Genomic DNA, 120,231 nt, shown 5'->3' with positions numbered 1-120,231 from the left:
CCTCCCCCTCTGCTGTGTCCTGCTCCCAGCCGGCTCCCTGCCCGCCCGCCACCACCAGTCCATGCGGTCCACCAGTGCACACACCCTTTCTCCTGCATCCTCGGTCCCCTCTTCCCTGGGTGGTCCCAGCAGATTATGGGACCTGCTGTCATCTCCACACCCCCCTCCGCTGTCACCATGCTTCCCTGCAACCCTGCAGAGCCAGCCCGGCTCCTCCCATTCTGAGATTCCCATCCCACCCTCCCCACCAAACCTCGGGTCTGGTCCTAGACACATCTGACAGGACGGTCCGAGCAGCATTTCACTCAGCTGGTCACCTTCTTTAACCGCTTTCTCACTCTGGTCCCGGGCTCTGCTCTCTCCTCCTCTCTGGCCCCGCGTCACCGGCGCTCCCACCCTCCTGAGGCTGGGGCCCCAACAGTTCCCAGCACTGACAACTCCCTTGAGCCCCGCACTCCAGGCTCACGTCCAGCTGCCGACTGCATCCCCCTCGGAGGTCCATGAGACCTCAAGCTCTGCACACCCTCCATCAAGCTGCCTTCTTCCTCACCTCGGCAGAAGGCTCTGCCCCCTCCCAGCACTGGCCAGAACCCCCAGCCCCTCACCTCCTCTCTCCCCATCACACCCCGCAGCCGCCCCCGCACCCAGGGCCACGCCACACTCCTCTCTCGCCTAGATCCTTGCCCCAGCCCACGTGGCCCTGAGCTGCAGGCTTTGCCTCCTTAACTGTGTTCTCTGTGGACAGATGCTTTTAAAATAACAACCAGATCCGCCACCTCTGAAAGCTCCCAGGAGCTTTCTGCTTCGCGCAGACTAAAAGCCAGAGTCCCTCCAATGCCCCACGTGGCATGGCTGGTCCCCGGCTCCCCTAACTTCCTGCTTCTGTCCCCTCAAGCTTTGAGGCAGCTGGACGTTGGGAGGGGACTTCTGACACCAAATGCAGGCTTGGGGTCTCCAAGATGACCCTCAGATTTGACCGTCTCACAGAAGGACTCGTGGAAAGTGTTACACTCATGGTTTCAGTTTACAGCAGAGAAAGGATCCAGATTAAACTCGGCCTTCACAGGGTCAGGGGCAGAGTTCTTCCTAGGGCTCCATCACACAGGCATGACTTATTGATCTCAGGCTCCAGGCCCCCAGGCAAATGGGCGCTCTTGTGAGGGCTGAGAGACCACCTCCCAGAAGCAAGGGGCGATGGTAAATTCTTTCCCAGGAAGCCCCACCTTGCTCACCGCCTCCAGACACAGCGCCTCCTGCCACTCCGCTCCGTCTCGGGGACTCCGCACCTGCCATCCCCTCTCCTGAAGGCCCCTCATTCCCGGGATTCTGCTCAAATGTGTCCCCATGCCCTCCAAGCTCGGGGGACCACCGTGCCCACCACTCGCTGCCTCACATCCCCTGGATTTGTTTTCCCTCCTTAACACCCCCCAGCAAGTGTCTTCTTGGTTTGGTTTCTTGCCCCCTCCCCTCACCAGGACGCCAGCCATGGTGGGCAGGGGCTTGGTTCCTTCTCAGCTGTGTCCCGGAGGCCGGGGTGCAGGCAGCCTCCCCGAGGACCCAGTCAGGTGGGTGTCAACTGGCTGAACTGTGTCCCCCCAGATGTCACTGTACTTGGAGATGGGGGTCTTTAAAGGTGATTAGATTAAAATGAGGCCGTTACGGTGGGCCCTAATCCAATCTGACTGATGTCTTTATAAGATAAGAAGATGGAGACACAGAGGGTGATCATACAGGGACACAGGGAGAAGATGACTGTCTACAAGACAAGGAGAGAGGCCTCAGGAGAAACCAAACTAGCCGACACCTTGATCTGAGACTCCCAGCCTCCAGACTGTGAGATATAAATCCTGCTGTTTAAGCTGCCCAGTCTGTGGTGCTTTGTTATGGCGGCCCCAGCAAGCAAATACACTGGGTTTTAGGGGTAGAAAAAGACCAAAAGCAATTCTCCAACAGGGTCCCCCCACCTGCCTTCCATCCCTGTCTGCCTAAGACCCCTGGGTGGCCTGGCCAAGCAGCCTGCGTAGGGAATTCAAGGCAGGCTGGTGCGTGGCTGTGGGGCCTGGAGCCCTCAGCCAAGCGAGGGGATGAAGGTTCGCTGTAGCCCCTTGAGGCCTAAAATCTATGCCTATGCGTTGTTGCTGGTTTCCTGTGTGATATTCCAGCCCATTAGGAAGTAGCTGCTGTCGGCATAGCAACCACAAGGCATCTTACGTTCCTTCCAAATTAAAAAAATTTCCCAGCTTCAGGACTGAGGAAAGAAAGATGTAAAAGCAGAGATGAAATTAAATTACCAATGGAAGTGGTTGCCATGGCATCCTGCTGTCCTTGGAGTCCGCCAGCTGCTGCTGTGATTTCTCCATTCTTGGTGCAAATGAAGGGGTCCGAGAGAAGTTAAAACCAGTCTCCCGCAGTGAGAGAAAAATCAAGGCTGCGTTTTAACAAGAAATGGTAACTAACGATGGGGATTTATATTTTGAGAATAACTGTATAACCAATGGACAGAGACTTTCAAAATTTAAACAGATCACCTGGGAATTTGTTAAAACGTTTACCAAAATGCAGTATGTCTGAGGTGGGGCCTGAGATTCTGCATTTTAATGTTTAATTGTGGGAAAATAAACATACCGTCAAGTTTGCCATCTTACAGCAGAGATTCCGCTTTTGAATGGGCTCCAGGTGACAGTGATGCTGCTGGTCCACAGCCCATTATTTTGCGCATCAGGCTTTAGTGGAGACTTTCTCTGTACCAGAGTCTGAGGGAGGCGGCGGCCATACCCAACCGAGCAAACCACGCAGCATGCTTTCCAGGAACTTCCTGGCAAGTGGATGAGAGAAGAGGCAAAGTCACTCCAGAGGAGTGGACAGAAAGCTACCTGATTCCCCAGTGAGGCTCGGCTTTGCGTGTGGGGGAAGAGGAGGTGAGTGAGGACACGCGGACACTGTCACCACTGTGTCCACTCGCTAAGTCCCCTAGATCATTCCCTAATGCTGGGCATGCAGGCTACTGACCTTCTTTCTGCTCTTACAAATAATGCTGGACAAACACCTCTGTACACGTGGCTGTTCTCCCTAGAATTACTGTCTGGGAAAAAAATCCCAGTAAAGGAATTACTGAGTCAAAACACATCTTCTGATTTGTTCCTGTCACTCTGCCGGACGTATTCATTTACAGCACTGTTAGCAATGCCTTACAACTTCACAATGTTCAGCTTTTATAATTTCACCTTTGCTTAAAAAAACAAAAAACAAAAAAACAAACCACCACCAACAAAAACCCCTGAAAGTAGGGTGTGCACAAAATGGCACTGTGTCTTTATTTTCATTTTCATTTCCCTATTTACTAATGGCACTGGGTACTTTTCCTCTTGTAAGCAGACAATGTTCTTTGATTGCCTATCAGCTGGGAATGAGGCAAGGTGTTCGTATTTTTTAGGTTCTTTTTATGTTTTGGAAAATAGACTTTTCTTGTTGGGTCCCCATGGCAGATGTGCCCCTGGCTCCCGTGGTGTCTCCTGCACTGTTGTCCTTATGGGTCTGTGTTGAAATCAGATGTGGACATGTTTTTCTCCAATCCTCCAGTTTGTCCAAGACACTAGACTTAATAGTTTTCTACAGCTACATCTGCTGCGCCAACTCCTTGCCCTTCTAGATGCCTTTGTTAGGAAGGGCAGCAAGTGCAAAACTAACTTCCAGTTTTAGCTTCAACATGTAAAGAGCTTGGAAGTCATCACCTGCCCTCACAGCAAGAAAAAAGCTGAATAAACTGAAAATCAGTGACTTCTAGATCCATCAGATGGTTGTCACAGGACAACCCCAACCCCACAAACTGGAAGAGAGAATCACAGCTTACCAGCAACAGAAACCACGGGGCCAGGAACTGGCAGGAACACTCAAATGACCCCATAAACGGTAACATCAAAGATGTTACCATCGAAGAAATGCTGGAGGCTGAGTGGACTGGCTTGAGACTTAAAAAGTCATAGGGACCCAGTCTAAGAGGGCCCCACACTTTCACAAGTTTTACCTCCAAGGAACCCCACCAGGTTCTCACAGTGAAGACTGAAGCAAAATCCCCTGTGCATGTCTAGGGACGGGGGAAGTAACCATCGGGAAACATGCCCAGATTGTTCTCCACAAGGAAGGTCAGCTAGCAAGGAAGGGAGAGGACTTTCTCAGAGCTTCATCCAACACAGGGGAAAGGTAGACCTAAATCACCTCCCTAGCCTTTCCGTCTTACTTAAGGGGGCCAAAAAGCCCCGAGAAGCACTTGTGAGGGTCACAGGCCCACTAGGAGACTGAGACTTAATCATATGATCAGAAAATGCTTCCTCTCCCTCCGTGTCTTCTGCCTGATCAACAGGGCTCCTGTATACTGCAGAGAATTACCGCTGAAAGAACAGCAAGGCTCAGATTCCACCTAAGAAAGAGGAGTCTCTAGGGAAACCCAGGGACAACAGGGGAAACAAAGCAGGGATACTGGAGGACATTTCAGCCTCTGACACCTACAGCTGAACAAACAGTAAGCAGAGCCTTACTTCTAGCCAGAAAAACAAAAACCTCACACTAAAGGCCGGTCTACCCCATTTCTACTACCCAATAGATTGTGTCTGACTTTCAACAGAAAGTTACCCATGTGCTGAGAGAAAAGGAAAAACACAGTCTGAAAAGCAAAGGAAGCATCAGAACCAGACCTAGACATGGCAGAGATTTTGGAATTACTGGACTGGGAATTTAAAACACTTACAATTAATATGCTAAGGGCTCTAATGGAAAACATGGACAACATGCAGGAACAGATGAGTAATGGAAGCAGAGAGATGGAAATGCTAAGAAAGAATCAAAAGAAAATTCTAGGGAAAAATAACCTAACAGAAATGGAGAATGCCTTTCATGGGCTCATATGTAGATTGGATGCCACTGAGGAAAGCGTCAGTGAACTTGAAGATATGCCACTAGAAACTTCTCAAACTAAAACACAGAGAAAAAAGAATGAAAAAAAAAACCCCAGAATGTTCAAGAACTGTGGGACAACTGTAAAAGGTATAACATGTACACAATGGGAATTCCAGAAGGAAAGGTGGGCAGAAGAAATGGTTAAAGTAATAATGGCTGAGAATATTCCAAAATTAATGACAAAACAAATCATGATTCCAGGAATCACAGACAACACTGAATGGGATAAATACCCAAAAATCTCCATTCAGGCATATCATATCCAAGCTGCAGAAAACCAAAGACAAAGAGGGAATCTTGAAAGAAGCCAGAATAAAACAAACAAACTCTCTTAACTATAGAGAAACAAGGATAGGAATTACAGCAGACTTCTTGTCAGAAATCACACAAGCAAGGAAAGGACTGGAATATTTTAAATGCTTATATGGATCTAAATTTCTGATCTGTATCATTTTCCTTTTCTCTGAAGAATTCTTAAACGTTTTTTGCAAAGCAGATCTACCAGCAATAAACTCCTTTAGTTTTTGTTTGTCTAAGAAAGTACTTTGTTTTTTTTTTGGCCACACTGCGCAGCATGCGGGATTCTAGTTCCCCGACAAGGGATCAAACCTGTGCCCCCTGCAGGGGAAGTGTGGAGTCTTAACCACTGGACTACCAGGGAAGTCCCTATTTCTCCATTTTTGAAGGATAATTTCACTGGGTACAAGATACAAGGTTTTTTTTTTTTTTTTTTCCTCTTTCAGTACAATGTTTAACAGGAGTGGTGAGAGGAGACATCCTCACCTTGTTCCTCATCTTGGGGAGGAAAGCATGCAGTTTCTCATTATTAAGTATGTGACCTGTAGGTTTTTAATAGATGCTCTTTAACAAGTTGAGGAAGTTCCCCTCTATTCCTAATTTGCTGAGTTTTAATGATGAATGGGTGTTGGATTTTGTCAAATGCTTTTTCTGCATTTATTGATGTGCTCATATGAGTTTTCTTTAGCTTGTTGATGTGATGGCTCACGTCAACTGATTTCCAAGAATTGAACCAGCCTTGCATGCCTGGAATAAATCCATCTGGTCATAGCATATAATTCTTTTTATACATTATTGGATTCCATTTTCTAGTGTTTGGTCGAGCACTTCTGCATCTACATTCATAAAAAATACTGGTTTGTAGTTTCCTTTCTTGTAATGTCTTTATCTGGTTTTGGTATTAAGGTAATGATGGCCTCATAGAATGAGTTAGGTGTGTTCCCTCTGCTTCTATTTTCTGGAATAAACTTTAGAGAATCCATATAATTTCTTCCTTAAAACTGTGCCTGGTGCAGTTGTGCTCCTTGGTATTTACCTGAATGACTCGAAAACCTATGTCCACACAGAAACCTGCACACAAGTGTTTATAGCAACTTTATTATTGCCGCAAACTGGAAGCAACCAAGATGTCCTTCTGTAGGTGAATGGATAAACAAACTGTGGTCCATCCATACAATGAACTCTTATTCAGCAATGAAAACGATGAGCTGCCATGAACTAGAATAGAATGGTTACCAGGGGCTGCGGGGTGGGGGAAATGGGGAGATGCTGGTCGAAGTGTGCCATTCTTTAGTTCTTCTTCAGTTCTGGTGGCAGGGCTGCCACAAAGGGGGGTTTGGCCTCCATCCTGGGGGGGGCTTATCTCTCTGCTCCCTGCCTGTGGTCTCCAGCCTCCAGTTTGTTCTGACACTGGAGCCAGGACAGGGGGTGGGCTTGGAGGGAAGAACCAGGAAGGGCGTGGGGTCATGGGGCTGGAGCAGCAGGTGGGCAGCAAGGCAGACCCTCCACAGGAGGGGAGAGGTTTTGAGTGGGAGATCACCGTGACCTGGGGATCTCATCCCCGAGGCTCGTGGCAGCTGTCCAGGTGGATAGAGGTGGGGATGTGGTGTCAAGGACCAGAGGGATGGGGGCGAGCTCCCTTGGGGGCCTGATACTGCTTCCAGAACCAGAAATGTACACCTGTTACTTCAAGGAAAAACAAAAGGCAAAGCCAAGCAGCAAAACACAAATGACAAGGAAGGTGTGTGGGGGAGGGGAGGGGGGAAGCACCGGTGTGGAACCCACTGCAGATGCAGGACATACCCGTCCTCCTGAGTCCTGGGAGCCACCATCCCAATTTCACCAGCGGAGACCCCGAGGGCCTGAAGTGCCTCAGCTACGGCGTCAGGCTTAGGCTTCCATCTCTTCCCAGGCTTCGAAGCCCAGGCTTCGCCTGCTGGGCTGCGCCCCTCCCCCCAGCAGTGACCGAAGTGGGCCTGGCCAATGGCTCAGCGGCCAGACAGCGGGCGCTCAGGGGGCTCGGGGTGCGTCTGCCTGCCTTTTGGAGCCCCTGCTGCCTGCGTCCTCTGAACCCAGGCGGGGCATCCTACCCTGATGGCCACACGATTTTAAATGAAGCAGTGGGTGGGTGGGCTGAATACCCGCACCTGCAGCAGCCAGTGTGGGAAACTAGAGAACGCACATCCCAGGTCATTCCAGGTCGGCGCACTCGCAGGCCACCGTGGGGGGTGGGGTCAGACCCCACAGTCACCCAGCTACGTGTCTCCGGCCAGGCCAGTCTAAGCCACCACATCTGAAAAAGGGAGAGACAAGTCTGTGACTCCCTCCAAAGCTCTTAGGCTCTAGGTTATTCTAAGACCTCGTTCCCTGTGGAGCAGCCGGGCCGTCCCACGACCCTGGGTGGGTGGTCAGGGAGGGGCCCTGTGCCCAGCCTCCATCTGGGAGAGAGCAGACTAGGCGTCCTGTTTGCTCGGCCATCATGACATCATCTGCCTTTTTCGTCCTCCTGACTTCACCCACATGCTGTCTGCACTGTCTGCTACTTGTCTTTTCAGGGAATGTACCCTGGTGGCAGCACACAACCCCCGCCCCTGTCCTGAGCCCCCCCGTACCTCCTGGCCAGGGGAGGCCTCCTCTGACGGTCACTTCCTCCTCCTTGCAACCTGCTTGGCCCAGTGTTTCCTTCTGAACCAGCATGTTCACAGACGATGCAGCTGCCTCTGCAGACATGCCCTTGCCAGACCCTGCATCAACGCTGGACGCTTCATCCTCCATCCTTACAAGCTCATCTTCCTCATCATCTATCCCCCCACTCCCTATTTGTACTTCTCAGTGGTCTTAACAATGTTTCCTGCCCTTTTTAAAATATATTTTTTTATTTGAATACGATTGCTTTACAATGTTGTGTTTGTTTCTGCCACACAGCGAAGTGAATCAGCCACATGCATACACACATTCCCTCCTTCTTGGACCTCCCCCACCATCCCACCCAACTAGGCCATCAAAGAGCACCAGGCTGAGCTTGTTTCCTGCACTTTTAAATCAGGAGGCTGACCCCACCTAATCCACCGGTGAGGCGCTCCCGCAGGTAACCCCCACACTGCAGGCCCGCCCTGGTCCACTGTGGACGTGGTGTCCTCTGTGGCCTTGTTTCTTCAATTGCTGCCTTTTTGTGGCATCTGCTCTTCTCTCTATGGCTTCTATGATCATCTTTTGCTTCTTCTGGGGAAGAAACATCATGCTCTGTGGGACGGAGACAGGTAGGGGTGCTGGGCTGCCCCACCCCTGCTTATTCAGAGCAGGTGAATTTTGAGTTCACTTCATGAAAGGGCACTGGTGATAAAAAATGCTTGAAAATTTGAAAACCGGATGTGTAAGTGCAGCAGAGACTTTCAAAAGCAGTCTAAGAAACCCCAGTTCTTCAGAAGAAATCAGCTCTGGCTCCCTGGCGCCATTCCCACTGGTCCCCATGGCGGGTCTATCGCTGTGGTTGTGCACCTGTGTTCTCCTGCTCCCTGGGTGCTTGATTCAACCTCAGGAAGCCCACACGCTCCAGCCTACAGAGCTGGCCAGCTCCCCACACTCACGGAATGGGAACACTTCAGTGTGGAGTAAGAGCGCTCATTTGGGCTTTGAGAAAAGTAAAAAGCGGGCATAGATTTCTGTGAGTGGCGATGTGGTCACTGGTTCCTGCCCAACTCTGGCCTTAGGGTCAGCCTGGTGACCCGCTGGGGACGGACAGTTGGCTTGTGTGCCCACACTGCCAGGCTGCGCAGACCCCCCAACCACCCGCCAGCGCTCGGACCTGAAAGCTTTGGCCCCAGTGCCCCAGGCCACAGCCCCACCCTCCAGCCCCGATGCGCCCTTTCTGGTCCTCCCACTATTTCCACGGCTGCTACCAGACTTGTTACCTTCTGGTCTTCCTGAAAAAGGGGCGGTGGCTCCCCTGCCCCTCTGGCCAAGAATTTCAGGCGTAATCCTCCCCAACTCCCACCCAATTTGGTGCTCCCCTTACCTAACACCTTTACCCCTCAACACCTCTTTCCCAAGTCTGCGGCCACAGCAGAAAAAAGCTGGAGGCCGTCCTCGGACCCAGCCCAGCACAGGCTGAGTCAGGACCCAGTACCTGCTTCTGGTTGGTCTGGGGGAAAGCATGTAGACACCCAACATGTGAATAATGCATGTTGTTATGTACAGAATTCCTTAGACTCCCAATTTTAGAAAGAAATTAGTTACGAAACAGAATGAAGGGAAAGGAGAAAACAGGAAATAACTTGTCCAGACATTAGTGATTAAAGATACCTTAATTTTGAAATGAGGAGGCTCCTGCCTATTTTCTGTGTCCACAGCACTGGGGTGGCTTTCAAGGCCCTCATGAAGGGAGTGAGGATGGCCCGCAGGGTCTCCCTGATCCACTCAGAAAAAGACAAAACTTTGCTTTCTCATAAAAATGACTAATTTTCACATTCCTGTTGTCATCGTTCAGATTTTAAATCCACGCATCTCTGTGGACCTGCACAGACATGGTCATTATCGCAAAGCTGCTACATGCAGGTCCTCTGGGCCTTTTCTGGCTGAGAGGTCCCCCTTCCCTCACAGGCCGGCAACTTCATGGATTTCCTGGCAGGCAGGGCCTGGCACCCAGTCCACTGCGAGCAGATCAGCCTTGAGGCCGGCAGGAGGTCTCCGTGACCGGAGTCTACTAGGGGTGGTCACAGCTCAAGGTGACGGGTCTCTCCCCTCCCCTCACTGTTGCCACCCCGAGGGTGACCTGGCGAGCCCCGGGAGCCTCAGTTGCACAGGACCCGGGTGTGACAGCACCAGTTCCCCTCCTACCTTCCTGTACCTCCCGCCACGCATGCTCAGCAGTGGCAGGTGCCTGTGCAGCCTTGGTGGCCGTGGCTGTCACTCAGCCGTCTCTCCCAGGCCCCGTATCGCCCAGCCGTGGGTCACCGCTGATGACGTGGCCCCTCAGGTCGGCTCCACTGCAGGCCTCCTCGGATCTCCTCCTCCTCACGACACTGTTCCCATTTCACCTGGACAAACATGTCACGAGCACCGCCACCCCCTCTAGAAGATGACCGTTGTCCTCAGCCATCCTTGGCGCTGGACTCAAAGAAAGCACCCCCATGGCCCGGGTCTGCCTGGACCCGCCCCCCCAGCCTCAGCCCCGCAGGTGGTCAAGCCCCCATGACACCAGGCCTCGGCTAATCCTCTGCAGACACCCCAGCCCCTCTCCCCCTCCCTCCCACCTCCACCTGCTCTGCAGTCACGGTCAGCCCTGGATGCTCTAGTTCTGACTGAACACAGTGAACTGGGCCAGCCAAGATGCCATCTACAGTGCCAACCAGAATGGCTGCACTGCTGCTAAGGCCGGGGGCTCATGATTAAAGTGGGGGACGCAGGGTTATCAGACTCCTGTGTCCACTAAGAGGAGGATCATTTGAATCGTTGTCTAAAGGATTGGGACAACAGCAAAGCGTGTTCATCTCTCCAGGGAAAGCAAATGCAATCAATACCAGTGCTTCAAACACCCCTCAGAAACTCCCAGTTCAGGCGGGATCCGCTCATTTGCCCGAAGAATGTTTGGGGCAGTTTTCCTCTCAGGTGAACAGAAAATAGTTTGCTTAGCAGACACTGTCGTGCTGCCTCACAACAAAAACTTAAAGAAATAAAAAAGCATTTAGGAAGATTTACCGCTTGCTTGGAGGTACTACGCCAGGCACTTGAAGTATCTGTATATAACCTTCACCGTGCTCAAGGCGAGCGTGCCGGCTCCACGGTGCAGCTGCAGGTCCGAGGCCCAGAGCCGAGCTCCTGCTGTCTCACCATAGACACTGCTGGTATCTTTTCTCGTAAATAAGCCACCGCATGATGCCCAACAGTGACAGGAACCAAATGTCCAACAGTCCCTCCCGTGGTCATGATTTCTTGGTCTGAAAAGAGGCGGCCAGTGACACCTGCCCAGCAGCGGGGTCGCTGAAGTTCAGGGAGATGAGAGGAGATGCGCGTGGCACCGCCTTCTCCCCCTACGGCCAAAGGTCTGAAGACCACTCTGGACAGCCCGCTGGACACTAGGATTTCCAGTGCCTCCAGAGCACCAGCTGACGGTAGTATCACCATGTACTATGAGCAAAGTCAAACCAGAAGACGCACTTGCTTGGGAAACGTAATAAAGGACCAGGTGACTCCATATCTTCATGTATGAAATTCCAGTTAAACTAGACATGCACAGTACTATGTTATTTTGGTAACACGGACACAATTTAATGATTCTAATTTTTTTGTAGTTTTTGTTTTTTTACAAGTTAGGTGCCATAAACAATCAAATAATCCATCTTTTAAAAAGTACGTTTACAACATCAAAAGAATTAAGATGAAATATAAACCTTTCTACTTACAATTTTTATACAGATTAACCAAATCACAAATACCACAAATAAATGTTAAGTTGTAACAATATAATGAATAAACATTCAGATTCTTAATAAAATCTTCCTTTAACATTTGTTTTTAACTTACCATTATACTAAATAATCTATGCAGAGTTTTGGGGTACAATACCAAGAAGGCACCAACAGTACAAAGCAGATAACAAAGCAGTTTCAGATCTTGAGTGCTCTACATGGATAAACAGCACAGAAAAGGCCACGGGCTTCAGGGAAGCTGGTGCAAGCCTACAGTATCCCTCTGGATTTCCTGTCTCTGACCCATGATGCCAAGCCGGCCACAGTGAGGAAGACGGCGTGTTTCCTCTGGTGGAACACGCCTCTCATCTGTACTAGGAGGATCATATTTCAAACACCAGCACGACAATTTTAAAGCACAAATGCTTTAAAACGTATAAGCAAAAGGACTGCTCAGATTTTCAAAACCACTACATTTACAAAAATATTTCCCTTAAACTTGGGATTGCTCCAAAACATTGATTTACAAATATAAAAGTATTATGGAAGGACCCAAAGCATGTGTGCATATGTATGTGTATTAACATACTATTACCATACTATAGAAAAATTACCAATTTAAAAACTGTATTAACACGTAAGCAAATAAAGGTCAGTCTCCTCTGAATGGTCTGCGCGTGACTGGTACTCGGCTTGTCATAGGCAGTACACCTGTCTGCCTCAGGGACAGCCACCGACCACTGTGGCCCCGCCACACCCGTCGCTGTGCCTGCAGTAGCAGGAGTCACGTGAACACACCACGCACCAACGCAGTGATCTTCTACCCTCACGTCCACAGTCTGCGTGTCTCTACCAGCTTTGAAGGCTGTGTCTGCACAGTTGTCCTGAGTTCTCTCAAGTCCATCCCGCTGGCTTGCTAGGTATTTTGTTTCATACTAAGTGAAAGGACTGGAATGTTTCGACAGGAATTTTTTGCTTACATTTTAGACACCAAAAAAGCCATCAGTCTGAAACTTATCTGCGCGGAGCAGTAATGGAGGCGTTCGGGATCACCAGCATGAATTTAGATGACCTAACCTGTACATTTTTAGAGATGAAAGATCCAAATGATGAGTCTTTCACACCTAACAGCTAGTACTTTTCACAGGTACCTTGGTTAAGACAATTCCCTGACCTGTTAAACCAAGTTTGGCATGATTAGTAAAAAGCACACAACCTGTGGCTACAGGGACTCTAGGACGCAGTTAGTGGTTTCATGCCCATCTGACTCCATGGTACCAGTGAGGGGGAGGGGAAAGAGCCTAGAGTCCCCAGGGATTAGTAACCAAGGCTATGGCTTTCTTTCTAGTTAGAGGACTGCAGGTTAACCTCATAATACTGCTAACATTCCATTTTAAAAGTACAAAGAAACAAGAGCAATAAAACTATCAATGCTCCTTTAAAAACGTATCGAAGAACAGTCAAATCTCTGTATCTTTTCAATGCTGTGTGGACCTTCACAAGGCAGCTCTGTGCATGGAGGTGAAAATCACGTATCTCAGGGCAAAAACCTAGACATAGTTTTGATTTCTGAGGATGAGTCAGCCACCTGCTCTGGCCCGTGAGGTGTGATCACCAGCACGCTGGGCTGGGGGGTGGGGGGTGGAGCCCTTCCCAGCACTCAACTGGGACACAGGCCGGCCCTCTTTAGAAAGAATCAGAGAATCCAACCTGAGACATCTGGACTGCTTCATCAGAGCCTGACAGAACACTGCAGACCTATGATCTGAAGAAACGAACATGTCAGAATTGATTCTCTGCTGTGTGGAAGGAAAAAAGAACCCTCCAGAAATCCTTTCTAAATCACCTGACGTAAAGCAAAGTCTTCGGGCAGTGCCCGGTGGGAAGGGGAGGCCTGCAAGCCTTTCTGTTCTAAAGCACAGACTGAGCCTGACGGTCCATTTGGACCCGCTAATCCAGAGGAAATCAACACCGAATCTTAACATGAATATGAAGATAGAAGATGTACATTTATTTTCATGAATTACAAGTGCATTGCTGTTCATATTAGCAGGCAGTCTTTATATAACCCATTCTCCATTGCTGTCAAAAATCAAACAAGAAAAAAAGGACAGCTGAGAAATGAAAAGCTAAAAATAGAATTATTTTTCCTAAGTGATCTGCTGGATAGCATTTTCCGTGGAACACAACTCAGAGGTAACAATAGATTTTTTGTTTCAATCATAGGCATGTGGCACTTGGACAGTCATCTCCGCACAGAAAGCTGTAACAGTCATGCGAGGGTACAGTAATTACTGAACAAGGCAGATTTCTCACCACAGAGAGCAGTGGGGGAGTCAAGAGGAGGCACCGCACTGGGACAGAACACCGAGTCCACACCACAGGGTGCGGCGGCGGGAACAAACACTAGAGGGCTCAGGAGGGCAGGGGCTAGGGCTCCACGCACGCAGAACCTAGTGCTAGCTGCTCCTGACGGCCTGAGCTCGGTGACATCAGAGACGTGAGCGAGCACTTGACGACAGAACAGTGCTCCAGTCATGAGCTCACGGAGGCTTTATTACAAACTGTTATATCGTAGGTTGAAAATGAACTTGAGATGCTGACATGCTGTAGGAGGAAAAGGAAGTGTACACTTTCTCATTGAAAGATGCAGTGTTCCTCTCCGCTAGACCCTCAGGCGTCGAGCATGGCCACAGCGCCTGTGGCACCTGTGCCCACTGGGCGTGGAGCTCAGCCCCACGCCACCTGGGCAGCCTGCATGACCTCGCGCACCTCTCACCAAATCCCGAGAGAAGCTGCCACTTTACATCCTTTTGCATAAGTCTTACAAACACCCAGAATTGCATATAACACATTTTGGCAAGTGTTGTGCCCCTGTAAATGGTACAGGTGGAACTGCCCGATGCAGGACTTCTTCCTTTTATTTAGAAAAAGGACTGAATTTTCTAAAAGCTGGGCAAGCAGTACATATACCTCACATCTGCTAGGGATTAACATGACACGAGGAGAGGTGCTGACGAGCACCCACAGGGTCCAGGGGCGGGAGCACGAGCTGCAGGGGCCCCGGCAGGGTGGGAGAGGAGTGCAAAGAGGGGCCGTCACTGCCTTAAAGTGCCCGAGGAGCCGCCGCCCTCCCGAAAGGTGAGACGCAGTGACCGACGGTGAGGGCGGAGTCAGCAGGGCAGGCGGAGTCAGCAGGGCATCGGGAGGGAGAACTAGGGAGGGTGGAACCACAGCATCTTTCAAACCAGAAAGCGATTAGTGACTAAAGCAAGGTGAGCAGTAGGTGCCCTGAAGTACGTACTGCCACAGGTCACCGGAGGGCGACACACACAGGGGTGCCAGGAACAGTTCTCTGGACTGAAGGAATTCTTTGAAAGCATAAAAGCCACAACTACCAGAAACTGCCCCTCCGAACGGCTCAAAGGAGTCAGGTGGACACGCCGAGACAGGCTGGAGACGGGCCCGGGGTCAGGAGCTGGGAGGAAGAACAGCGATGCCTGCGCGTGGCCCGTCCTCGGAGCCCGTGTCCTGTTGGGAAACAGACAGACCGACTGTGAGCTAAGGGTGAACCACGTGGGAAAGGCAGCAGCAGCAGTGCTAGGAAAATGGAAGAGTGAAAAAGCAAAGGAAAAACACTCCTGCAGAAAAGGTCATTTCCATCAGAACCACATGGCATGAGTCACACCCTAGGCTCCTCAAGGGTGGGCTTGCCTCCACCCACCCTCCCCGGTCCCGGGCACCTCCTCTCAGACGTTTCACAGAGGATGTTTCCAGAACACTCAGGGGGGAGACACGCACGCTCACTCACAGCCAGGCCAGCGTCAGTATTCCCCAGATGCCATTTATTAACCAATGGTCCAAACCAGAGTCTGAGAATCTTTGTAAACACATGTGTGAAGTGGAAAACGCTTCTGCCTCCTCTTCTTAGCACGTCTCTCTCTCTGGATGAGCAGGGAGGTCAGAATCAACCGCACAGGAGGCAGAAAGTGTGTTGTTTTTAATGCTCAAGTTTTCTGTGACTAAGCACAACAAGCACAACCAAGTGCTGGTAGGAAGCGTGAAGCTGGTGGGCCTGGACCCGGGAAGGGCAGGAGGGGACCCAATGGCTGCTGTCCCGCCAGGCCCCCCAGCCCTGCAGACGCCCGAGGATCCCTCAAGAGGCCCCCGAGGTCCCCCATCACTCTCCTAACATCTCTATTTTACTTGAGGAAATTATATTCTGGGTTAAATCCATTCCACCCGTTTACAGACTAGCAGTTCTCAGCTGTGAGCACAGACGGCTGGGGGTGGGGCGCGGGTGGACACGGGAATTCCCTCCACCCCAAGGACCATCCTGGGGAGGAGAGCTGCACATTCTCTGTCTCACAACGAAGCCATGTGGAGACAGCGGGAGGGTAATCGAGTGTGTCAGGATGCGACCAAAGCAGACCTTCCTTCCCCTGGAGACGTGGTCTGTTAAACGCCCACCGGCAGGTGTCACCTGGCTCATAGGCACTGCCAGGTGGATAGTCTTTGTCTGCTGCTCGGGGAGACGGGCTCGGGGACAAGACGTGACCCTCCTCCTAGAGGCGTGCCACCATGAACTGAAGCCACACCTAGCAGCTGGCAGAAAACTAAAACTGCCCTAAATGCTTTTATCTTTAATGAAACCAAAGGGAAACAAGAGGTTAATGCCCCTAGTAATCAGTCCTCCCCCACCCCCCGAGAAAGTCCACTGACGGGCAGAGGAGGAAGAAAGGCAGGCACCACCTCCTCTTCCCCAGCTTCTCGGGGAAGCAGGTAAGGAGACGGTCTGTAAGGATGAGGCTGACCCGAGGCTGGAGGAATCGGAGACTTGTCACAACGTATTAACCACTTACACCTTTCTACCTTTCCAGTAGAAACATTTCTAAAATAGAGCCCCTTAAACAAAATATAATGAACATACTTTGACCCTTTACAATCACTCAGAGCCGCCACTAAGAACATCAGCGAGCAGGGGACACCTAGGGTCTCCTCTGAAGCGGTCCCTGCTGTCCCCTCCAGCGAAGCCCCCACAGCTGTGCGAGCACGTTTCCCAGGCGGCCCCGTGTGTCACAGCACTGTCACCTCCAGGCTCTCCTCTGCGCAGTTCTGCCCTCACTGCAGGGTGGGAACTCACACCCACGGTCCCTCCATCTCCCTGGGGAGCAAATCTAGGTGAAAAAAGATTTCTGAGTCTAAAGGACCTGGACTCTCTGCCTAGTTTTGCCACCGATGTATAATCTTGAGCAAAATGCTTAAACACACTCCTTTAGTTTCGTCAGTCATAGACCTGGGCTATGTGCTGACTTCAGAGAACGCTGCTGTGATCATCAAAAGGCAATGTCTGTGAAAGAACCTGGCCCAGAGCTTAACAACGCCCCCGCCCCACCCTCCTCTGCACTCACTTTTCTATTCTAGATGACTAAATTATAAGTCAGTCTAGATGTTGGAAATTTCCTTTGAAATGCACAGAAAAAAACAAGATGGACTGATGGGTAGATGGAGGAATGGATGGACAGATACGTGAGAAGGCAAAGAAGTATAATGAAGCGTTAATCATAGGATTGGGGTGGTGGGAATATGGGTGTCTACTGTAAAACCCTCAACTTCTCAGAATAGGTGAAAATTGTCATTTAAAAAACGTTTGGGAAAAAAATCAGGCTACAAGCACATTCTGTGCCTTCTGTGTGCCTGGAGGAAGTGAACTAAACACAGAGCAACCCCCCTGCCACCGCCTCCACTGGTGACAGGCCCCAACCCTGGATACTCAGAGCTGGGGTGGGCCCCGGGTGGGCTCGGTCCCCGTGTGCTAATGGCCTCCAGTAGGCATCCAGTCAGCAGCCTTGTCCTGCGGCCCAGGACCCTGGTCACTGTCACGCTCCCCTATGCCTGCTGCCTGACCAGCCACCCCACAAGTCCCTGCTGACGTCCCACCACCCAGACTGCCCAGTGTCAGCTGCCCTGACACTTCAGGACCTAAGACCACCTGTGAGGAGAGGCGGGCCCCTCCCCACCAGCGGGGCGTCCCCTCCTGGCGCTCTGCATCTTTGGGGCCGAACCCTCCCCTGGTGCAGCACCACGATGCTGGGCCTGACTCCCCGGGTCCTGCCATCAGGCTGCTAGAAAGCAAAGCCTGGGTCTTACCCATCCGTTCCCTCCTACCTGGCACTAAGAAGTACATGACGGGGATTAAATGAACAATGACAAACTGATAGCTCCATCACCCCCAGATGTTCTACACCAAAGATGTGCATGATGGTCTGTGTCTTTCTCCCCTCTCAGGCCACGTGCTCCTCGGGGGTCACGTTCAGTCCTGTCTGTTCTGCTCACTGGGGTGAGCACACAGCATGTATGCTCTGAAACCAGAAGGCAGGGAAATCAGGGGCCACGAACACACAGGAAAGCAACCCATGGAAGGGACCGTGCAGAAAGTTGCTCAGCTCAACCTTCCAGGCCAGGGATCAGTGGCCTAATCTGTAAAGAGCCAAACAAAAGCTTATTCACCCAAGGCAGCCAGGCCGACCTGGCACGGACACGGGGACGGGAGAGCAGGTCCCTGGCAGAGACAATCCCCCCACCGTGAATGCAGGCAGAGAGGCCAGGAAGGGGTGAAAACGGCTGGGTCCCAGGGGCCGGTTTCCTTCTGTCAGTGAATGACCGCGCAGTGCCTTGTGTGCAACAAATTCTTCAAGAAATTGTCCCGATGTGAAGTGTGGATGGATGAACGCTTCCAACCCCACTGGACTGGCCTCCCTGTCCCCTGCGGCATCTCCCCTTCCTGCTCAGACACTTCCTGAAGGTTGGCTGCTGGGGGCACATGTGCTCGGGCTTCGAGTCTGCCCTCCAGTGTGTCCCAGCAAGGGCCTGCCAGTCCCCCTCCCTTGCTTGGTTAGGTAATCGGGGTCTTTCGGGCTCTGCTCCCCTCACTCCCCTGCAGTCACTGCTTCTCCCGACCACACCCCAGTCTGAGCCCCGGGTCTGGAAGCTCCTCTCCCACCCTCTCCTCTGCCCCAGTCCAGCCCTGGTGGCTCTGTGAGTAGGTGAGCTGATCGCATCTGCTTGTGGTCCCCCTTCTGCCCTTCCCTGTCCCCTGCTCTGAGCTCTGGGGCTGGGACCCTGCCTTAGCACCGCTGCCTGTCCCTGGCAGCTGCTTCTGGTGGGACTGCCAGTGGCAGGCACTGAGAGGAAAAGCCTTCCTTCTTCTGCCTCTAGTGACACATGGCTCTTCAGGAGGGGTGGTCCTGGGTTTCAGAGGTACTGGAGGGTGGCGGTGACTCAGGTCCCTGAGGTCCCTGGGTCAGTGGCAGTCGGGCTCCTCAGCAATGGTGATGCTCTAACAGCTGCAGTTCCGGCAGGGGCCCGGCACCCTCCCGGCCTGCTGACCACATCGCTTCCCCTCAGCTCCTGCATACCCCCGTCTGCAGGAAGCCCCACCACCCCCCTCTTGCTCTCCAGCCCTTCCACAGCCTCCTGACTGATCACACACCCTCTGTGTGAAATACCTCAAGCAGCTTCTGATCTCGAGCCTGGATGCTGCCCAACACAGGCAACCTCAGACCAACCCTCAGCCTGACCCCAGTATGTGAAAATAAATAAAAAGGCCCAGGCGGAAGAGAATGGACTTAAGATCCAGCTGAGAACCCCCAATGCCCACCGCTGCAGAACTCCCCCACTTCGTAACCCTGCCCGGAGCCCCCTCGATCACCTGTCTGCAGACCCCGCTGCCCGGCCATTCAGCTGTCCCGGGCTGGTCTGTCCAAAACATTTCCCCAGAAGGTGCCTCAACCCTTGGTCATAATTCTTTATCTCACTGCTCATTTCTATAGAGTTCTAACACAACAAGCCCCACTCTCTCTCCCGTTCCGTATATTCTCTAAAATTGAGATTTGTGTTTCCTCTTTTTAAACACTTTTTACCTGTCTCCTCTGCTAGGATTTACTATATGGTAAAGCTCCAGGTACCTGAGAAATTTAAGATCTGTATCCTGGCTGGAATCTAGCGGTCTCTTCAAAAATGAGTTCTTTGAGCTTTTCCTTGGGCAAGTCATCCAATTCCATGTCAAACTTGAACGGTGCTTCGGCGATGGGCTTGAAAAGAAAACAGAACGTTTAGACAAAAGTGGTTGTGGTTGAGGCAGTCATTCACTGCTCCACAGAAAGACCACGGCTCAGGCTCTGGAACTGAGACGGCAGGACTGGCACCTGTGATGAGCAGCCCTGTGCTGCGCCCCAGTCCCGGAAGTGCACCTCCCGAGAGCCCTGAACCAGTGAGAGGGAGCGTCCCCACATGATTCTCCAATGTCTTCAGGCACTGCATGCACATGGCAGCCACAGGAATCTGCTGTGATGGGAGGGCTGCTGCTGGTGGTGGTATGTGTACACAATCAAGACCTTCAATACTTGAATAAATGCATTTGATTACATACATTACGGTTATCTTTATATGAAGAAATATTATGGAGCCATTAAAAAATGAAGCCGCAAGCAAGGTGAAAATCATGGCAAAATGCCCATATTTGTGTTAAACAGAATGAATTCTACTTTATTTTTAAAATTTAGATATAGAAATATAAGACTGAGAAGGAAACACTCCAAAATTTTAATGATGATAACTGCATAACAAGACTACGAAGTGATCTTTCTTGTCTTTTTCTGCAAGTTTTCGCTTTTTTTTTTAGTATACTCTCTCTATAAATAACCAGAAAGCTAATACTGTCTATTCATATCAAAAAACCTCCATGCATACTCAATGATAAAAGATGTAATTAGTCAGTTAATATTTTGATTTGTAAGTACCCGCCCCCAAATGAATGCAATGTTACAGAACCTGATGACGATACAGCTGTTACCAGGCACCCCAGACCTTATCCGTGTCACCCTCACACCAGGTATTAAGGGGAAGGAAACGTGCACCCCAAACTCTGCGCTAGGCCCTGGCCTCTTGAAAGGGGGAAAAGAGAAAAACAAGCAGCTCCCCTCCCTGAAGGAGGGCTCGACGTACGGGACCCTACACATGCCACCCTTCTAATCTGCCTGGCCCCCTTGGGGTGTGGGGTACCACCCCAGCCTGAAAGTAGGACGTGGGGCTTAGGAAACCGCCAGCTCACAGGGCAGTAAGAGCCCCAGGTCCCATGTTCTCAGCTGCTGCCTTGTTATGTACCACGGAGGTCGCGTCAACTGTTTCCGGGAAAGGCTGTGGAAGGGGAAGCTGACTGATAAATGCTTCCTGTTTGATTTCCTCTTTTTCATGTAACTGCTTTTCACTTTTGTAGTTAGTTCTTCCTTTCCTCTTCCATTTCCCCTTTAACACACTCCTCTTGGTTCTCCCTTTTTTAAAAACAGGAGTGTGAAGGCTTACTGTCTATGCATTTGAGCCTCAACTAGAAAGATCCACATTTCTGGTTCCTACTGCACTTTCCTTCATTATCCTCCAGAGAACAAAGTTAAAAGTGAGCCCCCAGAGGAACCAAAGAGCCAAGGAATGGGGACTTTTGGACAGAAGATGCCCGACACACAGCACCTTCACCTGGATGCCCAGTGTGCACTGGAGACTCGCACACGCACCTCTGTGACCAGCATTCCTCATCATGACAGGCTCTCGTGTCTCTAGGGAGGCACACAGGGAGGCAGACACGAAGCCACCAAGCTCTGGTGGGACTGTCCTGGCTGACCTGTCCCCTCCTCCCCTCCACCCTCAGGGCGGGCCCTGCGGTTCCATGTCTCTTCCTGCCACAGGCCGTGACCACAGTCCTGGGATCCCTTCCCTGCCTGTGCTCCCCTCCCCCTCCACTTCCCCAGCCCCACCCTATGCAGGGGACCTAGAGGAAGGGGTTTCAGGCTGTGGGGACAGCACTAGTCTCAGGCACATGACGGCAGGGCCACTCAGCCGGGCGGGTGCAGGCTCTCACCTCGTCACTTGGGTCGTAGTACTGCTCCAGGTACGGGTGGGCCAGAGCCTGTTCCACCTCAATCCTCTTATGAGGGTTGAACGTCAACATCTTGTCCAGTAAATCCAGAGCTACAAAGAGAAAGGTTTTGCAGAGGTGAGAAGCCAAAGAAACAGTCAATGAAATACTCTCTCGTCTTCCTGTTTAAGTCCACTGACCCACAAGACAACCGAGCTAAAGGAGCCCCCGCCACCCAGGGGTGCCTGTTCCATCTCTGAGCTTGAGTCTGAGCACCTGCTAGTAGAGACCCAGACTCACGAAGGTGATGTGCTCAGCAAAGGCTCCACATAGTGCCCAGGATTCAAGCCCAAGTCTGCTCCCAAAACCTTGTCCTAAATCATGGCTCTGCTCGCAGGGTCAAAAGCAGAGGTTTTATGTATGTACTGCTCTTAAGTCAACTCCAAAGTCACTTCTGCAATGGTCACTGCCTCCCATGTGGTTTCAGCCTCCTCCTTCCAGGTCCCAGCTGAGAGGCATGTGTAAAGCACAGGCCCCCTGGCCTGCTCTGCAGCCTGGCGTCTTTCTCCAAGGCCCCAAACTACAAGTATTCTCTCGACCTGGCCGGCAGTTCAGCCCTGACCACCTCTTTCATGTCGACAATGCAGCAAGGCAGCAAGTGCAGGGCCAACAGGAACAAGCCGGAGGCGGTGGCCATTGAGCAGCCTGCCCTGGGCCCTCTGCAGAGTGTCTAGGCACCACCTCAGGCCGCGAGGACAGCCAAGGGGCACGGCTGACAGCGGCTGGGACCAGGGTTAAGGGTCATGTGACAAAATGCTTCCTGTATTTAGTGTCAGAAGTAGGTTTCAATGAGGGAGAATACATGCTAGAAAAGACATCACTGTTCTGGTAAAGAGGTAACAAAGAGGGCTTCTTTTAAAACTGTCTCCTTTTATTTAACAATGCTCAGACCAGTGGTGCTCACGGCCCTGAGACACCCCTGAGAAATCCAAGGGCTCCAAGAAATAAATCTAAAAACTACTAGGTAATTATTAAGAACACACATTTTTAGAAAATGTATTGACACTAACAAAAACAAAAGCACTGGCATCTACTTAATGAAGCCTTGTTACTCATGGTAATAGTTTCTTATTAGGTTATCAACCTCGTCCATCTGCAAATGAGCACCCGACTCTAAGCTCTAGGATAAAGAACGGTGATGGAAAATCACTGTAGTCACTAGGAAATGTGCTCCCCGATGGAGAGCAGCCGGCGGCTGGCCAGGAAGTCGCCAGGAGAGAGCAGGTGGGTGGGGTGCCCCACTGCCCGAGGTCGGGGCCCCCACGTGCACATCCCTGCACACCACCCCTACTCACCTTCAATCAGGAGATCATCGATGTAGTACACTGTGTGTTGGACATGATGAGAAATTCCACACAACAAAGGACTTTTTTCATGTCCATAAAGTGAAGTGTGAAAACCAGTACTTTTTTTTAAAGCCCACATAATGAATTTCTACAAATAGTACATTTTCAAACTGGATGACGGGCGAACACACCTGCTGGGCCTCAGAGCCCTACCATACCTAACACAGGTACTAAAACCGACCTCATTTCCCGCACCCGCACCCCTCCCCTAGAGCTCACAGACATTTCCCCAAGGACTGCCTTGAGCTCAGATAACCTCCATCCATGTCAGGAGAAGCCGAGGGCCCAGCCACAGTCAAGAGTCTAACAGCATTATTTTTAAATTCCAAGTCTTGTTGATATTAAGGAGGGATGCACTCCAAGGCAACTGGCTGCTCTGCAGCTGACGCACGCCTAAAACAGACCTTTCAGTTCCTTCAAGTTCAATCCTAGCCAACAATTTCAAAAGAAAAGAGTTTTTTTTTTTTTTTGCTACTTGAAAACTGACTGGCTCTCCAGCCTCCTTTGACTGCAGCGTTATTTCTGCACTGCTCGCAGCTACAGGAGGGGAGCGGGGGGAGATGGGAAGCAGCTGGCAGGTGCTGCTCCCACAGTCAGAGAGCCTGGCCTCCCTCCTCCCACATGCTCAGCATCCCGCTGGCACCACTCTGACGTATGAATCACGCTGGCTGTGCATATGCTTCCTTGGATGCAGATTTTATTTCCCCTAAAAGACTGTAGCCCCTTCAAGGCCAGGATGACATCCGACCACGATCCTGACTCTCCCTGGTGGTGGCCATGAGCCCACACCTCCCCTCTAACTCCGGGGGGTGTGCAGCAACATGACCCCACCCTTCCAGCTCATCAATCACTTCTCCTTCCAGGTCCTGGGGCGGGTCACCCGGCTGGCAGCACTGCTTTGGGGCCATCTCACCTACCCAGCAACACTCTGATCCCAGATCAAGGTTGCCATCTGTCACTTCCATCCTCAGCTCGAATTTCTGAGCAGGGCCAGAGAAAAAGGTCACCTGTGTAGACTGTGCCACTGCAACAGTGTTTCTCAAACTTTCTGATCTCAGAGCCCTACTCTTGAAAACTACTGAGGATCAATTATTAAAAAGCGGCTAATTCAACTCATGATTCAAACAACTGCACAGCACTATCCTTTGAGGAAACCACTGCACTCAGTACGTGGCAGATGTGTTCTGCGTGCACTTATCCCATGCTGTCACATGGAGCACTAAAAAGACTGGCACAAAGGACAGCACACAACAAAGCAAGTTCTCTGTGCTGCTTCACCAAGGGCACCTCACACGTAGCTGCCCTGGTTTTAGCTGGGAGGCTGGCACTGCCACCTCGCCCTGCACTGAGCACAGATGGCAGCACAAGGGACAGGGTGCAGGATGCCTCAGTGTCGTCATGAAAGAAGTTTTCACCTCACCAACCCCCTGGAAGGATCTTGGGGACCTTAGAGGTCTAAGGAGCACACTACCAAGAACTGCTGAGCCACAAAAACTCAAGATCTTTAATCTTATCATGGTCCCCAAGAGCTCGGGGAAAGCCCTGGTCAGCCCTTCTCTACTCACATGGGTGGATCATGCCCTTCCTGCCCACTGGCCCTCATTCCTCTCAGCACATCCTTCTGAGAAAATCAAGATCCCCAGGGGTGACCTTCCTGGACATTCCTCCACCAGATCCACATGCATCCTTCTGTGGAAAGAGGGGACCCTCTCCCCACCCAAAGTCGATCCTCCCTGCTGTGTGGCTCCCCCTGCTGCCCTCACCTGGCCCAGTCCTTTCAGTCTCCGTATTCCCACTCCTCTTATGTGGTCACCCATGACCTGAACTGGAGGCCTCTGTGCCACGTGGAGGTGCTGGACTCGGCCACATTCTCACAAGCCGTTATCTGTGTCCATCTCCTCTACAGGTTGCAAGAGTCCCCATCCCTCCCGCACTGCCCAGGGAAGATTCTTGTCCAGCTCTTTATACATCTCACTCTTCACCTCCCCAGCCTCTTCCAGGATTTCAAATGCCATCTGTTAAAAAAACCCCTAAATCTATTGTCAGCTAAGGACTCTCACTCTCTGTATACAGAAACTCTCTGTAGGTAATGAAATAGGATACAGCTTATTATCCCATTGAGAACTTATATGTATGTATACGCATTTACAGGAGCAGTAATAAAGTCTGGAGGCTTTTCAAATACCAGGTTATCTGAGAAATGGACACAGACTTCTCACAAGAACAGCATTTTTAAAAATTTCAAAAAATAGGGGAATTCCCTGGCAGTCCAGTGGTTAATACTCCGCACTTCCACTGCAGGAGGTACCAGTTCGACCCCTGGTTGGGGAACTAAAATCCCGCATGCCGCATGGCATGGCCAAAAAAAACTCCCAAAAAACAAAAAACGAAAAACAAAAGTGGGACCAAGAGAACAGAATTCCTCATCTTTCTTCACGCGCCGACAGCCGTCTGCTGGCTTTGCGCACCGGTGTCCCCTGCTCTCTAACCACACGGAGCTGCACTTGCCATGCGGGAGCTCTCAGGCTTGCCCGTGGGAGCGGTGACACCAGCTCGGCCACATTCACCAGGTTCTCTTGGCCACAATGACTGTCAAGGGTGTGGACACAGAGGAAGTGAGCGTCAGCCCCACACTTGAGCTAAAACTATCAGGAAACAGGTCAGTGTGAGCCTGGAGATGCTGGTGGCCATCGTGTCACCACGAGAAAAGAGGCTGGTTAACAAGAAAGATGGAACAGAGGAAGGCAACGCTGAATGACAAAGTCCAGATTCTGGGCAAAGCGGCTACGCCCGGAATCCAAGCCCTGCTGGGCCCGTCGGTTCCAAGAGCCGGTGAAGTCCTTCTTCGGGCTGAGGCCAGTCCCAGTGGGTTCTCATGAAGTGGACGGAGAAGGCCTCAAAGAGCCGACCCTCCAGTCTGTGATGACTCACCCCACGCCCACAGCCCCATCACTCAGTGGGAACCACTGCTCATCTCTGGACACGTTTTGTAGAATTTCCCTGTGCATCTTCTTTCACACAGTTGAGATGATATTATACATAACAAAGGCTGTGTTATTTCCTCAGTCAACACTGCTCATTAGTATTTTCCCATGCTACAAAAACTTTGTAAAAATCACTTTTAGGGACTTGATATAATATTCCTTTGAGTAGATGTATCAGTTGACTCTGATCCATGAACAATGAACAGTTAGCGCTGAGGTTGTTTCTAACAATTTTTTAAAAAATTTATTTATTTATTCTCGGCTGCGTTGGGTCTTCATTGCTGCGTGTGGGCTTCTCACTGTGGTGGCTTCTCTTGTTGCGGAGCACAGGCTCTAGGTGTGCAGGCTTCAGTAGTTGTGGCACGCAGGCTCAGTAGTTGTGGCTCGCAGGCTCTAGAGCACAGGCTCAGTAGTTTTGACGCACAGGCTTAGCTGCTCCGTGGCGTGTGGCATCTTCCTGGAGCAGGGCTCGAATTCGCGTCTCCTGCATTGGCAGGCAGATTCTTAACCACTGTGCCACCAGGGAAGCCGTTTCTAACAATTTAACACGGCCCAGACTAAACTCTCAACTGCTAACTCCCGACTGGCTCCTCCCACAGTGACCCTCGGCTCAGTACCTCTCCATGGAAGTTGTGTGTTCCTGTCCTTTGCTCATGTATTTATCCACTGATGTCTTAGATTTCTCTCTGCTCTTTAAACACTAATAACATTAACGAGAAGTCTAACATTGAGAACTACTGTTCTTAACCCTCCCTAATGTTCTTAGCTCTCAACCTTCCCAGTTATCCTATGAGATGGGTAAAACTTGCCCCAATTTTGAGATGAGGAAAATGTGAAAAAGTGAGGTCACAAGTCTGCACTCAGGAGGCCAATCACAGAGCACAGGACCTAACCACCATGTATGTGGCCATCAACAAAACAGGACAGGGATTCTTTAAATTTTATTCAATCTAGAGCAAATTACACCTATTTGTCCACACCTGGTCTAATCTAGTTTAAATTTTAAACTTTTAAATCTACTACCTTTCATTTATGTTTGTCTTCTTGGTTTTGTTTTTTTTTTTTTAATTTGTTTATTTATTTTTGGCTGTGTTGGGTCTTTGTTGCCGCGCACTGGCTTTCTCTAGTTGTGGCGAGTGGGGGCTACTCTTCATTGCGGTGTGCAGGCTTCTCCTTGCGGTGGCTTCTCTTGTTGCGGAACACGGGCTCTAGGTGCGTGGGCTTCAGTAGTTGCGGCATGCAGGTTCTAGAGCGCAGCCTCAGTAGTTGTAGCACACAGGCTTAGTTGCTCCGTGGCATGTGGGATCTTCCCGGACCAGGGATCGAACCCGCGTCCCCTGCACTGGCAGGCAGATTCTTATCCACTGCGCCATCCTGGTTTGTTTTTAAAGCTTATGAAGATATTCTTCCCCCACGCAGAGATCAGAAAAATACTGAATGCTCTGAGTATTTAGTTTTTTTCCTTTTTTAAATAAATTTATTTATTTTTGGCTGTGTTGGGTCCTCGCTGCCGCGCGCGGGCCCCCTCCAGCCGTGGTGAGCGGGAGCCACTCCTTGCTGCGGTGCGCAGGCCTCCCATTGCGGTGGCCTCTCCCTCTTGCTGAGCACAGGTCCTAGAGCTTGCAGGCCCCAGCAGTTGCGGCACGCGGGCCCAGCGGTTGTGGCTCGCAGGCTCTAGAGCGCAGGCTCAGTAGCTGTGGCGCACGGGCCTAGTCACTCCGCGGCATGTGGGATCCTCCCGGACCAGGGCTCGAACCCATGTCCCCGGCACTGGCAGGCGGACTCCCAACCACTGCACCACCAGGGAAGTCCCTGTTAGTTTTTAATAGTATGATTTTTAAAAAAGTATTTGATCATCAATTGTTTTGGAATTCACTTTGATGTGTGAATAGTGATTTAAACTGATTTTCTTCCAAATAGCTATTCAACTAGCCCAGTACCATCTGCTGAAGAATAATCATTTCTTCCCCCTCATGGGAGTAATTTTGGAGAGAATCCTAAGCTAGATTCCTTTGAAGAAAAATCTACACTACTACTGGTTCAAGAGACTCAGCAGTCAGAAATTTGCAACAAACATGTGAAAAAATATTCAACCTCACTCTTAATTAAAGAAAAACAAATTAAAATGTCACTTCCCCCCATTTGGTTGGCAAACCCAAAAGTGCAATACCCAGAATTGCTGGAACAAAAGACATGTGACAGAATTGCCAAGCTGCCTTTCAGAGAGACTCCATGGATTCACACTCCACCAGCTGCCTCTGAGAAGATCCCCCTTCCCCACAGCCTTGACCACACAGTGGGTTATCAAACTCTGTGATTCTTGCTACTGTGATGAGTGGGAAAAAAATGGAATTACTGACTTTTCAATGTTCGTATCTCATATAATAAATAACAATGAGTCCCTTTTCCTATATTTAAGAGGCATTTACATTTCCTTTTCTGTGAACTATTTGGGTTCACTGGGGTTTTCCCATAAGATCTTATGGAAAAATCTGAACAAACACTTTGGCTAACCCAATACTATTAACCAGACTTAAAAGCACCAGTGTTTCAGCTTGAAAGTTTTAATTTCTTGAGATCCCCGAGGTCTTCCATTCATTTCTTCCTGTTATTTTCATGCAAATCTAGACTATTAGCTACCTGCATGCAGGTTCTTAAATCTGTTTTACTGCTGCTGTTCTATGTCCAGGGCCTTAGAATAGACACCCATCTATTTATTAAATGAATACATTTACCAATGCTGTAGTAAGAAACTAGAAGCAACCTGGTGGCAGATAAATATGGCCCCCATTTCTCTGCAGCTCCTCCCACGAAGGGGTGGATTCATTTCTCCCCCTCTTGAGTCGGGCCTGACCTTGTGATGTGCTCTGACCAACAGACTGTGGCAGAAATGTCGATTTCTGAGACCCGGCCAGGAGAGACCTTGCAGCTCCTGCTCTGGTTCTTTTGGAATGCCGTTGCCAGCATGAGAAGCCCAGTCTGGTCCACTGTAGGATAAGAGCCAACGGGGTGCTAGGTGCTGTGAGGTACCCTTAGGCTACGCAGCATGAGGCAAGCCGAGCAGACCCGTCCAGCTGCACCCAGCCCCGAGGGCTTTGCAACAAATATGTGCTGGTCGGGTTTTTAAAATTTTTGGTAATAAGGGTCAATTTTAGTAAGATCCTCTTCTATATCTCATTTCACAAGGTGCCACATTAACCTAGTTATAGTTTGGTTTGGTTTGACTGAACTGTTTCTAAGTTTCAGGTGTGCAGCATCATATGGGGTGATCTGAAGGCCCGGAGTTGTGGAGGGGTTTGTTGCACAGCAACAGATAACTGATGTGAACGTCAATGTCCAACATGAGGTTGTGAAAGACACTACAGGCCACCCACAAGGGAACATTATGTACCCGTTCTTTATAACTAGAGAGACATAGAAAGGACCCAAGATATATAAATGAAAAACTCTGTCTTGAGATCTCAGAACCTAGTCCTACCAATACCAGAAGTATAGACATTCACAAAACCCTGTGATGCAGGTACTAATGTTTTATAAATGGGAAAACAGAGGCCCAGAGAGGTTAAGTAGTTTGTCCAAAGGACGCTCAGCTGGTAAGCGGCTGGGCTGTGGACTGAACCAGGGAGGTCTGGCTGCAAAGCCTGTGCTCTGGACACATGATGTTTTATGCCCATTTCAGCACTAAACTCCATCTTTCCACTTGATTCTATGTATAGTTCTTCCCCGCTTTTTCATTATATTCACCCAATACCTACAATTCAAATTTAACTGGATTTTAGTGGGGTTAATTATTATCTGAAAGAACCAATCTCAAAGTTCATGACCTGAACCTAAGGAAAATAAGCTAAAAAAAACCTCAAATAGTTTGATGCAAATTATGACTAACTAGAGAAAAGTGAGGAAACAAACAGAAGAAAAGCCCAAGAGTTCTGTTTCTTGTAAGGTCTTAATTATACAGTTTTGTTATGTACACACCTCTTAAAAAAGGCAACTCAGGAAATCAGATCTAGGTAGGTAACATGCTTGGGATGGACGATACAGCACACAAGCCAATCTAATCAGTAACACGTGCAAGGCATGGGAAGTTCTAATTTTGAAAATTCTGCAACTAGAGTACATTATATAACTAAATAGGTAGAAGTTGTGCACACTTTGGTAGAGCAAACATTAAAGGTTATCTTGGGATTCTGATAATTAAGACTATTTCTTATTCTCTGATTTACTTCTTCTATACGTCCAAACTGTCTACCATAATCATACACTACCTTTATATCAGAGAGTTTAAAAGACAGTTCCTCTTATATCCAAAAGAAATTCAATTTTAAACCAAGTGTTTCTGAAACTTGGCTCAGGTCAACACATAAAACAAATTTAACATCTAAGTAAATCGTTAACGTTAGAAAATACACATATATGTACACACACACACACATATATGCACACACACATATTAGAAAAAGCTAAAATCCAGTCAACAGCAGACTGGATGTAAATATTGTAAAATCACTGCACCAACATGTCAGCAAGCTGTTCTCGGGTTCCCTCCTCTGACCTCTTCCTTCCACTCTAAGGACCCCTATGATGACACCAGGCTCACCTGGACAACCCATGCTAATCTCCCCACCTTAAAGTTAGCTGACGAGTAACCTTACCCCTCTCTGTCATGTAACCTAACATGGATTCAGTTTCCGGGAATTAGGACACGGACATCTTTGGGCATGGGGTCATTATTCTGCCTACCACACTTTTATGACAGTATAAAGTTAAAAAAATAGCTGCCTAATATATTTAACAGGTACATGTTAAGCAGGAATGAAGGATAATATAATTATGAAACAAAATTAACTTATAAGATATCAAAGACTAAAATTGAATGTATAACCTTTCTATTTTATGGAACATGCTCTTGGAACATATCTAAGATATCTTCACCCAACCTAAGGCCATGAAGATTCTATCCTGGTTTTCTTCTCAAAGCTTAATAGCTTTAGTCCTTCTGTTTAGGTCCATGTTACTTATTTTTTGCACACAAATGTCTAATTGTTCCAGCACCATTTGTTGAGGAGAACTGCCATAGGCACCAGTACAGATAAATCTAAATCTGAAATGCATTCTGCTGAGTGGAAGAATCCAGACATAAAAGGCTACATATTACATAATTGCAATTCTATGACATTCTGGAAAAGGTAAAGCCATAGGGACAGGAACCAGATCAGATGTTGATTGCCAGGGACTAGGCAAGGGAACTGACTACGAAGGGGCACGAGGCAACTTTTGGGGACGATGGGAATGCTCCAAAACTTGACTGTGGTGAAGTTACAGGACTGCATACGTTTGTTAAAATTCAAAGACTTGCACAACTAAAAAGGGTGAATTTTACTCTATGTGAATTATTCTGTGATAAACCTGACTTTCAAAATGATCAAATGACAAGATGACCTTAAAAAAACTGAACTTAATCCAAGTTAAAAAGTAGCAAAGGAACTAAAATGTGGAAAACTAAACAGTCACCTCCAGACTCCCTTACCCTATGGCCACCGCTCCTAAATAAGAGGGAAGAAAGCAATGAAGAGTGAGCACCAAATAAGGCATTATCCAACAGCCATAGACTAGTGACCTACTGCTTTAATGAATAAGACAAAGAAACAAATAAAAGCTAAGCCTAAGAAAAATAATCAATGAAATCACATTTACCTTTGGAGTCAGCATTTGGGAACAGCCTGTTCCATGGCACCTTATTTTTGTGCGGAAGAGAAAGCAAATAGTTTCTAGCTTTTAAATTTATTATACAATTCAGGTCTTCCTGGGATGGGGATCCAAGAATACCTATCAGATAAAATAATCAGCTGTTAATTATCAAGACCAAGGTAAACCAACTGCACACCATCAGCAGTGGGGCGGAATGGGCACTGACATTCAATGTCTTCTCACTACCTCCCAATGCTTTTTACAAAGTCCTTAATGTTTTAAATCAAGGAAGATTAAAAAAAAGCTCATGTCCATCACAGGTTGAAGAGTTGCTGGAACTCTTCTGAATTTCATGAGGGTACTCTGATGTACACAGTGGGTCCCCAGAATGCTCAGGAACCTTACCCAGAATGTGGTTCAGCTGGTCGAGGTAATGCTTCCCCGGGAAGATGGGCCTGTTGGAGAGCATCTCTGCCAGGATGCAGCCTACAGACCAAATATCAATGGACTTGGTGTAGCCCTGTAGTGGAAAGGAGAGAAGATGGAGAATGACCTCTGCTGTTCCATGACACAACGAGACCTTTCTGCATGACAGGCACAGGGCTGCTGGAGTGTCAGCTTCTCCTCTGGCTCTATAATTCAGAAATAAGAGACCATGGAGAGACAAATATCATTTGGCTTTCTTATAAGACACTAAACAACTCAGATTGCTTGATTTTATTTCTCTCTTCAAAGTTGATTAACTTGTTATTAAGTTAGAATTTTTGCAGTATACTTCATTGCTTTTTTCAAATGATTTGAGAGAAAGAATCAGAATCCTTGTAAGCTGAAGCTGGAAAAAGAAAAAAGTAGAAACAACCACTGATTGCTTTAGGACATTTGTGGCCCACTTACTCATTTTGGAAACCTGGACTTCCCTGGTGGTGCAGTGGTTAAGAATCTGCCTGCCAATGCAGGGGACACGGGTTTGAGCCCTGGTCCGGGAAGATCCCACATGCCACAGATCAACTAAGCCCGTGCGCCACAACTACTGAGCCTGCACTCTAGAGCCTGTGAGCCACAATTACTGAAGCTCGGGCGCCTAGAGCCCATGCTCCGCAACAAGAGAAGCCACCACAGTGAGAAGCCCGTGCACCGCAACAAAGAGCAGCCCCCACTTGCCGCAACTAGAGAAAGCCCGCGCGCAGCAACGAAGGCCCAAAGCAGCCAAAAAATAAAAATAAAAAGTAAATAAATTAATTATAAGGGGGGGGGCATTGCTACATTTCCAGAATATCTTTATCCATTTTGAAAATCCTTAAAAACAAAACACAACAATTACCCATGATCTCTGCCAAAAAGAAGCACGTGCCGGCACCATCATGTCTCACTGATCCCATTGCTTATCTCCTTTTTCTATTCATTTTTCAGGTATATTTTTTCTTTTAAAGGAATTCAGTGAAAAGACATGGAAGAATTATCATACAACAGTAAAAAAAAGATGTTACTATATAACTTGAGTTTTATGGAGAATGCTTAGGTATAGTGATAAATAGAAGAAGAAATGTGGAGAACAGCTAGAGGGAAAAAAATTTGCTCCGTGGCATGTGGGATCTTCCCAGACCAGGGCTCGAATCCAGGGTTCGAGCCCTGGTCTGGGAAGATCCCACATGCCGCAGAGCAACTAGGCCCGTGAGCCACAACTACTGAGCCTGCACGTCTGGAGCCTGTGCCCCGCAACAAGAGAGGCCGCGACAGTGAGAGGCCCACGCACCGCGATGAAGAGTGGCCCCCGCTTGCCACAACTAGAGAAAGCCCTCACATAGAAACGAAGACCCAACACAGCCAAAAAAAAAAACACATCAAGGTCAAGAAAGGCTGAGGAACTATTTCAGATTAAAGGCGACTAAAGCAACAATGCAACGTGTGAGCCTTGCACACATATTGAGAAAAGCTATAAAGGTTATTATTGGGACAATATCCAAAATCTGAATATAAAAGGGGCATTACTGTTGGATCAGTGTTAATTTTCCCACTTTTGATTACTGTACTACGGTCACGTGAAAGAACACCCTTCTTTCTCACCTCCACTGCTGCCGCTCTGGGCTGGACAAGTCTTTGTTGGGGGGCTGGCCTGCGCACCTCAGGGTGCTCGCTACTGCTCTGACCTCTCACTGTTTGATGCCGGCAGCACCTCCCCTACTGGTTGTGAGAACCAAAAATGTCTCTAAACACAACCAAATGTCCTCAGGGAACATTCGAACTACTGTTCTAAGGACACAAACGCTGAAATGCTTAGTGCTAAAGGTGCACATATACAATCCATTCTCAAATGACTCACAAAAACAGGCACACAGAGAGAGAATGAAAAAGCAAATGGGACAAAACATAAAGAGCTAGTGAGTGTGCATCTGAGGTGAAGGGTGGACAGTTCCAGCCAGCAGCTCTGTGAGGAGGCTTCCCTCTGCTTTAATACGACTGTGATTCTGTTTTCCTCTTCACTCATTCTCTCACATGTGTACAGGAGATTTTTCTAGAGGTTACATGACATTACAGGATATTATACATGAAATGTGACAATAGTGAACCGTGCTTCCCTAATGCTCTGTGTTACAGAATCACACATGGGTGTCGGTGTCAGGAAGAGCAATGGATGCCATGGTTTCAGATTTCATGTGGCAATTAGCCTTTCCTCTGCTGGGTTTTGGTGTGGTATCAATGAAGAGCCAAGAGTAGCTGAAAAGACTACTAACTCTCCCTTTCCGAGCTTCGTGCGAAGACTTCACTAACTCTTCACTAACTTCACCAAAACAACATATCTGACAGACTGAATGCAGAACCAGGTTGAGAATCCAGCAGTGTTCAAATCAAGCCAGACGCTGGAAAGATTTGCAAAGATGAGAACACCACTCTTCTCACTAAAATGTTTTTGTTGTGGAAAATAAACATTTTTTAAATGAGAACTAATTTTTTTTTTTTTTAAACAGCTTAAATTTTTATTTATTTATTTTTGGCTGTGTCGGGTCTTCGTTTCTGCGCGAGGGCTTTCTCTAGTTGCGGCAAGCGGCGGCCACTCCTCATCGCGGTGCGCGGGCCTCTCACTATCGCCGCCCCTCTTGTTGCGGAGCATGGGCTCCAGGCGCGCAGGCTCAGTAGTTGTGGCTCACGGGCCCAGTTGCTCCGCGGCATGTGGGATCCTCCCAGACCAGGGCTCGAACCCGTGCCCCCCGCATCGGCAGGCAGACTCTCAACCACTGCGCCACCAGGGAAGTCCCGAGAACTAACTTTTTAACATTTATTTTAATATAAATTAATTTAAGAGTTAATAAATACTTTAAAAAGTTTCAGTTTTGGGGCTCCAAACTGGTGGCTCAGCAGTTAAGAATCTGCCTGCCAATGCAGGGGACATGGATTCGAGCCCTGGTCTGGGAAGATCCCACATGCCACGGAGCAACTAAGCCCATGCGCCAGAACTACTGAGCCTGCACTCTAGAGCCTGTGCGCTGCAACTACTGAGCCCACGTGCCCTAGAGTCCATTCTCCACAACAAGAGAAGCCCCTGAAATGAGAATCCCGCGCACCACAATGAAGAGTAGCCCCTGATCGCCACTAGAGAAAGCCTGCACACAGCAACAGACCCAACGCAGCCAAAAAAAAAAAAAAAAAGTTTCAGTTTTAATTTCTATATAGTAAATATTGATAGATAAAACCCACATAAAGAAAACCTGCTTGGGGTCTTGGATAAATTTTTAGACATTCAGACACTGAAGGAGTCTTGAGAACAGAATGTTTGAGAACCCCTGCCTTTTCTTTTCTTGCAATGCTTCTGTGAATTGAAAATTCTATCAAAATGAAATGTTACAAATACACACACACAGAGCGCTCTAGCTGGCCAAAGCTGGGACAATGAGTATAAAAAAAAAAGAAGGTAATGGACAGCAAACAAACAAAAACCCCCACAGCCACCATGAGTCCATAATCATGTTTTCAAAACAAAGACAGGGGTCAGAGGAAGAGAAAGAGAAAAGGGGGAAACCTCTTCTTCACAGATGAATGCCAGCCCATCGATGTAAAAGGAACAATCAATTTAGAAAATCACGTTTTGCAGTGGAGACAATGGTCCTCAAGGGCACACCCCTGGAGGAGAGGCTGCCAGGAAACAAGAGGAGCCACACAGATGGCTTCCAAGACTCTGTGGGGTTTGTGCCAGAAAAGTGTGACCCAAACCTAATCAGGAGGAGCCAGTCCCAAGAATTCAGAAAGAGACCTGCTGGGCACAACACCACCTCTGCGCTCTGCCAAGTATTCCGTGTCATGGAGAAGCCAGGAAGGCGGGAGGACTGTCCCAGATGGGGCACGTGTGAAACCCGATTAGATCATGGGCTGAAAACCACTCACAAACAGCTGTGAAGAACTTTGGCAGTGGGGGACACACACACACAACTGGGATGGCACTGAATGAGCACTGGCCGTCACAGGCGCTCGCAGGGTACCGCGGCTGTGGGGAAGCACACCGCCTTTTCGAGAGTATTAGTGAACTCCTAGCATCAGTCGAGGTGTGCAGTGCTGGTTTATGTTGGTGAAGTGTCAAGAAGGTTTGACACAAGGGAAGAGAGAGAAGAGACAGGGAGAGAGAGGGAGGCAGAAGATGTCAACAGCTCGTGCTGTAAGGGGAATATGGGTGTTCACTGGACTCTCTTCTGTGGGTGTGAAAATGTTCTAAATCAATAAAAAAGAAAATCCTGAATACATTGCTATAAGTAACATTCTCAGGCTAGAGGTGCTATAAATAAAAAAGGATTCAAACTCAGTTTTGACTATAGTTAACTCTGCAAAAACAGAGGTCACCCTCTTGGCTACTTCCCCCTGGAGGGTGGCCAAGAAGTGAAGACAGGGGAGCGGCTCAAGTGGGGACGGATGCTGTAAGACCACAAGGCCCCAGGACGCAAAGGATAGCTTTCCTTCCAGCTGGCAGGCTCTGCTGCACACATGGGCGCCTCTGGCGTGGAGCGGCTGTCACATGGCCCGTCTGTCCATAGCAAGAACCTGTTGTGTGGGATTGTCGTACAGAATTATGAGAGAATCAACACAACATTTTCTCCTTTGAAACATCTGTTACACCAAATCCTTCTTTACAATGGAATTTATTTTAATGGAATTTTACTTCCATAGCTAAACTAAACACAGGTATGATATCAAGAATAACTAACTGCTTTAAACAAATTCAGTTTCCTCACAAAAGCAACCTACATCCCAAGCCCTTTCACTTGTAAAGAATGGAGGAAGAGAATGCAGCCTGTGGGCTAATTACACCTGTTCTTTTCATTCCCACGAAGCCTCTCAGGATGATTTCTGGTTCCTACACCTGAACATGGGGTCCAAAGTCTATTTTTATAGCTTTTTTTCCTTTCTTTTTTTTTTTGGTTGCACTGGGTCTTAGTTGAGGCAGGCGGGCTCCTTAGTTGTGGCTTGCCTGCTCCGTAGTTGCGGCATGCATGTGGGATCTAGTTCCTGGACCAGGGATCGAACCCAGGCCCCCTGCATTGGGAGTGCGGAGTCTTAACCACTGAGCCACCAGGGAAGTCCCTATTTTTATAGCTTTTCTTCATGTATATTAATGTTACATTATGGAAGATGGAACCGAGATCAAGAATCTGTCTTGAGATATGAGATACAGGATTAGATATTAGATGTCAGGTGCACTTAACTTCTCAAATGTGACACCTTATTCAAATACTATTTGCAAATGATATATTAAAAACACTGAAACTCCAGGACTTCCCTGGTGGTCCAGTGGTTAAGACTCCGTGCTGTCAATGCAGGAGGCATGGGCTCGATCCCTGGTCAGGGAACTAACATCCCACATGCCGTGTGGCATGCCCAAAAGATAAAACAAACAAAAAACAAAACTGAATCCCCAGAGCAGCCCTCACTGTTTGCCACTGTTGCTCATACAGTTAACAAGGATGTTGTACTTCACTTTCTCTTGCTTTTATAAATTTTTCAATCATTCCTTATGACCCAGACAAAGACCTTGTTAGTAGTGTGCTTTCGATCCAGATACAGGGACTACCATTTGGAAGCAGGACCGTCATATAATTTTGAAAGAATTATAGCAGCTCCTATTTTTTCCACACCAATGTTTTCTTCCAACTATACTATAATTTTGCTAAAGAGACATTCTTCATTATCAGGTATGTCTGACCTTTACAGAAAAGCTCTGGTCCGCATTCACAGAAACACACACCGTATACAGAGCTCATCTCTGACACAGAGCCAGCCTGCCCCTGGCAGTGGCAGCCGCAGGAGTGAAAGCTGCCCCAGGTAGGACTGCAGGAGAGCTGACCAGGGGGTGGGACACAGACCATTCACTGTACCAGTGACCAGGGAGGCGGGCCCTCCAACTCTATAACACATCAGCACTACCCCAGCCGAGGGCCCAGAAGTTCAGTGTTGAATGGGAGACAAAGACATACCTTGGTTCTGGCCAGACAGGCCAGGCCTCAACCCAGTTGGAAAGAGACTTACTGAGTGGGAGGCTTACTGCAACTCATGTCCAAAGTTCTTTTGCCTCTTGGTTTTCTTTTTATGCAAACTTGGTCCTTACCTTGGAATTCAACATAATTTCCGGAGCCCTGTACCAACGTGTGGCAACATACTCCGTCAGGAACCCTGTGTGATCATGGTCTGGATCTGCAACACGGGCCAAGCCAAAGTCACAGATCTAAGAGAGAAAAAAAAACAGGACACGTTCCTAGAGATTCTAACCAATTTAACATCAAAGCATCATAAACACAAAAAAGACAACAGCAGTAATGATGACAAGTAACTGCTACCATTCCTATGTGGCAGATACTTCTTGGAATTCTACACTCACTCTTACCTAATCGTCACAATCTGAAAGGCAGCTGCCGTGCATCAGACAGGATCAGGCTGGAGGAGTCTTGAACAGAACACATCTTCGGAGGTATCCTCACCTCTCATTATCTGCTTATCCCACAGCAACCTTGCTTAGGCCACTTGACAAAAACTGTTCTGCTCGGAAAATAAGGTCACCCAAACCAGACCTCTCCTGCTGACGCTCGGGGGTGGTCACCGTGGGATCAGCTCCTCTCCCGCACTCACCCTCTCTCCGCAGACCTGACCTCCTGCTGGTCCTCCACCTGCTCTTCCTACCTCCTTCCCCCTCCACGTAGCCAAACCCACTCCCAAAGCTTTAAAAGATATTTCACATACTGAAGATGAATCTTTTTTAAAAAACAAACACCCAGCTTCTAATTTCCCCTGACTCACAAAGTACTTGCTGGCCTTTCGCCATTCAACGTTTTGGCGCTGCTCCAGCTCCAATGTATAAGGAAAGTAACTATAACATATTTAGTCCCGTACAATTGCAGGATATTTTAATTCCTAGCTCCTGGGGAACTAACCCGAGAAAGAGAGAGAGATGTTAACAAAGACAGGCCAGAGTCTAGCAGAAGGCAGCCTGGGAGACAGAGATCACTTTGGAGGCTTATTATTTTAATTCACCTAAGAAGCGATAAGGGTCTGAGCTCAGGCCATAAAAATAGGATAAGGAGGAAGGGACACACCTCAGAGATACTCATGAGACGTAAACGGACATCAACCTCTGCTCAGAGATCCCATAGTTGAAGTTCTCGACAATTCAGAAAGATTCTGAACGCTCCCGTCCACCTCACCAGTGTCTCCCTCTAGCCTTGGACACTGGCATCCCCATGTGGCACCTCTTGACCCCACAGGCCCTGCTGCTTGCTTCGACTGCAGGATTCAAGAGAAGTGATGTATCTGTGTGGCCCAATTTCCATCTTTTGACATACTGTCACTGCATCTTCAAAAGGAGCCAATGTCACATCTGCTTCCCCAGTCGCTCTTCCACAGGCTACGCTCTAAGCACACCCTAACAAAGCTGCATGGTGAGGCTGTCTGGGCCCTCTCGCAGCTGACAGTCCCCTCTTGGCCTCCATCACCACCCTGCGCCCCCTAGCACCAGCCTCACCTCTCGAGCCGGCCAGCTTGCTGATGCCATTGCACCCTCGACAGTCCAGGGCCTGTCAGAGGATTGGGCTGACGGATGGCCATAAGTTTTACAGGGGGACCGTGGTAAGCTCTAACCTCAGCTTGACTGATCTTGAGGTTTTTGACATACCTGCACCCTATTTGTTTCCTTAGAGCCTATTCTACCAAGTCGTGTGAAACAAACTGCAGGAATACTCAGTTCACTAACAGTACAATCCCTGCAGGTGTGATTCCAGCTCAGGAAGCAAGAGAGGAGCGATTTCTCCTTACACGCAAAGGTGGGTCCTCTAAGCCATCCAGAAGTCACCATTTGCCACGCAGGACTACCACCAATTCACGTCAATTCCATGTGGCTTCAACTTTCAATACAGCCCACAGTTTCTCTTTTTTCAGGGCTAACACCTCATCCTCTGATTCAAGTTCAATCTAAGCTCAGCGCTTCGTCTGCCTTCTGCATGTAAAGGGACACTTGAAGCCATACTCTGAGTCGTGCACTCAGAGGAGAAATACTGCATCTCAGCAGCAGAGTAAAAGCACCGCAAGCCCCTGACCAGGATCCCAGATCCTTCACCGCCCTCTACTACACTCAGCCCCACACAGCGTGGATGGGTCCAGACTTGATCCACAGCTTTTTGTGGGTCAGTGGAACCACAAAACAAATCCCAGATGAAAAAAAAACAGCATACAGGAAATTCCCAGCTCAGTGAGGCCAAGTACCGAGGCTGACGTCTCCACACACCTCTGGGAGCGTGGACAAAGAAACAGAAGCCACACTTTGGGAGGCTTGATGAGATTCTTAAACATCTACAAAGACAGGATAAGTGGTGTGAGCAACTTTAAACACAGCTGTGGCAGACTGGACTTTCTAAAGAGGGTCACACCAACATAACCCTTACCCACGCTCCTGTTTCAAGCTCTTTGGCTGAATTTGTATCAAGAGGGCAGGATCTATCTTCCCTTCTCTTGAATCTGGCCAAACCTTTGTAACTGCCTAAACCAAGAGAATATAGTGGAAGTGATGCTGTGAGACTTCCGAGGCGAAATCATAAAATGCAATGTGGCTTCTACCTGGCTCTCACCACTGGGGTCCTTGGAACCCTCTGCCCACATTGTGAGGACACCAGGCCACGTGGGCTACACGTGGCTGTTCCTTGGCATCAACTGCCAGGCCCTGTGGGAGATGACTTGAGCCTCCACCCCCATATCTTCTAGCCGAGGCCCAGAGGCTGGAGCAGAGACCAGTCACCGCCCACCACTGCACCCTGACTGAACTCCTCACCTGCAGAAACTATGAGCTCAAACATGATTCTTGTTAAGGCCACTACATTTTTTTTTTTTAAATAACAGATTTTCTTTTTCTAGGGCCATTTTGGGTTCACAGCAAAATTCAGCAGAAACTACAAAGAGTTCCCCATGTACACCTGCCTCCCCTGCCAGGCACAGCCTCCCCCACTATCAACATCCTGCACCAGAGCGGGACGTCTGTTACAGTCGAGGAACCTACACTGACACATCATTATCACCCGAAGTCCATAGTTTACCTTCAGGTTCACTCTCGGTGTTGTACATTCTATGAGTTTTGACAAGTATGTAATGACATGTATCCACCAGTACACTGTCATACAGAAATAGTTTCACCGCCCAAAAAACTCTCTGTGTTCTGCCTTCACTTGGTCTTTTTATCCTCAATTTCTTCTTCTTTGGAAGGCCACTACATTTTGAGGTGATTGTTACAGAGCAAGACACAGCTAACACAGTAGTGCCGGACAGGGTGCTTAAGACGGAGCAGCCCTCTCTGAGGAGGACCCACGTGCAGTGACACTGGAACACTGAAGAGATGCCAGCCATGGGAAGACCTTGGGAAACCAGAGCAACTGACTGGGAGTGTGTGAGGGACAGGGCCTTAGTCTGTCTGGAATTAGGGAGACTCGCTTTACCTGACTGCAATCTGATTCCTCCTCGAAATTCCTGAGTGTTATTTCTAAAACATAAATCACCTTTCTGGCTCAAAAATCTTTTAACCAATCCCCTCTGCCTAGTAAATAAAGCCCAAATTCTTTAAGCAAAGACCCTCCACACACTGTCTGCTCGGGTGTCTCCCACCACCACCTCTGTGCCACATCTGCTCCTACCGACAGTTCCATGCCCTTCCTGACTCCGCGACGCCCTCTCAGTTGAGGACCTGATGCTCACCATTGCCTGACCCTAAATACCAGCATAAAAGTGACCTCTTCTGAGAGGTTTCCCAGGAACCAACACCAATCCCACGAATGGCTCACTTTTCTGAACTCTGCTAATACTTTGTTTGACGTGTATTATATGTAAGCACATACCCACAATCCATGACAGTTAGCTGGATATATGCCCATCCCCACAGCTGGAATATAAGCCCTAGAAAAAGGCAATACTCAACTAACTTTTTATCTCTAAGTGGAGTGGGCTTTCAACATCAGGTGAATAAATGCCTTATTTCAAATGTTTATAGGAAGCATAGCAACTCTGGTGGATTAACTGGCAGAGACTCTAGCACTGACCACTTTTCACAGTATCTGAACTACTGATTATCTCTTAAAAGTAAAAACCAGGGTACAGCATTACCATTAACGTAAAATCTTACATTAATACTTAAACAATAATGTTAAAAAAAAAAACTGCATTGTTCAGAGTGGCAAGATGAAGAAGGAAAAGTTTTAGAATTAGCAGCATTCCTTCCCCACGCAGAACGCTGCAGTACAGCTCCTTCTTTAAACAAGAACTAAAGCGGCAGTCGCTCCTCCTGTCTGGAAGCCATCAGAAGGGGTGGGTCCTGTGGCCTGAGGGTCGCTGTGGGCTGGGAGGAACTGCAGCAGCCCAGTGGGCTTGAGAGAGGGCTTCAGACCAGGACACGGTCTAGGTCCGAGGTGAACAGGGAGTCCACGTGGGGAGGCGGTGGCAGCCCACCCAGGGGACTGGCGTCTGAGCAGAGGGTCCAGGGATTATATTGCACAAATCAATTACGTCACTGGAGGTTGCAAAATGGCGACTTCTCTAATTTTATTATTCCTTGCGATTTATTAGCTGGCATTTATTTTAAGGAAGAGCCATCATTCATCAATTGGGGCTATTTTCTTACCCTGATGCCCAGATCTCACTGGGAAGACAGGGAAAATGTTTAATCCTTTCCCTTTAGTTACCAATTTTCAGAATAGTGAGTTGGTATAAGAAGGATCATGTTTCATTACTTGTATCCTCCACTCCTAGTATAAGGCATAGAACCAGCAGGTTCTCAAAATTTTTGATTATAATTTAAAAAATAAAGAGGGTGATGTAGGGTTTAGACCTCTACAAGATTGCACAACTTGGGACTTCCCTGGTGGTCCAGTGGCTAAGACTCCACACTCCCAATGCAGGGGGCCCGGGTTCGATCCCTGGTCCGGGAACTAGATCCCGTATGCTGCAACTAAAGATCCCGCACACGACAAAGATCTCGTGTGCTGCAACTAAGACCCGGCACAGCCAAATAAATAAATATTAAAAAAAAAAAAAAAAAAAAGGATTTCACAACTCCATTCATGGTCATCAATGGAAAGCTCATGTGATTTTTTAAGGTTCCTTTAACACTACAACACTAAAAGCTAATACAGCATTAACCAAAAAACTGCCAAGGCTTCAAAATAAAAAAGCAGTAAAATTCATTACAATTCCATAAGAAGGAAGGTAGACAACCAGGATACAGTACAAGAAATATGACCTATCACTCCTACTTGGCTACTTTTTGGGCCGAGTAAATTCAAATTCTCATAAAACAAAAGCCAGCCCCAAAAACGTTTCATTTTGTATCTTTCAAAGTCCTCCTTCCCACACACACCCAGAACCACACGTGCTGTGAGCCTAGCAGCCCGGAACTCCTCCTGGGGCTGCTGGGGGCTCAGTATGCAAACGGCGAGGACATGGACTGCTGGAGACCACACTCCCCTGGCAGTTTCACTAAAAATATGCGAGCAGAATCTCGAAATAGGGTCTACAACCCTTGCTTTTCTGCAGCCCTGAGAAATAAAGAGGAAGTCTACAAGGAGAGGGTCCCAGGAGGGCCCTGAGAGGCTGGTGTCTGCTGGGTCTCTGGGCTTCAGGTAACAAGTACAAAGCATGTTTATAGAGCCAAAAACTAAAGGTCTAAGACACTGAGAAGAGTTGATATCCTGAGGGCTCAAGACTAGAAAATACTTAGTAACACAGAAGCTAACGGAAAAAGGAAGAAGTGACATCATTACCTACTTGAAAATTCAAAAAGGACCAAATAACAAGTCAGTAAGGCCACCGATCACAAACTTTCTAGGTACAGGGCTTGTGGGACAGCATCACGGTCACCCCAAGGTCTGAGGATGTGATGGGCATTCGGTGAGTCCAGAGCTCCACCCTCCCACGTGCACCTGCCCTGGCTGTTGGACATGCTCCCACGGCAAATCGGTGACTCGGTGACACACCACACTCATCTCTGGAATGAGAGTCTCTCCTGACTATTCATGCCCATGTGGATGATGCACACCCCACATGGACATTTTTAAACGTGGGTGAATTGTACTGTTGTAAATATCTAAAACATCCTATTGTGTTTCTGAGTGTGTGTTAAATTGGGTTTTGAAAACAATGCCTGGATTGGGCAGACAGCCAACAACACATATATGTCAGTGTGGGTGTCCATTTTGGTGAGCAGTGAATAAAATGGCCCGAGGTAAAGACAAGTCCACAAACAGTGAAGAGACAACAGACAAAGTAGTCTAGTTCTGTGCTTCTTCTTAAGGACAAGCATTTTCAAGCCAAAGTAAAAGTCAACTTTTCCCAGAAATATTACATACTTAACATATTAACAATGGCTCTCCAAAAAAAAAACAAAAGCAATCTGCCATAAAAGGACTGTGAGGGCTTCCCTGGTGGCGCAGTGGTTGAGAATCTGCCTGCTAATGCAGGGGACACGGGTTCGAGCCCTGGTCTGGGAGGATCCCACATGCCGCGGAGCGGCTGGGCCCGTGAGCCACAACTGCTGAGCCTGCGCGTCTGGAGCCTGTGCCCCGCAACGGGAGGGGCCGCGATGGTGAAAGGCCCGCGCAACGCGATGAAGAGCGGTCCCCGCACCGCGATGAAGAGTGGCCCCCACTTGCCGTAACTGGAGAAAGCCCTCGCACGAACCGAAGACCCAACACAGCCAAAAATAAATAAAAAAAAAAAAAAAAAAAAAAAAAAAAAAAAAAAAAAGGACTGTGATAAGAAACAGAAAGAAAAAAAAAAAGCACTAGGATACACAAAAATATTCACTATAATTTTTCAAGAAAATCACTAAGAGCCGACAAAGTACGGCCATTCCTTGTGTGCCAACCTGGCTCTCATTTGCACAGATCCATGCACAGGGATCTGGCTACACCCCATGTAGGAAGTCATGAATTTAACTCAGAAGGATCCTAAGAGGTGACAGAGTCCAACTGAGTCATATCTGATGCAGGAAGCTGTCCCTCACAACGTCTCACAGGACATCTGCCACCCTGCTTTAAACACCCAACGACAGCGGATAAGATGACCACCTGATGACAGGACCCACTGCCTTTTTAAATAGTTCCAGAAGGCTCTCCATGATCAACACTTCAGTGATCACCAAAGCTGCAGCCACACAGAGCAGGCCTCAGTGTTGGTGCACTCGTCCCTTACTTCTTATTCTTACTATATTTCTGTTGTTCCTTCTGCCTGCGCCCAACACAGCCACTCGCCCACTGCAAGCCTGACATGCTGAGAGGGACAGCACGACAATCCTCCTTCCTGATGCCTCACAGCCTGGCCAGAACCAACTCACCTCTCTCCTTTGTGTGTGTTACAGTAGACAGTACTGCAATCATCTATTGCTTATCAGACTCCTGACCTATCAGTTTTCAGACTGCAGGGACAGACACTCACCACCCTTGCCAGGTATACCTTACACTGCTTCCCACAGGAACGTCTGTGGAAGTGAAGTCCACGAAATGATCACTGCTATACATCTATATGTACTTTTCAAACAAATTTATTTAGATATAATTCATATACTACACAATTCTCCCGTTTAAAGCGTGCAGTTCAATGGTTTTTGGTATTATATCACAGGGCTATAAGACCAATACCACTATCCAATTTTAGAACGTTTTTATAACCTCAAAAAGAAACCTCGTGCCCATCAGCAGTCTCTCCCAATGCCTCCCCAATCCCACCAGCCCACAGCAGCTGCTAATCTACCGTCTATCTTCACAGACACGTCTATTCTACAATATATGATCTTTTATGACTGGTTTCTTTCACTCACATACTTAATAATGTTTGCAAGATGCATCCATATTGGGCTTCCCTGGTGGCGCAGTTGTTAAGAATCCGCCTGCCAATGCAGGAGACACAGGTTCGAGCCCTGGTCCGGGAAGATCCCACATGCCGTGGAGCAACTAAGCCCGTGCGCCACAACTACTGAACCTGCGCTCTAGAGCCCGCGAGCCACAATGACTGAGCCCATGTGCCACAACTACTGAAGCCTGTGTGCCTAGAGCCCGCGCTCCACAACAAGAGAAGCCACCACAGTGAGAAGCCCGCGTACCACAACAAAGAGTAGCCCCCGCTAGCCGCAACTAGAGAAAGCCCACGTGCAGCAATGAAGACCCAATGCAGCCAAAAATAAAACATAAATAACTCATTAAAATCCATCAAAAAAAAAAGATGCATCCATATTGTAGCACATATCAGTACTTCATTCCTTTTTATTACACTGTATGGATCCACCACATTCTATTTATCCATCGTCATTTGGACATCTGAATTATTTCCACCTTTGGGCTATTACGCCACTATGAATATTTCTGTATTTGTCTGTGTGCGGATGCATGTTTTCATTCCACTCAGGTATACACCTGGGGCCGAATTCTTGCTGACACTTATCTGATTATATCATTGTAGTGTGTGTGATGTGGATCTCACTGTGGTTTTGATTTGCATTTCCCCACTGACTAATGATGTCAAGCATCCTTTCATGTACTTATTGGTTGTTTGTATACCTTCTTTAGATCCTTGGTCTTTTCAGATTCTTTGCCCACTTTTAAATTGTGCCATTTATCTTTTAGTTGTTAAGCTGTAAGAGTTTTTCATATATTCTAGATATAAATCTCTTATCACATATATGATTTATAAATATTTTCTCTCATTCTGTGGGTTGTCTTTTCACTCTCTTTATGATTTACTTTGTAGTGCATGCTTCTCATCTTGATGAAATCCTTTTTTTTTTTTTTTTTTGGGCTATGCCACACCATGCCACGCAGCTTGCAGGATCTCAGTTCCCCAACCAGGGATTGAACTCAGGCCACAGCAGTGAAAGCACCGAGTCCTAACCACTAGGCCACCAGGGAACTCCCTGAAATCCATTATAAAAAAAAAAATGTTGTTGCTTGTGTTCTTGGTGTCATGTCTAAGAAGTCTGCCTAACACAAGTTTGCAAGAATTTAATCCCGTGTTTTTTAAGTGCATTCTAGTTTCAGCCTTTAAACTTAGATCTCTACTCCATTTTGAGTTAATTTTTGTACATAGTACAAGGCAGGGAGGGGCCCAAACTCATTTTTTTTTGCATGTGGCTATCCAATTGTCCCAGCACCATTTGGTGAAAAGACTATTCTTTCCCCAGTCAATGATCCTGGCACTCTTGTCAAAAATTAATTGATCATAAACATATGGGTTGGGGCTTCCCTGGTGGCGCAGTGGTTAAGAATCCGCCTGCCAATGCAGGGGACACGAGTTTGAGCCCTGGTCCGGGAAGATCCCACATGCGGTGAAGCAACTAAGCCTGTGTGCTACAACTACTGAGCCTGTGCTCTACAGCCCGCAAGCCACAACTACTGAGCCCGCAAACCACAACTACTGAGCCCGCATGCCACAACTACTGAAGCCCGTGCACCTAGACCCTGTGCTCTGCAACAAGACAAGCCACTGCAGTGAGAAGCCCGCGCACTGTAATGAAGAGTAGTCCTCACTTGCCACAACTACAGAAAGCCCGTGCGCAGCAACAAAGATCAAACGCATCCGAAAATAAATAAGTGAATGAATGAATGAATGAAAAAACAAAAACAAAAACATATGGGTTTATTTATTGACTCAATTCTACTCCAGTGAGCTATATGCCTACTCTTATGCCAGTATCACAATGTCTTGATTACTATAGCTTTGTAATAAGTTTTGAAATCAGGAAGTGTGAGTCCTCTAACTTTGCTCTTTCATAAGACTGTTTTGGCTATTCTGGGTCTCTTGAATTTCTATATGCATTTGAGGATCAGCCTGCCCATTTCTGCAAAAAAAGCCACCTGGGACTCTGATATGGACTGCATTAAACCTGTAGATCAAACTGGGGAGTACTGCCATCTTAACAATATTAAGCCTTCCAATCCATGAACATAGGATGTCATTTCATTCATCCAGATCTTCTTAAATTCACATGCATTTTTACTAGACTGAATCCACATTCCCTTCATCCTACTGGAGACAGCTGTAGCCCTCCTTCCTTATTTAGCTCTGCCACGTATTAAAATAGAAATATATATAAATGCTGCCCATTTTTAAGAGAACTCTAAGGACTATAAAAGATCTAGGGTTTTCCTATTTATTGGGAATGCATTATTTAGGAATCGAAATCATTAAGGTCAACTTTTCTGCTGTTTTCTGAGTGTTTACTGTATAAAATTTATCAAAGAAAAAGGTGACCAACGAAATAGATCGTTTAATGGACACATAATCCTATTTACATATATAAGTAAAAAAGTACATGTGTATGTAAGAGCATAGAAAAAACTTTGGATGAAAATACACCAATTTGTTATAGTGGTTACCTCTGGAGAAGGAGGAGCAATGGGATGCAGAAGAAAAAGAGAACTAGCACTCTTTACTTGCATTTTTTTTTGCCATAAATGTTTTCACGTATTTCTGGTATAATTCTAAATCTGAATAACAATAAATATAAATATGCCCCAGTAACATGAGTTTTTCAACAGATATCACCCTAAGAGTAAATAACCAAGCTGACCTTGAGATCGCAGGTGGTGTTGAGCAGCAGGTTGGAAGGTTTGAGGTCACGGTGCAGCACGTTAGCTGAATGGATATATTTTAACCCTCTGAGGATCTGGTAAAGAAAATAGCAGATATGGTCGTTGCTGAGGTGTTGCGTCTTCAAGAGCTTGTAGAGATCTGTTTCCATGAGGTCTTGTACTATATATCTGTTTGGAAAGGTTAAGGTAACACACCAAAATAGCTGGTCACACTTAGCAAAGCACTGAAAACAAAATGAACCCAAAGGGTCCACTGTTACATCATGAGGCTCAGGAGGGAAATGAGAACCTGATGAAAACTTGGTACACTTCAACAGAAGGAAGCGGAAAGTCGTGAACTCCTTCTTAGGTCCTGTGAGACAGCAGGCACCACTCCTGTCTGATGTGCGCAGTGATGAGCTAACAGAGACCTGACGCGGGTCGTGTGGACGAGTCCTGGTCTCCAAGCTGTCCACCATCAACAGACACCCTCTGGGGTTGTTGGGAAGGGCTGGGGGAGGGTGGGGGCCAGCACCAAGCACTCCCTCCTCTCTGGCCTAGCAACAACTCAAAACGTCACTGCTCTTTTACCTCCCTTCTTGTCCCCCTCCTTCTGCACAAAAATCAACCATAAAACTTTTGGAAACACAGGCCTAGAACACATTTCCTACTAATCTCAACCCTCAGTCTATTTGCTTCACTCTTCAATTAAGGTTAAGAGTATAAATAAGTAAGTAAGACTGTTGGAAGCTGTGCTAGGAAGGGGCCTGTCCTGGTTGAGCTCCTCTTGTTTTCCTGCCTATCCGTGTATCTCAGCATCTAGAATTTTAGTTATGGCTAACTTCAATCCCACAGAAAATAAATTTAAAAAGCCGCTAGGTTTTAACTTCACCACGATATTATTTCATTCGTGTTTTTGCATTTCTGTCATTCATTTCTGTGTAAATATTACACATCTACAGATTCATGCTAGATGAGACATGGTACAGGATTTGAAGGAAACATGACTGGAAAACTTGTCATCTGACAGAGATGTGATTTTCAAGGCAAAAGGTAAAGCAGGACAACAGGTGGCAGGAGGAGGCAGTTCACTTAAAATATCACCAGAACTTAGTGACAGAGCTGTCTAAAAATGGAAAGGCTAAAAAAAATAATAATAATAAAAGTAAAAATAAATAAAATAAAAATGGAAAGGCTGCCTGGAGACAGTGAGCTGCCTCTCCCTGGAGGGGCAGAACGCAAAGTGGGCAAACTGGTGGGAACACTGCTGCGGCCAGAACCGGAACCTTCTCCCATCAGATCCTCCTCAGCACACTTCACACTTCTACCTTTCAAACATAGTCTTTAGCCAGGCAGCCTCCTTTACCCAAGCCTTTACCTGCTTAGTCCAGATTTCTAAATGTTGGTCATAGTTAATCACACAACTTCAGAGCTGAGCCAGCCTTGAAGATCATGAGGGCGAGCACGCCAGTTTTAAAAACGAGAAAACTGGACCCAGATGTGAAATGGTGCTAAGATCAGGACAGTCTGGACCTGACCAGGTGCCGTACAGGGCACCCTCTTCCACAGTCGATTGCTCTTTCCTTTTCACCATCATAACAAACCATACCTTGAGTGGCAAACACATGACTGGAAAAGGTGTTCTCCAAAATTTTCCACAACTACACTTTAAAGGAAATCTTTACTGAAACTGACAGAAAATATTGGATTTGCCAAAAAGATACTAAAATCAGTTACTGACAAATGAAAAAATGAATCAGAGAAAAAAATGTAAATGATTCAAGTATTACAGTAAATGACAAGCAAAGTACAGTTTCCCCCTAAATGTGTTTTATTACTTTTCCTCCACCCCTGTAAGTGCAGGACACGTCCAGTTACATTACTCAACCAGGTGACGGAGCAGTGGAGCAGCTGCCTGAAAAGGATACACATCTTTCATCTGCTCGATGGTTGGTGCTCGAATAATATCATTGATTCCAATGATGTTCTCATGTCTGAAGCGCAGTAAGATTTTTATCTCCCTCAGGGTTCTCTGGCAGTAGGTCTGGTGCTCAAAAGGGCTGATTTTCTTGATAGCTACTCGAACTTTGTTGACATTATCATAAGCAGAGCTAAAAAAATAAATAAAAAAGGAGGGGAGGAGGGGAGACGGCATTAAAAACAGTTCTCAGAACAAGGCGGTAAAGTATTAAATGATTAGTACTCTAGGCAAATACTTGTTTCATACACACGAAGGAAGCATGTGTATAACCCACAAAGAGGCCTTAAGCTAGGGAGGATGCGGCTGGCAAAATGCAGCACACACAGAATCTCAAAACTAACAGAGGGCCTGGCCCTGGGAACTGTACAGATGTCCATTTTCATAAATCCAGGAACAAGGGTGTATGACACACACATGTCATTTTCCCACTGTTTTTAACAGCAACTGCATTCTGGTGAGAGCAATCATTTCTGCCTCCAAAACAACTTCCTACTGTTGTATCAGATTCCACGGACTCAGCAGAAACGTTCAAATGACCATCAACCACATCTTCAACCCGAACAAAAATGGACCCAAGAGAGCAATAAGGATATACTGCATAGCACAGGGAATTATAGCCATTATCTTGTAGTAACTTCTAATGGAGCATAATCTGTAAAATTACTAAATCACTATGCCATACATCTGAAACTAATATTGTAAGTCAACTATACTTCAATTAAAAGGTGGGACAGGAGGATGCATTGATTGCTTGCAACAACTTTGTCTTACGTGCAAAATGACATGACTATTTCTTCCTCCTCCCCCACCCCCCCAAGAAATTTAACCAAGATGTTTGGGTAGTCTTATAACAAAACCTAAAAAGTATTGTTCAAAAAATACCTTCACAGCCATAACATAGGGCCCAGTTCTTTCCAAGTTGTCCTGAAGGTCTGACTTAATAGAATTCCAAGCAGAAGCAATAATAATTTTATCTTCAATTTTATGATGAATTTGAATCTTGAATATTACTACTATCTTTATGAACAATATTCTATTGAATCTTTTCTGTAAGAGCTTTTCATATTAACAAGTATCAACATCTGGTCCATTGACCGAAGCAATGAAAGAACACGGACGGGCAGTAAGACATTACTTCTGGTTTCCTCTGGGTAAGTGCTAGAAACAGGAAACAGTAAAATAAGTTTATTCTCAAGTTTGTGCTTCTATAATGGTATCTATCAGTCTACTTATACTGAGAATTACTGTTGCATTTGTCTGACTCTACCACAAAACTATGCTGTAGGAGGGACCTTGTCTCACTCAGCTTCAGTTTTCTCACACCATTTATACATTGCACTCGGGTACCCCAACACTTTGAAATGACGTCTATTTCCTTAAATAAAAGAATAACTACTCAAATCTTATTTTGCTTTGGTTTGCTGCAAGAAGGCCTAAACCACTGATTTTTAGGTAGACAGGCAAAGGGATATGTCGTTCAAGCAAGTTTATTCAACACTGGGAGTAAATACTATTAGAAATCAAAACTTTTTTGGTAATTCAGATTTTAGAGCCTGAGTTCAACAAAAGAGAACACAGGTTAAAATAGTTATAAAATATTGGTTTAAACTCAACATTATAATATCCAGGGCTTCCCTGGTGGCTCAGTGGTTAAGAATCCACCTCCCAATGCAGGGGAAACAGGTTCGAGCCCTGGTCCGGGAAGATTCCACGTGCTGCGGAGCAACTAAGCCCGTGCGCCACAACTACTGAGCCTGCGCTCTAGAGCCCATGAGCCACAGCTATTAAGCCCCCATGCCATAACTCCTGAAGCCCGCATGCCTAGAGCCCGTGCTCCGCAACAAGAGAAGCCACTGCAATGAGAAGCCTGCGCAATGCAACGGAAGAGTAGCCCCCGCTTGCCGCAACTACAGAAGGCCCGCACGCAGCAGTGAAGACCCAACGCAGCCAAACATAAATAAATAAATTTTTAAAAATTAAAAATAAATAAATAAATATCCAGTTTTACTGAAGCATGGTAGTCAAACAAACATGGGCATAAACTTGCCTTTGAGAATAAGACTGCTTGGGGAGAGGGGCTTATGGTCAGTGTGCCCCTCCAACTGTATCGACTGACACTCAGTGATGAAATTGGAACTGGGTATGTTATTTAAAACAGAGAGAGGGCGTCCCTGGTGGTGCAGTGGTTAAGAACCCGCCTGCCAATGCAGGGGACACAGGTTTGAGCCCTGGTCCAGGAAGATCTCACGTGCCGCGGAGCAACTAAGTCCGTGCGCCACAACTACTGAGCCTGCGCTCTAGAGCCCACAAGTCACAACTACTGAGCCCGCGTGCCACAACTACTGAAGCCCGCGCACCTAGAGCCCGTGCTCCACAACAAGTGAAGCCACTGCAATGAGAAGCCCGCGCACCACAACGAAGAGTAGCCCCCGCTCACTGCAACTAGAGAAAGCCTGCGCACAGCAACAAAGACCCAATGCAACCAAAAATAAATAATAAATAAATTTAAAGTAACTAAATAAATAAAACAGAGGGGCGCAGACAAACACACACACACACCCTAAGTAAAGGAGGAAACTTTTTATCCAGCCATTTGGTTATACTAACAGGATACAAAGATTATATTATTACTGTGCCCTTGAGGAGCTCAAGCTATTGAGAGCACCCAGTCATCTTACATAAATGCAGCTTCAAGTCCCAGATGAATTCTATCCTGAGATACATAAATGGTGGGGAATGGGAGATCAAGCCCAGACGTGAGCACACTCAATTCTTAAAACCGTAGCTTCCTACTATTCAGCAATAAAAGGAAACAAACTGTTGATATATACAACACAGATGAATCTCAAAATAATTATGCTGAGTGAAGCCAGACCAAAAGAAAAGTACCTCTACTTATATAAAATGCAAACTAGTCTATGAGGACAGAAAGCACATCAGAAGGGTTTACCTGGGGCTGCTGGGAGGGAGGGATTACACAAATGGAAATGGAAGCTAGATAACTTTTGGAGGCGATGAATGTTCATTATGTAATTGTTTTGATAGCTTAATGGGTGTATAATACGTCAAAACTTAAACTGTACACTGGTATATTGTTCATCAAGCAATTCTTCAGAGAGCAATTAAAAAAAGGAGCCAGGGCTCTCCAAATGCATGGTGAATTCCAGGGCCAGGGTGGGTGGGAACAGAGATTCCAGAACTGTATTTGACCAGTTAATGTGGAAGTAGAAGCCCACAAAATTCTGGAGTAGATTATTTAACAGATGCTTTGTGATCACTTAGGGAAGAAAAGGGAACCAGCATGAGTCAATTATGAACAAGTCATGCTAAACTAACCTCATTTCCTGTTTTGACAGGGTTACCACAACAACAGGAGGGTGATGCCAGAGCTGTGGCGGATTCAAGCCACACTTGTCAAGCACTTCCCACTTCTAAGACTTCATGTTAGGACTGGGGGCAAAACCAAACAGTGATCCTGCTCTTAAAAAGCTGGCAATTTAGTGAGGGAAGGAGACAGGAACAGACAGCATGCACTGCCTTTATCACAGTAAAGCACTTCTGAAACCCAAGGAGAAGATTAAGATCTTCCACCCAGAAGATTAATCTGGGTAGATTAAGTCCAAATAAGGGCAACAAAGAGGATTAAAAGAAGATGAGGCCTGTAGAAACCATACCCTGAAAGATGAGCGGCTTTCGAAAGAGGATCAAGGGCACAGAGAAGGTGAGAGGCAACATGTGGAGAGGAAAACAATCAGGCCATCTACGGGGACAGCTGGCCCTCACCCAACCAGGCACCTCCTCACCCAGTGGTGATTATGGGGTCTGGGGAATGTGCCATCAGGAGCCCCAGAATCCCAAGGCAGCGAGCAGAATGCTCCTCCAGGGTGTGTACCACAAGGGGTGGCCAAGGGGAGCTATCTGCAGGGTATACACGGTGCGTGGACTGTTGGGCTGGGGGTCCACAAGCTCCAGCTCATGGGAGTTGGGGGGGCACAGCACTGGCTGGGAAGAGAAGAGGGCTATGCTGGAGGCCTGCTCTCCTCGAACTGCTGACACCCAACTCTAAAAAGCCCAAGATTTTTCAATTTGAACCTGATCTTCCAGGTCTTTAAGAAAGTTTATCTGTCTTGGGGTGGGGGGGTGGGGGGAGAATACATTTCCTGTTTCTTAGTTTGATTTATATGGTATGTGATGCTCCATTTGTATTCCTGACCCAGGCCTTGCAAACAAAACATGAGGGGCAGGCCTGGGTTTGGGAGGGACAAAATGAAGATGGGGGTAGGGGAAGACAATGACAGTCTTGTACTTCCTGATTTAAAGATCTGAGGAGGCTTGCAGGTGATTCGGATGGCTCTGCGCTTCTAGCAGCATTAAAGAGAGAGAACAAGGTTAGAAGTAAGATATGGGAATTTTTAACAGAAGCCACAGAGGGTTGCACTACTGAGGAGAGATACGTGGAGAAAACAGGTCTGAGGACAGAACTCAGGAGCAGACAGAGGAGGAGGAACCAGCTAGAGAGTGAGGGAGCACCTATAAGCACCAGGAGAGAGTGGTGTTTCAGAAGCCAAGGATATAAAGAGTTCCAAACAGGAATGCTTGACAACAACTGGAAAGCATTCAGTGAATCTGCAATCAGCTGATGTGTGGTACCCTGGGTGGCAGTAAATGAAGGGGAGTGGGGACAGGAGTGGAAGCAGCACAGGTGACTACTTTTAAAGAAGGCGAGGAGGAGGAGAATGACTGGCAAATCCAAGGGAACAACCAAAAGGCACAGGCTGTTATGAAAGCAGTGGGTGGGTCGAAGGCTGGCAGACCAGGTGGGGTAAAGAGAAGACTCCCAAAAACTAGGCAGGTGTGAGAAGGCAGCACACACTTCAGGCAAAGCAGAGGTGCATGCAAAGCTACAGAGGCCTGCAGGAACCTGCGGCAAGAGAGTGGGACCCAAGGGGACACGGATGGGGTTGAAGCCGGAGGCTTAAGCAGGAACCAGGCCATGTTTAAATATCTACAATTTTACCCTGGGGAGCCACCAAAGGATGTTAGGCAGGGATTTTAAGCATGGCGGTATTTTTATGAAGTTCTCTCAGGTAGTAGTTTATTGAAAGAATGGAATGGGGAGGGCAGTGCACCAGGCAGGAGCTGTCTTAGCCAACTTGGAACGATGGTGGAGCCACAGCTTTGGAGAAAGTGGCCATAGGCAACTCAAGAAGTAGTGCCTACTTCACAAACCTCATGTTTCCTAGCTTGGTCCTGTTCAAATGCTCTTCATTCAATTAGACTATATATTCCTCAATGGCAGAACTATACATTCTAAATCATTTGTCTTCTTTCTAGCAGCTGTAACCAAATTCACAGGGGAGAAACAAACAGTGGAGGAGAAGAGACAAATCTTCCTAACAGAAGAACTTGGAGTAATATGTGTAGATCCTCTCCCCTCCAGGAGGTGGAACTCAATCCCTCCCAGCCCGCACACCTTGTGGGCAGGCTGAACTTAGAGACTTGCTTCTAAAGAACAGAATGTGAAAAGGGAAGGACAGTAACTTTACAGTGGAGAAGCCTGGCAGATAGCACCTCCACCAGGCGATCAGTTACCACGACCAGTGACGTCATGTGGACATTGTGACTTCCTGATAGGATGAGGCGAGAAAGGCAGCTGATCTCTGTGATATTCTTTCCCCAAACCTGTAACCCCAGGCTAATAGTGAGAAGAACATCAGACAAACCCAAGTTGAGAGATATTCTACAAAATACTTGACGAGTACTCTTTAAGTCATGAAAAGAAAAGTGAGAAAACAGTCACAGAGAGACAGGCAGACATAACAACTAAATGCATGTAGTATCCTGGACTGGATCCTGGAACAGAAAAAGAAAATCAGTGGAAAAGCAAATTCCAAATAAAGTCTGAAATTTCTTTATACCAATGCTGGTTTCTCAGTTTTGATAAGCACATACAGTAATGTAAGATGTTAACATCAAGGAAAACAGAAACTGGGTGGGGGCTTATGGGAACCCTCTGCACTATCTTGGCAACTTTTCTGTAAACCTAAAATTATTCCAACATAAAAGTTTATCTGAAGAAGGTCTTCCACTAAATTATACCTCCAAAATTGATGACATAATTACAATTAACATGTAGAAAATATGGGCTTAATTTAACAAGTAGAAGGAAACATAAACATTTCAAAATTATCTACTTTAACCCCCCATAAAAATAAAAATGAATGCCCAATGGAACAAAAATATTCCTAAAAAGGTAACTGAAAACTTTACCTAATTGAACTTTAAGTTATGCTCCTCCTCAATCATTTGAAAAACATTTACTAAATACCCAATATAGGCTAAATCTCACTGCAGATTGAAATAAATAGAACATCATCCCACCTGCCTTTCTCCCTTTGAGCATCCTTAAGAATAGGGATAATATTTGAAGGTATTTACTGCAAAACTACCTAAAAGAAGAAAACCTGTATTGCCAAACATAAGGATTAATACATTATGGAATATTAATATAACAGGTCATTGTGCAGCCATTAAACTAAGTATGAAGATCGTATTAACTAAAGGTGAGATTCAAAATAAACCATCAGACTGCAGCTTAAAAATATTTATCTAGAAGAGGCAATATACAGAACAAGCTAGGATGATGGGACCATGAGTGATTTAAAACATAATTTAAATTGTATTTTGTCTTACTATTTCTGTCCACTCTGCTGGGAGAAAAAAATAACCAGTGAGGGGTAGGTAATATAAGATAAGGCAGCTTGAAGGAAATAACTTGAGTTTTTAAATGAGTCCCTAAAGTTCTACATACCTTCACAGGCTTTTGCTTCTAACCGTGATGAAAGAACAGGGACTGATCTAACTCTCTTATCTTAACTTAAAAAACCAGACAGTATTTATGAAATAAGTTTTCTGACACCCAGCAACAGGCAACACAGGCCAGCAAGCTGAGTCCTGTGACTGCCCCAGCTTACTGCCTGGAGTTTCCAGGTTTCAATGCAGAGAAGGGAAACCCAAATGGAGCCTGGTAGTCTCCCTGAGTTGAGACAGAATTCGAGATCTGGAGAGTCCAACTCAGAATTTCTGCGGCTGAGTACAGGAGAGGAGAACTTCAGAGAAGGTTGGGGAGATCCGCAGAGGGTTCCCTCTGAGTGTCCAGCTGATAATGAACAGAGCTTGTGCATGATCAAATTCCAAGGCTGGGGAAGGAGCCACCAGAGAGGAGCAGATGGACTAATCCATGTGGAACAAGGCTGGGAACAGTTCCTGTTCTACCACTTTTCCAGTAAAGACCTCCTCACACCAGGACAAAAAACTGAGTCCTCAGAAAGGTTGTTGACTCAGTACAGGGGCTAAATTAGCCTTTGACTAAAGGCTATTCCGGACTAAATGCTTAAAAGAGAGCTAAAATGCTTAAAAGAGAGCTTTCAAGGGATCAAAGTGTTCCAAGTAACTTAACTGCATCCCAGAAAAAAAAGTCCCAAAGTATTTAAAGAAATACCAAAAAAAATCCTAGCACTCAATGTAAAATCCAGTGTCTTGCATCCAATCAACATCCAAAAAACACCCCCAAAAAATAAAAAATCCCCAGGAACTATATTCAATATCTTGCAATAACCTGTAATGGAAAAGAATCTGAAAAGTATATAAATATTGAATATACTGAATCACTTTGCTGTACATCTGCAATACTGTAAATCAGTAAAAACAACAGCCACAAAACAAAAAAGCAGGAAAATACAATCTATAATGAAGAGAAAAGCCAATAAAAAAACATACCTAGGAAGTAGAGATGACAGAATTAGTAGACAATCGTGTACTGGTATAAATATACTCCATATGTTCATGAACATAGAGCACGATATAAAGAGAGAAGTGGAAGGTATAAGAAAGACTCAAAATGAACTTCTAGAGATGAAAAAAATACAATGGTTGAAATTAGTAAGAGATTATACACTGAAGAAAAACCTGGTGACGTAGAAGACACAGCAGTAGAATCTAGCCAAAATGTAATGCAATGGGGGCATCGGGGGAAACAGAGCACCAGCGAGCTGTGGGAGAAGGTCAAGGAGCTTAACGTACATTTAATTGGAGTCTAACAACTTCACATGTACAAAATCTGAGGGAAAGTAAATATTTCTAGAAAAGTGTTAAATGTCAAGGAAAAAAGAAACATACAAGTGCTCTCTCTACACTGGTTTCCAACTTAGCAACAGGCACCACTTAGTAGCTGAGATTGTCATTACAACAGAGAGTGAAAACTTATGCTGATGCCCAAGTATTAGCTGAGAGAAGCTGCAGTCAGATACCTATGGTATTAAGCTCTGAGATTATAAAAGAATTATTTTCAGATTCCCACTTGGACGTACAGAAATAATTTGATATATTATGTACTCTGAGAAACAGAGGAGCCATTTCAAATCTACTATGTTTGCCAGCTGGAATGACAGCAGTCTTGCATGTGAAGGAAAAAAAGGGCTGCTCCAAACTGCTCCATGAAAGCTGTACCCTTTATTCTCTAAAAAAACATTATTCCAAAATTTCAGGATTTCTAGTTATTTGGCTATTAGAGTTTAGGAAAGAACCTTTATTCTTAAGACTTTATTCATCTGAATAGCTTTACTTTTGTGGTATAGTTCCTTTCACTGTTAGAAGTTCTTTGATCGTGTCTCATAAAATTGACCTTCCCCCGTCATCCTGAACTTTCCTGCTTTTTTTCTAGGTGTATCTGGGTCTGTCCATGGCCCTGACGGCAGGGCGCTCAGCATGGTCACTACTCTCCAGTGCTGGTGGTGCCCACACCAGCTCCACTTGCAATTCGGCTACTGCATTCTCACACACACTCCAAGGCTGTGGGGTGTGAGGAGCCGCCCACAGGGCTGGCTTGTACTGCCAACTCACACCCTCAACTCCTTATCACACCTCCTCCTCTCAAGGTCATACTTACTACAGTGCAAAAAGCAACAACAGTTAACAGGGTTGATGCAGCACTTTCAAGTCTTGTTTCCCCCAGGTCAAGACTTTTATTTTTGATGTATATTACATATGAGGCATATTTTCACTTTACATCATGTTTACTCACAGTTACTGATATACTGTGTTGCCTTGTTTCTCATATGGACATCACTCAAGATATTTATAGTTTGGTGGTGATAATAAAAAGAAATTTTATGAACAATTCTTATTTAATAATAGCTACAATTTATTGAGTGTTTACTATGTGTCAGACATTGCTCTATGTTAATATCTGTGAACCTCTTTCAGAAGGTGTTATTTATTTAAGGTGGGTTGAAAAGCACAGCAGGGTTTAATAGGCAGTCTATGAGGAAAGGCTTGCAGAAGGAAGGAGCTGCAGGAACTAAAGCATGGAAGGTTGGGTACAAGTGCAAAGTCATCCAGTACAGCTGGAGTTTAGAGCCCATCTGGGCAAAAAGCAAAAGGTGACGTCACACAAAGAAAACTGAGAAATCTGTACTTTATTCTTTTTTTTTTTAATTTTTAAATTTTATTTATTTTTTTATACAGCAGGTTATTAGTCATCAATTTTATACACATCAGTGTATACATGTCAATCCCAATCGCCCAGTTCATCACACCACCACCACCACCCCCCCGCAGTTTCCTCCCTTGGTGTCCATACGTTTGTTCTCTACATCTGTGTCTCAATTTCTGCTCTGCAAACCGGTTCATCTGTACCATTTTTCTAGGTTCCACATACATGCGTTAATATACGATATTTGTTTTTCGCTTTCTTACTTCACTCTGTATGACAGTCTCTAGATCCATCCACGTCTCAACAAATGACCCTATTTCGTTCCTTTTAATGGCTGAGTAATATTCCACTGTATGTATGTACCACATCTTCTTTATCCATTCGTCTGTCGATGGGCATTTAGGTTGCTTCCATGACCTGGCTATTGTAAATAGTGCTGCAATGAACATTGGGGTACATGTGTCTTTTTGAATTATGTTTTTCTCTGGGTATATGCCCAGTAGTGGTATTGCTGGATCATATGGTAATTCTATTTTTAGTTTTTTAAAAAAATTTATTTATTTATTTATTTTTGGCTGTGTTGGATCTTCGTTTCTGTGCTAGGGCTTTCTCTAGTTGCGGCAAGCGGGGGCCACTCCTCATCGTGGTGCGCGGGCCGCTCGCTGTCGCGGCCTCTCTTGTTGCGGGGCACAGGCTCCAGGTGCGCAGGCTCAGTAATTGTGGCTCACGGGCCCAGTTGCTCTGCGGCATGTGGGATCCTCCCAGACCAGGGCTCGAACCCGTGTCTCCTGCATTGGCAGGCAGATTCTCAACCACTGCGTCACCAGGGAAGCCCCTGTCTTCATTTCTTTTCATTCTTTTTTCTTTATTCTGTTCCGTGGCAGTGAATTCCACCATTCTGTCTTCCAGGTCACTTACCATTCTTCCACCTCAGTTATTCTGCTACTGATTCCTTCTAGTGTAGTTTTCATTTCAGTTATTGTATTGTTCATCTCTGTTTGTTCTTTAATTTTTCTAGGTGTTTGTTCTTTAATTCTTCTAGGTCTTTGTTAAACATTTCTTGCATCTTCTCAATCTTTGCCTCCAATCTTTTTCCGAGGTCCTGGATCATCTTCACTATCATTATTCTGAATTCTTTTTCTGGAAGGTTGCCTACCTCCACTTCATTTAGTTGTTTTTCTGGGATTTTATCTTGTTCCTTCATCTGATACATAGCCTTCTGCCTTTTCATCTTGTCTATCTTTCTGTGAATGTGGTTTTTGTTCCACAGGCTGCAGGACTGTAGTTCTTCTTGCTTCTGCTGTCTGCCTTCTGGTGGATGAGGCTATCTAAGAGGCTTGTGCAAGTCTCCTGATGGGAGGGACTGGTGGTGGGTAGAGCTGACTGTTGCTCTGGTGGACAAACCTCAGTAAAACTTTAATCCGCTTGACTGCTGTTGGTTGGGGCTGGGTTCCCTCCCTGTTGGTTGTTTGGCCTGAGGCAACCCAACACTGCAGCATACCTGGGCTCGGTGGTGGGGCTAATGGCAGACTCTGGGAGGGCTCAGGCCAAGGAGTACTTCCCAGAACTTCTGCTGCCCGTGTCCTTGTCCCCACGGTGAGCCACAGCCACCCCCCGCCTCTGCAGGAGACCCTCCAACACTAGCAGGTAGGTCTGGTTCAATCTTCCCTTGGGTCACTCCTTCCCCTGGGTCCCAATGCACACACTACTTTGTGTGTGCCCTCCAAGAGTGGAGTCTCTGTTTCCCCCAGTCCTGTCGAAGTCCTGCAATCAAATTCCACTAGCCTTCAAAGTCTGATTCTCTAGGAATTCCTCCTCCCGTTGCCGGATCCCCAGGTTGGGAAGCCTGACATGGGGCTCAGAACCCTCACTCCAGTGGGTGGACTTCTGTGGTATAAGTGTTCTCTGGTTTGTGAGTCACCCACCCAGCAGTTATGGGATTTGATTTTACTGTGATTGTGCCCCTCCTACCATCTCATTGTGGTTTCTCCTTTGTCTTTGGATGCAGGGTATCTTTTTTGGTGAGTTCCAGTGTCTTCCTGTCGATGACTGTCCCGCAGCTAGTTGTGATTCTGGTGTTCTGACAAGAGGGAGTGAGAGCACGTCCTTCTACTCCGCCATCTTGTTTCAGGCTCTAAATTCCTTTAGTAAAGACAATTCCCAAATCTGTACTTTATTCTGATAACAGAAAGAATTCTCCAGCCACGAGAGTGACACTATCAGAAATACAGGTATTTCCAGAGACTGAAGGAGGCTAAACAGAAAAATATTAAGACCAGTAAAAAGCCTACAATTGTAATTCTGGAAATATTTATATGTCTCACTACTTTGAAATTACAGTAGTTGTCACATCTGCTGCTTGATCTTGCTACTTAAGGCATTAATAAAAAAAGCACACACATTACAGATGTATTTTCTTAATATTAAAAAAAACAGTACTTCAATATAACCGATTTCCTTGGTAACCTTACATAATTTTTTCTATTCATTTAAGACCACTAATCTGATCTGGCAGTGAGGACCTCCTCAGGAGAACATGCCTCTCACAAAGGATCTCCTGCGTCCCTCGCCAGAAGAGGAAACACAACAAGAAGCACCTGCTGCAGAGCCCCACCTCCTACTTCACGGATGTGAAATGCCCGGGATGCTATAAAACCACCACCATTTCTAGCCAGGCACAAACAGTAGTTTCCTGTGTTGGCTACTCTACTGTCCTCTGCCAGCCTACAGGAGGAAAAAGCAAGGCTTACAGAAGGATGCTCCTTCAGTTAGAAGCAGCACTAAAAGCACCCTGAATCAAGATGAATGGGAAACGATCCCAATAAACGTATTTTGGATTAAAAAACCGAAACAAAACAAAAAACAACACACTAATCTGTGAAGGAGCCACAGGTTTCACTGACCGCCTAAAAGATCCATGACACAAAAAAGATTAAGAACTCTTATTATCAGGGCAATTTACAGATTCAGTTCAAATGGCAAAGACAGAAAACTAGTACATAGAAGTTTGTACTCAAGAGAAAAAATGTCATTTGGGATCTGGAAGGAGGCACAATGAATAAACTTAAAACCATTCAAATGTTAAAATCAATTTTATCAGGTATTCATTAATCATCTACATTGTTAAGTGCTATGGATACTACAGCGAAAACAGAAAGCTCCTTACTCTCATGAACTTTATACAACATGGGGGAAATATAAAGAGACATGTATTAGGGGACTTCCCTGGTGGTCTAGTGCAGCAGGGGGCACAGGTTCAATTCCTGGTCAGGGAACTAAGATCCCACAAGCCGCGTGGCAAGGCCAAAAGAGGAAAAGGGGGAGTGGGGTAAGGAGACATATATTAAAAATAGATAAATTATGATAGATGCTAAGAAAAAATACAAATGCTATAATTAACATCATCATGGATAACTAGAGAACTTGGTTTAAATTAGGGGCTCAGGGAAGGTTCTTCCTCTCTAAGGAAGTGGCATTTAAAACAGAGACCTGAAGGATAGGCTGGAATTAGCCAGGTGAGGGGTAGCCGAGAAGGCAAGTGTTCTATTGAACAGAGAGAGGTTAGGCCGGTGAATCTGTGGACCCCAAAGAAGGCTACTGGTGGCTGGCACATACCAAGCCAAGAGCACATGGCTCAGGATGAGGCTGTGACCTGGAAGTTGTGCTAAGGGTTTAAGATTCATCTTAAGTGCACTTCCACTTTAAGGGAGGACTAAAAGTACCCAATTTGTATTTGTAAATGCTTTCTCCAGCTGTGATATGAAGAATAAATTGTAAAAAGGAAAGAGTGAAAAAAGAAACCATCTGAAGCACTGCAATAGCACCAGTAAGAGACGGTAGTGGCTTGGACTAAGCAACAAGCACATAACTGGCATTTTAAGCCAGTCAGTTCATTGTACGAAATCATGCTGCCCACTGTAGGACATTCAGCGTCCCAGACTCAAGGGCACTATGAACCAGCAGCACTCTCAAATCAGTAAAATACTCACAAAAAGAAAAAGCAGCACACCTCTGAGGGCAGTGGTAAAGCCTCTGGAATGTACAAGATGACAACAGTGGAGACAGGAGGAGTTACTGAGACTGAAAAGGAAAGGTGCTGACTGGGATCTAGTGAGCAAGGTGGGTGAACAGGCCAGATAATACTGTCAAGGTCAAAAATGAGCTGTGCATATGGGAGAAAAAAATTACAACATGTAGGGCTTGTATTTAGAGTATATAAAGAACTCTTACAACTTCAAAATAAGACAAACAACCCAAAATTTTAAATAGGCAAAAAAATAGACACTTTTTGTGACAATACACACATACAAAGATGAATGATGTCATAAGGGAAATGTAAATTAAAACCACATAACATACCCATTAGAATGGCTAAAATGAAAAAGAATGACCGTACCAAGTGCTGATGAGGATGTAGAAAAGCTAGAACTCTCATACCCTGCAGGTGGAACTACAAAATGGTACAACCACTATGAAAAGGCTTGGTGGTTTTTGAAAAGTTAAATGCACACTCACCATACAACCCAGCAGTTCCACTCCTAATTATTTACTCAAGAGAAATGAAAATATATGTCTATGACAATAGCCAAGATACGGACACAACCTAGGTGTCCACTGATGGATGAATGGATAAAGAACATGCAGTATACATGTACAATGGAATACCAGTCGGCCGTAAAAATGAAAGAAATCTTGTCATCTGCCACAACATGGACGGACCTTGAGGGCATTACGTTAAGTGAAATAAGTCAGACAGAGAAAGACAAAGACCACATGATGTCACTTACACATGGAATCTAAAAAACAAAACAAACAAAACAAAACCCAGGTGGTTGCCAGAGGGGCAGGGAGTAGGGATGGGGGGGGAAACAGGTAAAGGGGGTCAAGAGGTACAAACTTACAGGTATAAAATAAATTAGTCACGGGGATGCAATGCACAACATAGGGAATACAGTCAATGATACTGTATTGACTTTGTATGGTGACAGACAGTAACTGTACTTATTGTGGTGATCATTTCGCAATGTATACAAACGTCAAATCACTATGTGGTACACATGAAACTAATAAAATATTGTATGTCAAATTACTTCAATTAAAAAATAAAGAAAATATACATCCATACAGACTTGTATACAAATGTTTGTAGGAGCTTTATTCATAACAGTCACGAACTTGGAACAACCCAAATAGTCATCAACAAGGAAAGAGTAAACAAACTGTGTGTCACCAGTGCAATGGAAGAGCACAGAGCAACAAAAGGGAAACGACTACATGCGACAACAAGGATGAACCTGGAAAACCCTACGCTAAGTGAAAAAGCCAGGCAAAAAAGAGCAAAGACTTCTAAACTCCATTTATCTGAAACGCTAGGTAAGCTGAGGCTGATCTACAGTGATAGAAAACTGATCCATGGTTGCCTGAGCTGAAGACTGACAGCGAAGGGCACAAGGGTACTTCTTCCTGGGGTTATGTAATGTTCCGTATCTCCACTGTGGTGGTGGTTACACAGTGTATATATTTGCCAAGACTCAACTGAACTTTGCACAAAGAAAAGGTCCATTTTGTTGTATATAAATTATACTTCAAAAGGTGATTTTTAAAAATTGAGCAAAGCTACAAAACTGTGGGGCTGATTTTCTCTCATGGTTCATATGCTCATACTGACAACAATTTCATAGGAAGTGTTCCAAACAGGTTTTGAGCAGTGGCAACACCATTAAAATAAATGCCCAGGCTTCCACAGTCATTTCTGAGGCTCTGGCATAAATATAACATTTCTGGTACGTTCAGGCTTTCTCCCCATCCTCCCCAGCCCCCTGTCATTATAGTCATTTCATAGCAGAGGCTCAATAATATTTGTGCATAATAAAGTTTGTCTAATGAAGGAGCTATCTCCTCATGCATTAGCACCACATACTGTACACGTTGTTAAGCAACTAAAGTGCTATCAACTGTGAATGGGTTATTTTTAGAGAGAGCTATTAAGCTGTTCTCCAAGCTACCCATTTCAGTGAACTTTAATTATCTGAACACAAAACCACAGTACTTTGTTTCACAGATAAAAATTAACTTGTCTTCAGATGCTAAGTAAGTTAGACTGATCCAAATTAATGTTCCAAAAGTAAGTAAGTAGATAATACAAATGACTGCTTTAAAAGAAAACGTATTCGTTCCTTTAGCCTGATTCTCTCATAATTTACTAACCAAGAAAGCCAGTGCAAAGGTTTCTTTAGAGGATGCAAACCATTCAGTGAGCAAATAAAAGCTAAAGTCATTTTAGTTGTAAAACCATCATAATTTTACATTATTTTAAGACTGAGTGCTCCAATAACACTTCAGATATTGCAACTTAAAATCTGATGTCACGAACACATGTGCACCCTCTCTAGGAAAGGCGCTCCGTACAGCCCAGAGCTTGAACAAATTTCGTTATCTACATATGCATTTTTAAATCTCTTCAGTAACAGAACAGGGGCCAAAGAGTCAGGTGAGTTCCAATTCTGGCCCCTTCCCTTACTAGCTGAGACATCACTGAACTTACCCAACACCTCTGAGCAACCATTTGCTTGACTCAAAAATGAGGAAAACTCTACGGGTTATGAAGATTGCAAAAACAGCAGATGAAAAGCCTGAAAGATATGAGACCATCCCAAAAAAAGTAGAACAGTCATTTTTAATTACTTTATTATTTTTTATTGTTTTTTATTAACTTATCCAATGAAACCATAAAAACAAAGTAACATCAGAAAAAAAAACTAGACTTCAAATCAGGAGGTCTGAGTTTTAGTCCTAGCTTGGCTATGCCCTGTATGTCTGCCCTGATAGTGTTGGCCAAGTTACAAAAAGAAGATACTATTATTCTGTGTTCAGGCTTCTTCCAAACATAAGTGCAAAACTTCTTTAAAAATTTTTTATATGTATACAAGAGACTGGAAAATACCCCACACCCAATTATATGATTGAATGTACATACATACATATATATGCATAGATATAGCCATAAAAAGATGAAGACTTGTAGTGACTTATACTCAGTAAAGGTTCTACAAATTTTTGGTGGGCTCAAGTTCACAAATTATTAAAGGAAAAAGTATGAAAAACATTTCTCTCCAATTAATAGGAAAAATGTGCCTCTATTACTAGATCTAAGATACCCCATCAGGATTTAGTACCGCGACTATCATCATCCTAAACCCCACAACCATAAACTCTGTTATTTGAAGCATGCTAGAGCAGCACAAAGTCAAGAGTTAGTACTCTGCAACAGATCCAATCAGTACTCTAAATCCAAGCAGTACTCTTTAGAAATGACCTTTGGAGTTCACCTATGCTCTGAACTTGTCATGAGAGAGACCCTGATGAAGCAGATGGGCTACTACTCACTTGTGGATCATTCCCCTACATTTCCTTCCTCCTCAGTTATCCTCTCCTGCCTTCACTGGACAAGAATTCTAGGATGGTCCAGGTTGGGCTGGCTCGCGGTGAGCTCTGAGAACAGCCAGACGTATTGAACCAAGACTAAGAGCATCAAGTCTCCTCCAGTGCTACGCATTCCGGGTAGCCACCCAGGCAGCTCCACGCACCTCTGGCCCTGAAGTTGAGTGAGACACTGAGAGAGGACCTCAATAACCATAATGACCACCGCTTACTGAGCCCTCAAGCACAGTGCTGAGAGCTTCAGAAAAACCTTTATGTGCTGTCTTCACCACAACCCTATGGCGGTAAAGCACAGCCCCTACTTTACACATGAAGAAACTAAGGCAGAAGAGAGGAGTCAAGTAACTTGTCTCTGATTACACAACCAGCAGCCAACAGAACTGGGATTCAATCCCAGGCATGCTGACCTCCAAAACCCATGTTTCTGAGCCACTACACCATGAGAGGGTCAGTAGTCCTCCACTGGCTATGCCCTTTTGCTGGTGATGAACCAAGGTTTGGCTCATGATTCTGACGGGGTAACTGAAAAGAAGCTGAGGACGGCAGACAATGAGGACAAAAATAAAAATCATCGTACGGACCATGATACAGAAAGCATTCTGCTTCCCAAGGGAGCCTATCTGTTTTGAAGGTTCTGGCTATTTAGATCTTCTTCGTCAGGATGAGCCAAAACCTGTCTCCTCTGAAACAAGAGGCAAATATGTCCGGTAAATAAGGTGTGGGAGAGCACACCTGAAGGCAGGAGATGCAAAGGCAAACCAAACATGAGGGGAGGGAGGTGAGATCAGGGTCTGAATGGGGACAAGTAACAAGATATGCTGGAAACCAGCAGGAATGAGAATCCAGAGATTTTTAGTGGTGTCAATCGTGACGATTCAGTAATTTTCTCTAGCATATATCATCAGCCTGTAAGTACGATCAGACAAAATAAACAGTTGGGTTCTCGTAAAATGGGAGTGGAGTCGTCAAGAGAAGAGAGGGGAGGTCAGCAGACAGATCCAGACCCAGGCCAGACAGGAGTAGGAGATTAGGAAACCATAAAGGTGAGGATCTCAAGTGGGGGTACAGGGGAGAAAGAGCAGGAGGAAAGGGAGCTACAGTCCAAAAAAGGATGATCTACTTCGTAAGGCCACCCTTGCTCACCTTTGTAAACTGTACCCCAGTGAGTCAAGTCAGAGAAAGAAAGGCTCAGATGATCATCCCCATCATGGAAACTTTAGGTTAGTCAAGAAATGCAAGTTTCTCATGAACTGCTCCAACGTCAGAAATATTAACACCCGCCCAGACCTGTGGAAGACGGAAAAGTGTTTAAACTGGAAGCAAACAGCATTATTATCTAAACTGAAAAGAACTGTCCGCACAACTAAGCAGGCAGTGAGATGTTATACAACAGATGCTAAACTAGGTAAAGTAGAAAACTGTAACATATAATTATAACTCTAAAATACCAGTAAAAAAATCTGCAGTCAGAGCTGGAAAACTAATTTTACTTCTTTCCATTAAAAAACCTTCTACAGTTGGAGCTGTTTTTTTCTTTCCCCAACCCATCATGATAGAAGAGGAAGTAGATAAGGAAAGGAAGACCCTGAACAAAATCTGATAATCATTCATATGTATGTGTTATAAAATATATGCAATTACTCTCAAACACTGCTGGTGGGAAGACAGGTTATAAACCCTTCTGGACAGGTTGGTAGGACAGTCCTTACCAAAATCATACATCTGCACCTATCTTTTGATTCAGCAATCCCGCTCCTAGGATTCTACCCTAAAGATACATCTCCAGTGATATGAAAATACATACGCACAAGGTAATTCACTGCAACATTATTTGTAACTGCAAAATACTAGCAGCAACCTAAATACCCATACATTGGAGAAAGGCTGAATGAACTATGATACATTCACATGATGGAGTACTATGCAGCTGTAAAAAAGGAATGAAAAAGATCTCTTACAAACTAACACGGAGCGGTTCCAAGATACAATGTTAAGTAAAAAAGCAAAGTATAAAAGAGATTTATACTATACTACCCTTCATATAAGAAAGAACGGTTATAAGAAAACATAAATGTATCTGCTTACCTGTATAGCAGAAATATAGGAAGGATAAACCCAGAGCTAAAGAGATCGATTGTATACAGGGGGTGAGTGGGAAAGCGGTGAAGGGGAGGATGGGAACAGGGTGGTAGGGATGAGAAGGGAGGGACTGCTCTTTGAGTATACCTTGTGTACAGCTCTTACTCTGAGAGTCACAGTCATATCACATATTCAAAAAACTAAAGAAACAAAAGAATGAGGATATGGGAAGAACCCCAAATGGAACACCAACAGTAACAAATGAACCTAACTGTATTACAAATGAATGACATAACCACACTGAAGGGCATGAGGAACTAGAAACCAGCCTAAGCAACTTCAGAAAACAGTATTTTAACTGGATGCTGTAAAGCTAAAGCAGGAAAGGGCTGAACACAAATCCTGTAATCTAATTAGTGAACTTGTTTCTCACAAGGATATGGGTCAGCAATTCTGCATCTACTTTATGTATAAATAGAATGGGACTGAAAAAATAAGCAAACAAAATGGAAGATAATGAGAGCCAGGCTGGGGAAAGAATTACAAGCAAGAGGCAAGGTTAAAATAAACCACATGGTGTTGGATTAGAATCAGAGACATCAGTATGAACTCATAGTTTTTAACATATACACAGACAGATACAGAAATAAAGATGTGTGTATGTGTGGGCTGGTGTACACACATCTATTTTCCCAGCTCTGTTCACTGAGAAGACTTAGAAACAACTACACCCCAGTAGCAATGAGCACACTTTGCCCTTAAGAAGGTACTCAAACAAGGGTGGGGTTTGTTGAAAGCAGTCACTCTGAAGGAGCAAACAAAGGTCGAAGTTGCAACAATTTGAAATACAAAATGACAATACTGGATTACAACCCACAGAATAAAACAAATACCCATGAGTTCATACTGACACAAATAAGTAAGTGAATAAATCAGTGGGGAGAAGGAACAGCTCTTTCTCACAGAGGCACTCCAATCAGATGGAATGAAGAAAACAGAAAAACTGTCATTAGGTAAATACCACATTAATTTTTCCAGAAAAAGATCCATGGATGGATGCTTAATCTAGTGAGTAGAAATCTGAGAAGAAACAGGGCATCTGCTTAGTCTCAAAGTACATCCTCTAAGATATTTATTAATTACAAAGGGGTAAATAGATGGACCCCATCTTAACCAAGTGATTAAAATTAACATCTCTAAGGATAAAATATCTCGGCAACACCAACTCTCTGATGTGATGTATCAAGAAGGGCACAACATCACTTCTGTTAAAACTGCATAATCTTATTCCATTCATGAAAAAACATCAGATAAACACAAACTGAGGGACAGCCTACAAAAATAACAGTCCAGGGCTTCCCTGGTGATGCAGTGGTTAAGAATCCGCCTGCCAATGCAGGGGACACAGGTTCGAGCCCTGGTCGAGGAAGATCCTACACGCCGCGGAGCAACTAAGCCCGTGAGCCACAACTACTTAAGTCTGCATGCCACAACTACTGAAGCCCGCACGCCTAGAGCCCATACTCTGCAACAAGAGAAGCCACCACAATGAGAAGCACGCACACCGCGACGAAGAGTAGCCCCTGCTCACCACAACTAGAGAAAGCCCGCGCACAGCAACAAAGACCCAACACAGCCAAAAATAAATAAAATAAATTTACAAAAACAACAGTCCAGTACTCGTTAAAAGTGTCACCGTCATGAAAGACAGAGGAAGACTGAAGAAATGCCACAGTTGGAAGAGACTAAGGAGACACAACAATTAAACGCAAAATGAGATCCTGGAAGAAAAAATGACATTGGGGGAAAATGGGAACTGTGAATAAGGTCTGCATCTAGTATTGCACCGGTTTTAATTTCTTGGTTTTGATGACATTCCTACAGACATACACCATGTTAAACATCAGGAAAAGGTGGGTACGTGGGAACTCTCTAGACTATTTTTGCACCTTTTTTCTAAGTCTAAAATTATCTCAAAATGAAAAGTTAAAAAATTACATCCTTTTCTTAAAATTATATGCTTATATATATATTTGTGTGTGCATGTGTATAACAAAGATTTTAAAAAGAGAACAAAGAATGAGAAGAATGTGAAAAGAGAGAATGATGGAGCCACTGCCATGATTCTTGATGACTTCCCAATTCCTCAATTGAGTCCTCCTTCCCTCAGGTCCTGGCCTGAGTCCTTGTGTTTCAATAATCTGAGAGTGTACACAAAGGATCCCCAAAGACTTCAGAGACCGACAAGAATTCCGTAGGATCCTGGTCAGCACAACCAAGAATTTCTCAAATGTTTCATTGCTCAAGTTACTGTGGAAATCTTATTTCTGAAATCAGTTTCTTTTCTTTTCTCCCCACATTATCTCTTCACTTTCGCCCTCGAGCAATAAATATATCTGTTCCCAGACACAATCAAAGATCCAGACAGAGAGGAACACTGCCAGAGACAGTGGCTGCCCCCAGATAACTCCCAACACTGATCTTCCACACATTCAGAGTGACAGCTGATCTCCAGGACAACTGCTGAAACTAGGGCCTGTACTCCGAAAAATCTACCCAAGTGACAAGACTGGCATGTATCTGAAGAAACAATCTTAAAACTAGTCAAGTTTAATTTTGGGTCAAGTTACAAAGCCCTGGTCTTGGAAGTCCTGAATCTGAATTCAAGTTCTTGCACTGTCACAACGCTGTGCTTGTAACCATCGGCAATTCTCTTAACCTTGCTGAACCTCAGTATCTCCCCCATAAAATGGAAAGAATACTTATCTCTCACATATAGGCTTATTTGGAAGAATAAGTATCTGCGAACTCACTTCATAAATTCAATACAAATGCAAACAATACCACTGCCACCTACATGACAACAATTTTATCAGAGTTCCAGCCCAACAATCTCATTTTTCAATTGTTTCATTATCATTTTAAAATAAATCAGTTAATAATTATATCAATTTTCAGTTCATCACTGTACACTCTGTATTATTTTAATTTTCCTTATATTCCCATTAGATATAAAAATTATGCTTATTTTTAAGAACACAACAACTATATAAAACTTTAAAAGAGTTAAGTCCTACCATATAGTCTAAGTATCTTAGCCAAAGCTACCCAATGGGAGGGCTAGGATTAACACTTGGTCCTTCCTCTGAATTCTGTGTTCTTTCCATTATGTAAAAATGTGCCCAGAAAGTCTTACACAACAGAATTTTGGGAAGCACTAAGTGAGAAATGGTACAGAATGCCGCCTCCTTCAAAACTCAACAAAATAAACATGTTATAAACAAAGAACAAAGATAAGACTCAACTGAAGGAACACAGCAAGCAAATTTTAAAGGGCAACGCAGGAGCGGGAGTGGCCACTAAGCACAAACCATAAAAGCCCAGGAGAAAAGGAGCAGGCTTAGCAGAGTCATCTCTAAGAATGGAGATAAAGACAGAATGGGACTCATTAACACATTTAAAGTGTTACACACAAGGGGAATACTAAATAAAAACAGACCAGAATATATTCTGCAGAACCGTGACATATTACAAAAGAATTTAAAATAAAAAAAGAATTCTGCAAATAGCAGAATCAGGATTTAAAAAAAAAAAGAAGTCAAGCAGAATGTAAATTAAAAAATAATTTATAAGGTAACAATAACAGAAATCAGTTAAATAGAAGACAGTGCAGATGACAACGTCAGAGCTGGAAAACAGATTAAAAAAGAATTAGGGGGGCTTCCCTGGTGGCACAGTGGTTGAGAGTCTGCCTGCCAATGCAGGAGACATGGGTTCGCGCCGTGGTCTGGGAGGATCCCATATGCCGCGGAGCAACTGGGCCCATGAGCCACAACTGCTGAGCCTGCGCATCTGGAGCCTGTGCCCCACAACAAGAGAGGCCGCGACGGTGAGAGGCCTGCGCATCGCGATGAAGAGTGGCCCCGCTTGCCGCAACTGGAGAAAGCCCTCACACAGAAACGAAGACTCAACACAGCCAATAAATAAATAAATAAATAAATAAAATGCTGGCTTAACTCCTAGAGAGTTTCAGAAAAAAAAAAAAAAAAGAATTAGGGACTTTCCTGGCGGTCCAGTGGTTAGGACTCTGCGCTTCCACTGCAGGGGGCACAGATTCGATCCCTGATCAGGGAAATAAGACCCTGCAAGCCGCACGGCATGGTCAAAAAATAAAAATAAAAGAATTAAGCTACAATAACAGAGGCCCACAAAAAGAGTTAAGATTAACTGTTTAAAATCAGAGAGACTTCAATAAAATTAAAAAATAAATAAAAATCAGAGAGAAAATAATCAAATAATATTTTTTTGAATTAAAACCAAAAAGGCTATCATTGGCAAGAATAAAAGAATAGTGTGCCTACCAATCAGGGTTAAATCCACGAGGAAGAGGCTCAAAAAGGAAGAATAACCAGTGCCAAAAGGAGGAAAAACAAAGATCTGAGAATGCAGAAAGAGATGAGAAAATGACGCACACCCGGGCCCAACTATGAGAAGTAAAATAAGTGAAGGTGGTTATTCGCCAAGTTCACTTTACGGACCCAATGCCAAATAGCAGCTAATGACTCTGAAAAGTAAATCTTGACAACTTAACAAAATAGTAAAATGTAAAGTGCATGTGAAAAGAAGCCAGAATGTAAAAGGGCACCCCTTCCCCCAGCTCCACGTTGGCAGGAGGCTCTGCACAGGGGTTGATTACCGGGGGAAATATGGGGAGTGACCGCTAGGTGCAGGGTTTCTTTTTGGGGTGATAAAAACGTTCTGGAATTAGATATCACCGCCCCCGCACCTCAAAAAAAGCATGGTCTCATTAAAAAAAAAAAAAAAAAATTCTTTTTGCGGATCGCTGTATCAGGTGCGAACACTTAAGAGTTCAACCTGAGGGAATTTCCTGGCGGTCCAGGGGTTAGGACTCGGTGCTTTCACTGACTAGGGCCTGGGTTCAACCCCTATCCCGAGAGCCGCACAGCGTGGCCCAGAGTTCAACCTGAAAGATCTCTTCACTCTGGAGAGCTACCAGCAACCAAGACCAGGCACAAGAGCAAGGAGGCAAACTGGCTCTGAGTCCTGAGTGTGGGGAAGAGGGAGAGAAAAGGCATCCTGATGATATATACGTTTTGTCTTGGCCAACCCACTCCACCAGAGTACGAAAACTGACAAAGATTCAAGGTAGAAGCCCTGCTTAGAAGTTAAAGAGCAGACATCTGGGCAAAACAAGAGTAAAAAGCCTTATAATACCAGGTTATAGTTAAAAATAATAAACTAGACCAATGGAACAAATAGATTCCAGAAAGACACAGGTAAACACCTCTAAGTTTAATATAAAAACTAATGTGAAATTAAACAGTGTCCAATACTGCTAAAATTATACTCTTAATATGGAATAAAATACATAAAGCATATAAATGTAGCATTCTTCTCCACAATTATTTCCACACAGCTTAAAAGACTAAATTAAAGGGTAAAGGCCTTCATGTATTTCACCAATTCTGAAGCAATAAAAGAACACAGCAAACAGTTAATGAATTTGATTATACAAATATTTTTAAAGCTTTCAGAAAAAAATTTAAAGGCTTTCAGAACATTAATGCTCAGCTTCTAGTGCATAAACGGTTGCATAATTTGAATACAGTTCAAACATCAGATAAGTGAGTAAAACTTAGAAAAAAGTTTGGCCTCACAAATAACCAAAAACAAGGCACCTAAAAGGTTTATCTCACTTCTATTCAATTACATACAAATAAAAGAATAATGTCATGTTGTCACAGCAAGAGGGAACCGGGGCTGGGGTGGGGGACACAGAGCAAAGAGGGACTTTTAAAGATTAACAGGGACAGGTGCGGGAGAGTGGGGTGTGGGTGGGGAAAAAAAGATTAACAGGGACAGCACAAATTCAAATGCTATTTCTGGAGAGCAATCTGGTCACATACTACAAAAATCCTATCTTTGACCTGGTCAATCATTTTTGGGAAATAGGTCCTAAGAAAGTTACTCAGAGGGGGTGGGGGTGGGGTCCTGTTTGTGCTAAAAATGTTTACAGCTGCATCATTTAAAAATAGTGAAAAGGACTTCCCTGGTGGCACAGTGGTTAAGAAGCCACCTGCCAATGCAGGGGACACAGGTTCGAGCCCTGGTCCGGGAAGATCCCACATGCCGCGGAGCAACTAAGCCCATACGCCACAATTACTTAGCCTGTGCTCTAGAGCCCGCGAGCCACGACTACTGAAGCCCTCGCGCCTAGAGCCCGTGTTCCGCAACAAGAGAAGCCACCGCAATGAGAAGCCCGCGCACTGCAACGAAGAGTAGCCCCCGCTCGCCACAACTAGAAAAAGCCCGCACACAGCAACGAAGACCCAATGCAGCCAAAAATAAATACATAAATAAATCTATTTTTTAAAAAACAAAAACGAAATCAAGAAAACACTTCCATTCACAATACCATCAAAACAAAATACTTAGGAATAAACCTAACAAAAGAGGGGTAAAACTTATGCTCTTAAAACTATAAAACTTTGCTGAAAGATTTAAATAGATGGAAAAACATCCCATGTTCATGGATCAGGAGACAAAATATTGTTAAGATGGCAGTACACCCAAAGTTGATCTAAAGGTTCAACACTATCTCTATCAGAATCCCAGCCTTTTCTTTGTAGAAGTTGACAAGCCGATCCTAAAATTCATATGGAAACTCAAGGGAACCAGAATAACCAAAATAATCTTGTAAAAGAAGGACAAAGTGACAGGACTCACACTGCCCAATTTAAAAACTTATTGCAAAGCAAGTAATCAAGAAAGTAATCAAGACAGTGTGGTACTGGCACAAGGATAAACAAACAGAATGGAGGAGAGTCTGGAAATAAACCCATTTGTCTATGGTTAACTGATACTCCACAAGGGTGCCAAGACCACTTAGTGGGGAAAGGACAGTCTTTTCAACAAATGACACTGGGACAACTGGATAGCCACATGCAAAAGAATGAAGTTGGACCCTTACCTCATACCATATACAAAAAGTAACTCTAAATGGATCAAATACCTAAATGTGAGAGCTAGAACTATAAAACTCTTTAAAGAAAACATAGGGATGGATTGTCTTACACTTGGGCTGCTAAAAAAACCAAAACAAAAACCAAAAAAACACAGACTGGGTAGCTTATAAACTACAGAAATTTATTTCTCACAGTTCTGGAGGCTGGAAGTCTGAGAACAGAGTGCCAGCATGGTTGGGTGAGGGCCCTCTTCCTGGTTTGCCGAGTTCCCACTGTACCCTCACATGGTAGAAGGGACCAGGAAGCTCTGTGGGGTCTCTTTTATAAACAGCACTAATCCCACTCATAAGTGGACTGTGGACCTGTACATACCTGACCGAGGGATGAGTTCCAACCCTTAGAACCAATTCTAGTGGTCGTGGCCCCTCCCTTCTCGGCTCTGCTGAAGTAAGAACTCAGGGGTTGCCAGTGTGAGGGGTACAGACCATTATTTGGAGATGAGACAGCAGAGGCAGAAGTTGCAGAGAACTCGCTGCAGCAAAGGGCAAGGCAGAGCTCTCCTGTCAGAGGGAGAGCACAGGGGTCACCAACCAGGCCTCTGAGGATCACCGTATTTCAACTAAGCCCCTTAAGTTTGTACTTCTGATATACCTGATAATTTACTTGAATTGTGTCCTTTTATACCTCTGCTGAGCCTTGGAGATCTAGTCAGAATGTATTAAAATGTTATGTATTTTATACAAAAATGTATTATAGTTTTAAAGCTTAGCTGTATAAATTCATACATTAAAGAGTCAAAACCCTAAGAATTATTAGCACATTTTTAAGGACAGGTGATATTTATGTGAAATGGACACTGCAATAAAATGGTTACAGAAGATAGCAACACTTAACATTAAGCTCCAGGAGACTCATCCACAATGCCAATATTTATAAATACAGATGCAAATAAAATACTACCCACCTTACACTGTAGCAATCAACTTATGTGGTATCCACTCAAGGTAGTGGACATTAAGTTTCCAACTATCTCATTAAAACAGCTATTCTATTTTAGAGAGTTTAAAAGCCAAATATAGCTGTGTTAGGAACAGTTCCACTAGATGAGTCTATGTAGCAGATGACTTCCCTAACCTCCAAAAGCCTAATTCTCCTCCCCCTGGAATACAGGCCAGACTTAGTGACTTGCTGTACAAGTAAAATGGGGTGGAAGTGATGCTGTATGTCTTCTGAGGCTAGGTCGTAAAAAGGTGCTCTCTGGGGAGAGCCCAGCCAGCCATGATGTAGTGTGGATACTCAAGCAGCCTATGGAGAGGGCTCCATGGGGAGAAACTGAGCCCCAACCCCCATCTCCCCACCACAAACAACCAGCGCCAATGTGTCAGCTGGGTGAGCTAGGAAGCAGATACCCCAGCCCCAGCTGAAATCTTGGCTGCAACCTCATGAGGCCCTGAGCCAGAACTGCCCAGCTAGGCCCACTCAATTCCTAACTCACAGAAAGTGTGAGATAACAAATGTTTATTGATGTTTTAAGTCACGAAGTTGTAGGGCATTTATTACACAGCAATAGATCAGTACTACAACAAACGAAATGAGGAAAAACAAGATTACAGAAAACTTTGTAGGTGTCATTTGGTCTAGAAAAGGAATGAAGAGAATGTGAAGACTACCTAAAAACATCTTCCTTCCAGAACTGGAGCATCAAGAGCATGTCAAAGCCACGGGGAAAGTCCTTTCCTAGGTTGTTAGTAGGATACTTTAAAAAGTAATTTTAAACCACAAGTACACACAATATGATTCTCACAACTGTTGAGTGAAACAAACCAGACACAAAAGAATACATACTTTGATTCCATTTATATAAAATACAAAACCAGGCAAACATGTTAGAAGTCAGGATAATGGCTACTCTGGTGGGTGAGGGGTGGGTAGTGACTAAAAGGAAGAACACAGCAGGCTTCTGGAATGCCTATCACTTCTGCTTCTTGATCTGGGTACTAATTACCCAGGTGTGTTCAGTCTGTGAAAACTCACTGGGCTGAACAATTAAAGATTTGTGTACCTGGCTAAATGTATATTTCAATGAAATATTTTTAAAGATAAAGTACTATTTATTACTGCTATTAAGAATAATAACCCATAATTAGTGCTTTTCTTCAACTAAGGCCTCTCATAAAAAACTCGACCACCATAAAAGCAATTAGGTAGTTTCATCATATGCATTAAAACCATTAAAAAAAAAATCCAATTCATTATTAACTCCAGGAACAAAGAGGAGAACGCTTTCTATGCAGACAATTCTGAGACCACTTAAGGGAGAAAGTACCTGTCGCCCCTGCCCGCCCCCCCGAGGCCACTCCCCACAGGTGAAGCAGGCTGGGCTCTCCCCACCCTCTCGGCACACACTATCCTTTGGGGACTCTCACTTGGCTCCATTAAGGGATAATGGAGAACCTGAGGGCAATGTCCACCTTCTCCCCTCAGGGAGGCCGTAAGCCTCATCTTGGAGGCCACCTGAGATAAATACAACTACTGTACTTACTGTATTTACTAAAGGCTCCTCTGAGGTAAGGGTTGTGTTTTATTCATATTTTCATTCATTCATTCATATTTTTATCCCAGCAAGTGCTTAACACAATATTTATTGAGAGTCACTCCCACTTTAGCTTCCAAATATTTAGTGCTGACAGACAGCACACCAAACACACAGAGCACAAGACCCATCAAAACAAACTCTCCACCTCACACACATTAGGATGGTAACTATGAAAAACAGAAAACCAGTACTGGTGAGGATGTGGAAAAACTGGAACCCCTGTGTACTGTTGGTGGGAACGTAAAATGGTACAGCTGCTTTAAAGAACAGTAATGGTAGGGCTTCCTTGGTGGCTCAGTGGTTAAGAATCTGCCTGCCAATGCAGGGGACATAGGTTCGAGCCCTGGCCCGGGAAGATCCCACATGCCATGGAGCAACTAAGCCCGTGCACCACAACTACTGAAGCCTGTGCACCTAGAGCCCATGCTCCACAACAACGGAAGCCACCTCAATGAGAAGCACGCGCACCACAACGAAGAGTAGCCCCCGCTCGCCACAACTAGAGAAAGCCCACGTGCAGCAACAAAGACCCAATGCAGCCAAAAAAAAAAAAAAACAGTATGGTACGGGACACTTCCCTGGTGGTCCAGTGGGTAAGACTCCATGCTCCCAATGCAGGGGGCCCAGGTTTGATCCCTCGTCAGGGAACTAGATCCTGCATGCATGCTATAATTAAGAGTTGCACACCACAACTAAGAAGTCCACATGCCACAACTAAGACCTGGTGCAGCCAAAAATTAATTAATTAATTAAAAAAAAAAAGTATGGTAGTTTTCCCAAAAATTAAATACAGAATTACCATTCCACTTCTGGGTAGATAACCAAAGAATTGAAAACAGAGTGTTAAAGAGATATTTGTACATCTACGTTCATAGCAGCATTATTCACAACAGCCAAGAGGTGAAAGCTACCCAACTGTTCATTAATGGATGAATGGATAACAAAGAAAATCCTGCCATTTGCAACAACATGAATGAACCTTGAGGACATTAATGATCACTTATATGAGGTACCTAGAGTAGTCAAATTCATAGAGAAAGCAGAATGGTTGTTGAAAGGGGCTGAGGAGAGGGGAGAATGAAGAGTTGTTAATGGGTAGTTCCAGTTTTGCAAGATAAAAAAGTTCTACACATCTGTTATACAGCAAAGTGAATATACTTTATTGAACTGTACACTCAAAAGTGGTTAAGATGGTAAATTCTGTCACGTGCATTTTACTGCAATTAAAAAATGATTTTAAAACCCCAAAACAAGCTCCAAAAGTTACCTACTTACATAAGTGTTCAGCCTGCACGCAAGTCATTCATTTCAATGCTTTATCTTCTAAACCCATATTGAGATGGATCAGGATTACAGTTGTTTAGTTGATGTAGTCATTTCAGGACTCAAAAGGCATGATCCCTGTTTCACCAAAGAGTGAAATGAGACTCTGAGAAGTTAAATGACATGCTGTCAATCACCCAGCTATTACTGCCAGAGCTGAGATTTTTAAATGCAGTTTCTAAATTGATAAAAGAGACATGTTCCTGCTGCTCTTAAAGAGGCCTAAGGGGCGCGAAGAACTTTATTTCTTCTTTCATTCAGGTATTCAAATAATATAGGGAAGTAAATGGAAATGTGAGAACAGCACAGAGCTAGCAGCCTCAGCTAGCTAGCTCAGCCTCAGTGTACCATCACTGGTACTCTTCCACCTGGCTGATTTGACAAATATTTTCTGAGCACCTACTATGTGCAATGTGTGTACTAGGTACTGGGGTGACAGCAGTGAACAGAGTCCTCACTCTCAAGGAGTTGGGTCAATCCTTTGCTTCATCCCTGGTTGACTTTCAAGCACACAAGAGCTGTCCCAAACTTTCTCCACGCTTTCCAAGCCTTCGATCCTCCAGGCAATGCACTCCTGGCAGATGTCCGACCTAACCTCCTACTTGACTCAGAAGCTAAGGCCACCTGGCAAGAAAACCTGTCACATATACTCAGTCTGCCATGGTTTTTCCAGTGATGTCTGTTCTTCTAGTGCCCTTACTTTCTTCCCTTGAGCTAAGGGGGAAGATCTCCTCTAGCCTTCCCAACTGTGATCTCACAACATGCACAACTGCACCAGACACAATGCAGGCACCTGCCAGAGGCCTGCTCCTCACTCCTTCCCTGGAGCTTCCTCCCACCAACAGCCCTTCTCTGAACACTGCCAGTCTAGCCAGCTGAAAGCAGTTGAGAAAATGATGAAGTTCACCAGAGAACTGAAATCTGTGACATAGAATCAAAGAGACTCCCTTAAGAGCATGAAAAGGCAACTCCCAAAGTGGAGACGGTATTTGCAATACATAAACCTAGAAAAAGACTCATGTCCAGTATCTAGAAAGAACTCCTATTATTTAATAAAAGGCCAAAATCTCAATAGAAAAGAAATGCAAACAACCTGAACACTTCACAAGATAGCCAAAAGGCTAATATAAAACAGAGCTAAAATCATCAGGAAAATGCAAACAACACCCAACCCACAACAAATACCACTTCATGCCCCCCAGAATGGCTCAAATTAAGATAGAAAATATGATGTGTTGATCAGAATACGGAGCAGTCTGAACTCTAATACACTGATAGTGGGCATGAATACAATTTAACCACTTTGGAAAATGTCTTGGCAACATCCACTAACGTGGAATGTATGCATACCCTGTGATGCAGCCATTCTGCTCCTAGGTATACATCCAACAGAAATTTGCACACATGTTCACCAAAACACATGCACTAAAATGGTCATAGTAGTGCTAATAATAATGGCCAAAAACTGGAAACAACCCAAATGCATATTCACAGTAGGATAGATAAATAAATTATGGTATAGTCACACCATGGAATACCAATACTACAATGAGACTGAATAATCCACAACCACACAAACATGATGCTGAATAAAAGAAACCAGATACCAATGAGAACAAACATATTATACAGCTCCAATCATGGGAAGTTCGAAAGAAAATGAATCCATGCTGTTACACATCAGGATAGAGCTTCCCCCTGGAGAATGGCGACTGGAAGGAGTCCAAGGGGAGCTTCTGAGGTGCTGGGGTTCTGACTGTTTATCTGAACACTGGTTAGTTACATGGGTGTGCTCAGTTTGTGAAAATTTATCAACCTGTCATCTTATGATACGTGCATGTTTCTGTATGTATATTATACTTCAATAAAAGTAAAAAATTAAAAAAAAATAAAAATTTCTTAAAAAGTAAAAAATAAAAAGGGGGAGAGGCAGAAAAGAACAATTATCACCAAAATTGAGGATAGTGGTCAACTCTAGAAGGGGATTTGATAAGACATTTCTAAGGTCCTGACAGTGTTCTATATTCAAATTTGCACAATGATTACATGTATTTAACTTTTTCTTTAGACAGCACATATAAAAAAGAATACAAGATTGGTTCAAGATAGTGGAGTAGAAGGACGTGCACTCACTCCCTCTTGTGAGCACCAGAATCACAACTAACTGCTGAACAATCATCGACAGGAAGACACTGGAATTCACCAAAAAACATACCCCACATCCAGAGACAAAGGAGAAGCCCCAATGAGACAGTAGGAGGAGCACAATCACAATAAAATCAAATCCCATAACTGCTGGGTGGGTGACTCACAGACTGGAGAACACTTATACCACAGAAGTCCACCCACTGGAGTGAAGGTTCTGAGCCACACATCAGGCTTCCCAACCTGGGGGTCCGGCAACGGGAGGAGAAATTCCTAGAGAATCAGACTTCGAAGGCTAGTGGAATTTGATTGCAGGACTTTGACAGGACTGGGGGAAACAGAGACTCCACTCTTGGAGGGCGCACACAAAGTAGTGTGCCTCGGGACCCAGGGGAAGCAGTGACCCCACAGGAGACTGAACCAGACCTACCTGCTAGTGTTGGAGGGTCTCCTGCAGAGGCGGGGAGTGGCTGTGGCTCACCGTGGGGACAAGGACACTGGCAGCAGAAGTTCTGGGAAGTGCTCCTTGGCCTGAGCCCTCCCAGAGTCCACCATTAGCCCCACCACCGAGCCCAGGTATGCTGCAGTGTTGGGTCACCTCAGGCCAAACAACCAACAGGGAGGGAACCCAGCCCCACCCATCAACAGACAATCGGATTAAAGTTTTACTGAGCTCTGCCCACCAGAGCAACACCCAGCTCTACCCACCACCAGTCCCTCCCATCAGGAAGCTTGCACAAGCCTCTTAGATAGCCTCATCCACCAGAGGGCAGACTGGAGAAGCAAGAAGAACTACAATCCTGCAACCTGTGGAAGGAAAACCACATTCACAGAAAGACAGACAAAATGAAAAGGCAGAGGGCTATGTACCATATGAAAGAACAAGATAAAACCTCAGAAAAACAACTAAATGAAGTGGAGGTAGGCAACCTTCCAGAAAAAGAATTCAGAATAATGATAGTGAAGATGATCCAGGACCTCGGAAAAAGAATGGAAGCAAAGATCAACAAGTTGCAAGAAATGTTTAACAAAAACCTAGAAAAATTAAAGAACAAACAGAGATGAACAATACAATAACTAAAATGAAAAATACACTAGAAAGAATCAACAGCAGAATAACTGAGAAAGAAGAACAGATAAGTGACCTGCAAGACAGAATAACAGAATAAAGAAAAAACAAATGAAAAGGAATGAAGACACCTTAAGAGACCTCTGGGACAACATTAAACGCAGTAACATTTGCATTATAGGGGTCCCAGAAGGAGAAGAGAGAAAGGACCTGAGAAAACATCTGAAGAGATTATAGTCGAAAACTTCCCTAACATGAGAAAGGAAACAGCCACCCAAGTCCAAGAAGCGCAGAGAGTCCCAGGCGGGATAAACCCAAGGTGAAACACGCTGAGACACATAGTAGTCAAATTGACAAAAATTAAAGACAAAGAAAAATTACTGAAAACAACAAGGGAAAAATGACAAATAACATACAAGGGAACTTCCATAGGTTAACAGCTGATTTCTCAGCAGAAACTCTACAAGCCAGAAGGGAGTGGCACGATATGTTTAAGGTGATGAAAGGGAAGAACCTACAACCAAGATTATTCTACCTGGTAAGAATCTCATTCAGATTCGACAGAGAAATCAAAAGCTTTACAGACAAGCAAAAGCTAAGACAATTCAGCACCATCAAACCAGCTCTACAACAAATGCTAAAGGAACTTCTCTAAGTGGGAAACACAAGAGAAGAAAAGGTCCTACAAAAACAAACCCAAAACAATTAAGACAATGGTAATAGGAAGATACAAATCAATAATTAACTTAAACGTGAATGGATTAAATGTTCTAGCCAAAAGACACAGGCTCGCTGAATGGATACAAAAACAAGACCCATCTATATGCTGTCTACAAGAGACCCACTTCAGACCAAGGGACACATACAGACTGAAAGTGAGGGGATGGAAAAAGATATTCCATGCAAATGGAAATCAAAAGAAAGCTGGAGTAGCAATACTCATATCAGATAAAATAGAGTTTAAAATAAAGAATGTTACAAGACACAAGGAAGGACACTACATAATGATCAAGGAATCACTCCAAGAAGAACATATAACAATTATAAATATATATGCACCCAACATAGAAGCACCTCAATACATAAGGCAACTGCTAAGAACTATAAAAGAGAAAATCGACAGTAACACGATAATAGTGGAGGACTTTAACACCTCACTTACACCAATGGACAAATCATCCAGACAGAAAATTAATATGGAAACACAAGGTTTAAATGACACAATAGACCAGATAGATTTAATTGATATTTATAGGACATTCCATCCAAAAACAGCAGATTACATTTTCTTCTCAAGTGCACACAGAACATTCTCCAGGATAGATCATATCTTGGATCACAAATCAGGCCTCGGTAAATTTAAGAAAACTGAAACCATGGGCTTCCCTGGTGGCGCAGTGGTTGAGAATCTGCCTGCCAATGCAGGGGACACGGGTTCGAGCCCCGGTCTGGGAAGATCCCACATGCCGCGGAGCAACTAGGCCCGTGAGCCACAATTACTGAGCCTGCGCGTCTGGAGCCTGTGCTCCGCAACAAGAGAGGCCACAATAGTGAGAGGCCCGCGCACCGCGATGAAGAGTGGCCCCCACTTGCCGCAACTAGAGAAAGCCCTAGCACAGAAACGAAGACCCAACACAGCCATAAATAAATAAATAAATAATTAAAAAAAAAAGAAAGAAAGAAAAGAAAACTGAAACCATATCAAGCATCTTTTCCGACCACAATGCTGTAAGGTTAGAAATCAATTACAGGGTAAAAAAGGTAAAAAACCAGACAAAGATACTACAAAAAAAGAAAATTACAGACCAATATCACTGATGACTATAGATGCAAAAATCCTCAACAAAATACTAGCAAACAGAATCCAACAACACATTAAAAGGATCATACACCACGATCAATGGGGATTTATCCTAGGGATGCAAGGATTCTTCAGTATACGCAAATCAATCAGTGTGATACATCACATTAACAAATTGAAGAAGAAAAACCATATGATCATCTCCATAGATGCAGAAAAAAACTTTTCACAAAATTCAACAGCCATTTATGCTAAAAACTCTCTAGAAAGTGGGCATAGAGGGAACCTACCTCAACATAATAAAGGCCATATACGACAAACCCACAGCAAACATCATTCTTAATGGTGAAAAACTGAAAGCATTTCCTCTAAGATCAGGAATGAGACAAGGATGTCCACTCTCACCACTATTATTCAACATAGTTCTGGAAGTCCTAGCCACAGCAATCAGAGAAGAGAAAAAAGTAAAAGGAATACAAATTGGAAAAGAAGAAGTAAAGCTGTCACTGTTTGCAGATGACATGATACTATGCATAGAGAATCCTAAAGATGCCACCAGAAAACTACTAGAGCTAATCAATAAATTTGGTGAAGTTGCAGGATACAAAATTAATGCACAAAAATCTCTTGTATTCCTATACACTAATGATGAAAAATCTGAAGGAGAAATTAAGGAGACACTCCCAGTTACCACTGCAACAAAAAGAATAAAATACCTAGGAATAAACCTACCTAAGGAGACAAAAGAGCTGTATGCAGAAAACTGTAAGACACTGATGAAGGAAATTAAAGATGATACCAACAGATGGAAAGATATACCATGTTTTTGGATTGGAAGAATCAATATTGTGAAGATGACTATACTACCCAAAGCAATCTACAGAGTCAGTGCAATCCCTTTCAAATTACCAATGGCATTTTTTTACGGAACTAGAACAAAAAATCTTAAAATTTGTATGGTGACACAAAAGACCCCGAATAGCCAAAGCAGTCTTGAGGGGAAAAAACGGAGCTGGAGGGATCAGACTCCCTGACTTCAGACTATACTACAAAGCTACAGTCATCAAGACAATATGGTACTGGTACAAAAACAGAAACATAGATCAATGGAACAAGATAGAAAGCCCAGAGATAAACCCATGCACCTATAGTCAACACCTCACTTACAGACTGAAAGTCTAAATGCTAAACTATCAACTAGTTTCTCTAGTTGCGGCAATGACAAAGAAGGCAAGGATATACAATGGAGAAAAGACAGTCTGTTCAATAAGTGGTGCTGGGAAAACATATAAAAAAATGAAATTAGAACACACTTCCTAACACCATACACAAAAATAAACTGAAAATGGATTAGAGACCTAAATGTAAGACCGGACACTATAAAACTCTTAGAAGAAAACATAGGGAGAACACTCTTTGACATAAACCACAGCAAGATCTTTTTTGATCCACCTCCTAGAGTAATGGAAATAAAACCCAAAATAAACAAATGGGACCTAATGAAACTTAAAAGCTTTTGCACAGCAAAGGAAACCATAAACAAGACGAAAAGATAACCCTCAGAATGGGAGAAAATATTTGCAAACGAATCAATGGACAAAGGATTAATCTCCAAAATATATAAACAGCTCATGCAGCTCAATATTAAGAAAACAAACAACCCAATCCAAAAATGGGCAGAAGACCTAAATAGACATTTCTCCAAAGAAGACATACAGGTGGCCAAGAAGCACATGAAAAGCTGCTCAACATCAGTAATTATTAGAGAAATGCAAATCAAAACTACAATGAGGTATCACCTCACACCAGTTAGAATGGGCATCATCAGAAAATCTACAAAGAACAAATGCTGCAGAGGGTATGGAGAAAAGGGAACCCTCTTGCACTGTTGGTGGGAATGTAAATTGATACAGCCACTATGGAGAAAGTATGGAGGTTCCTTAAAAAACTAAAAATAGAATTACCATACGACCCAGCAATCCCACTACTGGGCATATACCCAGAGAAAACCATAATTCAAAAACATGCACCCCAATGTTCATTGCAGCACTATTTACCATAGCCAGGTCATGGAAACAAATGCCCATCGACAGATGAATGGATAAAGAAAATGTGGCACATATATACAATGGAATATTACTCAGCCATAAAAAAAGGACGAAATTGGGTCATTTATAGTGACGTGGATGGATCCAGAGACTGTCATACAGAGAGAAATAAGTCAGAAAGAGAAAACCAAATATCGTATATTAACGCATACATGTGGAACCTAGAAAAATGGTACAGATGAACCAGTTTGCAGGGCAGAAATAGAGACACAGATGTAGAGAACAAACATATGGACACCAAGGGGGAAAGTGGTGGGGGGTGGTGGTGGTGGTGGGATGAATTGGGAGACTGGAATTGACATATATACACTAATATGTATAAAATAAATAACTAGTAAGAACCTGCTGGGCTTCCCTGGTGGCGCAGTGGTTTAGAATCTGCCTGCCAATGCAGGGGACACGGGTTCGAGCCCTGGTCTGGGAAGATCCCACATGCCGCGGAGCAACTAGGTCCGTGAGCCACAATTACTGAGCCTGCGCATCTGGAGCCTGTGCTCCGCAACAAGAGAGGCCGCGATAGTGAGAGGCCCGCGCACCGCGATGAAGAGTGGCCCCCACTTGCCGCCAACTAAAGAAAGCCCTCGCACAGAAATGAAGACACAACACAGCCATAAATAAATAAAAAAAACCCCTGCTGTATAAAATATAAATTAAAATTCAAAAAAAAAAAAAAAAAGAATACAACATAACCAACTAGGATTTACTCCAAGAACGCAAGGAAGATTCAACATAAGGAAAACGATTAATATGATCCTCAATGCTGAAGAGAGAAAAACCATATGATCATCTCCATGAAGGCAGAAAAGACATTTGAGAAAATTCACTTATTTATGTTAAAAACAACCAAAATAGAAGTGATGGATATTTCTGTAAATATAATAAATAAAATACACCTCAGCCCAATGCCAGCATCTTAATAGGGAAACACTAGAGGCTTTCCTGCTAAAGCCAAAAACCCACTTGAGGCCAAAATATTTTCCAATTTACATTTTTATAGGTAAGCACTACATTCTAGGATGCTAGATAAACATTTACCAGTTCTTGAATGCTACATTCTGCCTGCTGGGGTATCCAGAAGCATTCCTAAAGTTTCTATAAAACTTTAGCCCTCTTATGACTAATTTCTGTCTTACACTTTCTTTGCGGCAGGAAACAAATGGCTCTTTCCAACAGTTATGTCAGAGTGGACAGAGAATCAAAAATGTCTTTTCTTTCCAGCTCACTTTGGACTAAAGAAATAATTTACAACACTCTTAAGGAATATCACTTTTACCATCACTTGAATTAAGGGATCAGAGTTGTCCTGAAAGGATGCTTGAAAACAGCAAAACACACAACAGGTAGAATGGCTCAATGAACATTCCTGGAAATGGTAATAGATAATGGATTACTTAGCATTCCTATCAAATGGTTTCTCACTGGTTTGAAACGTAACATCAAATATTTTTATACGTCTATATGGTCCTGAAGTAAAAATTAACTCATGGGAAAGGACTATATTAATCCTTTTAAAAAAAAATATCTGTTTCAACCATGAAACAGAAAGATGATGTAATGAGGGAAATACAAGTTTGAGGATGGGTTCAGCACTGATACACTGAAAATGGAAGGAAATCTCAAATAAGCCCCACACTAAACATTTTCACATATCTACTGAAGCAATAAGTAACAGTACCCTGAACTTAGCTACTGACTCAAGATAAATCCTGGTGACCAAGGTAAATTCTGTAGGTTTTACTCTCTACTTTGCAAGCCTGACCTGTGATCAGTGGCAATTTAGGTATTAATTGGAGAAATGTATTGGTTTTGCTTATTTTCCTTATCTATGCAGCTAAAACTATTTGTTCTATAAATAAGACTGTACTTACTTTTTCCCCAGAATTACTTTTAATCAGTTCTATTTAAGAATTTCCGTATCTCTGAAACTCTACATTTTTCACTATACGTTTGTTCCCAATGACAACGTGGCAACATTAACATTTGTTCTAGGGACTTCCCTGGTGGTGCAGTGGTTAAGAATCCGCCTCCCAATGCAGGGGACACGGGTTTGAGCCCTGGTCCAGTAAGATCCCACATGCCACGGAGCAACTCAGCCCATGCGCCACAGCTACTGAGCCTGTGCCCTAGAGCCCACGAGCCACAACTACTGAGCCCACGTGCCACAACTACTGAAGCCCGCGTGCCTAGAGCCCGTGCTCTGCAACAAGAGAAGCCACCGCAATGAGAAGCCCACGCACCACAACGAAGAGTAGCCCCAGTTCGCCACAACTAGAGAAAGCCCACACGGGGCAATGAAGACCCAATGCAGCCAAAAATAAATAAATTTATTTATTTAAAAAAAAGAAAAACAAAGAACATTCCTTCCAGCCACTCAGCTAAAAACTCTCTCTTAGCCAAACACACGTGAATAACCTAATCACTTGAGGTAAACTATTACTCTGGAACAACAGTATTAGAAAGTTCTTTAACTTTATAGTACAGAAAATAATTTTCCTCAAGGCTTTAATTTTGGGCTTAAATGATTTATCAATAAACTGAAAAAAGTATCTTAGACATGTTTATGATAAGTACTATAAAAAGAGAAATAAAAGGAAACTATTTATTTATCTATTTAGGCCACACCATGCGGCTTGCGGGATCTTAGTTCCCTGACCAGGGATCGAACCCGTGTCCTCTATAATGGAAGCGTGGAGTCCTAACCACTGGACTGCCAGGGAATTCCCAAAAGGAAACTCCTTAGAAGGAACCTAAAGCCACGGCCTGACCAAACCTTTCTAATCCTCTCTTCAAGCCACTCCCATTCAGCCAGGCACCCATAGACCATGAGCTCCCTGAGGACTAGATGTTTCGTTCACCAATGTAGTGGAACAGCTAGTGCGTGCCTGGTGTACACATACACTATGTGTTGATTTAATTAGTAACTGGGATGCCCAAGTGGAGTTAGCTGCTCTGTCCAGAATGATCTCAGAACAGTGTTTTTACCACACGACACAGTAATTTATTTCCTTATCAGTCTGTCTCCAACAATGCACTGCAACATTCCTGAGGGAGAGCAGGAACATGGACCAGGGTGGGCACAGGAGATGCTCTGATTGTTAAATCAAAGAATGGGAGAGGAGACTTCCCTGGTGGTGTAGTGGTTAAGAATCCACCTGCCAATGCAAGGGACACGGGTTGGATCCCTGGTCCGGGAAGATCCCACATACCGCGGAGCAACTAAGTCTTTGCGTCACAACTATTAAGCCTGTGCTCTAGAGACCACAAGCCACAACTACTGAGCCTGCGCGCCACAACTACTGAAACCTGCGCTCCTAGAACACGTGCTCCGCAACAAGAGAAGCCACCTCAATGAGAAGCCCGCACACCACAACAAAGAGTAGCCCCCGCTTGCCGCAACTAGAGAAAGCTTGCATGCAGCAACAAAGACCCAACGAAGCCATAAATTAATTAATTAATTAAAAGAATGGGAGAGGAAGTTGCTCAAGATCACATAACTGGAACTCAACACACTTACGTGACTCCAAGTCTAATATTTTAATTTCTGCATGTTCTGCTTCACACCCCAAGATGATACTCCAAGAGACTGCGCCGAGGGAGGATCCAGGTGTTGCCCATTTACTTTGAGAGCGTAACAACAATGACAGCAATTAACCAGATACTAAGTGCTCAGCACTTCACCTACATATCTCATTTAGTCCCCCCAACTCTGGGGAAGTGTATTGCTATCACCTTTCTACAGGTGAGAAAAACAAGTGCAGCTCACATACAAGTGTCCAAAGCCCATGTTCTTACCCAGTCCATTGTACAGACTCCCAGAAAGATGATAAAACTCTGGGGTGAAGGCTGTGGACAGGGATCAGAACATGGGCCTCAGATGATCTGGTCTGAAGTCAGTCAGTGAGTGGGTGGTGGGTTCTTAGGTGTTTACTGTTAGGCTGCAAAACTCACATGTTACACATATATTAAATACTAAATAAATTTTAAAGATGCCACCCAGCTTAGCTGCCACCACCATACTGCCACAGACAGGAAGGCAGAAGAGCCCTAAAAGCAACTCATAGCCCTTCTCCCGCCTCAACTACTTCTCTCTCCCCTCTCCTCGCCGACAGGCCTCAACAGCAGGCAAGGTTCCAGCTCAAGAAGAGCAGGCAAGCAGCACCAAGAACTTTAACCCGGAAAGTCAGTAGTCAATGGGAGACATATTTTGACCACTCCCAGCCCACTGTTCATACCTTAGAGTTGTCTAGCCTCATGAGATGACTCCAATTTGGGCCTCAGTTGACTAGACCAGAGGTGGACACTATCCCAAGGTGGATCAGATTCTCTACCCCAGGAATCGGATCAGAGTGCTCTCGGCCCCTGGGTGTCAATAAACTGAAGACACATACCTTCGAGAAGCTAGGGTCAGCTCTCTTCTGCCAAATGCATGAAGATGTGGTAAAAGAGAAAAGAAGAGGAAAAAAAAACAAACAAAAAACAAAACAGCTGTGCAGAGAGATGCGGGACGCAAGAAGATTTTGTAAATGTAAAGAGAGAGGGGGTTAGTGCCTTGGTCTATTTTCTAGTTCCTGGTTACAACCATACCTGAAGCTTTAACTACTTTTCCTGTCCCTGAGATACCATAAGAAAGATCGCTGGATCTTAACCATAAACTCCCCAATTTCTACAATCTATTTTCTACAAGTCGTGCCTGAAACGGTCAGCACTCTTCCATACCTTTCACTCAGCTAGCTCCAAGTCATTCTCCAGGTCCCAGCTTAAACACTACTTCTTCCAGGAAACCTTCCCAGACTACTCCTCAAACTCTTTGCTCCACATTTGATAACCCTCCAGCAAGCACTCTACACCTCATCATACTCAGTAAATGTGATTACTTTCCTTTTGAACTGTAAACACCAAAGAGTAAAAACCACTTCAATCCCACTGCTTAGCACATAAATCAAGTACAAGCTTAATAACGTTAATAAATGAATAAAATTCAAGAAATTGGTGGAGGTAAGTAGAAGGAATGAGAAGAAATCAACACGACCCTCCTGATAAAAACTAAAGCTGCTTTGATCCTACCTCCCTCACACTTTCCAAGTATCTAGTTCTTCCCTCTTCCATCTCCTCAACAGGCCCAAGTTGGCTGACAATCATTTTATACTTTGGTGCCAATGCATTCAGGAACTAAGGCTGGAGGAAGCATGTTTCCAGGTAACTTGCTATAACAGAGGAAGGGCTATAGTAGTGGGGAAAAAAAAAAAAAAATCACCGGTTTTGAGGTCTAGACAAATCTCAGTTCTATTATATATTTACTGGCTGTGAACCTTGGACACGTTACCCAAGATCTGGTTTTCTTACCTGTAAAGTGAAAAAAATATCTCAAAGATGAGGATGAAAATGAATTTGAAACCATAGCGCCTAAATCAAGGCAGGCTTGCAACTAATGTTAGTCAGTTGGTCATGGCATATCCCATGCAGACCCCACCCATACACTCCACTTCCCAGCTCCTACTAGCTGTGGATGGGTTCAGAACCCAGAGCCTACCCTAAGACTGAGCATCTGAGAGATCTTGGAGAATGTCTATCCTGTTGGCTTTCCAATGTATGGGAGCCCCAAGAGAAGCAAACAGGGAGAAAAAGCATTTCAGGGTTAGGCAGGTAGGTAGGTAGAACAGGCTGAATGCATGATGGTGAGGTAGCTCTAGATGTTTGTTGGAGAATCAGTTGTTTTTTACTTAGTAGATAGATATGTTAATGTGAGATGAGGAATAAATTACAGATGATTCCTGGGAAAACTCAACTTGGATGCTTTTCATGAGACTCCTTTTATAAATACTTGAGAATTAAGAGCATTCCCATTAAATTCATGGGAATGGCCTATCAGTTAGAGCTAACCACCAGGATGTTATTAATATCACATTTAATTTTGTTTGAGTTTTACTTGCACTCAAAACCGTTCAGAAACTGTGGATATTCTGCTGCTCATCTAAGCTGGTCTCCTCACATCTTTGAGCTCCAAAAAGCATAGAAAAGACATCTTTATTAAAAGTTAAATTAACAGTTAACAAGCAAAACTATGAATCTGAATCCAGATGCGTTTCCAGGTCTCAAGCCTTTATAGATGATATATACTACTGCTAGCCCTGCCTTTCAAACAGGTGGTACAATTACCCAGCAGGGTTCCAGGGAGGGCAGGAGGGAGCACTACAGCAGAGAGCAATAAGCACAAGTTTACACAGGAGATGAACCTTAGAGGAAGGCAGGACTTGAATAGGGCCCAGTGTTTCTTGGGGATGGGCTGGAGGGAAATACTGCTGGCCTCTTAGCACGATGGTCCTCCAGTGCAGGACTACACTGTGAGCTGCAGGTTGTTCAGCACATCTGCCTTGACCATACACACACCAAAGGCCAATAACACCCCCCAATCAATTTAACAACCAAAAAACAAAACCTAACCCACATACATTTCAAAATGCCACTGGAGAGGGGGTAAAAATCACACCCACTGAATACCCCTAGATAAGAAGAAAGAAGAGAAAATAAGCACAAGCAGGTAGAGAGCATAAGAGAGACAAGGAAGGGAACACAAAATGTGATGAGGAACTGGCAGAAAAAGGGAATCCTCTAATGACTTTCACCTAAAAAATCAAGTCTGAACTCAGTAAACAATGTCCTTCAGAATCTGGCCGGGCCCATCCTAACTGTCTCAACTCCAGCTTTCTTCCGAAGGCACTCAACCCATACCCCTAGCTTCCCAAACAACTCCTGGTTTTCCTGACCTGATGTGCTGTTTTCATACTTCTGTGCCTTTGCATGTTCATCTTCCTCTACCTAGAATGCAGTTCTCAAGGCAAACTCCCAGTCACATATCAACATCCAGCTCAAAAGTTTGTGAAGCCATACAAAGACAGCCCCCTGTCACTCAGGCCTTCTTTTTTCCTCACAATACTGCACACGTCCCTTGACACTGGTACATTCTTTGCATTACTGCCCAACTCCATCCCACTATCTGGACTAAGAGCTACTAAAAGGCTGGGACCATGTGCATCCTAGCATATAACATGTGCTCAATGAAAGTTTTCTGAGTGAATAACCTTGTATGAAAGGTTATTTAAAAGGCTAAAATGTAAAAAAAACAAAAACAAAAAAACAAAAAAACGCTAAGACGTGACACAGGGCTTCCCTGGTGGCACAGTGGTTAAGAATCTGCCTGTCAATGCAGGGGACATGGGTTCGAGCCCTAGTCCAGGAAGATCCCACATGCTGCAGAGCAACTAAGCCCATGCTCCACAACTACTGAGTATGTGCTCTAGAGAGTCCGTGCTCCGCAACAAGAGAAGCCACCATAATGAGAAGCCTGCACACTGCAACAAAGAGTAGCCCCCGCATGCAGCAACGAAGACCCAAGGCAGCCAAAAAATAAATTAAAAAAAATTTTTTTAATTAAAAAAAATAAAACATGACACAAGCAAAAAGCAGACAACAGATATTTTCTGTTACTGAAAACACGTATTTTCTCAACCTGGGTCTTTGGTTGAGTATCACTTAGGGACCAGATTAGGATGCTCTATCACTTGCAAGCTGGGTGTCCATGGGCAAGTTAACTAACCCCTCTGTGTCTCAAATTCCCACTTAAAGTAACCACCTTGGCAGTGTGAGGATTAATTAATGTATGTTAATTAATTAATGTATGTATGTTTAAAAAACAAAATGTAACAAAAGTTCTATTAGTCTGCCATAATGACAAAAAACCTTCACAAGACAGGATATTATACCATCAGGAATGTGATCACAATGAAATTTTAGTTGGAACCATCTGGTTTTTTTTTTTTTTTTTTAAGGTCTCACATATTACTGAGCCAAAGCACTAGTGCACGAACACACAAAGAGAAAAATCATTTTCGCAATAAAACACATCCAGCTGTTCAGATAGTAGTGATGTTCTCAGAGTGACAGGGTAAGATGCAGCATAAATATGTGTGCCACCTCATGTGCAAGGCTCCTTATAGACCCAGCTTGGTTCTTCTCCAATGTCTTCTCTTGGAGTTGTATCTGATTTTATTACCAGTTTTCACTGGAATCCATTGGTGAATGGGACGATTCTGCTTTTGTTTCTTGGCCAAGAATCGCTTGATCCTCAAGTCTTGTGAGAAGGCATGGTGAGGAGCAAACTCAACCACACACAGGATGGCAGAAAAGAGAAGAGAGCCCATCTGTTAGGAGAGTTGAAAGTTAACAAATCCAACAGCTGTTCTTCCAGCTGCACGGTGCTCTCTACAGTATTTAAACCAATCCCTAATGACCACGACCGCCCTTGGCTCCTTTGATAGTGCAAACTCTGGTTCTCTGGTCTCTGACCACATTTCCTCCATCCTCTTCTGTAACTTGCCCTCTATTGACACCTAAAGTCAGACATTCCTTTGGCTCAGCTCTCACATTTTCCTCATCTTGTCCACTCTCAAGGCTTCAATTAGTGTCTCTATGGAGATGACCCCACGACCTCTCAGTCACATTTAGAAAGTGTTTCAAACTGAACTTATCCAAAATACTTATCTTAATTAGATGATCAAGCAAAGAGCGTCAATTTCTCCTCTTTCATACCATTTTTTTTTCCCCTGATTCTTATACATCTCACCAGTCCTCAGCTTCCTCTTCCTCTGCCCATCTATTAAAAGCACTTGTTTGCCAGAGTTACCTCTTTGGTCTTTCTGTTCTGTCTCACTGGTTCTTAACCTTTCTGGGATAATGGACCCTTTGAAAATCTAATGAATGTTTTGGATTGTTCACTAAAAAGATAAACATACAGAACATATGCATGCAATTTCACCTAACCAATGACCTCAAATAAGAATCTGTGCTCTGGACTTCCCTGGTGGCGCAGTGGTTGGGACTCCGTCTGCCAATGCAGGGGACACGGGTTCGATCCCTGGTCCGGGAAGATCCCACATGCCGTGGAGCAACTAAGCCCATGTGCCACAACTACTGAAGCCAGTGTGCCTAGAGCCCGTGCTCCGCAACAAGAGAAGCCACCGCAATGAGAAGCCCACGCACCGCAACGAACAGAAGCCCCAGCTCGCTGCAACTAGAGAAAGCCTGCACGCAGCAACGAAGACCCAACACAGCCAAAAATTAATTAATTAATTAATTTAAAAAAAAAAAAAAGAATCTGTGCTCCTCCACCCAAGACTATCACTTACACAAATTTTCATCTCCAGATTTTACTTCCCTCTTATTTTCAAGATGCCTTCTGGATACAGCTTAAATGGCCTAAAGGCATCACAAACTTAACAAATCCAAACCAGAACTCACTATTTCTCCTCAGCAAACCTCCTCTGCCTATACGGTATTCCTTCTCTCATAACAGCACCACCATCCTCCCAGGTTCCCACGCTAGAAGCCTTGGAATTAACAGCCATGTCCATGCCACATCATGAAGCCTGGAAATCCCTCTCAAATCCAAATCCCACCTCTCTCACCTCTTACCCGTTAAGACCTCACTCATCATCCTCTGCTTCATCCCACCTTGCCATGATTAGAAGTCCACCACTCTTCTGACAAAAACCCTGTTACTGATTCTGTCTTTATAAGGGCTCTCATCTCCATCTGCTATCTTCCATGCCCACTATACTACTTCACCTCTAGAAGTTTACAACAGCCTAGTTGATTCCCCACCTCAGTTTTTTTTCCTGTCATTTCCACCAGTGTTGGTCTGTCCTCCCCCCAAATTCCAAAACTGACCATGTGCCTGCCTCTTTTCAAAAACATTCATGCATCTCCACTGCACAAATATACAACCAAACTCAGTTTTGCCTTTAGAGTCCTCTACAAGTTTGTCACCTAAATACTTTTCCAGGATTAGATTCCACAGCTCAAACTGTCACTTTCACCCTATTATCTTTCTATCAAAATCACACTCACTCCTAAAGGCCGAATTCAAACTCCACTTTTCATCTTTATATCCTCCACTTGATGATTAGGAAAGGACTTTGCAAGAAAAAGGCAAATTCCTAATGAACTGATTCAGGAAATGAAAAAAAAAAAACTTTTTTCCTGAAAATCCTTAAATCCTTCTGGAAGCATTAAATTTTAAAAAAAGGTCACTATTCAAATATTAACATTTCAATCAAGAAATCCTCCATAAACCCAGCATTGTTAACCAACATTTACTAAATGCTAATAGTGTATGATGTAGATTAAATTCTTATATTAAATAAATATCATCAACCTGAAGATAAAAAGCTATAATCTGGCCCCAGATTCTAATTCCAATAATATTTGTACTCGGATCTTACTTAAGAAAAGAACATCACAGTAAGAGGACTTGATATTTCACCTGACAGAGACTGAGAAGGTCAAATAAGTCTACAACAGTGACAGAAAATTACCAGATCTAAATCAGCTTCAGATTTAAAAGAAACAAAAAAACTTTCAACTGAAATGTCATAAAACTAGTTTTTTTTAGTACATATTTTAAAGGGCTGAAGGACATGATGGGCAATTCTGAACCTCTCATAAAGAGACATGTTTACTGGCATACTTACCAGCAGGTGCAACAGAAGTGATGCTGCGGGCAGTACTTTCTCTCCGTTACATTCTAGGACCTTATTTCTTTTAGGCCTGACCTAATTTAATTCCTCTTTTGGCTCCTAAGCCTCTGAGTTCATGTTAATTTTCACAGTTGTACACTGTGAAACATTTTGCTCCTGAAGAGAATGAAAATACTCAAGATTCAATTAAAGTCTTTTTTTAAAAAATAATTTTAACTAACACTTGGCAAAACATGCCCTCTATGGTATTTCTAAAATTATGATCATTCAAATTTGAATACATTTCCGAAACAGAAATGCTTATAAGAGTAAAACACCCTAAAATTCTAAAATGATTAATAACACTATTTAAGGAAAGTGGAGTGTAATGAAAAGAGCTGCAGCAACTGAAACAGGATCTCAGTCTCCAATCTCAAGTATGCCTCTTTAGTTGTATGACCTTAGGAACTGGCTTCACCTCGAAATACTTTCTCATCTGAAAGACATCACCGCGTTCCCCTCCCTCCAGCTGTTTGTTCAAATAAAATGAGATAGTGGACCTAGCACAGTACCTGCCACGAAGTGTTCAATAAATATTAGTTCGCTTCCTTCGTTCAACAGAAAAGACACACTCATGAGAAGATTTCGGTGTAAGGGAGTCTACACTTGCACAGGTCTTCACCAGCACAAAACACGACAGCTAGTTGGTTCTAATGAAAAACACGACCGTCACCCCCATTCCACAAACGTTTCGGTGAGCTGGATCGAGACGAGAGAGCCTGAATGTGATTCTGCAAGAACTCCATTAGGGCTGCACACATACTGACCACTAAAGCATTAACAGGGAAAGTCCACAGTAATTGTGCTAAAACGTCTGGATGCCTTCATGCTGGTAAGAGAGCTCACGCGGGGCAAAAGAAAAGTCAAATTAGGCCCAACTCCAAATGACTCCTTAATAAACCAAAAGAGCAATGCTGGCTTATCCTTCCTGAAACGCTAGCAGTACGGTATTAAAAACCGTTTAAAGACTTCAAGATTGAAATATTCCACAACGAACACTGGTGCCACTAACGCCTTTTAGAAAGCCTGCGTAGGAGAGCCCCCCTGGCACCACGGAAGGCACTTAACGAAAGCCGTTCGCGGAAAACGCAAGCGAGGGGAGGAAAATCATATGATTATTTTGGAGCTGTGCACACACGCCGCGGCGAGCATCCGAAGGAATTCGAGGCCGCGCTGCGCGCACATTGGGGGCGGGGGCGCCTCGCTGCCGGTCCCGGGGTCCCGGCCCCGGCCTCCACCCCCCGGGCCCAGCGAGGAGCAACGCCCAGGCCCGACGGCCCGGCCCGGCCCGGCCCGAGGCCCCCAGCTCGCGGACGGCGGCGCAGCCCGGGTGGGGGCCGAGGTCGGGGGCCGGGGGTCGGGGCCGTGCCGGGGCCCGGGCGAGACCGCGGCTGCGTCCGCCAGGCCCAGGCGGGGGCGGCCAGGTGGCGGGGCGCGGACACTCACCACACCATGCCGTAGGCGCCCTCGCCGATGTACGAGAGGTTGGTGTAGCGCGGCCCCACGTCGAACACCTGCCCGCGGACCATCTCGGGGCCCGCGCCCGCCGCCGCCGCCGCCATGTTGGCTGCCGGGCCGCCGCAGCCGCCGCGCTGGGCTCGACGCTCCGCGGCCGCTGCTCGGCCCACGCCGCGCCTCCCGGGGGACCGCGCCGCCGCCGCTGCAGCCGCCGCCGCTGGCCAGGAGGGAAGAGGGAGACCGCCGCTCGGTAGAGCCGAAGAGCAGCCAGCAGCTCGGACCGACTGCCTGCCTGACTGACTGACGGGCGGGCCGGCAGGCGGAGGGAGGGGCGCGCGCCGAGGAGGGCGTCGGGCGGGGCCGGGAGACGTGCGCGCGGATTGGCTCCCCGCGCCCGGGGGCGGGGCTGCGCGGCCGGCGGAAGCAGCGCGCTCGGGGCGGGGCACTGCGGCGGCTCTGCGGGGCGCGGTCACGTGCACTCGCGGGAGGCGGACCCCTAGGCACAGGGCACGCGGAGGCTGAGCCAGTGGGCCGGTCGGGCCCAGGAAGGCAACCACCGCCATAGTCCACCGCGCGCCCCGGCCAGGCTTGTGCGAGTCCGCGACCCACACGGACTTAGAGGCCTCGACACACGGACAGAAACCGGAAGGGTGACCGAGACCGAGTAAGACATTTGCATCCTGAGAAAGTGTGAAACCTAGAGGTGGAGGCCGAGAGGAGAGGCCAGGACGGGACCCGCTGATCAGACAGAGGCTCGTTCAACAAGTGTTACCCTGATCCTGTGCGTCCACTCTGCCACGAGTTACATTCCAGCAGAAGGAGATGTGGATCGATGGATGGATGGGTCGCGAGGAAGGGAGGGAGGGAGACTCGAGTTGTGACAAGTGCTATGAAGAAATATAAAGATCAGTAAGGGGTTCGGGAATAGGGGGCCGAGACACTGAGAAAAACATTGAGATTCAGAGACTGAGACCCAGATTGGTACAGATGGACAGCATCTCAGACATAGGACATACTGAAATAGAAACGCAAAGATAGAAACGCTGAAATCCAAAGCATCAAGATGTAGAAAATATGAGACAAACACACTGAGGCTCAGAAATAGTCACAGACACCAGAGGTTGAAAAATAAAAGTCGGAATCTTGAAGCAAGTGAATGCCAAGAATAGCTAAGACAATGAGACAGAAGATGATCTAACCACTGCTTCTGAACCGACACCCGGGCCATCTCTGGACGGAGAGTAAGGGTGGGGAACCCTGCATCCTGATTGTCCAACACTGTGATCTTGTAAGCCTGGACTTCCAGGCATCAACAACAAAGATCAACTAGACAATATCAAAGGTGAATAAGGAAAAAAAAAAAAATTTTAACCCTCTGGGGAAAAAAATGTGTGGCACATGAGAAAAATAAAGTGCTAGAGCCAAAAATTACTCCTTTGCAATATATTTAGTCCATGAAGCAGAGCCCAGTTTCAGAAAACACCTAATTCTTACTCTCGACTAAAAGAGGACATTGCATCTTTTAAAGAACAGGCCAAAATAAATGGAGAGTACCATGAAATAAAAACCATGATAGCCAAAGTAAAAGCAATGGTTGGAGCAGTAAAAAGCAGACTTAACAATGCAGAAGAGCAAATCAGCAGTATAGAAGAAAAAGTCAGTGATGAAATTCTTTGAGAAGAAAATGTACAGGAGAATACCATGGAGAGTCAAACTATAGGCACCCCCCGAAGAAGACAGAGCAAATCAATTAGAGACAATAACTTAAATTATAGTAAAAGAAAACTTGCCTTAGGTCTAAACAGATCTGAGGTGGAAGTGGAAAACTGAGTGAGTTCTCTGAATCCAGAAAAATTAATAAGCAGAAACCAACTTCAAGACATAATCTGGAAAAGTTCTTAAATTTCAGGGATAAAGAACAAACACAGTATCCAATCAGAAAAAAAAAAAAACAAATGATTATTTATTTAAGAAGCTAAAAGCTGGTTTTCTTCAGAGTCCTCCTCTGTAATAATTAAATGCCAAAGGAAAATGGAACAAGATTGGCAGCACTCTGAGAGGGTAGGTTGTAGCCGTTCTTGCATGGTTTAATTCCCACTGATGCCTCACTTCCTCCCAGGTCTTTAACTGTCAGAATCTGTGGTCAGCTTTTCCACCTGGACAGCTCCATGTGACATCCTACAGGGGCTTCAACTTCACATTTCCAAACTGCCGATGGTTAACTGCAGGAGTTCTGCCCTCAGACTACCAGAGAGAGTTTGAATCTTGGCTCTTCCACTTACTACCTGTATGACCTTGGCCTCAGTTTCCTCACTCTTAAAGGTCACAATAGCACCTACCTCCCTATTGTACAGAATAAATAAGACAGCATGAAAAAAAAAAGAAAATAAGACAGCATGTGTAAAGAACCTGGCATGTAGTAAATACCCAATAAATGTTATCTCATTATTATCGACCCCACGCAAACCTGTTCCTCGTCTTGTACTTGTGGATCGCATCACCACCCAGATACTCAAGCTGGAAGTTTGGGGATGATCCTTAACAACGCATTTTACCTTGCTCCCAACCCCTCTTCCCATCCAACCCATCACAAATGCCTATAAATTCTATTTCTTAATATTTTGGAAATTGTTGCTGCTCAAAGTGTGGTCACCAGACCAGCAGCATCAGCATCTTGTGGGGGTTTGTTCAGAAGGCAGCATCTCAGGCCCCGCCGCAGACCACTGACTCAGGGTCTGCATTTTAACAAGATTCCCCAGTGGTTCATATGGATATTAAACTTTGAAAAGCTCTGTTTTATTTGCTTTTTTTTTAGTTGAGGTAAAATTGACACACAACATTGCCTGCCCTCCTCACCTGCCCTCCCCTGTGCTCCAGCCGGACCAGACAGCTCTCAGTTCTTTCCTGCCTCTCAGCCTTGTAATATGTCCTCTCTTCATTCTTCCAGTGTTTATGGACATTTTAAAGTCACTGTATTATCATGGCATGATGCATCTGGCCAATAACCTTTCTCCAGAGAACTTCTCTTGCCTAGTTCTATGGTCACTAAGCTACCTTATGATTAGAGTTTGGCTTCACTTGTGGTTTTTGACAGGGAAAGTGCACTGACCAGGAGACAGCCCTGTTTGGGTCCTTTGGCAATTACTGTTCCCTCTAAAATGGGATTTAGATATACATCTGTCTCTGCTGAGTCAGGCTGGCGTGAGCCAGGCCCATGGGGGACAATCATCTAGCTAGACTGACAACAACAAATTTCCAGAAGCACAGAGCTGAGAGCCTGAGAACAAGGCTCTGGAATACTGTGAGACCATGCTAAGCCACTATCTAAGCCTAAGACCCTGTTTAGATGGCCAGCTGGCCACCTGGATGTCTTATTGTCTCTCTAGAGTGGTGACAGTTCACAGATCTGTAAAATCTTAGAAAACAGTAGATATCTGTTATTTTTTGTCTGCCCAGCATTGACCCCTTCTCCTTCTGGTAGCAACAATCCGGTTTTTCTTTGGTGAACTGTCCCTTTTACACCCTTATGTGGTTTGCAGGGCTGGCCCCACCCCCAAGTCAAGAGTAAGCATGTGATCCAGGGCTCCACAATCAGAGTCACAGACGTTGGTTCAAAGGATGGGTATGAGACCTGATCCAGGCCATTGACACTCAGCCCAGACTTTTTAAAAAATATATTTATTTATTTATTTGACTGCGCCAGGTCTTAGTTGCGGCAGGTGGAATCTTCGCTGCCATGTGTGGGAACTTTAGTTGTGGCATGCTGACTCTTAGTTGCAGCATGCGGGCTCTTAGTTGTGGCATGCGGGATCTAGTTCCCCGACTAGGGATCGAACCCGGGCCCCCTGCATTGGGAGCGCGGAGTCTTACCTGCTGGACCACCAGGGAAATCCCTCAGCCCAGACTTTTGCAGAAACAATTGGGAAAGGAGTGCTCCCCTTCTGCCAGGGTGCCAGGGCAGGGCGTATGAGTCTGGGGCCAGACATGCCACCATGTGAGAACTGCCCTCTGAGAATGAAGCTGAGATGGGGAAAGCAGGGTCCAGAGATGGAGACAGTCTCCTGATGACACAGTTCGAGGCTGTATTCAGTTGAGCCTGGACTTTACAGGTTCATGAGACAATATATTCTCTTTTTTTAACTGAAATCAATCTGAATTTGGATTCTGTCACTTGAAACCACAAGAGTTTGTGACTAATACACGACCCAACTAACTCCCTTTTCTGCAAAAATTGCTCAGAGTCATACAATAAATCACCGGGACATGAATCAGAAACTCATGAATGATGAAATGAGAGAAAAGAACTGGCAATGAGCCTTGAAACTAGCTAAAGATAGAGAGATAACTGAATAAAAACACTCAGTAGAGACCGATGCTGATAAGTTGAAATAATTGTTGTTGCTATAGTAACAAACAAAATGCAAAAGGAAAAAAATTGAGAAAGAGGATTTTTTAAAATAGGGGGTTTTAACCTCAGATTAATGCAATCAGATAGGAAGAAAGAGGGCAGAAAAAGCAAGATACTAAGTCTTTGTTTTACGTAAAATGAGGAAAAAGGTTATTTAAAAAAATTATAGAACTTCCCTGCTGGGCCAGTGGTTAAGACTTCGCCTTCCAATGCAGGGGGTGTGGGTTTGATCCCTGGTCAGGGACCTAAGATCCCACATGCCTCACGGCCAAAACACCAAAACATAAAACAGAAGCAATACTGTAACAAATTCAATAAAGACTTTAAAAATGGTCCACATCAAAAAAAATTATATAATTTCAGATATTTTTTCAGTGTAAAGAGCTGTATGTCTACCTTATAAATTATTACAAGAGATAAAAGGAAGAAGGTAATTCATACAGCAAAAATCAAGAGTATGTAACCAGAAGTATACTAGACACTTTCCTCACGTTGTAAATAAAAAAGAAATGGCAAGGAATCATTAAAAAACAACATCAAAATACAAGAAAATTAGACAATGGAAAGTGAAACTAAGTGTAGCAAATAAGGGAAATGTAAATAAATAATAAACACATAAATAGCTGAAATTCCTATATAAAAATATGAAAATCTCAGATCAGATCAAAGGACAAACTCTGAATATGTACTGTTGTTAGAAAAGATGTGCAAAAAATACACATAGAATAAAAAGTCATTGTGAAACCAAATGCACCAAATTACACAGCAACACAAACCAGGAAACAATCTTTAGAAATATAATACAACTAATAGAAACACAGCTATAGTAAAATATATTACACACCACTATCAGACTGTGATGTATAAAATAAACAAAAATAATAAAGAAGAGTTAAACAGCAGAATAATAAGGCATAAAAACACATACTGAGTTCTACACCTACATAAAATATAAAAAGTATCCTATACTGGACCATAAAACATTTTAATAAATTCAAAGAAGCATATATTGTTCAGGTCAGATGCAGTAACATACTGTGGAAAATCATGACAATAAGATGGCTACGACTGAAAATTTGGAGGGCAATTTTAGTATTAGGCTGAAGGCTGGGCTGGCCGCTGGCACCATTATTATATAACAGCACGCTGGCGCAAACAGAGCAGCTGTTATTCATCTCCTTTTCTGAGTTCCTCTTACCTGTCCATTCCTTACACTTCAGTGTCCTCTGCTTGTTAGTTAGAACCTTTCAGCTGTAGGTTCAGAAAATTGAATCACATAGGGTCAGGACCAGGAAGAGATGAGTGAGGTACATAGGGTGAAACATTTAAGGAAACACTCACTCTCGGGGTCACACAGTGCAGCATCAGCATCTGACAGCAAGCGCCTCCTTAATTGCTACATCCTAGGCACTAAGTGGTGGTCCTGCCAAACCAAATTGGTATAAACAGTACGGACTCTTTCTCACCTGACAAGAATCCCACAAGTACGGCTTCTGCTCCCCTTCTCTGCCCTTCTAGCCTATTCTGTGCATTGGCATCATTCTCAGGCAGGTAGGGAGGTGGCTGCAGCAGTTCCAGACTATACATGGTGCCGCACTATTCAAAGGCAGAAAGGATGGTCTCCCCTGGTGAGTCCCCTTCTTAGGAGTGAGGAGACAACCAGACACACAGCAGCCTCCCCTCCTGCCTCATGGCAGACTGGGTCACATGCTCACCCCGTCTAATCATTATCCAGAGGAGATCCATTATGTTCAAACTGTGGAAACCCAAAGACAAAAAAAATTTTTTTAAACAGCCAGAGAGCAGTGACTCAGTACGTACAAGAGATTCTCGATAAGATGAATAGCTGATTTCTCCTCATAAATCATGGAGGCCAGAAGAGGAAGGATGGAGATGTAATATAATTTAATATTGAAAATAAGTTAGTATAATTCATAGTATTTCATATTATAATTAAAACAAATTTTTTTTCTTTCTTTTTGGCCGTGCTGCACGGTATGTGGAACTTCCCCAACCAGGGAATGAACCCATGCCCCCTGCAGTGGAAGCGCAGAGTCTTGACCACTGGGCCACCAGGGAAGTCCAATAATTTTTAAAGATTGTTACTTAATTGAAATTGTTTATGTGTTATATTTATTTTACAATTGTTATAAATTTAAGATGTTAATTGTGATTCCCAAGGTAATTACTAAGAAAATAAAAATATACAGAAAAGGAAAGGGGAAGGGAGTTAAAATGGTATGCTACCAAAAAAAATCAACTAAATTTTTTAAAAAAGAGGCAGTAATGGGGAGATTGAAGAACAAAAAACACAAAAGACACACGGAAAACAAATAGCTAAATGACAAAAATAATCTTTCTTGACTGGCAAAAGGAAATTCCAGGACAACATTTGTGTACCAGGTTTAGTGAGCAACCAGTCCAAAGTGGAGCAGAAAGACAGAGGTCTGTGGGATTAAGTCTCCAAGGAAAAGATGGAATTGATCAGTTATGGGTTGAATATTTGGAAAAATTATTGCTATGTGTTTGGAACCTTTGGAAGAAAACAGCTCTAGGTACTTAGAAAACTAAAAAAATTGAAGAAAGAAATAATTATTAACTCCAGATAAAATAAACATAAGAAAAAGAAAATGTAATAATAATTTACAGCTTGAGTGAACAAAGTTTACTTACTTGGTCAATAATGTAAACACTAACTATTGATTTAACTATACACAGTGGAAAAATATATTGTGAGGATGAAAGGAGAAAAGTGGGGGTTAGAGTAGCACAGAAGAGCTAATTCCTCACTGCCAGAATAAGAAATAAATATTGTCTAAAATTGATAAATAAAATAAATCCTTCTTTACTACTAATTACATTAGGGAATTCCCTGGTGGTCCACTGGATAGGACTCAGAGCTTTCACTGCTGAGGGCTCGGGTTCAATCCCTGGTTGGGGAACTAAGCCGTGTGGCACGGCCAAAAAAAAAAACCAAAAACGTAAATGGACTAAACTATCCTATTAAAAGACAGAGACTGGCAGAATGGATAAAAATACAGGACCTTATCTTTGTGAAGTCTACCAGAGGTTCACATTAGATATAAAAACACAAAGAGCTTGAAAGTATTGATAAAAGAATGGAAAAAGGTATTCTTTGCAAATAATAAACAAAAGAGCTGAGGTCACTATATTATTGTCAGACAAACAGAATTTCAATTTAAAAAGATAACAAGAGGGCTTCCCTGGTGGTGTGGTGATTATGAATCTGCCTGCCAATGCAGAGGACACGGGTTCGAGCCCTGGTCTGGGAAGATCCCACATGCCGTGGAGCAACTAAGCCCGTGTGCCACAACTACTGAGCCTGCACTCTAGAGCCTGCGAGCCACAACTACTGAAGCCCGCGTGCCTAGAGCCTGTGCTCTGCAACAAGAGAAGCCACCGCAATGAGAAGCCCGCGCACCACAATGAAGAGAAGCTCCTGCTCGCTGCAACTAGAGAAAGCCCGCACACAGCAACGAAGACCTAACACTGCCAAAAATAATAAATAAATAAAAATAAATTTAAAAAAAGATTACAAGAGACAAAGAAGGTCATTATATACTGACAAAAGATTAAATAAATCAAGATGGACAGAACTGAAGGGAGAAATGGACAATACTACAATAATAGCTGGATACTTCAATACCCACATTCAGTAATGGATAGGACAACCAGATTGAAGAACAATAAGGAAATAGAGAACTTGAACAACACTATATACCAGTTAGACCTGACATAAACAGAACACCACACAACAGCAGCAGAATACACATTATTCTCAAGTGCTCATGGAACATTCTCCTGCACAGATCATATGTTAGGCTGCCAAACAAGTCTTAATAAATTTTAAAAGGTTGATATCATTCAACCTATTTTTTCCAATCATGATGGATTGAAACTAGAAATGGATAACAGAAGGAAAGCTGAAGAACTCATGAATATGTGAAAATTCAACAACATATATTCTTAAGCAACCAATGGGTCAAAGAATAAATCACAAAGGGAATAAGACAATACCTTGAGATGAATGAAAATGAAAACATAATATACCAAAATATAAGGTGTGCAGTGAAAATAGTGCTCAGAGGGAAATTTATAGCTGTAAATGTCTACATTGAAAAAGAAGAGGGCTTTCCTGGTGGTGCAGTGGTTAAGAATCTGCCTGCCAATGCAGAGGACACGGGTTTGAGCCCTGGTCTGGGGAGATCCCACATGCCACGGAGCAACTAAGCCCGTGAGCCACAACTACTGAGCCTGTGCGCCTGGAGCCTGTGCTCTGCAATGGGAGAGGCCGCGACAGTGAGAGGCCCACGCACCGCGATGAAGAGTAGCCCCCGCTCGCCGCAACTGGAGAAAGCCCTCGCACAGAAACGAAGACCCAACACAGCCAAAAATAAATAAATAAATAAATAAATTAAAAAAAAAAAAAAAAGAAGGGCTCTGTCTCTAAAATCAAGAACAATACCAAGATGTGTGCTTTCAACACTTCTACTCAATATACTATTAGAAGTTCTAGCCAGAGAAATTAGGCAAGAAAAAGAAATAGAAGTCATCTGAATTGAAAAAGAAGGTAAAATTACCTATGTTTGCACACGACATGATCTTATATGTACAAGACCCTAAGGATTATACAAAATACTGTTAGAACTAATAAACGAATTGAATAAAGTTACAGGATATAAAATCGACACACAAAAATCAGTTGCATTTTTACACACTAACAATGAATAATCCAGAAAGGATATTAAGAAAACACTATAATAGCATCGAAAAGAATAAGATAGGGGTAAACTTAACCAAGCAGACCAAAGATTTGTATACTGAAAACCATGAAACATTGCTGAAAGAAATTAAAGAAGACACAAATAAATGGAAAGACATCCTCAGTTCATGGACTGGAAGACAATATTGTTAAGATGTCAATGCTGGGACTTCCCTGGTGGTGCAGTGGTTAAGGATCTGCCTGCCAATGCAGGGGACATGGGTTCGAGCCCTGGTCTGGGAAGATCCCACATGCCACGGAGCAACTAAGCCTGTGTGCCACAACTACTAAGCATCTGTTCTAGAGCCCACAAACCAAAACTACTGAGCCCGCATGCTGCAACTACTGAAGCTCATGCACCTAGAGCCCGTGCTCTGCAACAAGAGAAGTCACCGCAATGAGAAGCCTGCACCACAACGAAGAGTAGCTTCCACTTGCTGCAACTAGAGAAAGTCCGTGTGCAGCAACAAAGACCCAACGCAGCCAAAAAAAAAAAAAAGTTAGGGAGAAGCTTCATGGCTTACGATTTGGCAAAGATTTTTTGGATATGACACTGAAAGCACACATAACAAAAAAAAAAAGATTGTGTTTCATCAGAATTAAAACCTTTTGTGCATCAAAGGACACTATCACTAAAGTAAAAAGGCAACCCACAGAATGGGAGAAAATATTTGCAAATCATATATCTGATAAGGGATTAATATCCAGAATATATATAGAACTCCTACAACTGAACAACAAAAAGACAAACAACCCAATTAAAAAATAGGCAAAAGACCTGAATAGAAATTTCTCCAAAGAAGATATACAGTTGTCCAATAAGCACACCACTAATCACTAATCATTAGGGAAATGAAAATCAAAACCGCAATGAGATATCACCACACAGCCATTAGTATAGCCACTATTAAAAATAAAAACAAATGGAAAATAACAAGTGTTGGAAGGATGTGGAGAAATTGGAACCCTTGTGCACTGTTGGTTGGGTGGTAAAATGGTGCAGCCATTGGTGAAAAAAGTATGGCAGTTCCTTGAAGATTAAAAATAGAATTACCACATGATATGATCCAGCAATTCCACTCCTGTGTATTTAACTGAAGAAATCGAAAACGCTAATTATAAAAGATAGATGCACCCCTATGTTCACTGCAGCATTATTTACAATACCCAAGATATGGAAGCAACCTAAGTGCCCATCAATAGATGAATGGATAATGAAGATGTGGTATATGTATACAACAGAATATTACTCAGAAATAAAAAAGAATGAAATCTTACCATTTGGGACAACATGGATGGACCTAGAGGGTATTATGCTAAAGGAAATAAGTCAGACAGAGAAAGACAAATACTGTATGATTTCACTTATATGTGGAATCTAAAAAACAAAACAAATGAACCAACAGAACAAAACAGAAACAGAGTCATAGATACAGAGAACAAACAGGTGGTTGCCAGAGGGAAGGGGGTGGGAGGGGAGAGGAATAGGAGGAGATTAAGAGGTACAAACTTCCAGTTGCAAAATAAACAAGTCACAGGTATGAAATATACAGTGTGGGGAACGTAGTCAATAATTATGTAATATCTTTGTGTGGCGACAGACAGTAGACAGACAGTAACTAGACTTATCGTGGTGAACATTTTTAAATGTATGGAAATATAGGATCTATACGTTATGAACCAGGAATTAACATAGTGTTGTAGGTCAATTACACTTCAAACAAACTCATAGAAAAGATCAGATTTCTGGTTACAAGAGGTGGGAGGAGGGGAGGGGAATTGGATGAAGGCAGTCAAAAGGTACTAACTTCCAATTATAGGATGAATAAGTACTGGGGTGTAATGTACAACATAATAAATAGGATTAACACTGTTGCATGTTATATATGAAAGTTGATAAGAGAGTAAATCCTAAGAGTTCTCATTACAAGGAAAAATTTTTTTCTATTTCTTTAATTTTGTATCTATATGAGATGATGGATGTTCACTAACCTTACTGTGACAATCATTCCATGATGCGTGTAAGTCATATCATTACGGTGTACACCTTAAACTTACACAGTGCTGTATGTCAATTATATCTCAAAGTTGGATGAAAAAAATAAAAATTCATTCTAGATTTTTTTAAAGGTACAAACATCCAGTTATAAAATAAATAAGTCATGGGGATGTAATGTACAGTATGGTGATTATAGTTAATAATACTGTATTGCATATTTGAAGTTGCTAAGAGCATAAATCTTAAAAGTTCTCATCACAAGAAAAAAAATCTGTAACTGGGTATGGTGATGGATGTTAAGATTTATCATGGTGATCAATTTGCAATGAATACAAATATCGAATCTTTATGTAGCACACCTGAAACTAATATAATGTTGTATGTCAATTATACCTCAATTAAAAAAAAAACAACTCCTACAACTCAACAACAAAAAGACAACCCAATTAAAAAAGGAGAAAAGGACTTGAATAGACATTTCTCCAAAAAAGATACACAAATGGCAAATAAGCACATTAAAAGATGCTCAAGGGAATTCCCTGGCAGTCCAGTGGTTAGGACTCAGTGCTTTCACTGCCAGGGCCCGGGTTTGATCCCTGAACAGGGAACTAAGATCCCACAAGCTGCGTGGCCAAAAATAATAATAAATAAATAAATAAATAAAATAAAATAAAAAAATAAAAGATATTCAACATCATTAGTCATTAGGGAAATGCAAATCAAACCACAATGAGATATCACTTCACACCTACTAGGATGGCTATGTTTAAAAACAAACAAACAAACAGAAAATAAGAGTTGGCAAACATGGGGCATATTGGAACCCTGTACCTTACTGGTGGGAATACAAAATGGTGCAGCTGCTGTGGAAGACAGTTTGATAGTTCCCCAAAAGGTGAAAGATACAATAACCATACCATCAGTAATTCCACTCCTAGGTATTGATACATACCCCAAAGATTTGATAACAGGAACTCAATGTTCATAGCAGCATTATGTACAACAGGCAACGTGTGGAAACAACATAAATATCATGTTTGTTCACATGTTTATCCATGAATGGATAAACAAAATGTGTACATACATACAATGGAATGTTATTCAACCATAAAAATGAAGTTCTCATGTATTCCACAACATGGATGAGCCTTTAACACATTATGCTAAGTGAAATAAGCCAGATACGAAAGGACAGATATTTATGATTCCACTTATATGAGTATTTAGTAGTGACGGAAAGTAGATTAGAGGTTCCAGCGGTTGGAGGTAGGGTGGAGACTGGGGAGTTATTACTTAATGGGTAGAGCTTCTACTTGGGGTGATGAAAATGTTTTGAAAATAGATAGTGCTGGTGGCTGCACAACATTGTGATTGTGCTTAATACCACTGAATTGTACACTTAGATGATCAAGGTGCTAAATTTTGTTATGTATATTTAACCACAATTTTAAAATGGTTAGGGGACTTCCCTGGAGGCGCAGTGGTTAAGAATCCGCCTGCCAATGCAGGGACACGGGTTCGAGCCCTGGTCCGGGAAGATCCCACATGCCTCGGAGCAACTAAGCCCACGCGCCACAACTACTGAGCCTGAGCTGTAGAGCCCGCGAGCCACAACTACCGAAGCCCGCGTGCCTAGAGCCTGTGCTCTGCAACAAGAGAAGGCACAGCAATGAGAAGCCTGCACACTGCAATGAAGATCCAATGCAGCCACAAATAAATAAATAAATTTATTTTAAAAAAATGGTTAGAGTGGCAAATTTTATGTTAGATATATTTTATCACCAAAAAATCAGTTAGCTACATTTGTGATAGCTGATTTCTGGATTTTTTCCAGTTCCATTGATTTGTCTACCCTTGTGGCAGTACCAGACTGTCTTGATTACTGCAACTATACAGTAAGTCTTAAATCAGGTTCTGTGAGTCCTCCAACTTTATTCATATTTTTCTAAATTGTTTGAATGGTTTTAGTTCCTTTGACTTCCCATATAAATTTTACAGTCAGCTCGTCTATATCTATTTTAAAAATTCTGCCACTGGAATTTTTATCGTAATAGCATTGAAGTTGTAGATCAGTTTGGGGAGAATTGGCATCTTTACTATTTTGACTATTCCAAACCATGAGCATAGCCTGTCTGTGTATTTAGATCTTCTCTGATTTATTTCATCAGAATTTTGTAGTTTTCAGCATAGAGTTCCTGTTCATATTTTGTTAGATTTATAGCAAGTATTTCATGTGTTTTGGAGCTATTGTAAATGGTAGTTTTTTTATTTTTATTTTTACTTAAAAAAAAATTTTGCTCTTACCTGTTGTTTTTGTTTGGTTTTTTTTGCCACACCACTTGTCATGCAGGATCTTAGTTCCTGGACCAGGGATGGAACCTGCACCCCGTGCAGTGGAAGTGCAGAGTCTTAACCACTGGACTGCCAGGGAAGTCCCTAAATGGTAGTTTTTTTAAAAAGTTTCTGTTTCCAAAATCAGTAGAAATGTTATTGATTTTCCTGTATTGAACTCGTATCCTGCAACCTTGCTAAACTAACTGGTTAGTTTTAACAGGGTTTTTAGGAGGATAGATTTTGGGGGACTTTCTACATAGATAATCACATCATCTGCAAAGAGAAACAGTTTCTTTCTTTCTTTCTGATCTGTATTCTTTTTACGTCTTTTTCTTGCCTTATTGCACAGCTAGGAATTCCATTAGTTGGCTTTGTACTGTAAGGAAGAGCTTTTCTTTTTCCTTTTCAATATGGACTCATGGATTCCTATGTAATTTAGTTATTTTATTTTATTTTGATTTCCAGTTGCCCCAGATTTGGTCAGTAGGAGCTCCTCCAGTTGACCCCTATATCCTGTGACATGTCACCATCATTCTTTGAACTTTGTTACTTTCCAGGTGGTCCAGCCCTGGAATCAGCCATTTCTTCAAGGAGCCCTAATTCTTTTTGGTGTAGGATGGTGTTTAGAAACCAAGATCTGGGTGTCTGGTGTGCTTGTTGCTAATGGGATGACATTGCTTCTAGGTGCTCTCAGTGGAGAGAGCTAGGGAAAAAAATATACACTCGTGTGTGTGTGTGTGTGTGTGTGTTTGTGTAAATATGTACATATACATACAAATACATACAGAAACATATATATTTCACACTGACATCTCCAATTGCTCAGGGCTCTTTCCAGCCTCCCCCCTTTCCATATTTGCAACTCTATTCTCAACAGTGAGAAAAACCTGGCACCCATACATTTGCTCAATCCCCTCGCATGTAACTGATTTTCTGACCACGCCAGCTGCCTCCTTGGCTTCCAGCCATGCTGCCACCTCCAAGGGGAGGCAAGGCAGGAGAGGAAAATGGAGGAGGAGGGTCTTGAACACTTTGCAATCCAGCCCTTCACTCCCTCCCCACTGCCTGCCCTGCTTCTCTGTGGCAAGTAGCCCTCCCAACTCTCCCTGCCTCAGCCTCTTCCTCAGCCCCTTCACTCCTGGCTTCCAAAAGGGTTTCCTTCCTTTCAATTTTATGAATTTTTTAAATTATAAAAATATTTCAGACTTCCCTGGCCGTCTAATGGTTAAGACTCCGCGCTTCCACTGCAAGGGGCACGGGTTCGATCCATGGTCCGGGTAACTAAGATGCCACATGCCCCACAGCTGGAAAAAAAAAAAAAATCATGCTCATTTTTGCAAGTTCAAACCATGCAAAGCCTGTAAAACAAGGCATGAGGGCCAGAGCAGAGAAGCCCCTCCACTCCACCTTCAAGAGGTACCTGCCCTTCTTTCCTGTGCTTTTAAGAACATACTTGCATATTTACATAACTAAAAATGTTAAATAAATAAACATTCGAATGGGATAGTTTTGTATATTTTCATTGCTTTTTTCCTAATAAATCTACCACAATCTTCTAACCAGACACATCGGAATCCATTATAAAAATGTACCATAACTTATCCTTTTACCTCCAGATCCCGTTTTCAAGGGTGACTGTCAGATGATGCCCTTCCCAGCCACCGGCTCCCTCAAAACCCCGAGCTGCATTCGCTGGCAGCTTTGGACCGGGCTTGGCAAGGAGAGGCTGGCAGGAGCCTGGAGGGGGAAGAAGAGGGTTTATTCGCTGGCTCCCTGCATGAGCGGAGCTCAGATTCCCCTGCCGCGGGAGCCTCCATGCACACGCGGGGCAAACACTTGTGTCCCTTGGCCAGTGGGCAAAGCGGTCATGCCCCCTTCCAGGCAGCACCGCCCACCGCGCAGGGCTCTTCACAACGCGAATGCAGTTGCAGAGACCATAGGGGGCTTGTCATTGCCGAAGGACAGAAGACAAACCCCAGTGCAGCGTCCCAGGCCCCTGGCCCGCACCCGCCACCCCCCCACGTGCTCCACCTTTGCCACCTGTGTTTGACCTTCTAAAAGTTCTTGAGACCTGAGACTTCAGCACAGCATGTTTAGGACTAATTGCCGGCGCACACAGTTCTGGTTTCTAACAGGCTGACTCTGTTCTGACCCAGCCCCGCGGGCAGCCAGGCAGCTCTCTGTCCCGTAGGGTCCCAGCCACACCCCGTGCGACCAGAGGCGGGAAGCTCAGTTCGGACTCTGGAAGAAGGCGGCCTGGGCTCTGCCTCACGTCAGCTGCAGCCCTAAGCCTCGGGCTCCTCCTCTGCTCAGGGATCAAGTGACCTTCAGGGCCGCAGTGTAACTGAGTGAGCCGCCGCCTCTCCAGCCCAGGGTCTGGCACACAGTAGGTGCACAGTAAGTGCTGACTCTCCCCAACTCCTGGAGGGTTCACCCAGGTTCCCCTGTGGCTGGCTCTCTGGGCCCAGTGGTCGTCCCTCAGCACGGCCGTGGTCTAACCACCACGGCACCCGGGGCCACTGGCCTTTGACTGTCACTGTCCACCTGCTCACGTGGCCGTCTTGGAGCTTCGTCCAGAGCCCTGCTGCCTGGCACCTCCCCCAATAGGCCTTCCCTCCCACCTTCCATGACTCCCCCAAGCACGCTGCCTGGGTTACCCAGAGTCTGGCCTGAGCCTTTTTATTTTGTATCCAGGTGTAATTTACATACAGCGAACTGTCCCGATCTTAAGTACATGGTCTATTGAATTTGGACAAAAGTACTCATCTGTGTCACCAAGACCCAAATAAAAATGGAGACTATTTCCATCACCTAGAAGCTCTCCTGGGGCCCCTTTCCGGCCAATCCTCCACCTAGAGGCAACCAGCCGTTTTGGCTTCTAGGACCACAGATTAGCACTGCCCAATCTTGGAATCCCCAGTGGACTGCCCCAGGCTTCTCTGCGGTGGGGCCTGGTGCTCTCTGAGTGTCGTGGCCCTTTGTGGGCTGGTAGGAGGAGGCCGAGGAGCTACCAGGGCATCAGAGGCAGATGCATAGGCCCTGTTGAGAGGGGTCTGCTGGAGACGTAGTGTCTAAACCACAAGAGAACACAGGGGCAGCAAACTCTTCCTCCCCGGGCTGGCCGCAGGCTTGCTCTTCCTTCCGCCCCGAATGCTGTTCCTCCCTTTCCTCTTTGCATGTGGTTAAGCGCTTCTACCATGGCCCCTACCCCTTGCTCTGACCCACGCATGAGTTTGTGTGTCTGTCTCAGGTCTTAGCCACAGGCTCAGTGCCAATTGCATGGCCTAGCAGCCTCCAGGCGCACTCAGAATGTCACTGGCCACCAGGCCCTTGTTCCCGAGCTCACGACTCTCCCACTGCCCCGTCTCCAGAGCTCCCCGAGCCTGCCTCCTCGGATGGGGAGGTGTCGCCAAATAGCCAGGCTCCTGGCATTCGCCCACCTGCTTGGTCCTCGGGCCTCTGCCCACAGCAGAGCCTGCCCAGGTGGGGCCTCCGTCCTGTTCTCCACCCCAAGTCTAGACCAGCAAGCAGAAGTAATGAACCGTTTCTGTCTCTTTAAATAGTGTTAAAGCTCCCCCGCCCCGCCCCCGCTTTGATTTTAAAAGTAAAACATACTTATCAAAAATTTGGAAAATATTACAAAAAATTACAAAAATAGTAATACAAAAGCCAAAATAGAAATCTGACTACCTAGAGGTAGGTAATCACGATTGCAATCATAGTGTGATTCCTTTCAGCCTTTCCTCTGTGTGGAGACTGGATACGTCTCTTTGTACATTTGTCCATTTATGTAGGTGATCAGATACATGCTTTCAATACACTTTGTATTTCGCTTTTGTCATTTAACATCACCTAAGTTTTTGCCCTAATCTTTACATTTTTCTAATTATTTGCATTTCCTTTTTGTCCCATTTCATCTTACTAAAATTATTTGGGAACAGCATTTTCAAACGCTAAGAGTCCACTCTGTGAACGACTCCAACTGGTGGAGCTCTAGGCTGTGTTCCGTATCTGGCTACAGTGGCAGTGAGGACCCTGGTCACCCGCGAGTCACCGTCCACACCTCCCGTGCAGTGACCAGACATCCTGGTGTTTGCTGTTGTCCCAGCTCAGTCATTAAGCCACTCGCTTGCTCTCAGCAGCATCCCCATGTCCCATGGACCCATAGGTCCCATAGACCTCCTTCAGGGGGCTAGGAGGCACCTGGAGATGAGGGTGGGCAGAGGCCACTCTCAGGTTCTGGGGACCAGTGTGGAGGATGCTGACACAATCCCTGAACCAAGGTAGAGCTGGGGGGAAGGGCAGTGGGTTTCGGAAATGTTGGGTCAGAAGTGTCCACGTGACACTCCTGGTATATGGGCACTAGGACACCCGTTGAGAATGTGCACAGCAGCTCCGTTTCTGCAAAAAGCCAGAAACCCACACCACATGGATGAATCTGAGAAACAGGATGCTGAGTGACAAGGTATGGAGAAGAATGCAGCCAGCACAATCCCATTTTCAGAAAAGACAAGCAAGACGAACTAATGTGTCGGGAGATGCACGATGTAACTGATTATTATCAGTTACATCCAATCTATGACATTGCTTCTTGGTGTGTTTATGTCAAACACTTGATGGAAGAACTGCCCAAGCTGGGAGAGGCAGTCGTGACAAGGGACTGTTTCCGGCGGGGCCACCCAGGCTGGATGGGAGAGGCAGCTGCTGAGAACCAGCTTCATCCGTGAGGCCTGAATTCACGCAGAACATGACAACACCAACAGGCCTTAAATGGACCAAGTTGCAGCCCATTTTTGCCAATGAAATATGTACATGCAGTTCAGGCTCAAATTTATGGCTCTTTTATTTTTATGTATTTATTTTTGGCTGCGTTGGGTCTACGTTGCTGTGCGCGGGCTTTCTCTAGTTGTGGCGAGCTGGGCTACTCTTTGTTGCGGTGCACGGGCTCATTGCAGTGGCTTCTCTTGTTGCGGAGCACGGGCTCTAGGAGCACGGGCTTCAGTAGTTGCGGCGCGTGGGCTCAGTAGCTGTGGCTCGCGGGCTCTAGAGCGCAGGCTCAGTAGCTGTGGCGCACGGGCTTAGTTGCTCCGCGGCATGTGGGATCTTCCCAGACCAGGGATTGAACCCGTGTCCCCTGCATTAGCCGGCGGATTCTTAACCACTTCGCCACCAGGGAAGTCCCTATGGCTCTTATATTTAATCTTTTTCATCTTCAGCAACTTTATATTGTTTCTCTCTGGGCAAAAAGGTGCCTTTCATTTCTAGAGGCTTTTTTTTGGTTTCGTTTCTAAACACGTAACTTGGCTATTTTGTTCCACACCCAAAATCAAATCTTGTTTTTCCTCTTCTCTCTTTTCCAAGTTTTGTCACGTAGTCATATTACTTTTATAATTTAAGAAAAGAGGGGAAGGGGAGGGGGAGAGAAGGGAGGAGGAGGAGGTGGTCTCCCCAGCCACAGCCATAAGGAGTGGTGGAGACAGTGGTCTGAGGAGGGGCCTCCCTGGGCCCGGGCCTGGCACCTGGGGGTACCCTCTGCCAGGGCTGGAGTGGTCCCCAGGCTGCTCTGAGGAGCCTGCACACAACCCTTGGCCTTGGGCGCCCAGATGTCCAGGCTCAAGTCCCCGGAAGCAGACCCAGGATGAAGTGCATCTTCATGGGTGGGGCTGGCGGAGGGTCTGTCCTTGACTGGTCCAGAACCAGGGCGGGCAGCTAGGAGCCCCGGGACCCTCTGAAAGGAACTGGGGGGCCGGCTAGTCATCAGCCCGCCCAGCTGGCTTCCTGCCTGTCTCCCCAGCTCTGCTGGCTGTTGGTGGCTTCCCCAGGCTAGAACCCCCACCTGGTGGGCACGAGACCCAGTCCCCTCCCACCCCCAGCCCCCACAAGGCATACCCTGTGCCCTCGGCTGTCTGTGCCGGACTTGGCCTCTGGGTGCAGGTTCGTCCCCTGCTGCAGCCCACACTCCCAGCTGCCATCATGCTGGCCTGGTCCTGGTCCAAGTCCAGCAGGTGAATAAGGCCCAGCTGCCCCGGGGGCCACTCAACCCCACCCGCAGGCTTCAAGCTGTGTGACTGTGTGTGAGTGTGGGGGGTGCCACTAACTGCCTGCAGCGCAGATTCAGACACGTGGGCAGTTCATTAGGGAACAATCAAGACAGCATACACTTAAGAATGAGGTTCTGCCGGGCAGATTCTGCTGGGAGCTTTGGAGGAGGCGGAGGGGGGCAGGCAGGGGGAGACAGATGGGTGAGTAGGTGGGGCTGGGGGAGCCCAGGGCCTGGTTGGGAGCCCCAGTCTCCCGTGGTGGCAGGATGGAGCTAGATAAAGTTGCCTCCCTTGCTGCGTGGCCGGAGGGTGGGAGACCACTGCCCCAAGCCACCTGGAGCCAGAGGGGCACTGAAAGCCCTCAGGGGTGATTTGGGAGCAACACGCAAGGCCCACGGTAGGCGCGAGATGGGGCACGCAGGCGCAGGCGAGGGAGCAGGGGACAAAGGCTCAGCACGGGGGCAGGGGTGGAAGTGGCAGTGTCAAAGCCATCCTGGCTGGCTGGCCCAACACCCCTGAAAGCACCAGCACCACCTCCTGCCCCTGTCTTGGGGGAGTTCAGGCAGCATTTCGGCGCCGTGGCTCAGCAGTCCCCGCGTACAGGCATTTTTGATGTTTCCCACGTTCCCTTGAGATCTGAGCTCGGCCAGAGCGCAGGGGACCTCCTGTCTGAGTGTGATGGGGGAGGGTCTCCATCCTCAGAGTCCCTGGGCCACTGAGGACTCCTGCAGGCTCCCCAGGGGCCTGACCCTCCCCACTTTTCTAAAAAAAGTATTTATTTTTGGTTGCGTCGGGTCTTAGTTGCAGCACGCGGGCTTCTCTCTAGTTGTGGTACGCGGGCTCTAGAGTGCATGGGCTTAGTTGCCCCACGGCATGTGGGGTCTTATTTTCCCAACCAGGGATTGAAC

The 120,231-nt window shown here is 44.8% G+C and overlaps 1 protein-coding gene across 1 annotated transcript; it reads right to left on the bottom strand.

The window, feature by feature from the left end:
- Nucleotides 1–13,647: 13,647 nt before the first annotated feature.
- Nucleotides 13,648–100,072, bottom strand: MAPK1 (mitogen-activated protein kinase 1). The gene is made up of 9 exons (XM_059893939.1): nucleotides 99,747–100,072; nucleotides 50,637–50,819; nucleotides 48,708–48,897; nucleotides 38,232–38,348; nucleotides 32,051–32,165; nucleotides 31,652–31,783; nucleotides 21,571–21,680; nucleotides 19,625–19,750; nucleotides 13,648–15,188 (listed from the first exon to the last, which is right to left on the bottom strand). Exons 1-8 carry the CDS (start codon nucleotides 99,860–99,862, stop codon nucleotides 19,634–19,636), a joined length of 1,080 nt encoding a protein of 359 aa, XP_059749922.1. The 5' UTR covers nucleotides 99,863–100,072; the 3' UTR covers nucleotides 13,648–15,188; nucleotides 19,625–19,633.
- Nucleotides 100,073–120,231: the final 20,159 nt, after the last annotated feature.

The sequence above is a fragment of the Balaenoptera ricei genome, chromosome 14 (genome assembly GCF_028023285.1).
Source record: "Balaenoptera ricei isolate mBalRic1 chromosome 14, mBalRic1.hap2, whole genome shotgun sequence".
Lineage (NCBI taxonomy): Eukaryota > Metazoa > Chordata > Mammalia > Artiodactyla > Balaenopteridae > Balaenoptera > Balaenoptera ricei.
Note: the sequence above shows the minus strand (reverse complement) of the source record. Positions and strands in the feature narration are given on the sequence as shown.

Coding starts and splice junctions, on each gene's coding strand:
- MAPK1 (XM_059893939.1), bottom strand. CDS start 99,862: ATGGCGGCGGCGGCGGCGGGCGCGGGCCCCGAGATGGTCCGCGGGCAG. Junction 50,820..99,746: donor GGCGCCTACGGCATGGTGTG/GTGAGTGTCCGC, acceptor TTATTTTTTTAG/CTCTGCTTATGATAATGTCA. Junction 38,349..48,707: donor ACACCACCTGCGATCTCAAG/GTCAGCTTGGTT, acceptor TTTCTCTCTTAG/ATCTGTGACTTTGGCTTGGC.